At 33.1% G+C, this 136477-nt stretch overlaps 11 protein-coding genes, 1 long non-coding RNA gene and 3 pseudogenes across 16 annotated transcripts; 7 read left to right on the top strand and 8 right to left on the bottom strand.

Moving 5' to 3' along the window:
* Window positions 1-9897: 9897 nt before the first annotated feature.
* Window positions 9898-11608, top strand: LOC114760431 (methylecgonone reductase-like; annotated as a pseudogene).
* Window positions 11609-15556: 3948 nt separating this feature from the next.
* On the top strand, window positions 15557-18093 carry LOC114760429 (methylecgonone reductase-like; annotated as a pseudogene).
* Window positions 18094-22432: 4339 nt separating this feature from the next.
* On the top strand, window positions 22433-24859 carry LOC114760430 (methylecgonone reductase). Its single transcript, XM_028949687.1, has 4 exons — window positions 22433-22914; window positions 23441-23684; window positions 23897-24076; window positions 24539-24859. Exons 1-4 carry the CDS (start codon window positions 22595-22597, stop codon window positions 24761-24763), a joined length of 969 nt encoding a protein of 322 aa, XP_028805520.1. The 5' UTR covers window positions 22433-22594; the 3' UTR covers window positions 24764-24859.
* Window positions 24860-25689: 830 nt separating this feature from the next.
* Window positions 25690-29467, bottom strand: LOC114760428 (transmembrane 9 superfamily member 2). Its single transcript, XM_028949686.1, has 7 exons — window positions 29146-29467; window positions 28359-28399; window positions 27691-28273; window positions 27464-27601; window positions 27182-27338; window positions 26590-27074; window positions 25690-26246 (listed from the first exon to the last, which is right to left on the bottom strand). The coding sequence occupies exons 1-7, from the start codon at window positions 29295-29297 to the stop codon at window positions 26024-26026; spliced, it is 1779 nt and encodes a 592-aa protein (XP_028805519.1). The 5' UTR covers window positions 29298-29467; the 3' UTR covers window positions 25690-26023.
* A 4388-nt stretch (window positions 29468-33855) lies between these two features.
* Window positions 33856-45756, top strand: LOC114760426 (uncharacterized). 2 transcript variants are annotated; one of them, XM_028949682.1, is made up of 9 exons: window positions 33856-33935; window positions 34490-34536; window positions 34742-35962; window positions 38390-39722; window positions 40151-40430; window positions 41284-41391; window positions 41477-41755; window positions 42374-42517; window positions 44894-45756. In XM_028949682.1, exons 3-9 carry the CDS (start codon window positions 34759-34761, stop codon window positions 45080-45082), a joined length of 3537 nt encoding a protein of 1178 aa, XP_028805515.1. In that variant the 5' UTR covers window positions 33856-33935; window positions 34490-34536; window positions 34742-34758; the 3' UTR covers window positions 45083-45756. The 2 variants fall into 2 exon arrangements, with proteins under 2 accessions (XP_028805515.1, XP_028805516.1); XM_028949683.1 differs by lacking the exon at window positions 33856-33935 and adding an exon at window positions 33997-34083.
* Window positions 45757-47700: 1944 nt separating this feature from the next.
* On the top strand, window positions 47701-56672 carry LOC114760427 (protein NRDE2 homolog). Its single transcript, XM_028949684.1, has 10 exons — window positions 47701-48270; window positions 48435-49203; window positions 49980-50610; window positions 51416-51587; window positions 52351-52702; window positions 52912-53022; window positions 53890-54235; window positions 55192-55417; window positions 55752-55973; window positions 56143-56672. The coding sequence occupies exons 1-10, from the start codon at window positions 47741-47743 to the stop codon at window positions 56285-56287; spliced, it is 3504 nt and encodes a 1167-aa protein (XP_028805517.1). The 5' UTR covers window positions 47701-47740; the 3' UTR covers window positions 56288-56672.
* Window positions 56673-56930: 258 nt separating this feature from the next.
* LOC114760435 (probable LRR receptor-like serine/threonine-protein kinase At5g59680) lies at window positions 56931-60128 on the bottom strand. Its single transcript, XM_028949692.1, has 7 exons — window positions 59512-60128; window positions 58324-58802; window positions 58075-58207; window positions 57833-57901; window positions 57675-57746; window positions 57522-57593; window positions 56931-57409 (listed from the first exon to the last, which is right to left on the bottom strand). The coding sequence occupies exons 1-7, from the start codon at window positions 60126-60128 to the stop codon at window positions 57175-57177; spliced, it is 1677 nt and encodes a 558-aa protein (XP_028805525.1). The 3' UTR covers window positions 56931-57174.
* Window positions 60129-63926: 3798 nt separating this feature from the next.
* Window positions 63927-66617, bottom strand: LOC114760436 (probable LRR receptor-like serine/threonine-protein kinase At5g59680). The gene is made up of 7 exons (XM_028949693.1): window positions 66229-66617; window positions 65528-66006; window positions 65297-65429; window positions 64997-65065; window positions 64837-64908; window positions 64680-64751; window positions 63927-64551 (listed from the first exon to the last, which is right to left on the bottom strand). The coding sequence occupies exons 1-7, from the start codon at window positions 66615-66617 to the stop codon at window positions 63927-63929; spliced, it is 1839 nt and encodes a 612-aa protein (XP_028805526.1).
* Window positions 66618-77262: 10645 nt separating this feature from the next.
* LOC114760437 (probable LRR receptor-like serine/threonine-protein kinase PAM74) lies at window positions 77263-79677 on the bottom strand. The gene is made up of 6 exons (XM_028949694.1): window positions 79067-79677; window positions 78465-78943; window positions 78244-78376; window positions 77876-77944; window positions 77716-77787; window positions 77263-77374 (listed from the first exon to the last, which is right to left on the bottom strand). The coding sequence occupies exons 1-6, from the start codon at window positions 79675-79677 to the stop codon at window positions 77263-77265; spliced, it is 1476 nt and encodes a 491-aa protein (XP_028805527.1).
* A 7916-nt stretch (window positions 79678-87593) lies between these two features.
* LOC114760439 (transcription factor MYB54) lies at window positions 87594-89595 on the bottom strand. Its single transcript, XM_028949696.1, has 3 exons — window positions 89202-89595; window positions 88427-88909; window positions 87594-88042 (listed from the first exon to the last, which is right to left on the bottom strand). Exons 1-3 carry the CDS (start codon window positions 89314-89316, stop codon window positions 87831-87833), a joined length of 810 nt encoding a protein of 269 aa, XP_028805529.1. The 5' UTR covers window positions 89317-89595; the 3' UTR covers window positions 87594-87830.
* Window positions 89596-95118: 5523 nt separating this feature from the next.
* LOC114760443 (uncharacterized) lies at window positions 95119-99829 on the bottom strand. 4 transcript variants are annotated; one of them, XR_003742056.1, is made up of 6 exons: window positions 99497-99829; window positions 99047-99344; window positions 98845-98946; window positions 97458-97579; window positions 95702-95853; window positions 95119-95397 (listed from the first exon to the last, which is right to left on the bottom strand). It is a non-coding gene; the product is annotated as an uncharacterized LOC114760443 (long non-coding RNA). The 4 variants fall into 4 exon arrangements; XR_003742057.1 differs by having other exon boundaries at window positions 98845-99181; XR_003742054.1 differs by having other exon boundaries at window positions 98845-99344.
* A 385-nt stretch (window positions 99830-100214) lies between these two features.
* Window positions 100215-102876, top strand: LOC114760442 (uncharacterized protein C6G9.01c-like; annotated as a pseudogene).
* A 2640-nt stretch (window positions 102877-105516) lies between these two features.
* Window positions 105517-107998, bottom strand: LOC114760433 (pentatricopeptide repeat-containing protein At1g73400, mitochondrial). The gene has a single exon (XM_028949689.1). It carries the CDS (start codon window positions 107846-107848, stop codon window positions 106091-106093), a length of 1758 nt encoding a protein of 585 aa, XP_028805522.1. The 5' UTR covers window positions 107849-107998; the 3' UTR covers window positions 105517-106090.
* Window positions 107999-109841: 1843 nt separating this feature from the next.
* Window positions 109842-113195, bottom strand: LOC114760438 (glutamate decarboxylase). Its single transcript, XM_028949695.1, has 6 exons — window positions 112983-113195; window positions 112663-112867; window positions 112234-112434; window positions 111663-112131; window positions 110781-110833; window positions 109842-110615 (listed from the first exon to the last, which is right to left on the bottom strand). Exons 1-6 carry the CDS (start codon window positions 113072-113074, stop codon window positions 110142-110144), a joined length of 1494 nt encoding a protein of 497 aa, XP_028805528.1. The 5' UTR covers window positions 113075-113195; the 3' UTR covers window positions 109842-110141.
* Window positions 113196-122767: 9572 nt separating this feature from the next.
* On the top strand, window positions 122768-126308 carry LOC114760432 (probable 39S ribosomal protein L22, mitochondrial). The gene is made up of 7 exons (XM_028949688.1): window positions 122768-122844; window positions 123125-123284; window positions 123438-123511; window positions 124202-124369; window positions 125008-125118; window positions 125565-125631; window positions 125711-126308. Exons 2-7 carry the CDS (start codon window positions 123164-123166, stop codon window positions 125992-125994), a joined length of 825 nt encoding a protein of 274 aa, XP_028805521.1. The 5' UTR covers window positions 122768-122844; window positions 123125-123163; the 3' UTR covers window positions 125995-126308.
* Window positions 126309-136477: the final 10169 nt, after the last annotated feature.

Raw genomic sequence — 136477 nt, forward strand, 5'->3', positions numbered from 1 at the left:
AATTTATAAAAAAAATTAGGTAAGTTACTTATAGGTAAATATTTGTTGATTTCCAAAATGCTCTTTTAATCACTGATACATAAATTACTCTTTGATAAAAACCTCCTTAATAAGTGCAACTGATAGGAATAATTTTGATAACATATTATAAATTTATTTTTTAGTCCGATTTATAAGATAAAGAGAAATTTTTTTATTAAGTCATATTATTAAATTTTTAACACAAATGTACTATTTTATCTTTTATTTATTATAGTTTAGATTGTTACTTTATTGACAAGTGAATATATTAAATAGAAATAAATTTAAAATGTTGTTCAATTTTAAATAGACTGTTAATACCATTTAGGGTTTTTCTTACTTCCGGTGAAGCATGTTCTTACAAGTGACTTGTTAAAAAAGTATGTTGGAATTTTAGGATCACAACAAATCCCTCCATTAACTTCTATATCGAGGACTAGAGGAGTACATATAATCGACAGGTCCAACGTCAATTGCATTGTGGGAATGAACAAACTAAAAAGAAACCGGCTTTCCACATTAATTAGTACAATAAAACAAATGAAACGCATCGGAGTAAACGAGGGAGGACAAGGGGCAAAACACAGAGAATATAAATATGTGTAATTAAGAGGAGTGAGATTAATTAGGAGAGAGTTGATTTATTAGAGGAAATTAAAGATCATCGATCCAAAGTAGTAGTAATAATATAATGGCGTCTCAAGTTGCCATCTGCATGTTTGTGTTGAGGATCATTGCTATGGCAGCCTCAGCGGCAACGATCGCCTTACTGGTTACTAACAATGCCAAGCTTGAAGTTGCTTCTTTTCACTTCGACTTGATCAAATTCCAACATGTTATAGCTTTCAGGTGTTTAATTATCTTCTCCACAGTTCTACATCTTTAATTTTATCGTCTGTAATTGAGCTTCCTTCCCCTTCTGTGAGAAAATTCCACTCCAATCTTGTTCTAAATATAGAAGCTTGATAATTTATATGTGTACATTAATAAATTTTGTTAATTTAGTTATTTGTAAAAAATGCATATTGGCTTTACTAAGATATCCCTTCTAATCATACGCATTTTGAAGCTATTCATGGATAAATGAATAAGGATAATTTTGGAAGAAAAACAAATAAGATATAAATTTAGAAAACACAACAGGCTGAGATCTTAAGATCAGAGGGAGTAATAAGAGTCAATCATGCATGTTAGAAAAAAGCAGAGTCTTACAAAAACTCTATGTGAATATTTTCAGTTTTTCAAATTAATACAGAGTTCTTGAATTTTAATAGATTCATTCATAAAAATATTTACAAACTTCTTATCAACAAAGTCATAAAAGAATTGATTTTTGAGTTGTTCTAGAATTTTATGTCCTTCCAATATATAACTCACATGAAGCCCATATATTTGAATTACTCATAACATATGTATGGTGAGTTAATATATGGAATTAATGGCGCGCGTGTTTATATAATTATAGACACATACACATTGGGCAGATGCGTGGTAGCAGTGGCAGCAATATCAGCATTGTATGGAATCATACAACTTCCTTTTGCAATGTACTATGCCGTGAAGGAGAAGAGATTAATACGAAATGGCTGCTTGCCTGATTTTGACTTCATTAACCGAAGCAGAAGCAAAGGAGGCCTTTTCAAATGAACATTTCATCATTTATTTCTTTTACTATATCTAATCCTAAATATAAAAATTAGATCATATATTTAGAATTAAAAGCAATATTATAATTCAAATTATGTTTTTATCTTTTAATCATTTCATATAACTTCTTTTATATTTATGTATTCATGCACGTCATGTCATCTTTTTTATTCATTCCATAGTAAATGGCTTGTTATTATACATATCTTTTGTACTCTAAATTACAAGTTTATGACCATATAAATATATATACGTATATATAATAGAGTTGGGACAAAAGATTTTGGTGTGGAATTTTAATTTGCTGTCTCTGTTTTTCCATCCGTTGAAGGTGTGTTTGGAAACCATTAAAAGCATTTTAAAAAAAAGTGTTTTCACCTTAGTCAAAACAAAACTCCTCTTACGTATTTATTTTGAAATCCGTAAAATTACTTTCAAAAGCTAATCCAAACACCCCCAAATCTCTCAGCCGAATTTTCCTTTTCGCTGCTAGTTATATCATACACACGCACATATATACATGTGATGTGCATTTGTATCAGAAATTTTTGTTAGCTTTATATAATCTGATTTTTCCCTGCGAATTTTTATCTATCGAGCCGTTATTATAGTCGGCGTTCATAACATATACTATATAGGTATCATATATGTTCAATCAAAAGGGCAAATTTATCTATAAATCCATAGTTTTACCAAATTTTTAATAAGGTTTTGTAGTTTTTTTAATAGGTCATTATAGTTTCCTCTATTATAGCCATTAGGCAATACTCAGAATCTAATAACGGCTTATGTTAAATGAAGAATGGCCGCGAGTAAAATGAAGAATTAGAAAACATAACAAATTAAAACAGAAAAAAAAAAGCATTCAGTTAAAAATTAACAACCAAAATTTTTTATTTTTAAAAACAAAGTTTTTTTCCTAAAACAAGAGAACAAACAGAATCCCTTTAGCTTAGGTAAATCCTACTCTCCGTTTGGAACGTCAAATATTGACAATTCATCTTCTGCATGCCTCTTCACAATCATGCTACTTCTGCTTATGACGATGTTAAAATTGCTATTGAAAAATATTTTTAAAATATAATTTTTATTACAAAACATTTTAGGATACTAAAAAGTATTTTGGATGTTGGATGAATATTAACTGTACGTCGGTACTCTTAAAACAGCAACACCATCATCATCAACAATCAACAACAACAACAATAATAAAAGAGGCTACTTAAATGGAGAGGGAAGAGAAGGGGCTGCAGACAATACATATACATACATGACTAACCGTACAATAAATCAGTCCGGAAAAAAGCACAATAAAAACTTAAACAATCTTTTTTTAAAAAAATTAACATTTAATTTATTTTTTGGCCGGCTACCATTTAATTTATTTGAATTATGTACATGCCAAGATAAAAATCAGATTCATTTAATGTTCTTTTTTTTCCTCGGAAAACATATTTAAGAGTTGAAGGTTAAATCAAATTACAAATCAAAATCAAACCTTAACAAATACTACATCCATAAGAGCTAGTTGATTAATTTGAACAAATTAAGAAAATTAATTAAGTTAGTTATTTATAATAAATATGTATTATCTTTCTTAAAATATTATTGTTAACCAAGTGTATTGGCCATAACTATTTTAAGGACTATCTTAGAAATATATAAATAGATAAATAAAAGAGATAAGATAGATTATGGTCTTATATTTAGGACTAAAATAAAAATTAAATGATATTTTATATTAAAAACAGGGGATAAGAAATTAAAAGAAGCTTAAACTCTGATCCAAACCGCAGCAAGACAGGAAGAACCTCTTTACCTAAAGGAACTTGAGCGAATCATTCCGTTCGCTCTTTATCATCATCATCATCATTATTTATTAGGGACAAAAACTTCTCTCTTTAGTGGTTGACATCCGGCTGCCATGTGTAATCGTCAAGAAATATAACATTTAAAATTTCTACTAATCACAAAGAAATAATTTAAAAAATTGATTTGTTTATATCTATATATATAGCTACATTTACTCTTGTAGCAAAAGGCATTGCCCTTCGCTCCTAACATGTAGCCAAAATTAATAGAATATGGAATGCCTCCTGGGAAAGAGCAAAAAACAAGCTAAGCTGTTTTATAATTTATAGTAACAAATAATAATATTAATAATTAAAATCATTGGGACAAAGGAGGGAGAAAGGCAGACAAAAACCTCTTAGGGTCTCTTGTGTTAGTACTATAAAGTAGGGGGTCAAGATTAGTTAATGAGCCCTCCTCAAGACCAAGTAGCAATAAAGGAATTTGCAACAATGGTTTCCCAAGCTAATTCAATTTTCTTGCTTAGGGCTCTATCTTTCATTGCCTCCATAATTGCAGTGGCCTTAGTGGCTTCCAGCCATTTCCAGATTCCTGGTTTACATGTTGACTTTGAAGACATCGCCACTTTTAGGTATGGACGACATCCTGTACTTACGAAGAGTTTATGATATGCTATATTGTTTATAGTTTATGAATAATGTGATTTGTTATATTTTGAATAATATTGATGATTAAGTATAATATAAGTAGCAGCTAATTTTATATTTTTATGTATTTCTATTGTATCAACTAATTTGATTAGAATTTGGATTCTATATATATGGGACTGTTTTTATATTTTTGTTGAGATTGTGTAGATTTTTTATTTATAGAATTTACAAAATCCCCTTATCTAAGGGAATTATACGTAAATATATTTTTTACTATATTTTTAAACTATTGAACTCAATATTGTCTGTATGTGAGAGAGATATCTATATGTACAAAATCCATAATAAGCTATGTTCACCTCATCATTAAAGGTATTTTAAGTTTTTCAGTTAAGGTGCTTAAATAGAGAGTATTCACGGAAGAGCATCCAATATCAGAAAGTTTTTCTGACTTTTATTTATTCTAAAAATTTACTTTCATAGCAAATATATCCTAGCTATTATGCGGTTTAACTTGTGTTTTTAATGATTAAAATTCACAATGAATGATGATATAAAACATTAATACTGCAAAATAAAACTTTAATTTTTGTATATATTGGATCAAAAAAAAAAATTCAGGTACTGGGTCTTCTTTTAAGATATCTAAAAAACTGAACTTGAAGAAAAGAAAGCTTAAAAAAAAATTATGATGCCTTTGAATGTTGAATGTAATATGCAAGGTTAAAAATTGCAGATATGTGATGGCAGTTGCAGCGATGTCGTTGGTATACAGCGGGGTACATCTGCCGTTCACAGCGTACTACGCTCTCAAGCACAAAAGATTGATCCCCCATCATTTTGAATTCTACGCCGATAAGGTCATTAAGTATATAATAATATTCCCTCACCTAGTTAATTATAATCTGATTTTAAAATTATTAAGTCAGCTAATAACATACATATATATATATATAAAGGAATTTTTGAATGAATTAAGGGTGTGGTTTCAGGTGATAGGTGCGTTGCTAGCCACAGGCAGTGGCGCAGGAATTGCTGCTGCTCGTGAGTTCAAGAAAGTATACAGTGGCGGCGGCGATAGTGATGATTATTGGGAGGGGGGGTCAGAACAATCGGAAATGAAGCCATTTTTCAGGTTCATGGACAAGTTGCTGGCTGGCTCCGTCTTCCTCCTTCTGGCTTGGCTTTGCTTGGCCCTCGTTTCCATCATTTACTACCATAATCACAATCATAATCATAATAATACGAACCCAATCATATCAGCTCAATCTAACACAACTCTTGAGCCCTCTCCTCCAAAGGAATCTCCCCAACCTGTTCCCCCATCATCGTCTGATGGCTTGTCTGTGTGACGAAGGCTCATCATCATCGTCATGTCATGGAATCTTAATCTAGGTTTTTGTTGTATTGATGAAATTCTTCAACAATGCGGAACTCTATATATACACACATTTCAATCATGGATTTCAACTTTAATTTGCGTCTTCTTTTCATGTTAATTAGTGTGGATTCTGTGGTTCTGCGTATTATTGTACCGACTTTGGTAAATGAACTTATATGTATGGTTTATGTAGGAATTGTTATTATTATTACTACCTCCGATCCTAATTATAAGACCCAGTTGACTAATTTGTGGAGATTAAGGAAAGAAGTTAAGTTAGTTATTTGTAATAAATAGGTGTTGTCTTTCCTAATTTATCCTTACTAATCAATTATATTAGTTAGAACTACAATTATTAGAAGGATTACCTTGAAAAAAAATACTCCTCCGGTCCTAATTATAAGACCCAATTGACTTATTTGAGGAGATTAAGGAAGTAAGTTAAGTTGGTTATTTATAATAAATAAATGTTGTCATTCCTAAAATATCCTTGCTAATTAAATATATTGGCTAAAACTATCATTATTAGAAGGATTATCTTGGAAAAAAATGCATAAATATAAGAGAGAAAATGGATTGGGGTCTTATAATTAGGACCAAATAAAAAGTCAAATGGGGTCTTATAATAAGGACCGGAGGAGTACATAAATATAAAAGACAAAGTAGATTAGAGTATTATATTTAGGACAAAAATAAAAATCAAACAGGGTCTTATATTAAGGACCGGTAGTAGTAAACAAATACGCACACACACATACTTGTTTGTTTTGCTGTAATAGATGGATATGAACTTGTGATCCAGTGAGAATCATGATGATCGAAGAGGCAATGAAGAATCCGCTCTTTCATGGTATGATGATCATCACAGTCTCACGAGTCCTCTGCGTTTCTTCCCTCTTGTTTAGGGTCAAATTATTTGTTCAGGACAGAAGGACGATGAACCTTTGTGCTACTAATAAGGTTTTTACATATTTGAAATTTTTTTTCAAAAAATATTTGTTAAATATCCTCGTGTTTTGAGTGAATGCAATTCATTTTAATTATGTGCGATATATTTTTAACCATGTGCAGATATTTTTCATTTTGTATGTAGTCAAGGCTAAATACTTAAACAAATTCAAGGTAATCTGAGTAATAAATTTTGTAATGGAGCAGCAACTTTTTCCCTACAATTAAGGGATCACAAAGCATCGCATGGACACTCATTTTAAAGATATAAAATTATTTTTGAGAAAATTACAATAAGGTCCCATATAAGATAATTAACTACTCCTCCGGTCCTTAATGTAAGACCCATTTAACTAATTTGATTAGATGAAGGAAGTTAGGTAAGTTAGTTAATTATAAAAAAAGTGTCACATTTTTCCTAAAACACCATAATCATCTTTTTTAATACCTCATCTCCCTCTTCTATTTGATTATGGTTGAGGGAGTATCTATAGGGGTAATTTAGAGAAAATTGATAAATATGATAAATGGGTCTTATATTTAGGACCAAAACCAACTCAAGAATTAGGTCCTATATTAAGGATCGGAGGAGTATAAAAAGATCTTTTAAAATCATCAAATTAATCTAACATCCCAAGAGACCTCGTTGTAAGAGATTCAACTTGTTTAATTACTAAATTGTCCTTATTTTTTCCAAGTATTTATTAACAACTAAAAAAAATCATCAGCAACTTAAAAAGTAATAATTAACAATTATAATGGCAGGTGTTAACACTTAAAAAAAAGAGAGGACAATTTAGTAATTAAACAAGTAAAATCAATTGAATGTGTGTTTAATACTCCTCCGGTCCTTATTATAAGACCCAATTTGACTTTTTATTTGGTCCTAATTATAAGACCCAATCCATTTTGTCTCTTATATTTATGCATTTTTTTCCAAAATAATCCTTCTAATAATGATAGTTTTAGCCAATATACTTAATTAGCAAGGATATTTTAGGAATAACAACACTTATTTATTATAAATAACCAACTTAACTTACTTCCTTAATCTCCTCAAATAAGTCAATTGGGTCTTACAATTAGGACCGGAGGAGTATATATATATATATATATATATGTTAATTTGAATGGGGATCAATCTGTTTCCTTCATAGCTTATGGTTAGCTGGCCTGAAAAAAAATGGGGATATGTTGCAATATTGACAGGTAATTGGCAGGCTTTGTTTTATTTTTCAAATGTAATGTCATTTTCTGTTGGGAAAAAAAAATTCAGTGCCTTTGTCGTTAACCTAAGGACCTATTTGGAATAGTTTTTAAACAACTTTTTAATAGTAATTTATGAAATATGAGATAAATATATGAGAAGAGTTTTTTCTCAACTTATGTAAAATGTGTTTATAAGTGATTTCAATCGTGATGGCAAACATTACCTCAATAGTTATGACAGGTAATTGATGTGGAAAAAGGTTGCCAAGTGTCAAGCAACCGTTGCAATGCTTTTTTTTAATTGAAAAATATAATTAAATTATTATTTAATATCTATCAAGTTTTAATTACCACATTCAATCATGTTAAGGGGGTGTTTGGCAATCTCCAAACCATGATTTCAGAAACATTTTTCCGCAAAACGAGGTAAATTCCTCTACATATTTACTTCATAAACCGTAAAAGCACTTTTGAAACCATAGTTTGATTTCTATCCAAACATCTATCATATTCGTAAAAGTTGTTAACTTTTGCCGGGAGCTAGAAAGGATTTTTTTTTTTTTAATTCGAGTCAAGTGCCTGTTTAGAGCTTTTAAAATTTAAGTACCATTTTTTCGTCATTTTCTCAAACTAAAAGTAACCTATCGATTCGTTAATTAAAGAAAATTTAAATTACTCTCCGTTTTTGTTTTTTTGCCGACAAATTACTCTTCTTAAAAGGCACAAACCACGTAATGTTCTTCTTAATTGATAATCTTAAAAATAAAAATATAAGTTTAAAGTTTTATTTAATGTTATTTATTTTGCGTTGAATATTATTTATTTAATTTAAATTTATTAAAATTTAGGAAATTCGTTGTTTTAGCAATGAAAAATTTTAAGAAGGGAAAATTTTAATTAAAGACTATAATTGACCATTTATTTTAAACAGTTCTCAAAATATTCTAAAATGTCATTATAGGACCGGAGGAGCAAACCGAGATTAATTTTCTGTTCTGTGCTGAAATTAATTCTGAACAGAATTAATTATTTACTGTGATCTTTATTTTTTTTTTTTTTTGGAGAAAGAGTAACTTTAAAATCTCGTGATTTCTTTTCCTCGAATTGTAACTTTGCGTGACTCACTAATCCTAAAGGCTAAAGCAGAGAACCGTGTCGTCCTTATTAACCTGTTTCACATGGACGTGTCCAAATTCCAATTCTTCAGATTCCTTCCAGCGCTAATAATTCAACTTCATTGTTTTCCCCTTCAATCTCTCACTACGTGGCTTCTCCTCCCTTCTCCTCCTTTTTTCCTCCTCCCGTCCTTATCGCCTTGTATCTGACTCTGATATGACAGCAATATTTTCTGGTGGGTCTATAATAGATCTGGACATGGAGAATTGAATAAAGCAGTTTTTAAGTTGAGAGAAACTAATAGTAAATACTATTTAATACAGGAGTTTATTTTATTTTTATTTTGATTTTAAATATAAGATTTTAATTTATTTTATTTTTCATATATATATATTTTAAAAAAATCATTCTAACAATTATAGTTTTAATTAATATACTTGATTAGTAAGGATATTTTAGGAAAGACAACACCTATTCATTACAGATAACTAATTTAACTTATTTCTTTAATCTTCTTAAATTAATCAAGTAGTTCTTATAATTAAAACCGGAAGTAGTATATAATTCACAACCAAATCTTGTATAATACTACCTCCGGTCCTAATTATAAGACCCAGTTGACTTATTTGAGGAGATTAAGGAAGTAAGTTAAGTTAGTTATTTGTAATAAATAAATATTATCATTCCTAAAATATCTTTGTTTATTAAGTGTATTGGCTGGAACTATCATTATTAGAAGGACTATCTTGGAAAAAAATACATAAATATGAGAGACAAAATGGATTGGGATCTTATAATTAGGACTAAACAAAAAGTCAAATGGGGTCTTATATTAAGGATAGGAGGTAGTATAAAGAAAACTAGCCTCTAAATTAGAAAAATGTATAACAGGTCAGTTTCTATGACGATTGAGATTTTTTTTTTTTTTGACCTTGGTGACGATTGAGATTTGACTCCCTGTATTCCTGCAAGCCATGTGTTCATGATTCATTCGACTAAGTTTTTTTTCAGAGCTAAGCCAAAATATCCAAATTCGAGTGGACACAATGTCGCCTTCACAATATCAATGCCCCCTTTTTTTCTCATAAAATGGAAGGCACTTCGGGGACCATTAGCAGCCACCACAGTCACCGAGATCTTTTCTCCAAACTTAACAACTACATAAGAAGCAGTACCTACAATTTCCAGTCACATTATACAGATTACAGAACAACAAGGAGAAAACATGGAAGCAAAGAGAGTACCAGATGTGATACTAAACTCAGGCCACAAAATGCCGGTTCTAGGCTTGGGGACTTCAGCGGATAATCTTCCTCCAAATGAAACCCTAGTCTCCATCTTCACTGATGCCATTGAAGTGGGTTATCGCCATTTTGACAGTGCTTCAGTCTATGGAACCGAGGAAGCCATAGGCCAGGCTGTGGCCAAAGCTGTGAAGCAAGGTCTTGTAAAGAGCCGTGATGAAGTTTTCATCACTTCAAAGCCATGGAATACAGATGCACATCCTGATCTTATTCTCCCATCTCTCAGAACCACACTAAAGTAACTACAAGCTCTTTTCTTTAGCTTGCTTAGATTATTCTAGTAATAGTGGGTTTGTGTTCTTGTTTCTTTGTTTTCTCACAAATTGTTGGAAACTGACCAGAAAACTGCGGATGGATTATGTGGATCTGTATCTGATTCATTGGCCAGTAAGACTCAGACACGACTTGCAAAACCCTGTGAAATTTTCAAAGGAAGATTTACTTCCCTTTGATATAGAAGGGACGTGGAAAGCCATGGAGGAGTGTTCCAGATTGGGATTAGCGAAGTCCATTGGAATATGCAATTATGGAATCAAGAAACTAACCCAACTCCTGCAAATCGCGACCATCCCTCCTGCAGTTCTTCAGGTATCCATAATTATGTGATATAGCGTGATTAATGATATGTTAGTGTGTTGGCATCATGAACATAGTGATCATGAGGGTGGCCACAAATTGGTTTACAGATAGAGATGAATCCATCGTGGCAGCAAGAGAAACTAAGAGAGTTCTGCAAGCAGAGAGGTATTCACGTGAGTGCCTGGTCATCACTTGGAGCTTATAAGGTATTTTGGGGTTCAGGGGCAGTCATGGAGAACCCAATCATGCAAGAAATTGCCACGGCCAAAAACAAGACCATAGCTCAGGTAAATGAAAATCATGGGCAACACAAAGTCCATAGGTCAGGAAAAGCAGATAAACTACCACCACTCCCCGAATCAAAAGGAATGAACAAGCAATTTTCAGAATTAAAGTCAAATGCTAATGCTTTCTGCGAGTAATTTTATCAAACACCTAACATGCATTGCGCATACAAGCAATTTTAGTTTGGTTCAGCTTTTAATTGCTATTTCCATAAGAAGACGAGAACATAATAGTGAAGCAAGTATGTGAGTATTTCAGTTGCGCTTAGATGGGTCATACCAACAAGGATCGAGTGCGATGGTGAAAAGCTTCAACAAGGAGAGATGAAACAGAACCTTGATATATTTGATTTTGAGCTGACCGAAGAAGAGATTGAGAGGATGAAGCAGATTCCACAGCGCAGGCAATACACAGGTGATATGTGGCTATCTGAATCCGGACCGTACAAGACATTGGAAGAACTCTGGGATGGCGATGTTTAATTCAGATTCGTGCGTGAATGATTGAAGGACAAATAAACTTGGAATTGCTATTTCGCGTATGATTAATTTGTAATGAATCTACTTACCTGTATGCCTCAGCCATGATAAGATCTATCTCGGCAGATATTCATCTGGAGATTCATAATTAAGGAATAAGTTCTTTTTCTTTTTGGACTGTATTAAGCAATTTCTCTCAGGTTGTATCGATCATAACACTCCCTTGGATATCATTTCTCTCAGGGTTAAGGTAACTGATTTAAGAACTAATATCTTAAAATATTATACTTCGTTTAATAATATCAATAATTTTTTAGGTGTTTTTAGTATCTTGAAGTGTTTTGTGATGACTGAGAAGATTCCCTCAAATTTTAATAATTAATTTTACAATTTTTTCGTAGTCATATTAAATATTTTCTAGGTTTATTTTTTCATGTTTTAACCATAATTTTTAGAGAAAATCCCAAAAAAAGTCATTAGAATATGAGAAATGACAGATTGGGTCCTTAAATTTAAAAATGACAGAATGGGTCATTGACCCAATCTGTCATTTGTAAAATTCAGACGAATTAACAATTTTGCCCTCATTTATTTATTCACTACAATGATTTAAGGAATCACTATAAGAGTTTAAGTGTTACCTAGATCGTGTAGCGAATAACTACTCACTTTTTTATAATCAGGTGTCTTGTTATTAACTACAACTATTCTGTAATCACTAGAACAATGTAAGCATTACCTAGATTTGTGTAGAGAATAACCACTCATTTTTTCATAGTCAGGTATCTTATTATTGTCAGGTACCTTATTATTACTACAACGAATCTTGTAATCACTAGAACAGTATAAGCGTTACCTAGATTTGTTTAGAGAATAACTACTCACTTTTTCAGGGCAAAAATGTCAATTCGCCTGAATTTCACAAATGACAGATTGAGTCAATGACTCATTCTGTCATTTTCGAATTTAAGAACCCAATCTGGGATTTAGTATATTCCAGGGGCTTTTTTTTGGGATTTTCCCTAATTTTTATCTTATGATGTAAATTGGATTATAAAATGAATATTATATTAAAATCGAGAAGTAGATACTAAATTTGTTGTTGATATTACAGTCAGTCAAAATTGCCAGTGCAATTACAAAATTACATGTTCCGGTCAAAAAATTACAAAATTACATGTAATTTTGAGTATGGTTGGAGTTGTTTTGGAGTAGCGCAGATTAAACATTTAATATAGTTTCCTATTTTATTCAAATTGATTTGGAATAATTTGAGTTTCTTATTTGGTCTCCGATTCTTAAAATAAGACCTTATTTAATTTTAATTTTAGTTTTAATATAAGATCCTAATTCATTTTGTTTATAATATTATCTATTTTTTTTCAAAATAACCTTCTACTAATAGTAATTCTAACCAATATACTTGATTAGTAATGATATTTTAGAAAATTCAACAATATTTATTACAAATAACTAATATGACTTATTTTCTTAATTTTTCTTAATTAATCAACTTGTTCTTTATAATTAGAAAATTCACACAATATTTATTACAAATAACTTGAATAATTAATAAATTATTTTAAGACGTGTTTATTCTATTTTATCAAAATATCATCCCATTTTATGTTTATAATCTTCATGAAAAATACATGACTTTCTGTTTGCAACAAAAAATAATTCATCTTCTCTAAGAATATTTTTCACTCTTATATTTTATGAATATATATGTGTGGTGACATTAATTAATTAATGTATTAAACATCAGAGGTATTATACATGTAGTATGTTATTACAAAAAGTAGTTATGAAAAAATGTTATGGGATTTCACGTTTACAATCTTTAAACAAAAAATTAATATTTTCTGTTCTAAAAAAAAATCATTTTCTATAAACATATTTAATATTATGTTTTATAAATATATGTACACATATTAATTATGTATTAATTATATTATCTTATATATTATTAATTATGTTAGTAAAAATTATTTCATTAACAATTTTATTTCTTCAAATCAAAATAAATCATAAAATATATCCCTTATATAATTATCATATTAACTTATATCCTTTTTGGTCATTTCCACATGTAAAAAGCACTTCTGGTAATAACTATCCAAACACTCTCACTTCTCAGAATCACTTTTTCTCAGAATCTATTTTCCACAGAATCTATTCTCCAGAATCACTTTTCCAAACCACGGTTTGAAGTCATCCAAACACACCCTCAATATACCAACGTCAATGTTGATCAGGAGGATGATTATTAAAATCACTTTGAATAATTAAAATTTTGTGTATAATTTTAAAATTATCTAATTTTTTTTAAAAAAATACTAGTATATTTAATTACATACAATAAACTAACTTATAATTTCTATCACACGACTTTACTCATCCTTCACATTTCCTCCTTCGGCTGTAATTATCCAACGATCCCCCTACTAAGGGGCTCTATTTGAAAACACACACACACACACATATTAATTTAATGAATTTTGTAAAATTAATCAAAATATCTAAAAATGTTGGAATATAAGTTATAAATAGAAGTGGAGAGAATATAAAATTTTTAATGACGCATGAAAATTTCTATGTCCAATGTACTCATGCCTTGTTGATAATTTTTTAAGAAAAAGTATGTGCTAGAATTGGTGATTCCCCTGGCCAAAAAAAAAAATGGTGAGTCCCTTGGCAAAAACAAAATGGCAAGTCCAGTTTTTATTCGTCTTCTTGAGAGGGGAGGATGAGTTCCTTTGTTATAGTGCCAGATGATTTAATGAGTTTAATTTATAATTATTTTTAATTTAACTTCCGTTTATATATATATAATTATATATATATATATAAGTACGATTTTAAAAAAAAAAAGCGGCGTGCTCATATGCATGGTAAGACTACGAGAGAATCACAAATGCCCACTAACAACTAAAAAGGACTTGAGAAAAAACAAAACACAACACATAAGACCCCCGGAAGGGCGGGAGCAAGATTGAAGGGTCGAGATACGCCAATTGCCAGAGAAACTCGCACACAGACATACTCACTATACTCTTTACTCATTTGGAACTATAATTTGTAAGCATTATAAACATGTTTATGTAAATTGAAATGAAACTCTCATCGTATATTTATCTCATACTATTATTTTATAAATTACAATTAAAAAAATTAGTTGTAAAACATTCTAAGCAAGTTTATGACTCAAATTTATAATGGCATGTCTGAGAAAGTTATACAAATGTTTGGTATCAGTCAGATTATAATCCTCAACTAAGACGCCTCTCTCATGGCTTCTTTCCAAAATTCCTTTTGCTCTGTGGCCCTTGTTTAAATTTCTGTTAGTTTTTAAAACTATAACAGATTGCATTATTTTTTGTTGGATTTGCGAGCTACTCACATTAATTTCTTTTAATTTCTTTAAGTATGAGAATGCAAGTTCAACCGAAAAACCTGTGAATTGGTTAGTGATTTGGTTTGTTATGTTGTTGAATTAGTATCAAACTAGTAAACTAGTGAAAACTATAAATTCAATATGAACAGATTCATCACCGGTTTAGATGATTATATTGTTACTAATCTTATTTTTATCATTCAACTCTTAATATTTCAATCACTATATATGTAAATGAATTTCAATAATAATTTTGGTATCAATAATAATAATTTTAGTTATTAATAAAAATAAAGATTAAAATTTTAATGATGTTATGCTTTATTGTTGTTACAGTTATATTTTTTTGTATTTTATTATTAGTAATCATTTAATATGTTATCTTTATATTTTTTTAATTAAAATTATATCATTTTTTTAATATAATAAATTACTACCTCAACTGACTTAGGCGTGGTTTTTTTTGTTACTTTTCCTCTGTAAATATGATGAAAAGATTGCACGTTGTTTGAGAGGGGCACGTTCTTCTAGACTCTTGATTTGTGAAGTTCTAGACTTCTAGTGAATGGACCCAGTTAAACTCGTGCTCTATTATAAAAACTGATTAATCAAATTTGATGGCTAAATAACTCACTTCAATTGGTTGATTCGCACGGATATGATGACCCACCTCACCTGTCTGACTGCGTGATGTAGAGAATCCGCAATGCTGCCTTTTTACACAGCGTGAGGTGAAGCAAATCTGGGGACGCAACCTAATCCCCAGAAGCTCCAACCACTGCTAACCATAAAAGCACTACAATTCAACTTGCCTTCTCGCAATTTCTGGATCAAATTGGGGTAGTTTCAAGCTATGGAGGAGGAGGAAGCAAAGCAAGTGCCCGATATTGTGCTCAATTCTGGGCACAAGATGCCGGTGATAGGGATGGGAACGGCGACTGCTCCTCTTCCGCCGGCCGATGAGCTCACCGCCGTCTTGCTCGACGCCATTCGCATTGGCTACCGGCATTTCGACACTGCTGCTATCTATGGCACTGAACAGCCTCTAGGACAAGCCGTGGCCAAAGCTTTAGAGCAAGGTCTCGTCAAGAGTCGTGATGAACTGTTCATTACTTCCAAGCTCTGGAAACACTGACGCCCATCCCGATCTGTTCTCCCAGCTCTCCATACTACCCTCCGGTTTGTCTACTTCAGTCTTCCTCTGTTCTCAGCATATTTTCTCTGGCAAATACTGTGTCTTGTATATAAACTCAAGCCCATGCACTTGTACTGGTCCACGGGAGAAAAAGAAGTATTTCCTTGTTAGGTCAGGGGAGGGAAAGAGCAGTAGAAATTACTCTCCAGATGGAAACGACTAGAAAAGGAGTGATTTGCTGAAAACGTGAAGAATAATGTTCGGTTTGAGACATGAACTGAGATGGTTCAAATTTTTAATTAAGGTTTTCATGAGAATGAGCTTTTTCGGTTTTGGTCTAGGGAGCACAAGGTTATTAAAAGATCAAATCATATTCAACTAGACACGTCAGACCAAAAAAACCAGAAAACTACACACAACTGTCTTTGCCAAGGATGAGGAGACCTGCTTTATTTATTGCTTATTGATAGCACAACTTACTATAAATATTATATTTTATTTGATATTGACTTGTTGATGTTTTATTGTCTCTATTTATTCGTAGTACAACTTACCATTGCTTTAAGTCTTGTTTGCTTTCTGGGTTGGGTTTGTACAGAAATCTGGGACTGGGGTATGTGGACCTGTATCTGATTCACTGGCCAGTGAGGTTGAGACCAGGGGTTGAAGGTTTCAACTTCACTGGGGAGGACGTTCTTCCCTTTGACACAGAAGGAACATGGAAGGCCATGGAAGAATGCCACAGATTGGGCTTAGCCAAGTCTATTGGGGTCAGCAACTTTGGCACCAAAAAGCTCTCGCAGCTCTTAGATAATGCTGCAATCCCTCCTGCAGTTAATCAGGTGCCTATGTGCATGTGTAGATTCATTTTTTGTTTTACCTTTCTGTTATAAATTTTCCAATAAAAACATGGCTGATGTCCTTTGTTTTTTTAATTCAACGCTACTTAATAGTTATCATTCAATCAAGAATTTCGTAGTATATGCATAAAGAAATTCTGCTGTAATGGCTCATTCATTCTGACTTGGTAATGAAGAATGCTGGGTGGTGATTTTAGGTGGAAATGAACACATCATGGCGTCAGGGAAAACTGAGAGAATTTTGCAAACAGAAAGGGATCCATGTGAGTGCATGGTCCCCACTAGGAGCATACGGATTACGTTGGGGTTCCAATGCTGTGATGGAGAATCCTGTGCTTAAGGCATTTGCTGAGGCTAGAAACAAGAGTGTAGCTCAGGTTCAGTACCGCAGCTCATCACATGTCAAACTAAAATATTCCAAATGCAGCTTTCTCTTTGCCATCAAGTTCCATGCCAAAATCTTCTGGTATTTTGGTCTAAAATGTTTTCAAGGACTGAAATAGGACTTTCGTCAAAAATACTCACTGAGATATAACTTCTATTCCCTTCTGCGTGTCCCCATGATATTTTTCTTCAAATTGGTGCATGAAGCTATTTCGACGGATTTGAATTTTAAATCGGTTATAGGAAAATCCCAGGTTCCAAGGCCGCGAAACTTGTCAGAAAGTAGCCTAGCAAAGTGAAATTGAATACGTTTTGTTCTAATACCATGTGTTCTGTTGAGATGACAGAAAGGAGAAGTGAGGATCCTTCTCTAGAACTTAAATGAAAGCTGATTAACAGAATCAGAGCATCCGTAAATCATAATTTTTTTATTCTTTCTGACTCTGTTTGCAGATAGCACTAAGATGGATATACGAGCAAGGGGCTAGCGTTATCGTGAAAAGCTTTAACAAGGAGAGGATGAAACAAAACCAAGAGATATTTGATTGGGAGCTAAGCAATGAGGAATCAGACAAAATCAGCCAGATTCCACAACGCAGGATGTACGAGGGAACAATGTTCCTGTCTGAAAATGGACCTTACAAGTCCTTGGAAGAACTCTGGGACGGTGATATCTGAATCAAACCTTATTCATATGCGTACTTGTATCAGCGTAGATCTTTTACATTCAGAAAGTGAGAATATAGATAAGCAAAGAATGCATGAGGAGAGACTAAAGAGAGAACAGTAAATGAGTATAAGATGTGGATCATTTATAGCTACATTCTCTTGTACTACTCTCTCCATGTAAATAAACATATGAATGAACAAGATCCCATTTCCCATCTGTGTGAAGAAGAGGTGGCCCATCTCATGGTCGAGGCCTCTTCATTACTGAGCTTTTGCCTCTTTTAAGTTTTACTATAACCCAAAAATTACCCAAAAAATGACCCAAAATGATGACGAAGTGGGGAGGCAGCTATGAAGCCCATCATGCTTTTTCATGGTTTCTTTTCCATTTAATTAATGATCAATTCTTTTCTTTTCTTTTTGGATACTCAGACACAGATCTCGTGTCATTTACCTATTTGTTTGGCCCTTGGCAGATCTATTGATCTGTGAAATTTGTAAAGGTAGGCAACATCCGAGAATGGCGGCAGGTTGTTGTGTTCGAATACTCAATAACATGCAGTCCCACCCTTCAAGTTACATCATTAATAGAACAGCCTAACATAATATTTCCAATCAATTTGGGCTTTGTTCCCTTCTTAAATATATGTGTGCGTGATCAAGCATATTGCATATAGGCTATTCACAGAGAATACCACAACTCTTCCTTCACACACTGTATGATACTCCCAGAAAAAATGGTTGTGTACATGTAATAATATACCATACTTGAAAATCAGTGCGCGAACTAACCACCTGATTCAAACTATGCTCAAAATCACCCAACGGTGGTGACAAGTGACATCAAAGAACAAAGAACACCAGAAAAATGCCCCAAGTGACAATGACGCGACAAATGATTCCAACAAAATTTTTATTGGAGTCTGATGTGCCTTATATTTTCTAGATGAAAGTTGTAAACGTAACAGGTTCTCGCTTTGTAGAGGAAGTCCAAAGAAAAAAGAAAATAGTATTGCAAAGTTTGGTTAAAGATATGGCAGTACAAAAGTAGTCCCAAGAAGGACCTATTTTGGGATCTAACATGCTTCTCTGGAAGCTGAGTCCCACTGTCAGCTTTCCCTTATACATAAAGAGCCACAGAATCAATGTAATTCTCTGCACAATACCCCATGAAATGAAGACGATAACAGCTCTAAGGGACTCTTGTGAGGACAAGATGCCTGGCTACTCGCACTTACTGGATCGATATATGTGACGAACAAAGAGCAAAGCAGCACGGAAACCAACTGTTCCAAGCATCATAGCATATACAGGCCATGTATCCGAAGAAAAAAAATGAAGCCTGCATGAATCCAGACATATCAGAGCGAGCATAGTAGTAATACAAACAGTAGGCATAGATGAACAGGCCTGTTGATCCACAGCACAGGAATGACCTGTAAGGAAACCATAAGCATAGGTCAAGGGCAGTGAGTATATAATAAATTTCTCATAAACACCAGCTTTCATGTATATGACTAAATTGAGTATAACGGAGAGAAAGGGAGGTGAAATTTTAATTCAGACATTTTCTGTGATGGGTAGGTTTAAATCTAATATGCTCTCATAAAAAATGTTGGATCAAGAAAAGAATTGAAAGGAAAGAAAACTATTTATGTAAGTTTAATTTGAATCAAAGAAAATGTATAAATTAAAATTTCTCTTTGCTTCCTTCACTTTGAATGAGTTTTCAACTTGAACTGAACAGAAGCATGTGCTAAATAAATGCAGTCAATCTCACTAATAAACCATGATTTCCAAAAAACCCAAAAAAAAAAAAAAACTATTCAACAGGTAAATGGTCACGTAAGCTTTCACTTTTGCCGACTCCCATTTTCACAGGAGGATTGTGGTAACGAGGTCCACATATTCAGAATATAAGTCATACATAGAAATGGAGAGAATATAAAACTTTTTAATAACACATGAAAATTTCTATGTCCAATGTACTCATATCTTGTTGATAATTTTTTAAGAAAAAGTGTGTGTACTAGAATTGGTGATTCCCCTGGCCAAAAAAAAAAAAACGGTGAGTCCCTTGACAAAAAACAAAATGGCGAGTCCAGTTTTTATTCGTACTCTTGAGAGGGGAGGATGAGTTCTTTTGTTATAGTGCCAGATGATTTAACGAGTTTAATTTATAAGTTATTTTTAATTTAACTTTCGTTTATTATATATATATAATATATGTAAGTACAGTTTTTATTTTAAAAAAAGTGTGCTCATATGGATGGTAAGACGAGAGAGAATCAAAAGTGCTCACTAGCAACTTAAAGGACGTGAGAAAAACAAAACAACAACAAAAACCCCCCCCCCCCAAAGGGGCGATTGAGGAGTCGAGATACACCATTGCTAGAGAAACTCACATACAGACATACTTACTATACTCTTTACTTATTTGGAACTATAATTTGTAAGCATTATAAACATGTAAATTGAAATAAAACTCTCTTTATATATTTATCTCATACTATTATTTTATAAATTGTAATTAAAAAAATTAGTTATAAAACATTCCAAACAAGTTTATGATTCAAATTTATAATGGCATGTCTGAGAAAGTTATAAAAATGTTTGGTATCGGTTAGATTATAATCCTCAACAAAGACGCCTCCCTCATGGCTTCTTTCTAAAATTCCTTTTATCTCTGTGGTTTTTGTTTAACTTTCTATCTGTTTTATAACAACTATAACAAATTGCATTATTTTTTGTTGGATTTGTGAGCTAATCACATTAAGTTCTTTAATTTTTTTTTAAGTATGAGATTGCAAGTTTAATTCTTTATCAAGGGGAAAAAAGGGACCAAACACTGTTGAACCAAAAAACTTGTGAACTAGTTAGTAATCTAGTTTAGTTTGGTTGTTGAACTAGTATCAAACCAGTAAACTGGTAAAAACCTATAAAAATCAGTGTGAACCGGTTCATCACTGATGTGGGATGAATAAGTTGCTATAATCTTATTTTTATCATTTAACTATTAATATCTCAGTCACTAAATTTTAATGATGATTTTGGTATCAATGATTATTAATTTTGGTTATTAATAAATTATAAAAATCAAAATTCTTAATATTGTTATATTTTATTATTGTTACAAATAATCAAACTATTATTATATTTTCTTGTATTTTATTATTTTTAATTAAATTATATTATTTTAATATAACTGATTTGATTTGAGTTGACCTCTATCCTACCAATTCACCGTTACCCTTGCCTCAACCGACTTAGCATTCGTTTGGATTGGCGGGAGAAAAAGTAACTTATTTTCAATTTAACTTTTAAAAAAGTAAGATTGGGTAAAAGTTAGATTAGGTAATATAATTTATGTTTGGATTAACTTTTATAAAAGTCAGTTTGTAAAGTAGAAAAGTTGTTTGTATTATAATTGAATAAATAAGTTTAGTTTATAAAATGACCAAAGCGGTTATGATTTTTATTAAATAATAAAAAATGATTAAAAATATGCATTTACAAAATATAATAATTTTCAATTATTATAATAGGAAGAAGTTATATTTAATGAATAAAATACATTTAAATTAGAAATCATAATAATGTGAAAACTTTTGAACCAAATAATATTATATAATTAATTGGATGATATACTATGCATGATTTATGTAAATATAAAATGAAAAATAATGAAATGGTAAAATAACTAAAAAGGGTATGAATTTTATTAAATAATATTATCTCTGGTTCTTAATATAAGAACTAGTTAGAGGCTCAATTTGATCATAAATATAAGATCCTAATCTATTTTATCTCCAATATTTATCCATTTTGTCCCTAGGTAATTCTTAGGTTATAGTTATCACACATGTTAATGAGTTTTCGTTAAGAGGTAGCTTTCAATAGACATGATTTATGAGAGTGTTTTACAGAAGATAACAACTGTTTATTACATATAATTAATTTAATTAATTTTTTAAATATTCACAAATTAGCTATTTAGCTCTTATATTAATAATTAGTGTATATATATTATACTAATATGAAAATTTTGATGCTCATATTTTATACTAGATAGCATACAAGTCTAAGTTTGAATATAAGATAGTATAATGTGATTTAAAATAAATTCTTTTAAAGGTATGGGGTCCAACTTTTTTTTTTTTTTATCTTCTCTCTCCACTTTTCCAAAATTCATAAGCTTGAAATTTTTACTTATGACTTGTGGTAGTTTTTTATCCAAAAGTTGAATTGCTCCAGTGCCGTTACAAACACACCGAATTTCATTCAGACTGCACACGTTTTGTCTCAATAAATTATTTTTCTCCCATTGAAACGCTGAAGCAAACAGGCGCTTACACGTAGTTTTCTTGTTCCTTTTCCTCCGTAAATATGATGAAAAGATGGCACGTTGATTTGTGAAGTCTAGACTTTTAGTGAATGGACCAAGTTAAAAGTGTGCTCTATTATAAAAACCGATTAATCAAATCTGATGGCTAAATAACTCACTTTATTGGTTGATTCGCATGGATATGATGAGCCCACCTGGTCTGACTGGGTGGTGTTGCGAATCCGTAATTCTGTCTTTTTCCAGAGCGTGAGATGAAACAAATCTGGGAACGTAACCTGACCGCCAGAAACTCCATCCCCCACTAACCATAAAAGCACTACAATTCAACTTGCCTTCTCGCAATTTCTGGATCAAATTGGGGTGGTTTCACGCTATGGAGGAAGCAAAGCAGGTGCCAGATGTTGTGCTAAATTCTGGGCACAAGATGCCGGTGATAGGGATGGGAACCGCGACTGCTCCTCTTCCGCCGGCCGATGAGCTCACCGCCGTCTTTCTCGACGCCATTCGCATTGGCTACCGGCATTTCGACACTGCTGCTATCTATGGCACTGAACAGCCTCTAGGACAAGCCGTGGCCAAAGCTTTAGAGCAAGGTCTCGTCAAGAGTCGTGATGAACTGTTCATTACTTCCAAGCTCTGGAACACCGATGCCCATCCCGATCTTGTTCTCCCAGCTCTCCATACCACGCTCCGGTTTGTCTACTTCAATCTTCCTCTGTTCTCAGCATATTTTCTCACGAAAATACTGTATCTTGTATATACTCAAGCACATGCACTGGTACTGCTCTACGGGAGAAAAGAAGTATTTCCTTGTTAGGTCAGGTGAAAGAGAAGTAGAAAGACTTGAGAAGGAGTGATTTGCTGAAAACGTGAAGAATAATGTTCGGTTTGAGACATGAACTGAGATGGTTCAAATTTAATTAAGGGTTTCATGAGAATGAGCTTTTTCGGTTTTGGTCTAGCCAGTACAAGTTTATTTAAAAGATCAAACCATATTCATCTAGACACGTCAGACCGAAAAACAAAGAACTATACACACTATCTTTGCCAAGTATGAGGAGACCTGCATTATTTATTGCTTATTGACACTACAACTTACTATAAATATTATATTTTATTTGATATTGACTTGTTGATATTTTATTGTCTCTATTTTATTCGTAGTACAACTTACCATTTTTTTAACTCTTGCTTGGCTTTCTGGGTTGGGATTGTGCAGAAATCTGGGACTGGAGTACGTGGATCTGTATCTGATTCACTGGCCAGTGAGGTTGAGACCAGGGGTTGAAGTTTTCAATGTCACTGGGGAGGACGTTCTTCCCTTTGACACAGAAGGAATATGGAAGGCCATGGAAGAATGCCACAGATTGGGCTTAGCCAAGTCTATTGGGGTCAGCAACTTTGGCACCAAAAAGCTCACCCAGCTCTTAGATAATGCTGCAATCCCTCCTGCAGTTAATCAGGTGCCTATGTGCATGTGTAGATTCATTTTTTGTTTTGCCCTTTTGTTATAAATTTTCCAATAAAAACACAGCTGATTTCCTCTGTTTTTTCAATTCAACACTACTTAATAAGTTGTCATTCAAGACTTTTGTAGTATATGCATAAACAAATGCTACGGTAATGGCTCATTCATTTTGACTTGGTAATGAAGAATGCTGAGTTGTGATTTTAGGTGGAAATGAACACATCATGGCATCAGGGAAAACTCAGAGAATTTTGCAGGCAGAAAGGGATCCATGTGAGTGCATGGTCCCCACTAGGAGCATACGGATTACGTTGGGGTTCCAATGCTGTGATGGAGAATCCTGTGCTTAAGGAAATTGCTGAGGCTAGAAACAAGAGTGTAGCTCAGGTTCAGTACCGCAGCTCATCACATGTCAAACTAAATATTTCCAAATGCAGCTTTCTCATTGCCATCAAGTTCCATACCAAAATCTTATTTTGGTATTTTGGTCTAAAATGTTTTCAAGGACTGAAATAGGACTTTCATCAAAAATAGTCACTGAGATATAACCTCTATTTCCTTGTGCATGTCCCCATGATATTGTTCTTCAAATTGCTGCGTGAAGCTATTTCGAGAGATTTGAATTTTAAATCGGTTATGGGAAAATCACAGGTTCCAAGGCCACAAAACTTGTCAGAAAGTAGCCTAGCAAAGTGAAATTGAATACTTTTTGTTCTAATACCATGTGTTGTGTTGAGATGACAGAAAGGAACAGTGAGGATGCTTCTCTAGAACTAAAACGAAAACTGATTAACAGAATCAGGGCATCCTAAATCATAATTCTTTTATTCTTTCTGACTCTGTATGCAGATAGCACTAAGATGGATATACGAGCAAGGGGCGAGCGCTATTGTGAAAAGCTTTAACAAGGAGAGGATGAAACAAAACCTAGAGATATTTGACTGGGAGCTAAGCAAGGAGGAATCAGACAAAATCAGCCAGATTCCACAACGCAGGATGTACGAGGGAACAATGTTCCTGTCTGAAAATGGGCCTTACAAGTCCTTGGACGAACTCTGGGACGGTGATATCTGAATCAAACCTTGTTCATATGCAGCTTAGTACTCGTATTAGTGTGAATATAGATAAGCAAAGAGTGCATGAGGAGAGACTAAAGAGAGAACAGTAAATAAGATGTGGATAATTTATAGCTATATTCTCTTGTACTACTCTCTCCATATAAATAAATATATGAATGGACAAGATCCCATTCCCCATCTATTACTTGGATAGTTCCCGGTCTCTTTTTTTCCCTGGTACATTGCTTTCCGTTCTCGTAAAACCAGATATAGAGCCAGGGTTTGTGTGAACAAGAGGTGGCCCATCTCATGGTTGAGGCCTTGATTTCACAGGGAAGCCAGGGCCTTTCATTATTGAGCTTTTGCATGTTTTAAGTTCATTCACGGAGTGGGAAGACAGCAGCGATAAAGCCGAACATGCTTTTTCATGGTTTCTTTTTCATTCACTTAATGATCAATTCTTTTCTTTTCTTTTTGGATGCTCAGACACAGATCTCGTGTCATCCACATATTTGTTTGGCCCTTGGCAGATCTATTGATCTGTGGAATTTGTAAGGCAGGCAATATCCGAGAATGGCGGCACGTAGTCGTGTTCAAATACTCAATGATATGCATTCCCACCCTTGAAGTTACATCATTAATAGAATAGCCTAGCATAACATTTCCCATCAATCTGGGCTTTCTTCCCTTCTTAAATAACAGTTGGTTTTACTTTTCTGAAAAATAATCAAAATATATCACTATATAATCAACATATCACTATATATGTGTGCGTGATACCAAAATAAAAAGTTGTCTACATGTAAAAATACACCATACTTGAAAATCGGTGCACGAACTAACAAACCTGATTCAAACTAAGCTCAAAATCACCCAGCGGTGGTGACAAGTGACAACTAAGAACAAGGAATCCCAGAAAAATGTCCAAAGTGACAACAATGATGCCACAAATGATAGCAACAAAATTTTCATTAGTCTGATGTGCCTCATTTTCTAGATAAAAGTTGTAAAGGTAACAGGTTCTCGCTTTCTAGAAGAAGTCCACAAAGAAAAAAGAAAATAGTATTGCAAAGTTTGGTTAAAGAGATGGCAGTACAAAAGTAGTCCCAAGAAGGACCTATTTTGGGATCTAACATGCTTCTCTGGAAGCTGAGTCCCACTGTCAGCTTTCCCTTATACATAAAGAGCCACAGAATCAATGTAATTCTCTGCACAATACCTATGAAATGAAGACGATAACAGCTCTAAGGGACTCTTGTGAGGACAAGACGTCTGGCTACTCGCACTTAATGGATCGATATATGTGACGAACAAAGAGCAAGGCAGCACGGAAACCAACTGTTCCAAGCATCAAGAAGAAGAAACCATAGCATATACAGGCCATGTATCCGAAGAAAAATGAAGTCTGCATGAATCCAGACATATCAGAGCGAGCATAGTAGTAATACAAACAGTAGGCATAGATGAACAGGCCTGTTGATCCACCGCACAGGAATGACCTGTAAGGAAACCATAAGCATGGGTCAAGGGCAGGAGTATATAATAAATTTCTAAACACCACTATCTGCCCACCTTGAACACAAAACACAAATAGAAACAGTGGGACACAAGACATAGAAGATCATCACTTTGTGTTAATGACAAAATGAATTAGCCTAGAAGAAGATCAACGTTTACGCAACAAGCAATTTTATAGACCCATCAGGAAATCAAGTGCCGAAGCATAGCTTGCCAAAATTACTAACAAACAAATAACCATGAGTCAATTAGCTGCCAAATCAGATAGCATGCATAAAAGCAAATCAATAAGGAAAATCGTGGCACGTAGTAGTATATTCATACCTCCACCACCATTCATGGTCCTCAGCAGCAAGCTGGAAATATGTCAGTGCCACGGTAATGAAAGCAGTAACAATCAACAGTATGATGAAGACAATGAACAGGATGCTATATATGGTGTAAATCCGGTGACCCCAGACGCTTGCAAATATATAGTAAAGTTCGATGTATATAGCACTGAAAGGCAAAAATCCTGCCATTGCCATCTGGGGAATTGTTCCACGATACCATGGCAACGGTGGAATCTCCCTGGGATATTTAGTGGTTCGGCAAGGAGCTTGGAACTCTGACTTGCTATTCTTTCCAGCAATCCCACCCAACACAAGTAGAGGTGATGTTACCAGGGTCCATATGAGAACTATCACCACAATTGTGCCAAATGGAAGAGCAGCAGTAGCATTGTAAGCAATTGCTACTGTATTCAGAAAGCAAAATGTAAGGAACAGAGGTCCACAGAAAAGGCATCCAGTTAAAAGTAGATTTCTAACCTGCCATGACAAGAGGGCAATTATATAAGAATACAAGATCAACAAAAATCAAATTCAAGTTTAATCAGTTCAGGACCAAATTGCGAAGAAAATTCTTAAGCACGCACCCAATTTGTTCCTTCTAGCTGACAGTAGAAGGAGGTTGCAGTGTAGCCAGCAATCCCAGAAGTGAGTGCATATATGACAACAAGTGCAGTAAACAGAGCTCCTCGATTGTATGGATAAAATACACCAACAAGTGCCAGAATGAATATGAATATGGTGCTGCAAATCATGCATATATGCAATTTATTTTCACAAAATCATGAGGACAATATGACAGAATAACTTCACAGAGGTTTGCCTCTGTGGTTGAGACGTTGCATTGAAAGGAGCTAAAAGATACTTACAGTGTAAACAGCTGGGTACCAGAGCCAAGAGCAGCTGCAAATAGAGACTTGAACTTAGGAAACCTAAACACATCTCCATGGATGTACTTCCAACCAGTCTCTTCCTGGTCCTCAGCAGATTCTTCATCATGGGCATATCTTTCAGAAAGACAAACAATTGGTCAGTAAAGTGAATAAAGATTCCCCAACAGTCACAACAAAAATAAAAATGGATGAACAGTTCTTACTTGACAAAATCATTCTTAAGGACTCGCATGAGAATGGTTGCCAGAAACCCAGTTAGAAGAAGTACTGTCACACATGAATTTATGATCGAGAACCAATGGATCTCCAAATGATGGGGCAGTGAAGAAGATTGAGAGTACTTGTCCATACGCTTCTCAAAAGGAGTAGTAGTCTCCTTCCACTTTACAGTATACAAAAATTCCACATCAACCTCTCTATCCTCTGTAAGGTCCACAAGTGCATTTGGATCTGTTCGTACATTGATCTCAATAACACGGTCCTTGTTATAAAAAATTTCAAAGTGAATCTGTTTGTACAGGTAGTACTTATAATCACTAGGGTCTTTTCCATCCTTATCAATTTTTCCTATGAAACCCCAAATAGGTAGATCATCATAATACATCTGAAAGTAGTAGTCCTTGCGTACAGCAGACCGAAACTTGGCCACATCTTCTTTAGTGAGTTTCTTTTGACAAACTACTTCAGAATCTTTATCCTTCAGGAATTCAAGTTTATAAGGGGCACTCACTAAACGATCACCATTCAATACTTCTCCAAGAGCTTCCTTTTTCTCCTTCACATGCTCTGCAAGCAGCGTCAAAACAATAAGATGACCACTAAAACATGGCAAGTCAATGGAAAAGGAGAGTTCTGAGTGCCCAAAACCAACCTGGTAAACAGAATGCAAGATCGAAGTAACGGTAGGTTTCACTGAAAAGAAAAAGAGCATAGTTATTACATATCAACGCCTCATTCATGATGAACCTCATTCGAACATTGATTTAACTGTTCCAAACAAATATAAATCCTGCCAGCAAGAGACACACACGGACCGAGAGACAGATGTTTTAACAAAGTCAATCTAACATTGAGGACTTACCAGTAATTCGTAACCCATTTCCACCATAGCAACTAAAATAAATTTCATTACTTTGGATCATAGCAATAGATCCAGCATTCGGAGATCACATACATGTTCAACAACAAGATCCCACATCCCCATGTGTAAGTCCCATGATTCTAATGTCAGGCAACGTAACAAGTTTCAAACGGATAGAAGAGAACATAAATCATAGAACGTATCTGCACCTGACACTCCAGAACATGATAACAGCATTTCCCAGCTACGCATAACGGAAGCATAGCAATATCAGGGATCAAGTAAAGTGCAACAATTTGCATTATATACTGTCCCCAATCTTATCACTCTGAAACATCAGACCAAAATCTTTGGGCAATTCACGTTTTCCGGCAGTATAATTGAGATAAAAGGAGGATCGGGTAAGCGGATTTCTAATTCAAACACTATCGCTCAGAATGAACTTAGATCCAGCTGAAGATAAAGATGCTTGTGAACCCAGACATAATCCCGCGGGAAAAAAAAAATCATGACAAAGAAGCACAGAAATTATATCCGAAATTTTCAGACAGAAATGGTAGATCGAGCCATCGTTTACCTGGGATTATGAAAAGGCCCAACTTTGTTAGCGTAAAGAGGCACCAGATCTCCTTCCTTATAACGATGATCTGATGCATCTGATCTCACTTGGGTCACATCCAGAAGAACGAACACAAAAGCGATGAACAACACCGCCACCGCCCTCCCCATCGTTCACCTTTCCCTTCAAACCAAGGGACCTAAAGTAAACCCAAAATAAAAGAAAATCACAGGGGGGAGAGAGGGAGGGAGGGAAGAATAAAGCTCTACGAAAGTCCGCGAAACGGAAAGGGGCTTATAAATGAAGGAAACGTTAGCAGAAGAAGGAAGAGGTGAGGTTTGGCTTTTGTTGGTATAACAGTGACAGAGACTCGGCGCCTCACTGAAATATTTGATGTTTCACCTTACAGTGCGAAACCGTTACTTTATGGCTCAGCCACCGACGCAACGGTGTCAACCGTGGTCTGCTCTTGCTCTCTCGGCGTGGTGGGGGTGGTTTTTTTGTCAAAAAAATATGGGTAAAAGTAGGGAAAATGACCCCAAAAAAAAAACCATGAAAATTACAAAATCGCCAAATCAGGTATTCTTACAAAAGTGCAAAGAAATCGAACCAAACACTAAATTGGTTGAAGTGGTGGTGGTAATTCAAACCAAAATCAATCCAAAATCAAATTAGTCATATTAAAATAATATAACTTAATTGAAAATAACAAAATAAAATAATATTAATAATCACTAATAACAATATATAAGAAAATATAACAATAGTTTGATTTGCAACGGTAACAAGATACAACAATATTGAAGATTTTGATCTTTATGATTCCTCAATAATTAAAATTAACAGCCGTTGATACCAAAATCATCATGAAATTTTATTCAGATATTTGGAACTAGATGAGAAAAAATAGGACAAATAACAACATAATCAGCCCATCATCAGTTCTTTTTGATTTGATAGGGTTAATACTGATTCAATTTCTAACCAGTTTATTACTTAAACCAAACCGGATTACTGACCGATGAACTAGTCAATAGTAAAGTATTGTCAAATCCTGTTAAAGTATGGTAATGGATCCTTATTTGAAATTTATTAATTTTTAGGGGTTTTTTGTCCTTCTCCCTTAAAATTAATATCTATATATATATATATTATCTACTAGTTTATATTATTTTTACGTGCGTTGTTACACTAAGTAGATAGATGGTGACCTAGTTATCTAATTATACAAATATATAATTTTTTATTTTTTATTTTGATAAAATTAAATAAAAATCCTCATGATTTATATAATACGTGCGTGTTAGCTTAATTTAAATTCATTCAATTCAATTATATCATGTTAAATATAATTTTTTTTTATATTATCATCCAGCATCCCGTACTTTTTCTAAATCTTATTACTTGATATATGAGCAGTCAACTAATCTGATTCGAAGTTTGTGGCGTTCCTTCTCTATAAAGATATCGAGATTCAAAAAAATCTAATAGAACCTTTTATCATCAGACTAACTATTTATATATAATTCTAGGTTTCGCATAATGTGGTTTCTTATTCACGAAGCGTAAACACTCACATTACCCCAAAAAAAAAAAAAAAAAGTTAAGCGTCATGTGAACTCCTTATGACATAAGATATGCAGTTCTAAACGCATGTTCTGCTCATTTTTTATTATTATTCATCCCTTAGATAAATTAGCTCAATGCCCTGCTTTTGCGGCTTCCGATTTACCAGTTTCCTGAATGTGATCCCAGATTCAAAATCACAAATGAAAGCCAATACTTTCACCTACAAGGCCATAACCAATTCACAGGGCTCTACCTAGCCCATATTGGGGAGGCCCCCCTTTCGCCCTGTAAAAGTAAAAGACTACTAACAAGAGTCAGTTACGGTTTATAACTCACAAGGTTACACCCAACTGCCGATGTGGGACCTTGTGGTGCGATCTGTAAGTACATCTGTAAGCGCTCTTTGAGTCTAGAGGCATTCCCTGACCCTGGTAGCTCCTGGAAAACTCACCTCTTTATGTAAAAAAGAAAAGAAAGTAAAAGACTGCGTATCATGTTACTTAACTCACTGAAATTGGGTCCAACGCATGTAGCAACCCAAAGTACAATTCTTGTTAAGAAATATGTCTACAGTTAGTACTTAATAATGCCTCAACTAGAATTAATTTAGTAAAAGATACGTATGTTTAGGAAAAAAAATCACTTTAAGTGTGCTTTTATTTTTTTAACTTTAAACAAGTTTTATTTTGGTTCCTTAATATTATTATGTGCTTAAACAAAGGTTTGCGTATCACTGACAATTTAATCTGTCTTTCAATAAATCATATATTATATAAATTATAATTAATTAAGCTTCATTTATATTATTTCAAATACGAAGCCCCAACCAAAGTCATGTGAAAGACAACAGGACTAAGATCATATTAAATCTCAAAAAATTACGATACCCAAGAAGTGATGTAAAATCGTTATGTTAGAGCGTCTCACAAACAATATGGCAAGCGAGCCAATACGCACAACCATTAGTTTCCTTAAACTCGTGCCTAGCAGTGATAGTCCTAGGAGTTCCACTACTGTGTTTGGCCGAAATAAATGGAGAAGCCTTTTAGCCAATTAACTTCCATGTTTCATCTCTTATTAGACCACTGCAAGTTGCAGTGCCATTAGGATTAAGAGAGCCATTGATGTCCAATCTAATCTAGTTGTTTATTTGGATTGGATTGGACCATCTTGAGTTAGATTGACGGTTCAAACTATCGGGTTTTTGCATACTCTCTGTTTAGCAGTATAAAGATTCCTGTGACAACAATAATAATGATGTCATAGAATGAAGGTTATGAAATTACATATAGTTAAACAAATAATAAAGGGAAAATTCTATAAAAAGATATTTAAATAATCAAAATTCTTATTTTAGTCATTAAATTTAAAATCCCTAATCATGTCACATGAATCAAAGAAGGATTTTAAAATTTTATACAACAATAGAATTTGACAAATTTCATGACAAAAAATGAGGAGTTGAGTTATTTAAATGTCTTTTTAAGAGATTTTTCAATAATAAACTGATAATTATGAAATTAAATTGATTAAAATGTAATGAAAATCTATTTATTTCTTTTATAATAATAATAATTGGTTCTAAAAAGTATCCAAGATTTGGCAAAGTTAAAAATAATCATAGAAGAAAGCAAGAGGAAACAAGGATAACTTTTATTCTGGAGTATTCTTACTGTATTTATCTTTATGTCATTGTGTGAGAAATAATTACTCTATTTTAATAACTTGCATTTATATATTATCATGATTTTTATTTTACTATAATATATATATTCCTTTATTTTTTGACAAATCAAAATCTTCAAATCAAAAACTAAATTAAATTAAACTGTATTTAATGATCTTGTGTGAATTTCATTGAGCCGTCAGAGATAAACAATAACAATTTCTTTCAGATCATTTGATTTTTTTGTTAATAATTAATTCAAAATACGATAATATTGTTTTATTAAATTAAAATATTTAATTAAAACCTGGCATGCGAGTGCTCTAATTTATCAAAATAAATTGCAAGTAACGTTCTCTTTCGTTAGGCTGTCCATTTTAAATGTTTCAAGCAGGAGCCAGATTTTCCAGCATATACCAGATAATTTTTTTTTTGAGCTGAAGCATATGCTAAATAACTAAAAAACCAATATTATGCTTTAAAAGGTCAAGTTGTATTAAAATTGGAATTAACTCGTAATTAGAATGCATTGCAGAGTGATAACACACACTATTATAATGAAGCATTTTATAATGTTATACCGTGCAGTATATACATACATTATATTCCCACCCCTCTTTATCACTCTAATGGCTGTTTTTGAGAAATTTTGGCTTCTGTTCACTAAGGAGGTGTTTAGTAACATTGAAAAGTGTTTCTCAGAAACATTTTTTCATAAAATGAGACAAACTCTTCCACATATTTATTTTGTAAACCGTAAAAGTACTTTTGAAATCATGGTTTGGTTTCCATTCAAACACTCCTTAAAACAATAATAATAACACAAATAATAAAATAGTTTTATATATATATGTGGACAATACTTATATCAAGTTTCTTATATTTATTATTTTAAATTCTCTAATGACATATAACCATGTCTCTTATTTTTAAAATATTAATATTTAATAGTATTTAGTTATAAATCACACGAAACCAAAAAAGATACATGATTATGTATGATTAGAGAACATGACAAAATGAATATAAAGAGTTTGATTTAAGCTTTATTTCTATATATATAAAATAAACTAAGGATGTATTGGGAAAATTTTTAAACATTCTGATGTACGAGTATTAATTATATCATACAGATTTTTTTGGTGAAAATATTATATAATTTAATTGTTACAAATCTGAACAACAAATAAAAAAGAACTAGGAGATTAGAGAATACACGCACACGTATGTATATGTGCGCTTGTGTATCAAAGAATTTTGTGCGCTTGTGTATCAAAGAATTTTTCTTGATACGAAATTTCATTGAAAGGAAATTAAGTTGCTTCGAACACTAATGCAATGCCGGTCTTAATTTTAAAATTATGAATGAAAAAACCCTAACAGAAGATGCTTAGCCTTCCAAATGGTGCAGAGATTATTGCAAACGACTTAAACCTTAAAATATCGTAATTGGCGAATATATGTTAGCATCTCACCAGCCTCGGTACCACCTCCAAAATTTTCAGTACAGCGGCAAGGCAAGGCAAGGCAAGGCAGCCCATAGAAGCAGCGACCCACCACCCACCACCGCCAGGTGCTCTCCCACCTCCTCCGTCTGCTTGCGTATTTCTTCCCTTTTCCTATGTTTTTTTTTTTTCACTTTGTTTTGGGATTTCAAACTTTCTTTGTTCGTCATTCTGGGGCCCATTTGTTTCCTCTTCACATCTTACTCCAAAACCCAGGTAATCATTTTGCTCCGTAAATGTCAGATCTTGATTTTATGTGGAAATTAGGTTCTAGCTTTTTGTGACCAAGAAGGTTGTGTGAGAAATAAATCCCGCTCTGAAAAGCTCAGGAATTTCCTGTTTACTGGAGGGCTCAAGGAGAAGGAATTCCTTGCAACATGGATTCCCATTCTGTAGATTTTGGGGTAAATATGTTTGTGTTGGTGCCGGATCGGTGCTGAGAGTAGTTTCTTTCCACTCTTGGAGCTTGGCCGGCACCTTGTAATGATGGATTTTGAAACCTAGGCTTCGACATTCTCGAGAAATCAATTTGGACGAGTTTGCTCTTCTTGATTGCTGGAAATCTGTTCGAATAGAAACAATAATATAAACCTCTGAATGGTTTGCTGTTCCGTTTAATCAGGGTACAAAGGAGACAAAATGCGGCCACTTGGTTGTGCTTGATTCGGGGTAAGCTTTTCCACTTTCTCGACTCAAAATGGCTTGATGGGTTCCCACCACTTTTAAAAGTTTCGTCTTTTCTCTACACTCAAATTCATCAGGAAAGATTGATGTTGTGACCTTGTGCCTTTTTCTTCTTTTTTGGAATTTTGAATGAGCTATTAGTTTGGGGTTTTCTGAAATCTGGTTATATCTATTTTTCGTTTGAGTCTAGGTTTGTTGAGCTTGATAATGGCGGACACAAACTCTGTTGAAGTTATATTGGACTTTCTGAGGAAGAATCGTTTTACAAGGGCTGAAGCAGCATTGCGTGGGGAGCTTAATAGCCATCCTGACTTAAATGGCTTTCTTGAGAAGCTTTCCTTGGAAGAAAAGGCCTTGCATAGTAATTCAGAAAATGACAACAAGGGGAGGCCAGTTGTAGAAGTTCAAGGGTCAGGTTCTCACAATACCGTTGAAGTGTCAAAAGAACTCATTGTGAAGGAAATAGAGTGTGGGACTGGTAGGAATGAAACTGAACGCAAATGGAACAATGTACCTTCTATTGGGGAACGGAATAAATTAAATGAAGTGGTTGGGACAAGTGACAAAAGTTCAGCTTTCTCTAAAAGTTCAGAGGACGGGGTGCTGGATTTATACTCGTGGAAGTTCAATCCTGGCAATGGTCCCGTGGAGCCTTTCCAAAATGATGTGGGCACAAGTTCCAATAATTGTTTTAAGGGTCCGTCATCTCAGCAGTCAAAATATCAAACAAGTGAAGCTCTTGATGTGTCCAGCACCGTTGCAAAATCTGGAGGGGAAAATACTGTTTCCACTGATAAGAAAGCCTCATGGCTTGGAAGTAGTATTACTAGAGCATCTGTGGAACAAAAGCATCAAAGCTTGCAAGCCAAAGAACCTAGGGAATCTGATCGGCAGCTTAAATTTAACAATTCATCTTTTAAAGAGAACTTTGCAGATAATCCCTGGTCAACATCTGATGAGAATGTTAATTCATCTTCGGACATTTGGAGAGACTGTTCCGTCAAGACTGTTTTCCCCTTCTCTAAGGGTGACGTTTCTTCACGTTGTGATAATGCACCTTATACAGACAAGAAAGAGGAAAAAAGAAGGGCGGATATAAGTGATATTCGTGCATCAATAAAAGAGCAAGTAGATGAAGTTGGTCGAGCTATATACTTAGGCAAGTCACAAGGCAGTTCAGAACAGAAGACTATTGGTAGCATAAGTTTCCCTCTTGCTCCTGGGAACCAGAAGGAAGAATTTCCTAGGCTTCCTCCTGTTAGACTAAAGTCAGAGGATAAGCCTTTGGCTATTAACTGGGAGGAAAAGTTTGAGCGTGATGGACCTGCTTCAAGGGTAGCAGGTGCTGATGGCTCCTTAATCATTGGATCATATCTGGATGTGCCTGTCGGACAAGAAATTAATCCTTCAGGTTAGCTCATATATGACACTTACTGTATGCTATCCATTATTCACTAGTGATATCTGAATTTCAATTAGCAGACTCTCTTTTTTTCTTATGTGTGTGTATGTGTCTGTTTTAGCTGTTGGATTAGTTAATTAGTCATGATTTTAGTTAATGTTGTGGGCTTAGTGGAACCTTTACCCCTCGCTGGACTTGGGATCTAGTGTTCTTATCTATTCTTTTGTTTGTTCCTTTATACTTACATTTCAAGTTTTGATTTGGCGATATATTGTAAAGCCGATGTGATTTGAAGCTTTATTCTCTTGATGTATTGTGTGAAAATTTGATCAGTTGCCTTGATGATTTTTAATAGCGTGGATGATTAGATTGATTTGCACTTTGGTATTTCTCTCACCATTCTTTTGTAATTTATCTCTATATCTTATCTGTTTCAAAGAGGAAGGTTTTCAATGAGAATATATCATTAAGGCAGCTTATGGGGTCAATGAGTATGCTAATGTTGTTTCAGAATTAAAGGAGGAGAATTCTTATTATTCACTTGTGCGGCTTGCGCACACATATAGAGTTGAATTCAATTTGGAATCCCATGAAATCAGGAAAAGATAATGCGAATAATAACAATAAAATAATTACTAAAAACTGACTCATTCTAATTAGGTCCAAACTAGGTTGAACTTAAACTAATTGGGCTGAAGTAGATAGCCCAACATGTCTTCCAACAGCTAATCCTGCGGTTCACAGTAGGATTTGCGATAACGCTTTGTGTGAATTTGAGGACTGTAAGCTGATAGCTCTTCACGAGCCTTGGATATCTAATTGCCCCTTTTTGGTAATGTATTGCTACTTGAACTGTGTAGAATACATGTTTTGTTTGTTATTTAAGAAAGGGAAGCTTTAAATCACACAACTTAGGAGGGAATAATGAGAAGATTATATGTTTAGTCAACAATAATATTGTTAGAGAAAAGTTGCAGAAAATGTGAATTGACTGCAATCCTCATGCTCCCTGCTAGGAGGCTGTTTGTAGTTGAGTTAACTGTGCAAAGGATGAAATTATTTGGCAATGTTCCTGATAAGTACAGTATGCATTTGTGGATTTCAATGGAGATTGGATTATAAATAAATTTATTGATTATTGATAGCTTTCTCATAACAAAAACTTTGTAAAATTTTTATTCTCTCAGTCATTGTTTCCTTTCCTTTTAAAACAAGCTTGTTATTCAACATGTAAAGACACTAATCCATAGTTCACTGTAACTATGGTGGTTGAACTGATAGTAATTATATATATCATGTAAACATTTAATACAACAAGTTATATCAACTAATAATTAAGCCAAAAACTAGTATCATAGGTGAGTTTTCTTTAACTATATGCAAATTCATCCTTTCTCATCTACTTAGCTTTTGGGTGGCTATACCATTTAAAGCGCTGTAGGGCCAACTCCTCTCTTGGCAAGATTAGGCTCTCCTTATTAAATTAATGTTTTGCACCCAAAGAAACGGAGTCTTTTTATGGAAAAAGTGTCTTTTGCCATATTTTAGAGCATTCATGCCCCTTCTGAGACTGCATTGGAAGAAGCTATAAAACACAAGCACGCTTCAGTGAGCTCCATAAACTCTATGCACTATTCTGACTGCGGAAATTCTCATGCCACGGGGTGAATGGAGTAAGAAGCAGTAGAAGAGGTAGAAGATGATGAGGCTGGATTGAAGCTGAGCATTGCCATGGATGTGGCTGAGTGCTCTGCTTATGCATCTTACTTAGGAGACCGGGGGCCCCTCTTAACATTTTCCTAGTCACAGCAAGGAGCTCTTCCCATGGCTTTTCTCCGTTAGACCCAAAACTAGAACAAGTGAGGTAGGACATATCAGACTCAAGCAAGGTCTCTCTATTAGAGGAAGATGCTGTGGGAAAGAACCTTTAGTCCCATATCAAATACAAATGGGGGGCCTATAGAAGCAATCCAGTGCCTTCTTGAATTGGTCAACTTGTTGGTTTGGCTGGTTTTATGCGTCAGCCAGTTTTTGATTGCTTTCGCTGGTTTATGATGATTTTTCAGTTGGTCAGTTTTCAAGGCCAACCAGACTAGAATCCTGGCTGGTTTACTGGTTTTACAGTCTGGTTTCATAAACTCTGTTTCCCCTGCATATCTATGTATGTAATATGATGGCGGTGAAAGGAAGATTCATTTGATTTTAAAATGCTGGTTTTCAATTTTTCTTTTTTTGCACTGTTTGTTCCAGTGCATTTCCTATTGCATATGCTCTCTAAAGTAATGTACGATATGCAGCGTAATAGATGATTAATTTGCCACTGATCTTATTATATGCTATATTTCTGGTTCTGATTCCTAATTTTTTATATCTGATTCTGTCTACCGTGCACACTTCTTCTGAAGACTAGGTTTGACCTTTGCATATGTACTCCAGGTATGAGGAGGGCTACAGGGGGCAGTTGGCTCTCTGTAAGTCAAGGGATAGCAGAGGATACATCTGATCTTGTGTCTGGTTTTGCTACAGTTGGTGATGGATTGAGTGAATCTGTTGATTATCAAAATGAATATTGGGACTCTGATGAATATGATGATGATGATGATGTTGGGTACATGAGACAACCTATTGAGGATGAATCCTGGTTTTTGGCGCATGAAATTGATTACCCTAGTGATAATGAAAAGGGGAATGGGCATGGAAGTGTTCCAGATCATCAAGACAGAGGTCCAGCCAAAGATGATGACGATGACCAATCTTTTGCTGAGGAGGATTCTTACTTCTCTGGAGAGCAATATCTTCAAGCAAAGAATGTTGAACCAGTCACAGCTTCTGATGATCCTATTGGTCTAACAGTAACTGAAGTGTATGACAGAACTGATGGGGGTGATCTAATGGCTCAATATGATGGGCAATTAATGGATGAGGAAGAATTGAATCTCATGCGTGCAGAACCTGTCTGGCAGGGCTTCGTCACTCAGACAGATGACCTAATCATGCTTGGAGATGAGAAGGTTCTTAATGAGAGTGGAAGATTGCGACTTGAGGATATGGATGATGATCACCATGGTTCCATTAGGTCAATTGGAGTGGGGATCAACAGTGATGCTGCAGATATTGGCAGTGAAGTGCGTGAAAGTTTGGTTGGTGGTAGCAGTGAAGGGGATTTAGAATATTTCCGTGACCATGATGTTGGACTTAGTGGCCCTAGACACCCTCATGACCTGAATAAGAAATCTATCAATAAATTGAGCAAATATAGGAAGAAAAATGATAAGAGTGAATCAAATAAACATGTCATTGAGGATGATAAAGCTACATTCTTGCAGATGAAACCTCATACTGATGGGTTCTCATTTCCCCTATCCCTGAAAGATGGTCCAACAATTCAGGCTGGCACTAGTATGCCCCCTTGGTCAAACTGCAATGCTGATGAGAATGATGACAGTCTTAATGCACTTGTGGGATCTGATGATAAGCTTGCTTTATGGAGGCGGGGTGATTCTTCACCCATGAAAAGTTCTAGGGATGAAAATAATGCTAATGTAAGGTCCTCTAACTCTTCTCCAACAGTCTCAAATTATGGATATATTGAAAAAGAGCATGTCAAGCTTGAAGGGGATGAAAAGGATGGTGGTGCAAGGGAAGAAGATCTTGGGGCATCACTGGAAGACGAAGAGGCTGCTGCTGTTCAAGAGCAAGTGAGACAAATAAAGGCACAGGAGGAGGAATTTGAAACCTTCAATCTAAAGATTGTGCACAGGAAAAACAGGCATGTCTCATTCAATATGTTGATCTCAACTATAGCTTTATAATCATGTTTATTTGCAGGTTCACATATACATATCTGATAATCGCTGTTGCCATCTTCATTGAATTTAAGTTTATGATTGGAGTTAGTGATCACTATCGTTTTTTTTTTTTTTTTTTAAATATTGAGACTGATGAACTTTGCGCACCCTATTCTTAATTTGTTAGAACGTTTTCATTCTATTTCTCTATTCCAACAATATATTATTGGAACAGTGAACTTCTTTTCCCTTGATAGGAAGGTTGTATTTTTCATTTATTTATATTTGTTCCATGGAAGAAAGACCTCAAATACTTATGATAATTTCTTGCCATGTAAATTAGGCATCATTTCATGTCATTGTGTTATGGACCCCCTTCTTTCACCCTAACCCATGTTTTATTGTTCAGAACTGGCTTTGAGGAAGACAAGAATTTCCATGTTGTTTTAAATTCTGTAATAGCTGGGCGATATCATGTCACTGAGTATCTTGGATCTGCTGCATTCAGCAAAGCTATACAGGCTCATGACCTGCATACTGGCATGGATGTTTGTGTTAAAATTATAAAGAACAACAAAGATTTTTTTGATCAAAGCCTTGACGAGATCAAGCTTCTCAAGTATGTCAATAAGCATGACCCTGCGGACAAGTATCACATTCTTCGGTTGTATGATTATTTCTATTATAGAGTAAGTGATTGTTAAATCTACTATTGATCTGTTAACTGTATCTTTCAAGCCGTCTATGCAGGCATATCTACATGTTGCCATTTACTTATTTTATGTTTCTCTTTTCCGGCTTTCCATGCCATCTGTCATCTGGAAAATTTTCTCTACTTTTTGTGCCGACTGTTACCTTGGATTATCTAATGCATTGACTATGTGATGCTATGTGCTCTTTATTTTTACTAGCTCATGTCATAAGATTAGCATAAGTTTGCAATGCGCTTCTTCAGTTTGAGGTTTTTATGATGCAAGGGATATCTTGTATTGAGCATTGGATAATAAGATTATCATAATTTTGTAATGTGCTTCTCTAGTTCAAGGTTTTTATGGTGCATGGGATATCTTGTATTGAGCATTAGATTATGATATTGCTTCCCTTTCAAGATTAGGTATTCTTTTTTGTTGTTATTTATTGTTGCTGAAATGGCATTTTATCCATATTATATTTTTACTTGCTTGATCTTCACCTTCTTTACCTGTAAAATTGACATTTCTGCTAGACCAATGGTTATTTTGAATAATACCCTATTTATCTGTTTATAATTTCTGCCAGAATTATAACTTATGGCACGTGTTATCTTACATAAGCATGATCGAATACAGTGAATTCTAACATTGTAAGTTCAATACTTTGCAATACTTTGAAAGCAATTAGTTAAACTAACTGTCCAAGTCGTACTCAAATGAGTCGAATTGATGAGATGAAATATGTTACCAAGTTGCCATCTCACTTCCAAGTCATACCCAATGTTAGGAAGGCATTATTTTGATTTGCTCACTTTACTGCCACTAATTCTCTCTCCCTGTTGTAATGCAGGAACATCTGTTAATAGTATGTGAGCTACTTAAAGCCAACTTATATGAGTTCCATAAATTTAATAGAGAATCAGGGGGGGAAGTGTACTTCACAATGCCAAGACTGCAGGTTTGTGGCATGCTATCCTTTTCGTGATGTCTTATTTACATCTTTTTTATCATCATTGTGAACTTATCTATTTCTATGACTGCAGTCAATAACCATTCAATGTTTGGAAGCACTTCAGTTTCTGCACAGCCTTGGACTAATACATTGTGACTTGAAGCCTGAGAATATTTTGGTAAAAAGCTATAGCAGATGTGAGGTGAAGGTGATTGATCTTGGGAGTAGCTGTTTTGAGACAGATCACCTTTGCTCATATGTTCAGTCAAGGTCTTATCGAGCTCCAGAGGTTATTTTGGGACTCCCATATGACAAGAAGATTGATATCTGGTCACTTGGTTGCATCTTGGCAGAACTTTGTACTGGCAATGTAAGATTCATTGATGTTTGGTGAAATTATGGCGCAAAGTTTATTATAAATTTTTGGGTTAGTACAATCTTTGGTCTCTTAAGCTTGTTCGAATTTTGGTTTTGGTTCCTCAAATTTCAAATCATGAGTTCTGGTCTCTTAAGGGGCAAACTAGTTCAGATTTTTATTAAATTGTAGGGACTAATGTTTTAGACAAAAAGAAACTTGAGGGGCCAAAACCTGTAGTTTAAAATTTGAGAAATTAAAACCAAAGTAAAGGCAAAATTGAGAGACTAAAAATTGTATTAATCCTAAATTTTTTCTTAGTATCAAAGATGTCCCTCTTAAGCCATTAAATGTTCCATGGGAGACACTTCCCATTGTTCTACTAACTTGAGGGTGGTTGGTGTTTTTTTGCGGGTCTGTTCCCCTCCTAAATGATAATAATTGATCAGTTTTTTCCAAGTGATCATCATCACCATCGTTGTCATCATCATTATTTTTTTTGTTTTAGCGGGGGTGGTGTTAAAGTAGTTGTGAGATTTATCTGTTGTTTTGCCGCAAGTGCTTCCATTCCTAGTTTGTCGAATGGATGCATGCTTTACACTTTATCCCTCTGACATTGCCAAACATTCATAGGTCCTCTTTCAAAATGATTCACCGGCAACATTACTTGCCCGAGTGATTGGCATCATTGGTCCAATTGATCAAAGCATGCTTGCAAAAGGACGGGATACATACAAGTATTTCACCAAAAATCATATGCTTTATGAAAGGAATCAGGTAAGAATTGCAATTTCCTTTTACTTTATGTACAATATCAATTGCCTGCAACTATAGGTACCAGATGTCATATGCCTGGCTTGTAGTCCAGACTAAAAGTCTCATTTCTATTGACTTGCTTATTCATGATGCATTAAGGGGGTGTTTGGATAACCCAATAAACACTTTTCAGAAGTACTTTTCTGCAAATCGAGACAAACTCCTCCATATATTTATCTCGTATACTATAAAAGTACTTCTGAAATCATGGTTTTGATTTTATCCAAACACCCCCTAAGAAGAAATCAGACAGAGAAGTAGAGAACTGTTAAACATATGAGACTGTAGGTGTCAGGCCCTATGCAGAAACAATACAAGCAGATAACCAAACCAAGTGATGAGAAGGAGCTCTTTAATTACATAAGCAATTGTATGTTGTTTTAGTCAGTTATCTCTTGCCCTCTTTTATTTGTAAATCATGCCAGCTTGCTATTCCCAACTCAGAATTATATGTATGTTCTTTTATTAATGTTGATGTAATCTCTGAGAACTCAGAAGCATACAGCTTTCTGCCTACTCAACGCTGTAGATATAGCTTGTTGGGACTTGGAGATTTTTTCTGCTATGTTCGTGCAAAATGAATCAACTGGGGGGGGGGGGGACGTTTAGAGGTCGATATATTGACTGGCCACCAACTTAGGGCACTTCAGCTTCATTGTCTTGTCAAACTTCCATAATTGGATTTCGTTACCAGCCATATACCTCCGTGTCTATCTCACGTGTCAAGTGGTGTGATCTCTGCAAGGGAGAAGCAAAACTAAGATGACGGTCAAATAAAGTTTCACTAACAGGTCATAAGAGAATGGAAAATATGTGGTCAGCACATTCCCGCATTGCTTGAGTGTTAACCAACACACTGATATGGGCACATTTTTTATGATATCATCGGCTTGTGTGAATTGATGAGTGGAAGTCATAAAAAGTAGAAAGTCTCATTTTCAGAAGCTCCAAAGATAGCTGCTATCTTCCAAAGTGAATGATGGTGAAACATTTGATATATTAGATTTGTTGTACATTAGTTTGACCTTGTTAAGGATAATTCCTCTTGTGACTAAATAAGCAACCGCCATTGACATGGTGTTATTATCAGGTTTTAATCAGGATGGGACAAACTCTTGTGACATTGCAAATATAAGAGGAGAATTATTTCATGTTCCCCTATCTGTTGAAGTAAAATGCTTCAATGAAAAGAGGACTGCCCATATTATTTTTAAAGGAGCTCCTTTTATCTTGTTTGCTTGTGCGGGATTTTTGAGAGAAAAGTATTTTTTATATATCTTTAATAGCACCAGTACATCAATGATATATGCAGAGGAAGACTAAGAGAATAAAGACTAATAAATGCTATACGCTCACTTTCTAGTCGCTAACCCTATCAAAAAATATTTAGAATAAAAGCAAAGATATTTCCACACTCCCACTCAAGTTGGATCACAGGTGTTGATCATATCCAACTTGCATACACATTCATCAAAATTCTCTCTTGGAATTGGAAGTCCTTTGGAGAGAAGATCAGCAACTTGTTTATTTGAAGGGACGGATATTAAGCATAGAGCTTCATGTTCAATCTTTTCCTGTATGAAGTGTTTGTCTGCTTCCACATGTTTTGTTATGTCATGCTGAACTGGAGTATGAGATATGCTTAAGGCATCTTGCTATTAGAATAGAGTTTAATAGGCAATTCCACACCAGTCTGCAGTTCTTTGAGAAATATTTGCAGCCACAAGCCCTCACAGAAGCATAGGAAATTCTACATTCAGCTTCTTTCTCCTCCAAGTTACTAGGTTGCCCCAAACAAAGGTACAATACCTAGATATGGGTCATCTAACCTCTTTTGAGGAATAGCCCCCTTTCGGGGGTGCCTTTTAAGCACCTCAAAATTCTGCACCTTGTTCATAGGTTGATTTCCTTTGCTAAGTTCATATGCTGACTTACAAAGCTCACACCAAAGGTAATATCTGGTCTTGTATGTGACGAGTATGTCAATTTTCCTACCAAACTCTGATATCTCTCCTTATCAATCAGTTGGCCTTCCTTCTTCTCTTCCTCATCTTTGCCTTCATCTCCCTTATTTTTCTTTTTGACTGCAGCGGGAATATCACTTGACGTCTTGGCATGCAGCCAAGCATTCCTCTTTCCATAATTTGAGTTATCATTGCTTTAGTATTCAAGGGAGAATTAGTGATTTATGGATTGCTTGAATGTATAAGCTTCTCAATGCTCAATATTTCAGTTCCTGGTGTGTCACAGTGGAAATGTTGTTGCCTTGCCATTTTGCCCCAACAATATTTGACTTCAACCGTCAATAAACTCTTCTTTGTTTTTGGTAATATGCAGGAAACCAACAGGTTAGAGTACCTTATTCCGAAGAAGACATCCTTGAGGCATAGATTGCCAATGGGAGATCAAGGCTTCATTGACTTTGTTGCGCATTTGCTTGAGATTAACCCAAAGAAACGGCCTTCTGCATCAGAGGCCCTGAAGCACCCATGGTTATCATACCCTTACGAACCAATATCATCTTGAAGAGAACCTGGTGTGCTTTTGGAGGTAACATCGCAGGCCCATAAGTGGGGTTAGGTGTATTAATCAGGGAAGGCGTCAATCTATTCTTAACTGTGTTCACTAGCTATTTGGAAGGGTGATGATGAGGTAGTTCTGCCTGCCCGTTCACGTTCCTGCACCATGCAACGAAAGAATGTAACTTTGCACGTACACTGTATTGTTAGGGTTTTACTTTCTTTGCTTTGTTTGGTCTGTTGGAAAGGGAAATCCTAAAATCTTGTACGTGATGTGGGATAATTCTTTTAGGCTATGTAGTAATATTTTGTGAATTAGATGCTTATCCAATTTTACGTGGCCTTGCAAGTTGGGGCATAAATCAAGATTAAAGCAAAGATGGTGAAATGCTTCTCTAACTGGGGGCTTTTTGTTCAACTTGGGATTCCATTGCCTTTCCTTCCAGTTGGCAGCAACCTAATTGTACCCTGTGTAAAGAAGGACTCTTTGTTTTTGTTCTACAGAGTCTAGGATTTTGGTAGCTAATGGGTTCAACTGTTAATTACTTCAGGGACATTCGGGCAACAGGAATTTCTGGATTTGCCTGTGTGTTTGTGCACCCACAAAGTTATTGTTATCGTCATATTTCTTGTAAATATCTTTAATTCGAAACTCATTTATCTCATCTTTTTATTGTCTGACAAGCATGCATGGATTTTCATCATGTGTGTTGGAACTGGAAACGGTTAAATGCTCTGCTAACAATTGTATTCGAGAGCCAATGAGCTATTAGCTCATGGGATGATGATGTTTTCTTTATACAATCAAAATGAATCCAATAATGCCAAGGGTTTCATATTTAGATTTGTTACGGCTTTGCAAGTTATGGTCGTGAGAACTAAATGAAATATTACAGTAATGCCAAGGGTTTCACAGGGAAAGCAATTGCTCTGCTGACTGCCTTGCCAAATGGAGCTTCCTTCAACCCAACAATACCTGCCAACTGCTGCATGAACCGCCTAAGGGTTTGAGCAGATGTTGCATAGAGATTTTCTAGGCGTTTCGGAGCCTAGGTTTATCTGGATTTAGTTTGTGTTTGGGCTCTGGCCCCGTTAATTATTAAAAAAAAAAAAGTGAAACACTTGTGGAATATTTGCAAGGCAGTAGAAACTACCAAGGAAAGCCTATGGAAATAAAAATGCTACTACCTCCGGTCGTAAGGATAATTCACCAACGTGTGGCATATTAAAATGCACATGGAATTGGTTAATTGCTCTCAAATTAGTAAATTACCAACAGTTGAGGTTAGCTTGGGTGGAAGGTTGGGGTGGTTTCAAACCCCTTGATAAGCAAGTAAATAAAATAATTATCATTTTGTTGATTGAATTTTGTTTTTTTTTTTTTTTTTTGGGTTGAGTCCAGGATATCCGACAGCAATGACTAATCTCTCGTATTATAAATTTTTTTAAAAGACTTTAATGCTGGTTATAACTTATAAGGTCCTCTCCATACACAACATCAAAGAAAATACACAGCACAAAAGAAAATGAAAGTTCAAGTAATGGGTCCTGGTTTTTGACATAATTTATTCTTTGTCAAAAACTGTTATACAGATTTTAAAAATAATATTATTTTGATTTTAAATGCAAGACTTGTTTTAAGGTAGGGAAAATCCTAATTAAATTCTGCTAAAATACTTAAATTTAAATTGAGGCCAACACTCTTAACAAATTCTTAATCAGGACATAAGACCTAATTAGGAATTGCTGAATATTGTTAAATAACTATAATGCCCCTCTTTAGTTAAAAATGAAAATTGCTTATTTTATCCCTCTAAAGTCTCTTATTATTAATATTTAGACAAAAAAATATAAATAATTTTTTAGTGTTTGAAATTTTGTAATATAAGTAAAATCTTCAAAATATTTTCATAAAACATTTCAAATTATAATATAAGTAATCTTTAAATAAATATTTTTTTCAGGTTGTAAATATTTATTTTAAAATTTTAAAATATTTTAATTATAATAAAAATTTAATATTAAATCATAATCATTTACATTTTCAGTTGGATCCAACATTGTTTAAATAAATAAAACTAACGTAAATTATAAAAACTGAAAATAAAAAAAATTTATTTAAACTTTACTTATATTTATAATTTTACTTATATTTGTAATTTAACATGTTTTATTAAAATATTTTTAATAGTGTAGTTATATATATAAATTTCAAACATCGTAAAATTATTTATATGTTTTTTGGTCTAAAAAAAATCATAAGAGATGAGGAATCACTTAGAAGAGGTATATTAATCAAATTTTCTTTTTAATTGAAGAAGGGCATTTTGGTTATTTAACAATATTTAGAAATCCCTAATTAGGTCTCATGGCCTAATTAGAAATTTGTTAAAAGTGCAGGTCTAAATCTAAATTTAGGTATTTTGACTGGATTTAATTGGGATTCTCTCTTTAAGCTATAGGGTTTTACATTTAAGAGGAAATATAATATATATAAATTTCGGCACTAAACAAAATTTACATTATTTATTGTGACATTTTTATGAACTAGAAATATGTTTTATATCATACGATTAATTTTTTTTACAGATTTCGAATCAAACATATAACAGAAGGCACGAGCGCGGACGGTGCCTTGCACCAGAGCCTGGACCTGGAGAACGAAATGGAAGAAAAATCGCCCGTGCCGGCGGAAGAAGTGGAAACAACAGTTGATGAACCTAAAGCTTCACTCTTTCCTCTCCTTCCACTCGCTGCCTCCTCACAACACGCCAGCATCTCAGTTCCCCAATGGCTCAGCAACTCCAGCTTCACCGCTGACATTTCCGTCATAAACGACGCCGTTGCGTCCCAGCTCAACCGCGAGGCCACCCAATCGCCGCGAGAAGATCAAGACCTTGAAGATGAAGAAGGTCCCGCTGATAATCAAGCTCAACCGAAGCCATTTTCTTCCTACGAGATTCTGGAATCATCTCCATCTGATAGAGAGGAAGAGCGTGGTAGGGAGAGAAAGGACAAGAAAAAGAAGAAGAAGAAACGTAAGCGTGATAGGTCCTCAGAGAAGGGAGGATTGGATGATTACGGTTCGAGAAAGTCTCGTGTTCGAACTTGGGCTGATGAGACCAGCACCGTTAAAGAATATTTCGTTGATTCTCATGGTGATCCCGATAATTTGGCATTTGGGTGCATCTATAGGTATAATTTGGCACTGTTAAAGAATATTAGTTATTTTTTGTTGATGTGTTCAAAAATATCAAGGCAGGGATTGTCTTGGTCTCTCAAACTTTTCGATTTTCTTGGATGTTCTGTTTTGGTTTTTTGTTTAGTAATGAATGATCATAAGTCTCAAATACATGCAGAATGGATATTGCTCAGTACAAACCTTACAATCCTTTAAAGCCATCTGGGTTGCATGTAAAAAGTTTGTATTGGAGGAATCAAAGGGATTCTCTCTTGGAAAGAGATGGTGATGTTGATGAATTGGATGCTAAGCTGAAAACCTCGGGCCGCTACTGGTCTGCAAAGCATATGGCTTTAGAACGCCATAAAAACTTTAAGCGTATTCGTCTTGTTGCACCAAAAATGTCTGCTGATTTGACCACTGAAGATTTCATACCTTTATCAGACATTAAGACAACTCATAGAGCTGTTGAGAGTGAATCTGTCTCAATGGCTTCAGCGCTTGAAGAATCTTGGGAAGATGAAATGTTCCGGAAAACTCGAGAGTTTAACAAACTGACAAGGGAGCGTCCACATGATGAAAATGTTTGGTTAGCTTTTGCAGAGTTTCAAGACAAGGTTGCAGGAATGCAGCGACAGAAAGGTGCTCGCTTGCAGACTCTGGAAAAGAAGATTAGCATATTGGAGAAGGCAATTGATCTTAACCCAGATAATGAAGAGCTATTGTTATGTCTTTTGAAAGCTTATCAAATGAGAGACAGCTCAGATATCCTTATTGGGAGGTGGGAAAAGATACTTCTGCAGCATTCTGGAAGTTACAAGTTATGGACAGAATTCTTGCATGTTGTTCAGAGAGACTTCTCTAGATTTAAGGTTTCAGAGATTAGAAAAATGTTTGCACATGCAATTGAAGCCCTATCTGCTTCTCGCAGCAAGAACTTTAGGCAGGTTCTCAATTGTGTTCTGCTTCACCTCCTTTTTTTGTTTTGTTTGTTTGATAGTGAATATTGGCCCTCTATTTTGATTGATTTTATTTATCTTAAGTCCATAGAAGTTTCTGATTACTTTAAAATAAATCTTTTGATCCCTTATGTGGATGTGTTTTAATAAATAGGGCAACAAGAAGGGTTGGGGGAGGAGTGTGTAAAGCTGCTGTTTGAGAACTCATTTTATTTGTTTTTTAATTTTGATATTTGTGAGCTGCGAATATCTTTTTAAGGGAAGAAGTGAACAAAATTTATCCTGGAAAATAGTTATAATGGTAAGAATTACAGCAACACTTCCTTTTAACACCATTCTGCCTTCGAGCAAGAATATCTTTATATTTTCTCCTGCATTAAGGTGAATTATCCACGAACAAATTCTCTTCACTTTCCTTTCCGTTATGTGCTATTCCATATTGACCATTAGATTTCCCCCTTTCAACTTTGAAATGTTCAACCAATCAAATTGGAAAGCATCAATTATTCTGCTGCATGTTTTGAGCATTGTGCCTATATAAGTATTTACATCTTAGCATGATTTTTTTCCTGAACATTTTGTAGGTGTATGAATTAGTTATTTGGTATGCAGGAATTCTTGTCTTGGTTATATAACAAGTTTACATCTCTTTTTTTGTGACTGTTTTATGTTGATCCTAATCTTTTTTGTGAATATTCCTGTCGCGGAAGTTTCTGCAATGCTGTTTAAAAGGAAAATCAATTCGTGATTTTGAATATTTTCAGGTTCATCAAGCTGCTGATCCTTCTTCACTGGATCCTGGAATTGTTCAGCTAGAACTTGGTCTTGTGGATATATTTGTCAGTCTTTGCAGATTTGAGTGGCAGGCTGGTTATAGGGAGTTGGCTACTGCTTTATTTCAGGCTGAAATTGAATTTAGTTTGTTTTGTCCACCTTTGCACCTCACAGAGCAGGGTAAGCAAAGACTATTTGAACATTTTTGGAATAGTGAAGGTGAAAGAGTTGGAGAAGAAGGTGCCCTTGGTTGGTCCACGTGGTTGGAGAGAGAGGAGGAAACTAGACAAAAGGTCATGAAAGAGGAGAACTCACACCAAGATGAAGAAGGTGGTTGGACGGGTTGGTCAGAACCATTATCCAAAGTTAAGGAGGGTACTGTCCAAGATGAAAACGAAGCAAACAATGATCTGATTTCTGAAGATGTCCACAATGAAGATGAGAATGAAGATGAAGTCATGAAACAGGAAGATGACACTGAAGATTTGCTAAAATTGCTTGGTATTGATGTTAATGCTGGGGATGATTGTGAAGTCAATGAAACTGCAACCTGGATCAAATGGTCAGAAGAAGAGTCTTCGAGAGATTGTGACCAATGGATGCCTGTTCGTAGGAAATCTGGTAGGCTATGTCTTCATTAGCATTTACGCAGTAATAGTTTTCATTTATAATTCTTTTTTTTTTTTTGGGGTGTGAAATATCCTCTTTTGAAGTTGTGTTTTGCTTAGTTCTTAATTATTGCATGTGATGGATGTAATGAGAACACACTTGCACACACTTATTCTAGAAGAGCGAAGGCTAGCAAGGTGTCTTCCCAAGGGCAGAAAAGAAAATACAGGCTGGTTGGGATAACGAAGGGCATGCTTGGTTTCAGGCTAGAAATCATCAAAACCATGGCTTTAGTGACTACGTGTTTCCATCAAAAGCATGATCAGGGAGGGAGCTAGGCTGTGATAAAAAGGGGCGATCACCCCTCTTGAAAATCTGTAGGTGCTTATATATATAGGCATTAATTCAACTTTTTTCACCTAAAAATTATAATTTGCCCCCGTACACTTTCTTTCTGGCTCCGTCCCTAACCATGATTTTGGTGGTTTTCAGACGTGAAATGAAACATGCGCTAAAAACCAGAGACTTGGAAGAGTAAATTTAAGAGAATTAACTAGGTATTTTAGGAGGTGGAATTTGTAGGGGAAAGAAGGAAGATTTTGGATTGTTTGTGGGTAGGTTAGCCTCTTGGATGCTGGAACCCATCATGTTATTCTTCTTTTCTTGTTACTTATCTCTTTTCTGTAACACCTCTGCTACCATGTCTAGAGGTGAATTCAGCTTTTATCACCAAGAAATACATAGAAATGTAGTTGACTTCATCTGATTGTGTTCTAAATAAATTGCTTACACCAGTACATTGATTAACCATGAATAGGTAAGATCTCTCTTAATTCTGCAACGCATGAGCCTGAAGAGGATGAGCAACTCTCGCGGATCATATTGTATGAAGATGTGAATGAATACCTCTTTTCCTTAAGCTCAACAGAGGCACGACTATCATTGGTTTTCCAATTCGTTGACTTCTTTGGTGGGAAGATATCTCAATTGTAAGTTTTCTTGGGTAAATAGTCACTTCATTGGTTTTATTATAATTGGCCGTAGGAAGCATTCAAATTACGTTCTGACAAGTTATGATTTGGATGTCCTCACCACAACTTTTGGTTTTGGCGAGGTATGCCTTCTGCCAATGCAAGAAGATTAAGGTTTCATGTATGTAAAATGACATGTAAAAACTACAAGGGGGTCCCCTTCTTAGGCGTTTAGGTTTATTGTTGTGTGGTTCTTCAGCATTGTCTTAGTGCTTAGTAGACCATGTTTAATCTTTGGCCCTTTTGCTTCCTGTCATGTAATTATAATTGTCAACAAGTGTCTGATTTTAGCATAATGTGGAGGTGGTGAGGTTGAGTGTAATTTTCAAGATGAGCTTCCACACTTGATGCTGTATTGGAGATACAAAAAGTCAAAAACAACTTTTGGCCCTTGTTTCTTGAACAATGTGCTGAATCTAGCCTAAGCATCTCATAGGTACACAATTTTATATTTGGAACATGTGTGATTATAGATAGGCTAGGACATGCAAGCATCGTTAAAAAGGTCCATAATTAAGCTTAAATATTTTACCGCCGTTGACTCTTTCTCTTTCTCTCTCTCTGTCTCTGTCACACACACACAATTTATCATCTTTTGTTACGTCCTAGATTTCTCTTCTCTTCTCTTTTTGCTTTTTTTGGCTATTGCTGGTTGCTTATGGCATAATAAAATGTCTTTAGCAAGTTGATGACATTTTTCTTTCTCATATTTCCCTGATAGGATTTGTTCAAACAGTCCAAGTTGGGCAGAGACTAGCCTTAGCTGGGAGGATCTGCCAGATTCGATATTAGAGAAGTTGAGATATATCCACAATGTTTTAACAAAAGCACAAAGCAATTCTACTGCTTTCAGTTTTGAATTTCTGTCAGGCCATTCCTCTAGGAGTGCTGATATGATGAAGTTTCTCCGGAATGCTCTCCTACTTTGTTTGAATATTTTCCCACGTAATTACATCTTGGAAGAAGCTGTTCTTACTGCTGAAGAGCTATATAATACAAAAACAAATCCTTCTAGCTGCTTGGTTACCCCATGTCGAGCTTTAGCAAAGTCTCTCTTAAAAAGTGATCGAAAGGTACTCATTCTCCTACCTAAGACTTTAGAATCACAATATTTATCTGTTTGTTATTTCACTGTCTCTGAAGAAGACGGGAGATAGAAGGTTTTGCTTAATGAGCTTTATGTGCAGGTTCCTTTTTATCTTCTTATTTATAGCGTTTTTTGAGTCATATGACCAACTTCTGACGATGCATTTGTCTCTGTGTGTGTATTTGGTGACTGTAGGATGTATTGCTATGCGGGGTATATGCAAAAAGAGAGGCTAACTATGGTAATATTGATCATGCAAGAAAAGTGTTTGACATGGCGTTGTTGTCCTTAGAAGGGCTTCCAGTGGTATGTATAATGTTTTCTGCTTCAAGCCTTTCACATGATGGGCTGTGTTAGATATATACATGAGAAATAATGAAATATTCGTGGGGAATCCTCCTAACAACTGAAGCTCTTGGGATTTGTTTTTGTTTCTAATGCATAGATGCAAACTGGTCAATTTCAGTGGCTTTTGGCTGTGTATTTTAATCCTTATATCAAATCAGTATTCGATCTTTAAATTTCTAGCTCCAACACATAGCTTGTGTGTGAAAGAGTGTGAATCCATATATGCTGGTTTAAAACAAAATGATGATATTTTGTTGGATAGTTTTTTTTGGCATGATTTACTGTATGATTAATAGTTTTCCCATCACATATATTTTGCTTCTATAATTTCATATTTCAAATTAACCTAAAACTATTGTGCACTTCTGAAATTTTTTAGAACTAGCATAGGATATACTTTTCATACACTAGATGATATCAATGCCTAATTAAAAAAATAATTGAAGTAAACATTTTCAAAATTGGCTGTTTTAATGAAGGTATAATTCCTCTATAGAACGGTATCAAAATTTACCCCTAATGTCAATATCATTTCTGCATATATAATGCATTTTTTGCAAAAGGAAATTAGCCCTAATCTTGTTTTTGTCTGGCCACATAGATTGTTGTATGGAACTAATATTTAATCCTTGCTTGCCATGTACGTGTGTTGGTCTCCGTCCCTGAGCTAATGAAGAAAACGTTTGCTATGTCTAGGTGTTGTTTTTGAAACTCCTTAATATTATCTTATAATTCTTTGAATCTCACTTAGCTCCTTAACATCAGTATTTACTCCTTGACTTACCATAATTTTTTGATATTGCTTTGGTTAACTGCATGGAGTAGGAACTGCAATCAAGTGCTCCTCTTCTATACTTCTGGTATGCGGAGGCAGAACTTGCTAATGCTAATGATTGTGAATCTTCACATCGTGCAATGCATATATTATCATGCTTAGGGAGTGGTACAAAATATAGCCCATATAAAAGTCAACCATCAAGTTTACAACTGCTCAGAGCCCGCCAAGGGTTTAAAGAAAAAACTAGAACCGTACGGTCATCTTGGGTTCGTGGTGTAATAAATGACCAATCTGTAGCTCTGATTTGTTCGGCGGCATTGCTTGAGGAGCTTACCTCTGGGTGGGATGCAGTAGTTGAAGTTTTTGATCAGGCTTTTGCAATGGTTCTTCCAGGTTATGGTTCTTCAGAACTTGGTTTTTTATTTTTTTCAGAAATTAGATAGCAGAATATACATTGTTTGTTGGAAATTTCTGATATTTTCCTCCCCAAATCTGTCCCATAGAGAGTTCTCTTTGTTACCTCTATTAACTAGACATCTCCCTTTTGACTTGTTATGACGAGATTGACTTTGAAAATTTATGCCTTCATGGTTCATTTTCTGTCCTGTGTAAAATATCAAGAGGGAAACATTTATTTGCACTTTTTCATTAATTTGGTTGGCACTTGATTTGTTCTGATGCAGTGATGCATGTCTGCTTCTCCTAATGTTTTACGAATTTCATCAATCTCTATTCTTTTTCCTGGTGCATCTCATCCTCTAGCATTTGGACAAACAGTTAAAAAAATTGGATTAAAATATTTGATTTACAGAATAGACAGTGTAAATCTTTGATGATCATTATTATTATAGTTAATACTCCCTCCGGTTCAAAATATAAGTTAAACTTTGTTGGAGAGGCTTGGTTTTTTTTATAAGATAACATTCACTTTTATCTAATCATTTAATGAGTTTTTTCCAATTTTACCCCCAGATATTCTTTCTTTTTTGATTTATTTATTGCATTTTTTTTAACTTATTTTCTTCATTAATAAAGGTATATTTGAAAAAAAAAAAAACTATATGCCTTACATATTTATTGTTTTAAACTGATTTTAACTAGTTTCTTAATAAATGTAAATGGATAAAGTTTAGCTTATAGTTTGAACTGGAGGGAGTAATATACAATTAGGTAAGAATCCAGGCAGTCGCTGAGTGTTACAATACAAACATTCAACTTTGGCATATAATGTGGGGCGGTTTATCATATGACTATTCAATCGTTCCTGTTGAGCTAGTAAATGATATTTATAGCATAGCAAGAATTGATGCTGATTCATGCTAATTCGTTGCTTATTACGTGACTTGCAGAAAGGAGAAGCCATAGTCATCAACTTGAATATTTGTTAAATTATTACATAAAGATGCTTCAAAGGCATCAGAGTCTAGCAGATCTGACCAAAGTTTGGGAGTCCATTTCTCAGGGCCTTCAGATATATCCTTTCAGTCCGGAACTTCTTAAAGGTGTAGTGGAGGTTGGCCATTTTCACACAACTTCTAATAAATTGCGGTGGATGCTAGATGACTTATCTAAGAAGTAAGATCTTTGTTCTTCGCACGTTATCTTTCCTTGAAGTTAGCCTATTTTAATTAAGCAGTTTTTAGTGATTTTATTTGATTTCTTTTTGTTAAGTTTATTTTTCCTTACTTTTTTTTAAGCTAAAGCTTCTCTGTATTTACGCTTAGTTCTAGTGTTCTGCTTTTATTTTTTTTAAAGGTCAGCTTGAATGTTCTATTTGGAGAGGGATAAGTTTACGTGAATAATATTTATATTTGATAAGCCAGAAATGTGAATGGTATCTACTTTGTTTGTTAGAACTGTGAATCATACTTAAATAACCATTCATTTCTTTTTTAACTGCACTTTTCAGGAAACCATCAATTATTCTATGGCTTTTTGCATTGTCATTTGAGATGTGTAGAGGTGGCTCACAACACAGAATCCGTAGGTTGTTTGAAAGGGCACTGGGTAATGATGTGCTTTGCAGCTCAGCTGTACTCTGGCGTTGCTACATTGAGTATGAGATGAATGTTGCAAGCGATCCTTTTGCAGCTCGACGTGTTTTCTTTCGAGCTATCCATGCCTGCCCGTGGTGAGAGCTTGTCTACCAAATATGGCATGAATAACCAACAAAAAGAAAACTAAATAATACAACTAACTGAATATAATTCTGACTCTCAAACCTCCCTAGCATTTGCTGATTGACTTTTGATATAGTGCGTTCTTAGTTATTACTAATTAATGACCTTTTCTGATGCCAGGTCTAAAAAGCTATGGTTGGATGGCTTTCTCAAAGTGAACCCTGTACTTACTGCAAAAGAGTTATCAGATCTCCAGGAAGTTATGCGAGACAAGGAACTGAATCTGAGAACAGACATATATGAAATCCTTTTGCAAGATTCATGACAATTGCTCGTGTTACCAGAATGTGGTTCTCGTGTTCCTTGTTAATAAAGTGCGTCAAATTGTGCCGGCCTCCGCCAAAGTTTTGTACAATTTTATAGTTCAAGTAATCACAAGATAACATGTTATGCTCATAGTATGTTAAACATTGTAACTAAAAGATAGCTGTCCGGCAAAGCAAAATTTGAGGGGACTTCTTTGAGTGGAGAATTATTTGATCTGATTGTGGTTGAAAATTTGAAATCATATCCCCCCCCCCCCATTTTTTTTTTTTGCTCTCATTGACTGGGTTGGGTAGGAGTAGAGCTAGTTGGAGAAGCAGGCCTTGTATAGGAAAGCAGATTCTAACATGCAAACTAGCAATTTAGTACATTATTTTTTCCGTCATGAGGTCCCATCTACCCTGTAAGGTATAGTTTTAGTAGTGTTTTTTTTAATAATATTAAAAAAAAAAGTCTCAAGTATCCGGTGTTTTATGTTATTGCAACATCTACCCTTATGTCTTGCAAAACTATTTCATAGATTGCTCTAAAGATTTAAAACAAACTAAATACAGTCAATGGAGCACCGTAAAGGAGGTTCAATACGTTTCGAGTTTGTTAATATTCAGTCAATTAACTTGTTTATCGATATCAAACTCATGGCATAACAAGGCCCAAACGTAATAAGGACACATTCACAAAAGGCACAGCCGATGAACAGCAGGATTTGCATTCTTCAACGAGATACTCATTAATCTCACAGATACCTATGATCGATCAGAAACAACGGCAAAATAAATCAACAACGTAACAAACTCCCTTTTAACTAGTGATTACTGATTAGCATCTCCATCTGAACTAAAGATGAAGCCATTGCTTTAATTCTTTTACATGCTGCAGAGGAATTTCCTAGAAGTTCTTTAGCTGCAGAAACAACAAAAGCAATGACAGAGTAAGTGTGGTTGTGGATGTCAATGTCATCTTCCTGCTCTGTGTGCCACCTGATTGAACACCTGAACCAGCAACTGGTCCTTCAGCCGCCACATATGGCGGCATTCCAGTCGACGGGGTTTCATGAGAAGGGGTTGAAGGGGGTGGCGGCGGCGGCGGACATGACATGCCAGATAGGCAATTACCTGTCACACTGATAGATGAAAGAGTCATGTTAAATTAACAGCTAACATACCGAACAAGGTAAAGAGAAAAGCACCAGAAAATAAAGTTGTGCAAAGAGCCCATGGTACAGATAAACTCACATTAGTTTTAAGTTTTTATTTTGAGACAGCGATTTGGGTACGGTTCCACTGAATCTATTATCTGCTAAATTCCTGGTGAAACATAAACAAGTAATGTCAAGCTCATTTCAAGTTGGAAGTACTGCATTATTTGCTTGTGGTATTGGTACTCACAGCAATTTCAGTTTCGGCAATGAACCAAGAAAGCTGGGAATTGGTCCAGACAAACTGTTATTATGCAAATCACTGCCATTTTTACAAACAACCAAAACTTCAGGAGACAGACAGGCCACATTAAAAATAAGATGTTTTAGTGTTCCATTGCAACTTACATTGTCTCCAGGTCAGTCATGGAACTAAAGTCCGGCAGTGGTCCTGATAAGCCAAAGCCTCCAAGATTCCTGTTTCACGCCAAATACAAAAGGCAACACCATTCGATCGATAGATATATTGCCACCAAAAAAAATTTTCTGATCGATATTCATATATCTAGAAAAGAAAGCCGTCTGTGTGAACAGTGCGTCTCACCAATATATTTTCCCAAAAAAAAAAAAAGTCAAAGTACGAGGTTTACAATGTGGTGACACGTGGGGAGGCATCAGAGTTGCATTCCAGCCACTCCCAGGAAAATGAAGAAGGAAGGCAAGGGTCACCACTCCATTTCTGAAGCACATCCAGATTCTTCTGTAATACAGCTAATCCTTCCACTACATTTGCCAGAAACAGAACCAAACCATCTCAGAATCACAGATGACAGCGGGAAAAAAAAAAGAAAAAGAAAAAAAATAATCCTTAAACAGTTTAAAGTAAATAAAAGCCAAACCATCGTCACTGTCGGTTCCATCAGTAAGTACACCACTAACAGTGTAGACTTCATAGGCATTAAGCAGAGGAGGAAGATTGGAACTTCTATCTGCAAAAACAGTCACACTTGTGTTTGAGTTCGCAGTCCTGTTTGTGATGCGCAGCTCCGATACAGCTCCAAAAGGAGGGACTAAAGGTTGTGAATAAGGAACTTGGTTGATCTCAACTTGAATGGATCTCGTTTCGTTGGAACGAAGGCGAGTGACTTCAGAGAAGTAGGCTGTGATATAGATAGGTTGGCTTGTGGAAGGAAGGTCTGTGTTAAGAACAATGCCCCATAAAGTTCCTGTAGTTGTAGTTGCAGTTCGAAGAACAGAAAGAGGTGGTTGATCTTCTGCTTTGCTCGCGTCAATGGATGGAGCTTCGTTTACCAAATTTTCCACTAACACAAACCCACCTTCTGCTCTCCAGATCCGATCGTAAGCATCATCTGGATACCTATGATCGGTTTTCGTTCAATCATCATTCGTTAACTTACAAATAAATAATAAAGTAAATTACATGGACATTCCACAAGTTCTGCGAATATTACTTACATTCCTCCCTCTTGAATCAACACAAAAATTATACTCTTCCAATCCTTAATATAAGACTTATTTAACTAATTTGATTAGATTAAAGAAGTTAGGTAAGTTAGTTAATTATAAGAAATATAACATGTACTACCTCCGGTCCTTAATATAAGATCCTGTTTGACTTTTATTTTAGTCCTAAATATAAGACCCCAATCCACTTTGTCTCTCGTATTTATACATTTGTTTCCAAAGTAGCCCTTCTAACAATGATAGTTCTAGTCAATACACTTAATTAGCAAGGATATTTTAGGAAAGATAACACCTATTTATGATAAATAATTAACTCAACTTACTTTCTTAATCTTTTCAAATTAGTCAACTGGCTCTTATAATTAGGACCGGAGGTAGTATTTTCTAAAACATCATAATCATCTTTCTTAATGTCCTTCTTCTCTCACTCACTTGATTATAGTTGAGAGAATATCCATAGGGTTAATTTAGAAAAAAAATTAATAAATAAGAAAAATAGATCTTATATTTAGGATCAAAATTAACTTAATAATTAATTCTTATATCAAGTACAAGAGGAATATATACTATAATGGTAGTAAAGAGAGATCATAAGAATATACCTAGTGCTGAAATTTGCACCAGCGTTGGCTCTGTTAGACAGGAAGAGAGCACGCCCAGAATCAACATGACTGTACATGCTCATCTCTAAGCTTCGAATCTCCAACCCAGAAATGAAAGGAATCTGATCCTTAAAGATCTGAGCAACACAAACGCTGGTCGTGTTCTTCTTGGTAACATAAATGGCCTCATGATACACACCTCTCAGGCTCGAACTGTTGACAGTGGCCCAGAAATTGCCATCAAAGTGAAGGTCAAAGGTGGGAGGAGAATCTTTGCCGTCGTAGTTTCCATAGAAGAAGCTTGCTCGAACCAGAAGCTTCTGTCCCTTACTGACGTTGACGGTGTAGCAGTTCTTCCTGAGGGTAGGGAAAGCTCGGAGAGTGGACATGGCGGTTTCGCTCATGTAAAGAGGGACTGTGCTGGTGTATTCAACGACGTGGGAGTCTCCGTTTTGAACGTAAGAGTCATCGGAGTCCCATGGGAAGATGTCGCCGTCGGTGAGAGAAGAGTTTGAGCCACAGTCAATGCTGATGAAGGTGGGGGATGATGACAGAGAAGGAGTTAGGGTTGTGAGAAGGAGAGAGAGAAGGAGAAGAAAGACGTTGTGGATAGCCATTGTTGATGTTGTTGCTTGGCACGCATGCTTGTGCACGACGATGCTTCTATTTATACAAGCTAAGCTTTTGCTCGTTTTGACTTCACCGCAGCTAACTTAATAGTTGGGTCCCATTATCGAGTGATCTTCCTTTCTATTTTCTCAAACGTGTATTAAAATCCAACCCTTTTACCAATAAATTATTAGTTAAGATTGTAAGTAATCTTAGAGAAGAACACAAATTTAAATTCTGATAAGTATATTAAAGAATGCACCGCCGGGAGAGGCGAATAATGAATCCATTTTCTTCTCTTGTTTTCTTTGTAATAAAAAAGTTAATCACAACAAAATTTTCAAATAAAGCATTTCTTTTTTTTTTTTTTTGGAAAAAAGGATCAATCCAGTAGTTGACTGTGCATGGTTTAAATTATTATGACTAATCAACGGCACTAATTGTGCTTACTAGGATTAAATCCAGCTGCCATAACGTGCGAAGAGGTGCCTTCAAAATTGTTTCATTTTCATCATAAACTACACTAGATTATCTATACTATATATGCCAAAGCTTGAAGCAAGCTTTGTGTTGAATTTGAAACAGGGACGGACTAATTTTTAAATGTTCAACATTAACAAATAAAGTTATTACTACCTCCGATCCTAAATATGCCTTGTTTGTAAATTACAAATAAGGTTATATAATTAAAACCGGAAGTAGTATTAGTAATTAATAGGATAATACAACTTTCAATCGTTAATCTTTCTCTTAATTATTGATTTATTCTCTAAACGTTGGCAATACAACTCAATCTTTATAGTTTATTAAATTAAATAATTATAAGTACTGAATTATACTACCTCTAGTCCTAAATATAAGACCTAGTTAGCTAATTTGAGTAGATTAAAGAAAAAAGTTGAGTTAATTATTTGTAATAAATATGTGTTATCTTTTCTAAAATATCCTTGCTAATCAAGTTTATTGGCTAAAATTATCATTATTAGAAGGACTATCTTTAAAAAAAAATGATAAACAAAGTAAATCTGAGTCTTATATTTAAAATCAAAATAAAAATCAAACAAGTAGTATCTTGTTAGAAAATTACAAGAATTGAATTGTTTTGAGTAAAAAAAAAACTATAATCATTTATTTATAGCTAAATCAATAATAATTAAGAAAAGTTAAAATATCAAAAGTTATGTTTTTTCTTAATTAATTAATCGATTAAAAAAGGATGATGCGAGAAAAGAACAGCCGGATCCGCATCAAGTTTCAACGTTGACATTTTGTGGTTTCTGAAAGTCGTCACGTCGACCTTTGAATTAAGTATTGCGGAACTATCGTTGACTTTGCAGACATTCTGTTTCAAATCTATAAAATGTTTCTTTTAAAAAAAAAAAAAACATCTGATTTTATTTTTAATTAAGTTGCATGAGACAACACGGGGCAAAACTCTTGGCAAAACAAAGACACTTAAATAACTTAAATTTTTATTTAGATTATTAAATTTATTAAAAATATCTTATTAGTTCATACCCCAAAAAAAATTTAATTTTTTATGAAATGACTCCGATGTCCTTATCATTAGAAACCAAAAGAAATTTTTTTTTAAATTATCATATTTTATTTCACAATTAACACATTTTAATTCTAAATTAATAATTTTTTGTCCTTATAGCATACTTATGTAAGTCTTTTGTGTAAATTTGATCACAATAAAACTTTGACAATTAACATGTTTTATTTTATAGTTAATATTTCAATTCTAAATTTACAACTTTTTTATCTCTAAAACACACTTACAATAAATCTTTGAATAAAACTTTATCACAATATAACCTTGAAAATTAACACATTTCATTTCATAGCTAAAACACATTTAATTCTAAATTAACAACTTTTTGTTTCCATGAGACACTTGTAATAAGTCTTTAAATAAAATTCTATCAAAATACAATCTTGAAAGTTAACACGTTCCATTTTATGATTAACATGTTTCAATTCTAAATTAATAATTTTTCTAGCAAAATGAAATTATACGGATTAAAATATTTAAACTACCCTAATATAATATCAGATTATATATCAATTTATAGATTAAATAAATTATTTTGTGAGAAAATAATAAATATGTGAGATAAAATAAATTAAAATTCTATATTTGTCACCAAATTTAACCATCATCTGGTTCCTATATCAGGCATCAGGGAGTGCTTCGCTCGCTCAAAACTATAAGGAATTTTTCTGTTTTTCCTCTATTTATTTCTTGTGGTTTTTTAAGGAGTAATTAAGGATTTTTTTCTCTAAAATGTTCTCAATTAAAAATACTATCTTATACTACATTTGATAAGAGCTAGTTACTAATTTGAGTATACTAGAGAAATTAGTTAAATTAGTTATTTGTAATAAATACTACCTCCAGTCCTAATTATGTAGTATTATGACATTAAATAAATTAAATTGGGTCTTATGCTTACAAACAAATTAAATTTTCAAGTAACTCTGCAGTATTATGACACTAAATAAAAAGGTAAAAATAAAATTAAAAAACTAATTTTCACATAATATAGATGTTGATAGTCTTTTTTTAATATTATAATTTATATTTAGGACCCGAAAAAAGAATATATTATCAAAATTTGTTAATTTAATTATTTATTAAAAATGTTTATAGATGTGTACAATGATAAATGGGAGTAATTTTTTTTAAAAAAAATAAATTGTTGGAGATAAAGAATATTAATATATTATATCTAGGATTAAAATAAATTTCTTAATAAGTAACCCTCGTATTTAGAATGATGAAAAGAATTTTAAACACTTAATTCAAACGTGAATTAAGCTGATTGCTTAATGTATAAAAGAACTTATTACGTCACGAGAAAATAAGGAGCGTTTATTTGTCGGGACTTGGTATTTTAACACCTTACCTTACTAAGCATACAATTAGCCTAATTATAAAGGAAAAATAACCATAATAGCAACCTTTTGGGACAATTTTTTTTTCCCCCCCCGACAGATTTGGGAAGAATCCCCATTGATTGGAATGCAGGTTAAACATGTCATCTAGCCACAAAGAGGCTCAAATAAGACTTATAATATGGTTATTAAGTGTAAATAATTTGTAAAGATTTTAGGTATTTATGACTTTTCATGAATATACCTATGAATTTTAATATAGGAGAAGACTTATGTATAAGTAGATTTATTTTTAATCAAATTTGTACAAGTGGATTTTTAAAGTTTTCAAAAAATTAAAATATTATTAACAACAGTTAGTTAGAGGGTAAATCATGGATAGAATAATGCCAATGTCTTTAATTTGAATGGAAACAAGTACATTAGGTATATAAACTTATAAGTATGTAAGTTTTCCCCCCCCCCCTTTTAAGATGATGTCTATTGCCCAACATATTCGTATGTGATAAAAAAATAGAGCATTTTAAATACTATTCAAAATTTCGAGTATAACTTTATATTAGGTTCAGTTAGTTGAATATTTTTGAAAATGTTATTTGCATTTGATTTTTTTATTGATATTAGAAAACTGATGATTTTAAATATCATTCTTTTCACAGAGATGTGGGATAGGATCCATAAAAACAAAGTGAATCAAGACAAGCTCCCTTAATATATCCGGTCATTATTGATATCTCCATCTGAACTCAAAATGAAGCCCTTGGGATTTGGGGCGTATGCCCCTTGAATTTCTCTCACTTCTCATAAAATATCAAAATGTCACTTGCTTTACATTAAAAAAAAAAACATTAGAGAAGTGGAAAAATCCGTTGCTTCGATTCATTCAAATGCTGCAGACGAATTTCCTAGTAGTTGCTCAGATGCAGAAACAACAAAAGCAATGACAAAGAGAGTATGGCTGTGGATTTCAATGTCATCTTCCTGCTCTCTGAGCCACCTGGTTGAACACCTGAACCAGCAACTGGTCCTTCAGCTGCCCCATATGGAGGCATTCCTGCGAACGGCATTTCACGAGAACGGGTTGAAGGTGGTGGTGTCGACGGCGATTCATGAGCAGGGGTTGAAGGCGGCAGTGCCCACGGCGTTTCATGTGAAGGTGGTGGTGTCAATGGCGATTCATGAGAAGGGGTTGAAGGCGGCAGTGCCCACGGCGTTTCGTGTGAAGGTGGTGGTGTCAACGGCGATTCATGAGAAGGGGTTGAGGGCGGCAGTGCCCACTGTGTTTCATGAGAAGACGGCGGTGCCGACCGCGTTGCATGAGAAGGGGTTGAAGGCGGCGGTGTTAACGACGTTTCATGAGAAGGGGTTGAAGGTGGTGGTGTCAACGGCTTTTCATGAGAAGGTTGGGTTGAAGGAGGCAGTGCCGACGGCGTTTCATGAGAAGGTGGTGGTGTCGACGGCGATTCATGGGAAGGGGTTGAAGGTGGTAATGGTGGACATGACATGCCAGATAAGCAATTACCTGTCAGACTGATACATGGAAGGGTCATATTAAATTAACAGCAAACATGCAAAGCAAAAATGACGATCCAGAAAAATGGAGAGAAAAGCACCAGAAAATTTGTGCAAGAAAGAGACTATGGTACAGATAAACTCACATTAGTTTCAAGTTTTTATTTTGAGACAGCGATTTGGGTATGGTTCCACTGAATCTATTATCTGCTAAATTCCTGGTGAAACATGAACAAGTAATATGAAGCTTGTTTCAAGTTGGAAGTACTGCATTAATTATTTGGTTGTGGTATTGGCACTCACAGCAATTTCAGTTTTGGAAATGAACCAAGAAAGCTGGGAATTGGTCCCGACAAGCTGTTGTTATGCAAATCGCTGCCAGTTTTAGAGACAACCTCAAAACATCAGTACACAGAGAGGCCACATTAATCATAAGATGTTTTAGTGTTTCGTTGCAACTTACATTGTCTCCAGGTCAGTCATGGAACTGAAGTCCGGCAGTGGTCCTGATAAGCCATAGCCTCCAAGATTCCTGTGTCAGGCCACATACAAAAAGCCAACACCATTTGATCACTCAGCAATTATATATATATATATTGCTACCAAAAAAAATTTTCTGATCAATATTCATATATCTGTTAAAGTTGTAGAAATGAAAGCCGTCTATGTGATCAGTGCGTCTCACCAATTTATTTTACCAAAAAGGAAAAAGAAAAAGAAAAAGAAAAAAGAAGAAGACAGAAAGACAAAGCATGAGGATTACAATGTGGTGACACGTGGGGAGGCATCGGAGTTGCATTCAAGCCATTCCCATGAAAATGAAGATGGAAGACAAGGATCACCACTCCATTTCTGAAGCATACCAAAATTTCTCTGCAGTGCTGCTAATCCTTCCACTGCATTACCAAGAACAGAACCAAACAATCTCAGAATGACAGATGACAGGCCAAAAAAACGGAATCCTTAAACAGTGTACAGTAAATAAAAGACAAACCATCGTCATTGTCGGTTCCATCAGTAAGTGCACCACTAACAGTGTAGACTTCATAGGCATTAAGCAAAGGAGGAAGATTGGAACTTCTATCTGCGAAAACAGCCACACTTGTGTTTGAATTTGCAGTTCTGTTTGTGATGCGAAGCTCCGATACAGCTCCAAAAGGAGGGACGAAAGGTTGTGAATAAGGAACTTGGTTGATCTCAACTTGAATGGATCTTGTTTCGTTGGAACGAAGGCGAGTGACTTCAGAGAAGTAGGCTGTGATATAGATAGGTTGGCTTGTGGAAGGAAGGTCCGTGTTAAGAACAATGCCCCATAAAGTTCCTGTGGTTGTGGTTGCAGTTCGAAGAACAGAAAGAGGTGGTTGATCTTCTGCTTTGCTGGCGTCAATAAATGGAGCTTTGTTTACCACATTGTCCACTAACACAAAACCACCTTCTGCTCTCCAAATCCGATCATAAGCATCATCTGGGTACCTGTCAGTTTTCGTTCAATCATCATTCGTTAGCTTACAAATAAATAACACAGTAAATTGCATGGACATTCCACAAGTTCTGTGAAAATAACTTACGTTAAATAGCTGAAGAGATCATAAGAATATAAGACATTCCAAATTAGTTAAGTAGGCTCTCACGTTAAGGACCTGACCTGAGTATATAATATGAAGATGACAATAAAGAGAGATCATAAGAATATACCTAGTGCTGAAATTTGCACCAGCGTTGGCTCGGTTGGACAGGAAAAGAGCACGCCCAGAATCAACATGACTGTACATGCTCATCTCTAAGCTCCGAATCTCCAACCCAGAAATGAAAGGAATCTGATCCTTAAATGTCTGAGCAACACAAACACTGGTCGTGTTCTTCTTGGTAACATAAATGGCCTCATGATACACACCTCTCAGGCTCGAAGTGTTGACAGTGGCCCAGAAATTGCCATCAAAATGAAGCTGAAAGGTGGGAGGAGAGTCTTTGCCGTCGTAGTTTCCATAGAAGAAGCTTGCTCGAATCAGAACCTTCTGTCCCTTACCGACTTTGACGGTGTAGCAGTTCTTCCTGAGGGTGGGGAAAGTCCTGAGAGTGGACATGGCGGTTTCGCTCATGTAAAGAGGGACTCCTGGTGTATTGAACTACGTGGGAGTCTCCGTTTTGAGCGTAAGAGTCATCGGCGTCCCATTGGAAGATGTCGCCGTCGGCTATTGAAGAGTTTGAGCCACAGTCGATGCTGATGAAGGTCGGGGATGATGACAGAGATGGAGTTAGGGTTGTGAGAAGGAGAGAGGAGAGGAGGAGAAGGACGTTGTGGATAGCCATTGTTGATGTTGTTGCTTGGCATGCATGCTTGTATTGTGCCCAGCGATGCTTCTATTTATACAAAAGCTTTGTTGCTCGTTTTGACTTAAAATTTAAAGAAGGGTTTTGCTCTTTTGACTTCTCCCGCAGGTAACCAAACAGGTGGGCCCCATTTGTGCTTATTTCAGTCATCAGCATCATGATTCATCAATGTAATTACATCCCCATGATTTAAATATAATTTGAATGTTATAGATTTGAAATTCTCAACTAATTATTTTTAAATGAAAAAAAAATTATCTTTTGAAAAAATAACATTTAAGAGATTATTTTTATTTTAAATTTTATATAAATTAAAATAATTCTTTTTAAAGAATATGAAAAAAAATTAAATCCACGTATCATGCAAATTAATCAAAGATTTTAGTACCCACTTGGATTAGCGGTAAACAACTATGATTTTAGATAATCGTGAATTTTATAAGTGACACTGGTTAATCGTGATTTCTGTTTGGATATTTTTTTTATAAGTGATTTTAAGAATTGTGATTTTTTTTTCATTTATTAATTAAAATCACTTATGGATGTATAATTACTAAAAAGGACATAAAGTTAATAAAGTTGTTTTCATTTTCATAATTATTATATTTAATAATAAATTTTTATTAAATATAATTTAATAAATGATATGAATATTTAAATATTATTTTTATTTTAAAATTATTATTATTTAAAAGATCTTACAAAATTTATGTGTAGTACAAATATTAAATAAAAGGCCATATATAAATAAGAGATGAATGAAAATTAAAAAAAAATTGATTAGCAATTTTAGTAAGATTTGAAGTAAAAATAAAATTTTAGTCTTGGAAGATGAGACAACGGCCTCTTAAGAAAAAATTTAAAGTGGTTTAGGTTGAAAAATTGTAGGCAAAATATGCGGAGATAATATTTGAGGAGAGATTTTTGAAAGAGTGTAGAAGGGTAGATTGGAGAAAATTTTGTTGCTGAAGATTAATCAAGATTTTTCAAACGCATAAATTACTCCTTGTTGGTTATCTTAACAGTGCGGTAGAAGGATAAAATCACAATTATCGGGATTTTATAAAAATTACCCAAACAAGATAAATATGCTTTATAATCACTTATTTAGATTTAAACGGGGTTATTTGAGATCCCACTACTTTACTTAACCAAAGATGATGAATACTAAAACTAAATCCCACGTCTAGTTTCTATTCTCAAGCATGTATTAAAATCTAACCCAGTTTGATCATGCATGCGCCCCATTCTCATGAAAGGGTTTTGAATGGATCATTGTGAGCTAAATTTTATTTTTATTTTTTTATTATTGAGTTTGAAATGATGCCTTTTTAGTTTTTAAAAAACAATAGTTTGTCATATATGAATATAATGTACCATTTATTTGTGTATCAATGTTCTTTTTTATTTAAATAGTTTGTTGATATATTATATAAATATTACAACGTGGTTACTACTTGCTAGCACCACTGGGAGAGAGGAATAATCCGGACTTTTTTTTTGTTTTCTTTGTAATGAAGTTAATCACAACAAAATATTCAAATAAAGCATTTTCTTTATTTTTTAAATCTAAGCCATTAGTTGACTAAATACATAATTTAAATTAGTATGACTAATCAACGGCACAAATTATGCTTACTTATGATTAGATCCAGCTGCCATAACGTGCGAAGAGGTGGCCTCCAAAATTGTTTCATTTCATAACCTATGCTAAATATACAATACATGCCAAACCTTGAAGCAAGCTTTGTGTGCATTTGAAACAAAGACAGGCTAATTTTGAAGTGTTCAACATTTAACAAAGTTGTTATTATTATTAATTAATGGGATACTAAAATTTGTAATCCTTATTTGTTTTTCAATCATCAATTTAATATCTAAATTTTGACTTAATACAACTCATTACTTATAGTTTATTAAATTAAAAAAATCATAAAGACTGAGTTATAGTAATTTACAAAGTTATAAAAATTGAATTGTTCTGATTTCCGAGCAGAAACAACTTACTTCTCCCTCCGTCCCTTATTGTAAGACCCTTTCAATTAAATTACTTGGTTTAAGAAAACAATTAAAATTACTTAAAAGCAATTAATATGTAGCAAATGCAATTTTTTTCAAATATACCTCTATATATAAATAGATAAATGTGAGAGGGTGATAGTGAGATAAATGAAGAAAGAGAATGTATTAGATATATTAAATTAGAGGTAAAATAGGTAATAATACATTAAATGTTCAGACAAACTCAAAGAGGATCTTATAAAAAGAGACAGACCCATTCAAAAAATTAAATCTTATAATAAGAGACGGAGTAATATAAAGATTGAGATGTGACTAAATTAATACTCCCTCCAATCTTATTTATAAGCTTCAAATTTGGGAACTTATGAGCTTAAATTTGAGTTTGTCCTAATATTTAATGTATTTTTTTAACTATCCTTAATTATTTATTCTCGCTTCTTCGTTATAACCTCTATTATCACATTTTCTCACACATTCTCTTTTAGTCTGTTTCTTTTATTATATGGGCATATTTGATAACAAAAATATATTTCTAACCTATTTATTACTCCCTCTGGTTCAAAATATAAGCTAAAGAAATTAGTTAAAATCGGTTTAAAACAATAAATAAGCAATGCATATATTTTTTCTTTCCAAGTATGCCCTTATTAACTAAGAGAATAAATAAAAGATACAATAAATAAATCAAAGAAGAAAGAGAATATATGTGAGGTACAATTACAAAAAACTCATTAAATACTTAGACAAAAGTGAATGTTATCTTATAAAAAAAGCCAAACCCCTCTAACAAAGTTTAGCTTATAATTTGAACCACAAGGAGTACTTTTAACTAATTTTAACTAATTATTCGTTATCAGTAGATTAGTTATTTGAAACTTAGAATAATAACCGGACGAAGTAATTGAGAAAGTTAAAATATTTGAAGTTATATTTTTTTCTTGAGTAATTAATTAATCAATTAATAGCTCGTTCTGCTTCAAGTTTCAACGCTGACCATTTCAAGGTTTCTGAGAGTCGCCTTGTCGACCTTTGAATGAAGCACGAGATGATCGGCTCAAGGAACAACGTTGACTTGACAGACATTCTGTTTCAAATCTACAAAATGTTACTATCTGATTTTATTTTTAATTAAGTTGCATGGGACATCACAGTGCAAAACTCTTCCTACTAGTTCCTACCATAGCTTTTTCTATTTAAGGTTTAAATTAAATCCAAAACTTTACTGGATGCCAAATCGCCTAAGCTAATTGTCTTTGGTATGTAAATTTGGTTTAATGTTAACCTCAAAGATACTTTGAAATTTTAACTTATGCTGAATGATTCTATGGGCCGGATAACTATAGTTCATACATTTTTCGTTATTAGTCCTAATCTTCACTTTCCTTTTGTCTCTACATATAAATCATAGCACAAATGAGAGTCATTTATTCAACAGATACTTATCATCTTTCTAAACTTTTATTCAAACATGAAGTTGCGTGTTTGACTTTTTGTAAATGTGATAAGTACATGAGCTCCCTTTGCTGGATAAAGGATGACAAAAAATCTCAGTTTTTTTTTTAAAATTCCGTTTGGCTATAATTAATACTACTAGCTTTGACATTTAATATAAGAGTTACTTAATTAATTTTGATATACTTAAGAAGTTAGATAAACAATAACAATGAAGGAAGCTGGATAAATTAATCCATTGTAAAAATTATGAGATGATAATCTTAAAATACCTTGTATCTAACATTAAATTATACTTTTCTGGTTCTATTTATAAGACAGAAAGAAAAGATATTTTTTGGTCCTATTTATAGAGCATTAAGAGAAATTTTTTGTATGAATTTACAATTTTACTCCTCATTTATTATTATGTTGACTTTGTTTACATGAGGTATAATATATATTAAATAGGGATAAAGTTGAAAAGGTGTTAAATTTTAAACGAAAGTTAACAAAATTAAAGGTTTTTTTTTGTTTGTGTGAAATATGTCGGAAGTTACTTATAAATAAGATTAAAAAAGTATGTTAATTTACAATGAGGTATAAATTAATTTAAAAAATGGTAAATGAAGATAAAGTAAGTTAAAATTTTATATTTATGATTAAATTCAATTCACAATCCTCTCCTATATTAGGAATCCAGGGAGTACTTCATTATTCATTCGATCAAAATCATATGGTATTTTTCTATTTTCCCTATATTTAAAAACATAATGCCTTGTAATTAGTGAAGTTTTTCTAAAAAGTCCTCAATGAAAAATTAATGAGATTTTTTAGGAACCGAAAATAAGGGGTATTTATAATTTATTTTGTGTTGGGACTTGGAATCAATGTTTTAAAAGCCGGGCCGAACATAGAACTGGAAAGGCTAACAAGTCATGGTTCAAACTGTTGGATTGGTTAGACCGGTAGTCGAACCGGTGACATAATAATTAAATAAAAATAATATTATATATAATATATAAGATTAAAATGTTAAATAAATTAAAAACGAGCAGTGAAAAAAAAAGAAGAAGAAGCAAAGCCTTTTCTCTCATTTAGCTCTTTAATCTCACCCTCCAAGTTCAATCATGCATTAATACTAGAAATATAATCTAAAATTTTAAATAATAATAAAAAAATAATGAATAAATATGTGTACACGGCCAACAAAAAGGTTAAAAACCGCAAATTTTGGCCGGGAAAAAAAACAATGGTGAAATGCTTTACATTATATGAATAAAATATATGCTAATAAAAAAATAAAAATTAAAAAAAAGGTGAAAAGACCTAGCCTTCACATTTTACCAAGTGTCAGATGAATTCACCTCCTTTGTTCACGCGTAGTCAATGGCTTCAGTCATGTCTCCTTGCATCTTTCGTCTTTCTTCCCTCCATCGTAGGCAACTCTCAAGTCAAGTTTGAAGTTTGCAACTTCTTTCTCTATCATCGCAACCTTCAAAATACCATGAAAGTAGGGGGGGAAAAACTAATCGATAGGTGGGTTTTAATTGTTCTTGTTCTTCGTTTTTTCCATCTTCTTCATTATCTATGTCCTTTCTTTCTTCTTCGTCATTCTTGTTTCGGGAGAACGTAGAAAAAGAGAGAATGGAATGGCAACCTTAAAAACAGTTCGGTTCTTCAGAAACCGCTCCAGTTTTAGGCTCCATTCCGGGTTCCGGCTCAAATGCGGGTTTAAGACGGCCCAAAACGGCTCAAACTCTCAGACGGTCCAAATATAAAGACCAAGCCACTCAGGTGAACGGTAGATGGCCAGACCGGTCCGGTTCGGATTTTAATACACTGCTTGGAATAATTGTACATCAACACTTCACCTTACTAAGCATACCATTATAGTTAGGGATGTTTAACTTATCTTATCCTGACCATTTTGACCTAGTCTTGATCAATTCAGGATAGGATGAGATAGAAAATATTCCAAGACAGGACGATTATGGGACGGGACACAGGACAGGGTCATCCTGTCCCAAGATTTTTTTTAAAAATATTTATTATTAGTAATTATTATTCGATTATTCAATTCGCTTAGTAATAGTAACTATTTTGTATAGTGATTTTATCTTCTTAAATTGCGGTGTTGTCTCAAAAAAATCTCATTTCTCAATTAAATAATTCATGAAGCCATTATATAGGTTTTCTTTTATAATTTTTTTTAGGATAAAGGGGTGCCCAACACTCCAATCTTTTTTTTAGTGCAATTTTACTTATCATCTTTTTTTTTTTTAAGTGCAATTTTACCTATTTGCAACGGTCCTCTAACGTATGTTAACACAAACATGTTTTTTTTTTTAAAAGCTTAGTTCTCGAATATATATTTGAGAAGACCAGTCAAATTGCACGCATTGGTATTTAGATACCATTCCTGAAAAAGAAAATACACATTGGAAAAATCGCGTAAAACTTCTGTGTTCAGGTCATCTTTAGTCCCTGTATTATGTATTTATAGGCATTTAGATACCATTATGGAACCCCCGCGGTATAGCAGATGTGCTCTGAGGTCGTCCCAAACGTATGGATGAGATCCAAGGCTGTTTTCTGGGCTAAGGCGTTGCATTTCTGGTTGTTTGGCCAATTCATGTTAATATGATTTTCCAGGCTAATAATAGTGTGAGAACGGAGAAGGGAGATCATCTCCGAGCTAATACCTCCTCCCTGATCATCTTTGCTCGTTATAGTCGATTATAATTATTGACTGTCGGATTCCCAATTGGCAGATGACAACAGCCGTAGCAATTGAAGATGTACGGAGTGTTGAAGGCCTTGTCTGGTCATAAAAATGCAGGCAAGTTTCATGATGCATTTGAGGATGCCAATAACGTCTACATAGTAATGGAGTATGTGCCGATACATAATCATGATCTCAACAGTAGTCTAGACATGACATCTATGCACTTATAAAATCAGCTATTTATTCTGAAGTGATCATGTGTTCTTGTTCTCACCGGATTGTGTGATGGAGGCGAACTGCTTGACAGAATTCTCTCAAGGTAAAATTGGGGGATATTCTTCATTTTGGTATCTAAATACCTATGACTACATAATGGGTAAAATTGCACCCAAAAAAAAAAAAGATGGTGAGTAAAATTGCATTAAAAAAAGATTGGGGTGCTATATGCCCTTTTATCCTTTATATATATATGTATATATAGTATTATGTTTACACTTTTTTTATATTATGTAGTTGAGCTTTCTACATAATATTTTTTTATAATATTTTTATCTTTAGAAGTTTAATGAAAAATAAACATTATAACATAAAAAAATTCATTTCTAAAATTATAATTTTTTTCTTTTTTTAAAAAAAAAATATGATGTCCCGTGGACAGTCTTGAAATGAGATAGGATACAAGACAGAAATCCTGTCCCATTCCTATTCACTGGGACGAAACCAGGACATGTGATTAGCTCTAATTATAGCCTAATCATCAATGACAAATCATCATAATAGCAACCTTTTGGGCCAAATTCTCTTTTCTTTTTCTTTTGGTAATTTTTTTTTTGTAGCCCCACTGAAATCCATGTTAAACAGGCCATCCCGCCACAAAAGGTGTAAATAGTTCGTAAGGATTTTAGAAGTATCCATGACTTTTCAGGAATATGCCTATGACTTTTAAGATGGGAGAAGACTTTTCAAGTATCTGTAAGTGGATTTTTAAATTTTTCAAAAAAAATTAAAATATTACCATCTCCTGATCTTTAATATAAGAGCTAGTTGACTAATTTAAGTAGATTAAAAAAGTTTGTTAAGTTAGTTATTTATAACAAATAACTGTTATCTTTCCTAGAATGCTCTTACTAATAATGTGTATTAGTTAGAACTACAATTTTGATAGAACCTTTAATATGTACGACTATTACAAAGACTACTTTAAAAAAAATAGATAAATATGAAAGACAAAATAAATTAAATAATATCAAAATATCTTTTATACTAAAAATCGGAAGTACTATTAACAAAAGTTAGAGGGTAAATAGTTGGCATAAAAAAAGTTTGGGGGGGTAAATCATGGATGAATGACACTTTTTTTTTCCTTTCTACCAACTGGTAGAATAGCACGTTTTAATTTGATTGGAAAAAAGGCATATTAAGTATATATAAATTTATAAAGTATATAAGTTTTTTGTTAATACAAATTTTGGTCCCCTAAATTTAGGTCTATTTTGGTATTAGTCCTTAGAATTGTAAACGTGTAGTATTAGTCCCTGAAATTATATTTGTTTCAAACCGTTGGTCCATGACCCCTTGACACCTTTAAATTCTTTTGAGATGGCATTAACACCGTTATATGAATGAAAAATGAAGGACGGCCTCCCCTATTTTAGTACTAAAAAACAGAGGCATTTCCATATCTTATTAAAACGTTGTTTTTAGCATATGGAATTTTGTTGCAGACTAGTTTTAGGAGCCTCATATTATTCATTATCATTCTTTATTTCTAGAAGCTACTTTAAAAAAAATAGATAAATATGAAAGACAAAATAAATTAAATAATATCAAAATATCTTTTATACTAAAAATCGGAAGTACTATTAACAAAAGTTAGAGGGTAAATAGTTGGCATAAAAAAAGTTTGGGGGGGTAAATCATGGATGGAATGACACTTTTTTTTTCCTTTCTACCAACTGGTAGAATAGCACGTTTTAATTTGATTGGAAAAAAAGGCATATTAAGTATATATAAATTTATAAAGTATATAAGTTTTTTGTTAATACAAATTTTGGTCCCCTAAATTTAGGTCTATTTTGGTATTAGTCCTTAGAATTGTAAACGTGTAGTATTAGTCCCTGAAATTATATTTGTTTCAAACCGTTGGTCCATGACCCCTTGACACCTTTAAATTCTTTTGAGATGGCATTAACACCGTTATATGAATGAAAAATGAAGGACGGCCTCCCCTATTTTAGTACTAAAAAACAGAGGCATTTCCATATCTTATTAAAACGTTGTTTTTAGCATATGGAATTTTGTTGCAGACTAGTTTTAGGAGCCTCATATTATTCATTATCATTCTTTATTTCTAGAAGCGTCTCACCACCAACCATTAACGCCGGCAATATGGTGACACCGTCATCACGATCCACTACAGCGGTGTTTCTTTCTTTGAAACCAGTCAAGAATTGGGTTAGAATTCTCTCCATATAATTTACTTTGTAGATTGTTTCATTAAGGTACAAATAGCTTAGTATGAGAAGATCAGCTAGTGTGGCTTCTTCAAGCTGCGATCCTACCTTCTTCTCCCGCACATCTTTGCCCGATTGGAAACATCCAATCTTTTGGGTCATACAAAAAGATGCCTAGTTGTTGCAGAGGACCCAGGGCTCTTCTCCAAGGGTAGATTGGAGAGTATAAACTCCATCAGCTCTTTTTGTTCAGCCTCTACAACTATAGACAAGGAAAACGATGATGACGACATTAGTGACCTTTGACTCAGACTTGAGGCACTTGGAACATAGTTCTTTGCATAATACATGAGGCGGCTCTCTGTATATCTGGGGTAGCATGAGCCAATAAGAAGAGGAGGACAGCTTGCTCAGATATGGTGTTAAAAAACAGAGCACAATGTAAATAAAGCAAGAACCATACCCATTGTTTAGCAATAACATTATACCCATGGACAAAATCATTTGTACAAATAGCAACACAGAGAAATCATATACACAGTTTCTTAAACTTCATACCAATGGGTTCAATAGGAACAAATCAAAACAGAGCACCCGCAAACACTGACCACAGAAGCATTTAAAGTGAAATATTTACTCAGTTAAACTCAAATGCATAATACAACCCCAATGTGATGAGTTTTTCAGATAGAATGCTAGATGAAGACGAGGAACATTTCAATCAATATTTACAGGCTCATCTTTCCACGAAAATTGCAGCACTTATCTTTCAACACAAATGGTTCGAACACAATGTTAAATGACGGTTTGTAGAATCTTCGTCACCTTTCAACGAAGAGAAGCAAACAAAAATTACTCGTACACCCTCTTCCCACTGCGCCAGCGACGGCCATGTCAGTAATCGCCGGCACTAAGTGGGTCCTCTTGACTTGACCCTTTCCCTTTTGTCTTTTCTTCAGGCGTCTGTGCGTGTGGGTGTGTTTGGCTCTAATGTGTGCGTGCGTTTTGCATCTCCTGGTGGTTACTTTTTCTTTCAACTTTATGTTCAGGTCATCAAGCCACCTATGTGTCCACCTCATCAATATAACAGTGTTAATGCAATCTCAGAAGAATTTAACGGTATTAAGAGGCCATGAATCATTGGTCTGAAACAGACATAATTTTAGAGACCACTATCACATGTTTGAAATTCCAGAAACCAATACCAAAATTAGCCTAAATCTGAGGGACCAAAATTTGCAGTAACCCTTTCTTTTAAGATAATGTCCATTGTCCCACACAACAACATGTGATAAATTAAAAAATACAGTATTTTAAATATTATTCAAAATTACGAGAACAACTTTATATTATGTTTAATTGTTCAATATTATTTAAAAAGTGATTTATAAAACCGATGATTTTAAATATCGTCGTTCATTTCACAGATGCATGATCCATCAAAAGCGAAGTACTGGCTCACTCGGGTCTCGTGTGGTTTATGCTCTGGCTAAACCATATTGGCATGGGTTCTAGCTGGTAGCTTCTATCAAAAGCAAAGTGAAACAAGTTAAAATCTTCGCCCGTTTGGAACAGCTTAGCTTTTCAATCGTGATTTATAAAATATAAGATAAATATGTAAGAGAAGTTTTGTCTTGATATAAGTAAAATGTGTTTATAGGTGCTTTTTAAATGTTATCCCAAACAGGCCCTTCATTTGAACTCAAAATGAAGCCACATTGCTACAATTCCTTTACATGTTGCAGAGCAATTCTCTACATTATTCTACAAGTTCTTTAGCTGCAGCAGAAACAACGTAACAGAAGCAATGACAAAGAGAGTATGGTTGTCAACGTTGATGCCACCTTCCTGCTCTCTGTGCCGCTTGATCTCACACCTGAACCAGAAAATGGTCGTTCAGATGGACATGACTTGCCCGATACGCAATTACCTGTCACACTGATACATTGAAAGAATCATATTAGATTAACAGCTAACATGCAGAGCAAATGATGATCCAGAAAATGGAGAGAGAACGCTAGAAACGTTCTGCAAGAGAGAGACCATGGTATAGATAAACTCACATTAGTTTTAAGTTTTTATTTTGAGATAGCGATTTGGGTATGGTTCCACTGAATCTATTATCTGCTAAATTCCTGGTGAAACATAAAGAAGTAATATCAAAGCTTGTTTCAAGCTGGAAGTACTGCATTATTTGCTTGTGGTATTGGTACTCACAGCAATTTCAGTTTTGGCAATGAACCAAGAAAGCTGGGGATTGGTCCAAACAAGCTGTTATTATGCAAATCACTGCAAGTCTTACAGAAAACCAAAACATCAGGACACAGAGGCTACATGAATCAGAGTCTATATTTTGGTGTTTCATCCCTCAACTCACATTGTCTCAAGTTCAGTCATAGAACTGAGGTCTGGGAGCATTCCTGATAAGCCAAAGCTTCCAAGATTCCTAGTTTCAGGGCAAATACAAAAGGCAACACCGTTTGATCACTCAGCAATAAGTTACTTCAATTAGGCCAGATACACAAAAGATGTGCAGAAACACAGGTCAATCATAAAGGTTGGCACGTAAGCATGGCATGGCACCTTTCATTGTGACATACCTTGTAATCTAGCATGCTTTCATTCTGATTTATTAACAACTTGGTATAAAATTTTTTTAGTAATTAGATTTACCAGTTAACATTTGTCTAATCAATATCCATATCCGTATAATTCGACTAGTTTAGTTCAGCCAAAAAGACTAACAATTTTGTGACACGAGGTGAGGCATCAGAATTGCATTCTAGCCATTCCCATGAAAATGAAGATGGAAGACAAGGGTCGCCACTCCATTTCTGAAGAACTTTAAACTCCCTCTGCAGTGCTGCCAATCTTTTCACTGCAAAACCAAAACTATTTCAGAATGACAGATGATGACACTAACAAATATAATACCTACTGAGTTTGGACTAAAATAGAAGTCAAACCATCATCACTGTTAGTTCCATCTGTAAGTGCACCACTAACAGTGTAGACTTCGTAGGCATTAAGCAGAGGAGGAAGATTGGAACTCTTGGCTGCAAAAACAGCCAGAATTGTGTTTGAATTCGCAGTCATGTTTGTGATGTGCAGCTCTGATACAGATCCAAAAGGAGGGACGACTAGTTGTGAATAAGGAACTATGTTTTTGTAAACTTGAACAGATCTTGTTTGGTTGGGAAGAAGGCGAGTGATTTCAGAGAAGTAGGCTGTGATATATACAGATTCACCGTTGGTAGGAAGGTCTGTGTTAAGAACAATGCCCCTTGAAGTTCCTGTGGTTTTGATTGCAGTTCGAAGAACAGTAAGAGGTGGTTGATTTTCTGCTTTGCTGGTGTCAATCGATGGAGCTTTGTTTACCACATTGTCCACAGAAAAGAACCCACCTTGTGCTCTCCAAATCCGATCATAAGCATCATATGGATACCTATCAGTTTTCAAGAGATGTTTTGTCAAGGTTTCAAACATGAAAAAACCTTATATCTGCCTAAGTTCTTTTAATATAAGGAAAAGTTGGTATAATTTTAAGATAAGGAGCATAAGAATATACCTAGTGCTGAAATTTGCACCAGCATTGACTCTGTTAGACAGGAACAGAGCACGCCCAGAATCAACATGACTGTACATGCTCATCTCTAAGCTTCGAATCTCCAACCCAGAAATGAAAGGAACCTGATCCTTAAATATCTGGGCAACACAAACACTGGTCGTGTTCTTCTTGTTAACATAAATGGCCTCATGATACACACCTCTCACACCCGTAGTGTTTACAGTGGCCCAGAAATTGCCGTCAAAGTGAAGGTCAAAGGTGGGAGGAGAGTTTTTGCCGTCGTAGTTTCCATAGAAGAAGCTTGCTCGAACCAGAAGCTTCTGTCCCTTAACGACGTTGACGGTGTAGCAGTTCTTCTTGAGGGTAGGGAAAGCTCTGAGGGTGGACATGGCAGTTCGGCTCATGTACCGAGGCACCGGGTCGGTGTATTGAACGACGTGGGAGTCTCCGTTTTGAACGTAAGAATAAACATCGGGGAGCCATAGGAAGACGCCGTCGGCGAAGGTAGAGTTTGAACCACAGTCGATGTTGACGAAGGTAGGGGATGATGAGAGAGAGGGAGATAGGGCTGCGAGAAGGAGAGTTAGAAAGAGGATGAAGACGATGGCCATTGTTGGTGTGGCTGTATGGCTTACATGCTCCTGCGGACGATGCTGCGTGTTTATACACACAGGCGCACACACACATACATACATATACATATACATATATATATATATATATATGTATAAGTTGATATTAATTTCACAGGTATGTATGTATCCTTTTTCTTAATGAATTGTACGGAGTGGCTTTATAAATTATATTTATATATTTATTATTTTAGTATATTACGAGGTTGTTGCTTGCGAAGACCACCTAAGGCGAAGATGGGAGACCTAGGAATATTGCTTATGTTCTCTTCAATATTTTTAAAAGTGGTTATAAAAAAAAGTATATTAGATTTGGATAACTTAAATTGCAAAAAAAAAAAGTTAGAAAATACTTGTGTGTGTATATTCTTCTTAAATATATTTTCATTAAAATATTTTCACAAAAAAAAAGAGGTTTGAAAAATATATATTAAACATACAAATGGCAGTGTTGCTGCAAAAACAAGTAATCACAACGAGGTTTAAGGTAGTAGTTGACTGAATATATGATCTAAATTATAAAGACTCAACAGCGGCACGAATTATGCTGATTTTGATGAAATCCAGCTACTATAACGTGCGAAGAGCTGGCTTAATCCAACCAAGTTGTTCATCGTTTGATCATTTCATGCATATGGGGAATCTTGAAGTAAGCCAGTGTTGAATTTGAATAGAAAGCGAGCTACTTTTGAAGATCAACAATAATTGCAAAATTAAGTTATTATTATTAATATCAATTAAGAAGAGATAAATCTAAGAGTCCGTTTGGTATGAGGGAAAATGAGAGGAGGGGAGGGGAGAAAAAATTTTAATGAACTTGATTTAAAAAATTGAAAAAGTGAGGTTAAGAGCTTTTAATTAATTTTTATTTTTTTATATTACTTCTTCTTTTTTATTAAAATTTCAAAACCTCACTTCTCTAATTTTTTAAATAGAGCTCATTAAAATTTTTCTTCCCCTCCATTTTCCTCATACCAAACAGTACCTAAATATACAACTAGTCTATGAGCTTGTATAGAAATAACTTTTTTAGTTGTGACTTATGGAATAACACGATAAGTATGTAAATTTTGAGAAAAGTTTTGTCTCAACCTATATGAACGTACTTATAAGTGCTTATAGATTGCAGCTCCAAATAAGCTCTATATAATATGAGACTTCAACTCCTGTAATTGGTTTTTTGATTACCCTCAATTCATTAGATTCCACCAAAACTAGGGTCTGGATTTTTTTCTTCTTCTTTTTGTGCCGTGTCAGAATCCCATCTAAAAGATGAAGCAAAAAATAAAAGTTCATACTCCGCTGGTCCTAAATGTAAAACCCTTATACTAATGTGTATAAAGATTTTATATTTAGAACCGGAGGAATACTTAATATTTTGTAAAAATAAATAAATTTAAATAGTTAAAATTCACATGCACAAAAATTTAAAAAATAATTTATAAAACATTATAGTAATAATTTAGGTGAAGTTAGGGTATCTCCAAGTCGCATTGGACTTGATACTAATCCTTTCCAGGTTGGGAGCAGTTAAGGAATATCCCTCCCAACAAATGCACTTCCCAGTAAAAGCCAGATGCTTCATGAATGAGGTTGTTTATGGTTTGGGATGGTTAAAATGGTTTTGTCTTTAAGTTTATAGCTTACAAACTAAAGTTTGTGAATTTTAGAGAAGGTTAATATGCTCTTTAGTCTCTCAAATTTATTCTCATTTTGGTTTTGGTTCGTTAAGTTTCAAACTATAGGTTTTGGTCTCTTGATGGACAAAATGGTCCAAGTTTTTAGTAAATTATAAAGACCAATGTTTTAAATGAAAAAAATTTAAGGAATCATAATCTATGGTTTAAAATTTAAATGATCAAAAACCAAAATAGGGAGAAACATAAAAGAGTAAAAATTATGTTAGCCGTATTAGAGAAACAACTTTTAAGAATGCAAGCCATTCTGCATGGAAATGAGCTCTTGACTCCTTTGAAATCACAAATGAAAAAGAAAACATAAATCAAATGGCCTTGCTAATTGCTATTGCTACCTCAGCACAAATTTTGAGTAAAACATGGCTCATAACATGACCATGAGCATATAGAAGCCATATTTGTCCCAACGAATCGAAAAGAAGAAAAACTTTTCCTCGGCATTATTTTATCGAATACCTTTTTTTGACCAGGGTTTTATCCAATACCTGGTGGGCATGGTTTAAATAACATACTCTTATAGCCGCTTTGCTTCTACAATCAACCAAAATTAGCAGCCACCGTCGATTTTAACATCAATAAGAGCACAAAAATTTGACACTCAATTCCTAAGTCAAGGTTTTCCAAGCCTTCCATGTAGTTCCACTCCTATGCATGAAACATGAAAAATGGCATTCAAAAGGAAACGAGCAAAGCTGCAAAATAATAAAGAGAGCATAAGAAAGTAGAAAATTGTCACGGAGAGCTCCGTATTTTTCCGATACTATCACCAGGATGCTTTTCCATGGCTTTGGTTTGGATTTTTTATTTCTAGAGGCTTGCAGACTGAGAAAAGAGGTAAGAATGGTTGTTACCAAAGACCCCAAAACCCCTCACTATTGTCCACAATTTTCGAAACCTCCACAGGAAAATAAAAAGATAAGCAGAACCCAGATCTTATGCTCAGTTATCAGATCAAAAAGTACAGACGAAATAAAGCAGAAAAACTCTCATCATGAGGAACATAGAATTCTCTGGTTTTATGCTTACCCCCGCGGCCGCCGTCAAGAAGGGATACAACCTTTTGGAGACGTCTTCTGCGCTTTATGCAAACCTCTGTCGCCGTCGTGGCCTCTGCTACTGGGATTAGGCTCAGTCGCCGTCCCCTGTTTGCTCTCACGTCTTCTCTGTCATCAGGCCTTTGTTATTCCCCGGCGCCTTCTTCCTCCTTTTACCGAAGGATAATTTCGTCATTTCCGAAACATATATATATTACCTTGATCCTAATTATAAGACCTTATTTGTAGATAATAAATAAAGTTTTATAATCAGAATTGGAGATAGTATTTGAAAAAATGATAGAAACATACCTGTTGAATTCTAAAAAAATAAATAGGTTAAACTGACTATTTTTATCATTTTTATCTGTCAAAATCACCTAATTATCGTTTTAAGATTTATGAGGTATTTTTTTTGTCATTCTGCCTGTATATTTCAACTGAGGGGCGAGGTGAGGGCATTGCCGATTTGAAGTACTTTTACACAATTAACTTTTTGGATGGGCCCTTTCAAGCAAATTTCCCTTGCGATTATGAAAGTTGTGATTGTTGTCCAACTCCGCCATATCACGTATTGTGTCACCAAAAGACAGAATTTTAAGTATTAATTAAAATTACGAGACTTGTTAGCTGTTATATAAGGTTTAAGTTTAATTTGTTAACTTTTGTGGGCAAAAGAAAAAGTTTGTTAACTTTTATTAGAAAAATTAATGTCTTCTTACTTAAATTTTTAAAATTTGTTTTTATTTTCATACTAAACGTTTAAAAAAAAATTAAATGTTATTACGTACATATAGTGTCCAAGATATATCTATCTATCTATATGAAATGTTACAAAATAATCACACATCAAGCGATTCTGTAGTTTCCTCAAGTCATCATATAAAAAAACTAGGCAAATTAAAATGAAGATAAATGCATAGAGATCCTCTTTATTAGATCCCCCTTAGGGTGTTTCTATGGGCCTTTGATCATGATACTAATCACTACATGTATAATACTGTTCTGAATCTTAATGTAAAACTTATTTAACTAATATAAGTATATTAAAAAAAAGTTAAATAAGTTATTTAATTATAATAAATATGATATGCTTTTTCTAAAACATGCTATTCATCTTCTTAAACATCCTTCCTCCCTTTCGTATTTGATTATTATTTATGAAGTATCAATAGGGGTGATTTGAAAAAATTTAATCATTATTAAAAATAGATCTTATATTCAGAAGCAAAATCAACTTAACAATTATATCTTATATTAAGGAGTAAAAGAGTATTAGATTCGTATAACTAAGTTATTGAGATAGCAATACAAATATAATACTCCCTCCAGTCCTAAATATAAGACTCATTTTGTAGTGTAAATTACACGATAAAATGGGTCTTATATTTAAGACCGAAGAAGTACTACATCCTATTCTAAATATAGAAGCCGGTTTGTTTTTGTTCTAAATATAAATTTCAATTTACCTTGTGTTCTAAATTTATAATTTTGTTCCTCAACTTATTCATATTAATTAATTGCATGTAATCAGAACATTATTTTCATCAAGAGACAATTATTAAGTTATCATAACATAATGTATATATGATTTAAAAAAGACACACGTGTATTTGTTATAAATAATTAACTTAACTTTTTTTTAAATATTTGTAAATTAGTTACCAGCACTTAAAGGAACAATATATTGTGCTTGTTTTGTAAGACATTTGAGGGAGGAAAAAGTAGCTTATAGATGTAATAAGTTTATAAATTTGGGAGATGTTTGTCACAGCTTTTGGTCAATCTGACTTATAGATCAAAAGTTATTTTTTTAAGTAAGATTGCAAAAAGCAGTTTTTTAAAATTAAAAGATATTTTTGCCCTTATATTTATGTTGTTCTTATATTTCTTTCTATATATTTCTTGTGCTTCCCAATCAGTTTTTAGTTATTTATTTTTAATATTATCTAAAGTAAAAATAATTTTTAACAGTTTGTATAATATTTTTAATTTTTAATATTTTTTTAATTTTATGTTTACATAAATTATGCAGAGTATATCATCCAATTAATTATGTAATATTATTTGGTTCAAAAATTTTCACATTACCATGATTTCTAATTTAAATATATTTTATTCATTAAATCTAACTTCTTCCTATCATAGTAATTTAAAATTATTATATTTTGTAAATTCATTTTTTAATTATTTTTTTATTACTTAATAAAAGTTATACTCATTTTGGTCATTTTACAAACTAAACTTACCTATTCAAGTATAGTCCAAATAGTTTTTTTACTTTATAAACTAAATTTTATAAAAATCAATCTAAATATAAATTACATTACTCAATTTAACTTTTACTCAATCTTATTTCTGTAAAAGTCAAATTGAAAACAAATTACTTTTTCTATGACCAATTCAATTCAAATGGAGGGATTGTGTAGTCTCATGAACCTAAAAGAGGTGCCTTGAAAAAATCAGCATGGACCAAGCTAGCTAGTAATCAGTTAGGAACACATAAACACTAATATCCATTTAAAATTCAACGTCACTAAGAAAGTCATGATGATCAAGGAGAAGAAATTAAAGAAGAAATTTAATGAATGAATGAAACATTATTTCGACCCATAATCATGGATCGGGAAAAAAAGAAAAAAGAACATGGATCATATCAAAACAAAAGGGCATAGTTATTTACGAGTCGTTACATCGATCATATGACTCAATGTCGGCTGCCACAGGTTACGTCACACTCCCCCAATTTGGTCCATAAATGACATTATTAATTAGAGAGACTAATCTATTTGGGGTGGTTAAAGATGTTGCAAAACGACTAGGAATCACAATCTTCAAGGATTATATATATATATATATATATATATATATTTCTATATATTAATCTCACTCGATGATCAGTAGTTAGATTATTTAATTTGATCCCTCCACCATCATGCCCACTCTGAAATTTATAGTTGAAAGTATAAATATATTATAGCACATGGTAATCAACATCAACATGAATAAATGTGTATTGTGATGACCATGCTGTATAACCTTGCCATAACTATTCGTCGCTACTCAGATTTTTTTGAATTGGAAAAATTGTTCGCACTACTCGACGTATATTATTATTTCCCATTATATGTGGATTCATTTGAATTTGACACGTCATGAACTCATAATATTATTTTGAGGAAAAAAAAAGGATGTATTGTCAAAAACTGCATACTCGGCTTCGTTCATAAAGGGCAAACAAATATAATTTAAAGCATCATCAACATGTCAAAATATGAAAAAGTAGGTGACGCGTTTCTAAGAAAATATATCTCAGATATTTCTTAAAGGAGAATACAAATTCAATTTTGATTTCCCAAGCCTTTTGAAACGTAGTATCTATACAATCACATACGTACGGTCACATGAAAAATGACATGAAAGAATGTGACTTTAATTTGTAAGGTTCACATGTTAATTTTACACTCATAATCCTTCCCCTCCTCCTGATTGATAGATTCTTCTCTTCCGATCCAATATGCGTCTTGGGAAACATGTTTGGTCTTATTAGTCAAAACATAATTTTGATCAAGATAATAAATATACAAGAGTCCCTTTAGCTCAAATTACAAAAAATTCATATCTAATGGGTTTCCAAACATATTACTCCCTTTGATTTTAAATGTAAGAGCTAGCTAGATAACTAGCTAATTTATAGATATTAAGAAAATTTTAAGTTAATTATTTGTAAAATATGTGTATTGATTTTTTTTAAAGTATCCATTTTAATTATCAACATCGAAAATTACTCCCCTACTAGAAAAACTTATTAATATGTGTAATCAGGATAAAAAAAATTTAAAAAAAAAACCAAAGTGGATTGGTGTTTTACATTTAAAACCAATACAAATATCTTTACTAGCTCTTACATCTAGGATTGGAAAGAGTACTAAATACTACTCTGTGGTCCTAAATGTAACAGTTATTTTATAGTGTAATTTATACTATAAAATAAATTTTATATTTAAGACCGGAAAAGTACTTTTGATCTTTAATATAAGAGTTACTTCCTTGATTCAAAATATAAGCTAAACTTTGTTGGAGGGTTTGATTTTTTTTTATAAGATTCACTTTTGTCTAAACATTTAATGAGTTTTTTTCAATTTTATTTCCATATATTCTCTTTCCTCTTTAATTCATTTATTGTATTTTTTACTTATTCTCTTCATTAATAAGGGCATGTTTGAGGAAAAAAATACATGCATTACATAATTATTGTTTTAAACTTATTTTAACTAGTTTTTTGATAAGTGTATGTGGATAAAGTTTAGCTTATATTTTGAACCAGAGAGAGTACTTAACTAATTTAGGTAGATTAAAAGTTAATTATTTATAAACAAATATAAGTTGATTTTTTTAAAGTACCAGTTTTAAATCATGACTACCTTTGGATGGAAACTCTCTTGATATGTGTAATCAATAGAGATGCTTTAGAGTAATGAAGTATAAATTTGGAAAACAATAATAGATTGAGGTTTTATATTTAGAATAAAATTCAACCCTAATTAGCTTGTATATTAAAGACTGATAGCATATCTTATTGAAGCCATTTTATATTCAATCTCAAATCGACCCCCTAGAAAAGGGAAAAACCGAAGTGTGTTGTATGTATATATGCATACTGTGTACATTCATGTGTAGAGCTGGTAATATGAGTTGAACCCATGAGTCTCACCCGCCAACCCACCAAAAATGACGGGTTAGGGTTGGCTAAAAGTTAACCTGCCAGCAAACAAATTTTTAACCCACACCGCCTAACTCACAACTTGTCATGGGTTAACTCGCTAGCCTGCAGGCTAATCTGTATTTTTTTGTATTTTTAAATTTTATTAATTATTATTATTATATTATTATATTTTACATCCTATCTAAAAAATTAAGAGAAAAATCGATATCATTTATTTGGTATCTTCAATCAAGTATTTGAAGGAAAAATAAAAATTTCATTATATTTTCTTTATATTGTACAAGGAAAAAGTATTTAAAATCAATCCGCAGCGCTTAACTCTAGCTGATCACGGGTTATTACCACTCCTATTCATGTGTGTGTATGTTCCAGAGCTACACTTCACTAAGCCATATAGAATCATTGTTCATGCCAATACCAAAAGAATTGCTACATTCCTTCAGTTTAACTCTCATACAATATCTTGACAAATAGAGCTTTCCTTAACCATATTTCTTTTTACAAGTGTGTATATATCTCCTTAAATACATCATTCTTCCTGTCAAAGCGTATATATGGACCTAATTAAAGGTGAGTAGTCTTGGTCTAGTCAGGCTTAAACTTGTTACAAGATATGTATAAATTGCATCATCAATTCTTCTTGTGCATGCGAACGATCGAAGAAACATATGTTAGCTAGGAGGTTTCATTAACAGACAAAAAATCGATAAACCGAGCACCATCACCACCATCGTCTTTGTTCTGTCTCCCTCCCACAATATTATGATGTTCACTATCTTGATTCACTTCCTCGTCCTCTCTTCTCGCATTGTCTGTCACCTCGCTTCTATTATTCGAATCAGTGTTCACTTGAAGAAAGTCGTAGAACTCAACTGATTCACTTTTATCTGCAACACTCAACAATAAGAAACTCCATTATTAGACCTCAGAATTAATTATACTACAGACAGACTTGTGTGTGTTTCCTGCTTCTCTTCCAAATGACAGTCATATCAACATTAATTAGATGTTAATACCAGAGTCCTGCGTTGTTAATTAACTAGAGATATATCCATCATTAGATGAGCATATAAACCCCATAATTAACGGAAAGATGTGTAATACTACCTCTTATCTTATTTACAAGACATCGTTTGTAATTTGTAGACTACAAAAGAGATCTTATAATTAGGATGGAAATAGTAGCTTAATTTGCAGCATACTGATTGATTACTTGACCACGACATATCCAAATTCATACTGAAGAGTAATAATTAACAGCTTATAATTACCATGAAGAATCGATGAACAGCAAGATGGACGTTGAAGTTGATGATGAAACTTGTTGGGGAATTGAAGGAAAGGGTTATAAGGGAGAGAATAAGCTGGGAAAACATTCTTGTCATAGTATTTCTGAACAAAAGCAGGAACAAGAATAGGACTAGTCGTCGTCTTTGTATGATGATCATAGTTTGTTCGACGATCCTGATGATCAGGAGCAGGATCCGATGATGTTACTGTAGTGAGGTGATGATGATGAGGGCGTTGCTTGGCATAAAGCTTGGACCTTTCTCTGCGAATCCTGGCCATCATGACGTGCCAGTGATTCTTGACAGCATTATCAGTTCGTCCTGGAAAAAGCCTCGCAATCACAGCCCATCTGTTTCCATGGATCCTGTGAGAAGCAATCAGCCTCTCTTCTTCTTCCTCAGTGAATGGAGTCCTGTTTATTCTTGGGTCCAGTTGATTGAACCACCTCAGCCTGCAACTCTTCCCTGTAACATATCCATGTTAGCCTCCTCAAGAAAGAAAAGAGAAACCAGAACCAAACTCTTAGTCCACTATGTTCTGGATATCCTTAATTATAATCACTGTACATACACATACATGAACCTTAATTAACAAGTTCTCATTTAGTTTTCGTCGATTCAGTTCAATGACCTGCTAGGAGATACATGTAGTTAATTAAGTGGTCTATGATTGTGGGTTTGATAGTAATTAATTAAGAAGACAATAACTATATGTATATAGAAGGAGATGAGATGATCGGCGTGTGTATTTATTCACCTGATCTTCCTCGAAGCTTTTCAGCTATGGCGTTCCAGTTATGAGGTCCATAACGCTCCACCAACTCTCGAAGTTTCTCATCCTCGGCTGGCCTCCAATGGCCTCTACTACACATGTTATCTCCTCCCTAACTAGCTAGAAACAAATTAAGACCAAAACAAAATCAATCAAACCCTAATGCGTGATTAGGGTTTGGATATCTAATTTTGTCTTCTTCTTCCTCTTGTGCAGAAATCGATCTCCCTCTCTGCTAGCTAAAAACTCTGCAAGTGATCAAGCCAGAGAGAGAGAAGCAAGAACGAAGAACGAAGACGAAAGAGAGAGGGAGAGATTATATGGTGGGGAAGTGTTTTCCGTTAGAGAGTGGGAGAGTTTGGACAGACCTTGCACCTGCGATTGATGCAAACGTTTTGGCTAACAAACTTCTATATAAGTAACACTTATATATATATATATATATATAGATATAGATATACACAGAGAGAGAGAGAGACAGAGATATATATTAATATGGGTTTATAGAGAAGAGATAGGAAAAGAAAAATAATAAAGCAGAAAAAGAAAAAGAAAGAAAAGAGAGGTTGCTTAGTGGAGCGAGCTAGTTTGGTTCTGCTTTCAACGTCTTTAATTTCCAAGTTTCTAACCTACAACGTCTACTTATAACCCACCAAGGCCTCAGTCCATCATTTTTCCATTTTTTATTGTATACTATGCATTCCCCTAATCACATTACATTGAAACTATATCTTCTTCTTCTTGTTTTGTTTTTTTTTTTTCTGCAGACACGTGACATCAACATGTATATATATAACGTATACGACTTTGCTTCCCTTCATTATTACTGTCATATATATTCTTATAGTTATTACTCCATTGTTTCTTGTTATGTGAGAATATAAAAGTCCATTTGACGTCCAAAATCTTGCTCAAGTCCCAACTTTCTCTTAGGGTAACGTCATTTGGTGGCTAATTAAGCTGCACGTTTATGTATATACCTATATGATCAACCGGTTGCTTTAACAAATTATAGATATGTATATGTGTATATGTAAATAGAATATTAAAAAAAATTGAACATATGTAGTACCTTTATTTGATTTATGCTTATTTGCATGCGTTGCGTTATAAATTTAAATGGATAAACAAAAAGCGACACTAAAATATTGTTGGCAATTCAGTGTTTTAAAATCAAAATGTAATTCCTTTTAATTAAACAATATAAAAACGAGTTACAATTTTTTTGGTACAGAAACAAGTCACAATTATTATTTTTCTGAATTTAATCATCACTTATTTCTCTGTAAATCTATAAATTTTTCTTCTCTATATTATACTGCGTATACATGTATATATTTTTGAATTTATTATCTATATATCTCAAAGACCAAATTATACATGTAACTTCAAGAAGCACCAACAGTAATAATTAACTTATGTTTATAGATGTTGATAAGGATTTAAATTTTAAAATATGATCTCTATCAATAACACGAGTCTCGTGGAATTAATTTATTATTAGGTAATATGTAAATAATAATAATAATAATAATAATGAAAGATAGATAGATATGTGGGGTTTGGTAATGTTGTTAGACAATATATTTGGAAGGGGAGAAGGATGTTTTAATTAGGTTTCGATCAGCTTTCAGGCGTAACTAACATTACATTTTATCTTACAAACTTCACAACGGCACGTGGATAGACTACAAACTACCACCTTTTTGACTCCTACATTATTATTTTTGTCCCTTTTCCCTCTTTTCTTACCATTATGCCCCTCTTTCTCTTTTCGTTTTTCATTTCGGGGCAATCCATGTAGATTATTGTTCATTAGTCATGTCTCAAATTCTTTGTATTATGGACAAAACTAATCTACAACTTTTGGATCAACATTTATAATTGATATGCTTCTTATTAATTAATTCATTAATTCCATGCATCTAACATCTATCGACACAACCAAAAAAAAAATCCATTCATTCAAAAAGAAGGTTAATTTGGAAAAAAATATTATGAAAAATCCTCCATTGAAATATTAAACTTGTCTAAAAATCTAGATATATATTCTTTTATTTTATTTATAAGTCGCTTTTAACGTATTTCACACAAATCAAAAAAATTCTCAAAACTCATTAATTCTGCTTTAAAATTTAACAACTTTCAAGTGATTTAAATAGGACAAAAATAAAACATCCTTTCTCTACCTTATAAATAGGATTAGAAAAATATTGCACCTTCTGAAAATGAATTACATCAGCGCAATTCAACTCATTTTAAGAAAAAAGCTTCTCATATAAAGACTTCTTTTTAACGATTTTTCTAATTAATTTCAAGTATATCAAGTTATGTATGGGGATATGTATATATGCACCTAGGCTTGATATAAGTGGTTGAGACCCGTGAGTGGGTAGATATAAACAGATGGGTTCATTTGCTTTTCAATACGGCAATTAATTAGATATTTAGAAAGGATTAAATGTTATGTTATTAGTGTGAAACTTGTTTTAATTAATTAATTAAAGTTGTTAGTTAGAGATTTGCAATTTAAAGGTGTCAAATAATGAGTCAATATTCAACGCTCACGTCCATGACCGGTATCCAAATGCGCACACAAAAATTCTTGGTTTGAAATAATAATGAAGTAATCTAGTTTCACATTAAATATGATGAGGTCATATAAGCATATATGTCAAAACTTATGTATTATACACAATGATATCTTTTAAAGAAAACTAATTATTTTCATGTGAAAGATAATCTTGATCTGAATGAATGACATGTATATATAACCTAACCAAAGAAAATAGAAACCACAATCCAATTATTTTAATATGACCAATATGATTAGCAAGATGATAAAGTAGGGGTATAGACTACTTGTTTTAATTTGGAAGAAGGAGTCAAGGAGCTTACTTGTGTATTTAAATTTACACCCTACACGATTTTTTCCTTTTATGTTCTAATTACAAGTATTTAAAATTTAACCCTTTACTCTCACATGCAACTTATTCTACTTTTACCACTTAAACTAATTAACCTTATGATTTACGTTGATCTTTATTAATTACCAGCTAAGACTAAATGTTAATTTGTGAGGAATGAGACTTAGTCAAATTAATGTTAAGGTGAGATAATTAAGCCATAAAGAATAATTAGTCCAATAATTCTTATATGTAATCATCAAGTAAAGATTGATGACTCAAGTAACAAAAGATGGATGTAATTAATAAGAAGACGTGAATCCAACATAATAACAACCACCATGAGCGCCATTCACAGAGACAAACAGCAACTTTTCAACTTACTTGCTTTATATATCTTTTCTTCTTAATTCAATATTTTATGTATTTTGTTTATCATTTTCAATCTGCTTACTGCAATCTAATTTCAGTCAAGTTATATGTATTTTTTAAAAAATTAATTTCTTTATCAATTCCAAACTTTGTACAATTCAGTGTAATGTTCACTTACTTTTATCAATTGCAGATTTCTCCTCTTGCAACCATTACACACCTTCCAATCTTAGTATCAATTATACTCATATCTCATTTTGGCTTCATAAAAAATGGTAACGAAATTTGATCTTTCAAGGATAAAGATATAATCTCATCTCATCAAATTTTCAACCGTTCTTAATTGGGAAAAAATCACATTACAAGTTAAAACATGCATTTATTTAAACCCCAAAAACAAATTACAAGATAGTGTATTATCGTTCGAAGAAATTAAAAGATCTCAAAAATTAAGAATTGATATTATTGGCCTTGTAAGATTACCAACCTGAGTTGAAATAAATAATTTTCATTGAAAAATAACACATCAAGGGTTAAAATAAAAAGAAAATTACTATAAGATACCAAAAAAGTACAATAACAAAAAAAAAAACAAATGAACTGCATAAACTTGTTGTCTTTTTTTTTTTTTAATATCAAAACTTGTCGTTATACACTAGTCACTTATTTTGTGATTGTATTCTTTAATTTCTTGAAATGTCATAATGATTTTCTTTAAAACAAATATATTCAAGACAGCTCATCTCATATCTACCTTCCAAGTTTTGGATCATTTATTATTTGTTTTCAGCACATAGGTCTTCTTTATTAGAGGAAATCATGTTTAATATAATGTATTGTCGAGCACTAAATATAAACTTATTTTTTCATGAGAATTTGAACATTATTGACTATGATAAGAGACATATAGAACTCTTTTCATTAGATTCAACCTCTATTGATTTTATATGTGCATTAATGATTTAATTTTAATATAACTTGTTGATCATCGAGAAAAAATAAAATTTACAATAAAAATCAAGAAAAATATCCACTACAGATTAATTTTATGATAGATGGTTCAGCCGCAAATAAAGGCACAACATATTTTCCCCTAATGGATTAACTCTTTTACAAATGGTATGCTTTTTTTTTTTTGCAACATGTTTTTAATAATATGTAGATGTAAATATGTGGATAAGACATTATTAGATCCCATCGTGCATTAATTGTATGATATCGAATTAATGAATATGTTGTACAACTCTTAAATAATACAGATCTGTTAAATGTTTAAAATTGGACTGTTTGATATCTGATGAGATCCTGAGAAGCTATCCCAAAACTAGTGTTTCTTGTTCTTCTTGTTTCTTACGTGTTAAGAGCAACACCAAATCTAATTATTTTTCGAACAATAATTTTGCGGACTCCTGAAACGACATAACGTTAAGTTTTCCCCTTTATATTCCGACGAGTCGTTTTGAAGGGAGGACGTGGCTACCACGGTTTTAAGCAAACTTTTGCATCATCGTATTATTGTTAGTCCACCAAAATCAGCACCAAGCATCTAATCGCGAAACTATGAAAATGATTTTTCAATTGTAACGAGTAATAATTTTAAGCATGTTGGATATTAAAGTTCCCTCTATCGAGCATGATTAATGCTCAAGTTAATTACTTTGACGTATAGTAATTTTACTTCACATGCATATTAAAAAAAAAAAAAGCATTTCACAGCCCCACAAAATCAATCATTATATAATTTTTAAGGATATCATTGTCTTGTACTCCCCCGGTCCTAATTATAAGACCCAATTGACTTATTGAGGAGATTAAGGAAGTAAGTTAAGTTGGTTATTTATAATAAATAAGTGTTGTTATTCCTAAAATATTCTTGCTAATTAAGTATATTGGCTAAAACTATCATTATTAGAAGGATTATCTTGGAAAAAAATGCATAAATATAAGAGATTTTTATAATTAGACCAAATAAAAAGTCAAATTGGGTCTTATAATAAAGACTATTTCTTAATAATTTGGCCCGTATGCTTTGTTTATCCATGTTAAATTTTTTAAAATGCTTATTCTATTGATAATTGTAATTTATCCCATCAATCAACCTCACCCTTATAATAAGCCAACAAAAGTGAGTTCAGTTAGTAAAAAATCAGCTCATAATTTGCAAAGTTATAAGTTCATATCCCGCTGTTGATATAAAAAAAAGCTCTAATTTATTAAGCTCTCAAAATCCAACTCACCTAATTCTCTTGGAAAAAAAAATTCACCCTCATAATATGACTTTTTTAATTAAATATAATATTACCTAAGCCAAAGTCTAGATAGCCTACGACATACCCATGCAACATATAAACATTATCCATCTCCAATTTATCAGGTTTAAATTGCATTTCATTTTTTAATACTTTTTTATTTTAAAAACTATAACGCAAATAATAATTAAAAAAAAGAAGCTTTTAATTGTCAATTTATCCGGACACAATCTACACAGCAAGAGAATATAATGCAGTTGATTGTTTTTTGTTTAATCCTTTTTGCATAGATTAATAATTGTTTGAAACTTTCTCAGCCCATAACCTATTATATATTATTGTCCGGAAAACAAATATTGATGTTCTCCTGCCTGATTATGGAAGTTTAAACTTGCATGTTAGTCGCTCAGAATCGGTTAGAAAGTACATAATGATGTTACACAAGAAAGAATGTGTTAATAACTACTTTTTCGCTGATTACTACAAGCGAGCGACTATAATATTAATTTACATTGATTAATTCGCTTCTAATAAAATTTGTTAGTCCTGATTGGTTTACTACCTGGGTGAAGCATGCTAAAGATTCTCTGAAAAACTACTACTTAACCAGTCTCTTTTCTTTAAAGCCAGCCTTTACATGTAAGACGTCAATGCCTGCACCAAATGAGGGGAAAAAAATGTTAAAGTACACGTTTTATTACTTGTAACACCAACAAGCATCACTTGTAAAAGATGCAATTGCTTATTGTAAATTTTTTTTCCCTGGGTATGATATATAATAAAATAATAAAATATTTTGATAGCCATAACTGATCCAAAATGACTTGCGGGGTTAGTAAACAATAAATATTCCGTTATATTTAATGTGTGAAATAGTCTTTATATTGACTGTTGGCCTACCCTTGCTCCTAATTGCAGAAATTGCTTGTTTAAAAAGTGAGGGAAATCTCTCACCCACCATCTGTCTAAAGATTGGTAACTGTCGCTGCAGCCGTTTTCTTCATTTGTTAACAAACACCCCCCGGGGGGGGGGGGGGGATTATCTTAATCTCTGCATTGGTCCTGGATTGCAACGAATTAAAGGGGCAGAAGAAGTCAAGAGTATCCGACCTGAAACAGAGAGGCAAGGCATTTAGCAAATATGTACTCTGCTATTATGGGGTCGTAAGAAATCTGACAAATCCTAAAAATGGAAGGTATAACTAAATTTTTCCTAATACATCTTTTGATGTAATAATTACTAAGACCAGTATCAGCATCCCTCAGAGATAGATATAAAAGTCTCAACTTTCATATACAGAGTGCTACCTTGACTGTTCATCTGATTTACCTGCTTTTCTTATAGTTATTAGCAATTTTACTGTTGCCTAGAATTAGTTTTGGTAGCACCAGAACTTCAATTTTCTTGTACTTGCATGCGCTTTTTTTTTCCCACGTTGTACTTGAATATGCTTGCAAAATATTATAGGAGTTTTTGTCCTGTTGGTCTCTCCTAACCAGGAAGATAACTCGTCAACAAACATAACAACCAAATGTGCAGCCTCTCCTTCCAACCAATTAACAAGCAGGAAAGCTTGGTCAATGGAGACTGCGTTACTTAAACGAGGAAGCTTCAACAGAAATGTTATTGCCAATCTATCAGCCAATTATTCTGCGCTCTACCCATTATATTTCTCATCCAATTTTTCGACTAATCCAGATTAGGTTGATCGTTGGACGACATTGCTCTTGTTGGAGAGAAAAGTTTGACAGACTCGCAACTCATATTAAGCTTATAGATGACATGACTAGCAAGAAGAGAATCCCAAAACTTCCTTTTTACTTAAGAAATTTTGATTACAGAAAATATTTACGTAATAAATCTTAATTACAGAAATCTTTGAAAGCATTAAAAAGGAAGATTCTAATTGGTTTTAAATCATGGCTGTTGGTTTTTCAGATTCTACTATATTTTATGTTTCAACAATATATGACTTCTCCTCTCAGGTTCCCCTGCTTAGTTCAGATGTTCTGATTTGATGCAGCCACCTATATTAGGAAAAAGTGTTTCTGTTTTTGGAAGTTATATTCACCTCTCAACTGTAAAAACTGCCGAAAACCAACTTTGAAATATTCCAAGAGGTTACTTTTTGATCATGACTTCCCGCCAAGACGAGTACACCTACCTATCATTCCCTAAGTCACTAGTAAGCCTCCATTTTCTACTTCTAATATCTCTACCTATTATTATTACTAGTAGTATTTTTATTTTTCGATCCAGCAATGTCAAGGCTACCATTTTCCCCACCATCTAATTCTAGACTAATTTAGAATTAAATGCTAGTTTAGATTATTCAGTCTTGGATGTGAATACTCAATCAAAAATTAAATCCACAATACTCAATCCACAATTAAATCCACAACTTGGAGTGCAACTCACTTTTATAACTTTATGGGCATTAGGTACAAGACAAAAATGTAGGGGTCATTGTTAAGCAGGGTTGCATTCAGTAGGTCTAATACTGACCCTGATGTAATATAGCACCTTTAAAATTCCTCTTAGAAACTACAAGTTGATTATTTTGGCTGCAAAAGCATGTGCGTTGTTGTCTCTTCTGCATTGATGCCTATGATGATTATTTTAGTCTTTTGCACTTAATCCAAAAGAGAAAAAACGGTAACATCAGAATTTTATAACTGGTACTATCCATCAAAAAGTGATGTGAAGGCAATACCTCAATTGGATGAGCATCTACAGTTATCAGCAAGATATCCTTGCATAGATATGCGGCACTCCCTCGATTGTATACAGCGTGTAGTTGAAGAAAACTTTTTTCCTTTGTACAAGTAGTGAAACCTATCAATAGCATGTAGAACATAAACTCCATTAAGACCATATCTTTCGGCTTAAGTGTTCAGTGATGCAATGATCTCATGGCTCGGATGATAGCAACATTTTTGTCACATATAAAGTGGACTGTGGAAAAGCTCATTTCTTTGTAACAACCCCATTTAGAGAATCATACAGAAAGATTCTACAATCTTCAGCATCACTTATTGACTACATCAATATAATAGAGATACAGCCCACTAAATTGTTCCACTTTCATCCTCTAATAATGAATTTCCAAGTTACGAATTCGAACCAAATTATATGCCACGTGTATCCCACAAAACAAGAAATTATTAAATCTTAGCGTGCAATTGAAGGAATATCGCAAGTCGACTATTTCCAGCCGGATAACCTATTCTGATTCACGAATCAGTCAAATTTCAATTATACTAAATACAAAAGAGAGGACAGGCAATGAAATGAGTAGTCACTTATTGTGGAACAACTTCCCAATATCATAATCAGGCCCCAGAAAAGCCCAAATTCATTACATGAACCTTTCACTTCAACCAAATAATGCAACTTTATGACTTACTTGGTATCAGCAACTACATGAATTTGTCTGTTGCACCCATTAAAAATATTTAACTTTTGCTTTGTTATCCTAAAATGATGAAAAGGATCCTTTACCATATATACTATGGCAACCCACCAAAGAACTAATACTAAGTTTTACTTTTTGGCTATAAAAAAGTAAAGAGGCAGCAGTCTGAAAGTATAATCAGCCGATGACAACTACAATAGAATAATTAAGAGTCAGTAATTCAGTAACTTTTCATTTGTGGAAAATGTTATCGCTATGATTTGGTTCTGTTCACAAAGTAATTGTAAAATGCCAACAAACCACATGTGCCACCCAAAAGAAATATAAAAATTATTAGTGGAATATAAGCCAAAGAAGATCAATTGTAAGACATCCTGATAGGCAAACACGTTGGAGCCTTGCAAGCAACCTTGGCCAAACAAATATACAATAGGATTGGAAAGGATGGTCTCAACTAGAAGCAGTGAGGTCTTCCAAATAAAAATTACTTATCCCCCACCTGCGACATTACTCCCATGACCCGTCTTCCTCCAGTTTGCCCAACCTCATATTGAAAAGGAGAGAGGAGTATAATCCAACACAGAATAGCATATGATTACACATATAGCTGCTGCAAGAACATATGCACCTCTATTGAATTTACATACTACAGACAAAGTTGTCTATTTACAAGTATCTGACTCACAGATTAAAAGCCCATCACCAGATGTTGCATCACTGGTACCTCAGCTTCCAAAGCTGCTTGCGCTTGTCTCATGAATAGGTAAGATGCCACTTTCTGAAATTTCTAACAGAAAAAAAAAGAAAAAGAATAAAAAAAATGCACCAAAAGTCCTAAACTCAAACATCAAAAAAAGAAACAATAAATAAGTTAACTAGAGACGCACAACCCTGATATAAAGATTACGAGTAATTTGGCTTTAAGATACAAACTACAGAGTAGAAGACAACTCTCACGGGTCCCACCAACATCCTCATAATCCGGTTGCACAGCAAATTTTGAATGTTTACTATGATTACTCCTGTAAGAAATATACCTTCAACCATTTAGCCTACCTTCTGTAAGAAAAAAACTAACATCCAAAGGACCCACAAACCAATCGTTTAATATTATTAAATTTGTTGCATTCGTTTGTTGACTTCTTCCCTTTCAATATCCTCTGGGTTATGATTCACTTCTTCTGCCTTGTATTCACATATAGAAATCAAGTCAGCGGTTCCAAAATTGAGTCAGTTCAATTATTCTCATAAATTGGAAATTTTCCCACATTCTTCAATGCCAAAAGAAAATCATGCAAACGAAAAGTCAAGGACGAAAACCTACTTGAGGATCTTACTTTTTGATTGTGTCAAGTCGATTTTGAAGTGCTTAGAATACATTGGTCATGCATATAGAGTAAACGGTACTCCTGCAAAATAAGAATTATAGCTGATTTCAATGCAGCACCCGTATTTAGTCTGAGGAGAATCAGAGAACAAGAAGATCAGTTGGGAAGTAGCTGATTGGAAGGAGATTGATAGCTTCGTGTTTCAGAACCAGAATCAAATGAAATGATCTCTAGAAGAGCGTCCCTCATGCAACTGCAACATCCGGTGCGCTATCGTTAGATAAGTCACATCCGGCAGCAGACGGTGGCCGGCGCTGTCCGGGTTTTGGTGGGGGATGCGAATCCCAAGTCGCCAACAATTGCAATGTACTCCTCCAGTCCTAATTATAAGACTCAATTGACTTATTTAAGGAGATTAAGGAAGTAAGTTAAGTTGTTATTTATAATAAATAAGTGTTGTTATTCCTAAAATATTTGCTAATTAAGTATATTGGCTAAAACTATCATTATTAGAAGGATTATCTTGAAAAAATGCATAAATATAAGAGAGAAAATGGATTGGGTCTTATAATTAGGACCAAATAAAAAGTCAAATTAGGTCTTATAATAAAGACAGGAGGAGTACTAAAAATCATTTTTTATTCAAATATAAATAGATCTTATGAATATAAAAAAAAATTTATTTATTTTTTCAATATCCACATAAACCTAAACCCAATCAAAGCCATTCGGACCGATTTGCCGCCAGAAGGAATAGCTCGCCGGGAAGACGTGCAACGGAGGAGCTGTTACTGGCGGCAGCGGTGACCGACGAAACTCACTCGCACCACAAGGACTCCGTGTCGACGGAAGGTAAGTGTTTTGTTAAAGATTTGTTCGAGATCTCCTTGTCTTTTTTGCCCCCTCTTGTTTTCAGTATCGTTTGCCTGATGTAATCTTGGTTAAGTTTCCCTCCGCTTGGAATTGCTAATAACCTCAAACCGATGTGGGAAGCAGCATTTTAAATACGTTGCTGTATGGTCTTTTACGTACAATGTAATGCAAAGAAAACATAGTCTTCATTTTATTATGTCATTTCACGTACAATGTAATGCAAAGAAAACATCGAATAGTAAGACCTAGACTGGATATGTATCCTTGTAGGTTTGCATTATGTTTGAAGCATCAAGCTTTGATTCAATTTCATCCACAATGCTGATTCAGAATGAATGAGATAAAATCTGATTTTAATGTGTATTTTTTTGTGTAGTCTAAATATTAAATCTGTGTTGTGTTCCTCATTCTAATATTTATTTTTCCATTGTCATTAGTCATCTGTTTGCTACTACTCAAGAAACAATTGAGATTGTCATATCAAATATCAAGCTAAATGTAACAAAATAGTGAACGGCTGTTTGCAAAGCTGATGATGCAGTTAGCAGGTTAACATTACCAAGCTTCTTACAAGTGCATAATAGCATCTCCCTCCCGCCTATTGTCACCGAAAACAGAAAGATAGCAAAAGAAATGGGGCATCTGTTATGTTGCTTTGACACAAAATCTAAGCCACCAAAATTCAGTCCTCACATCACACATAAGTATATCACAAGCATGACTATTCCTAAAGCCAACATCTTCATTGCAACTACTGTTGCTTTAAATCCCAACAATATATCTAAGTCTTGAAAAATAAAATCTGATAGCCATAAATTTGGCTTTGATGTTTGAAAATTCTGATGTGACGGCCTAAGTTCATCTTTGATCCTTGCCAACTCTGATTGTTGACCATAAGTTCATTCTTGCTAGTTGCAATTTCAGAGGCACCTTGCACCTATTTCCCACACCGGAGGAACCCATCAACTTCTGAAAATATTAACCCAAGAGTTATGTCTATCTTTGTATAACGTAATAATCTTGAGGATTATGGGAGTATGATCCAGGCATGGAATGTATAGATGTACCACTGAAGGGAAAGATTTTCGAAGGGCTATGTGTATGCTGTTCTGTTAGTTCTGTTATAATCACTCCTAATATAAGCATAACAATACAAGCAAACCTTTCAAATAGTTTCATAGTCACAACAGGACCCAGTAATCCATAAATCAATGACACAAGCTAGGTCCCCCCCCCCCAAAAAAAAAAACCACAAAAAAAAAAACAGCTTCAAAGCAAGAAAAACATCATGATTTTTTATCTTTCCTTTCAAACAGATACTTCATTTTTTTTTGGGGGGGGGGGGGAATTATGCTAAACTAATAAAGATTACATTTATTTCCCAAACCCAGATATTCAAATCGGTAGAATATATGGGAACAGGCAGAGGACTAATGGTACTTCTAACCTGCAAGGAACTAACATCATGTTACTAATAAATACTGATGGAAGTTTTTTATTTCTTTTTCTGCCGCACAAATCCTAACCAAAAACAAAACAAAACGAAACGAAACGAAATGAAACTCCTCAAATCACCATCTTTAACCTGAGTTGTTCTTATAACGAAGAGTTCGATCTTCTTGTTAACGTGCAAACTCATTTTAGTACAAATAGGAGAAGAGAAGGGCCGCCACTGTAAGGTGAGTGTGAATGTCACAAGGTTTCTAAATCAGGATTTTAAAGGCTCTTGACTTATCAGTGTAGATTGTAGAATACTCTCAAGTGTTGTAGGTCATTTATTTTTTACATCTGTGATACCTGGGGAAGTTCTCACTAGTTTACTATGCATAATATGCAGTTTTTCTCCCCGCCAATGACAAAGAAGAGTTCTAAAAAGACCCCAAGTCAAGCACAAGAGATTACTACTGTGGAAGAGCAAAATCCATCTTCCGCGCATAAAAAACAAGGTAGTGAGATTGACGAGATATTTGCAGGCAAAAACGGAAGAAATCTGAAGCAGAAAAATCCGAAGATGTAACTAAGAAACCCAAGAAATCAAAGAAGAATATGAAGAAGAAAAGCAAAGGGTCCCCAGGTGTTGGAGATATTGCATACCAACCTTCTCGACCTAGAAAGACAAATGAGGATGGACTTGCCATCTACACTGAAGAGGAGTTGGGTGTTAACAGAGCAGATGCTGGAAGTACGCCACTCTGTCCATTTGATTGCTCGTGTTGTTTCTAACGGTAGCAGTTAAGATTTTCCTCTCATATTTTTTTAATACATTTTTGGATCTATGCAACTAGGTCTTGATGGTCTGGCATGTAGCTTTTAGACTTGAACCAGCCAACCGACCTTTTTATGTTTTGATATGATTCCCCCAGTCTAGTATATTTCTTAACGTCGAAATTAAGTAGCTAGTCAATTATTAACAAGAGAATATTTAAGTGTGTGTCTGTTGTATTTCCAGAATTTTACATGCTCGATGTCATGATACCATTCCTGTCAATTTCATGTGCTGTTCCATTTCTTTGTAACTGCTAACGTATTTGCCCAGTTTGTTTTGATATGCCATTCCCATTTCCTAGCCAATTTAACCCCTTGCAAATTGCGATAAACTTGTGTCATATACATGAAGAACAATAATGGTCTTGAGAAGAGCTTAGCTCATAGCCACAAGATTCTACTGACCTAACTACTCTTGCTCTGCCGTGTGCCGTTGCAGACCTAGCTATTGAAAAACCAAGGAGATTACTACTTCCAGTCCTAAATATAAGAATTAGTTGACTAATTTGAAGAGATTAAGGAAATAAGTTAAGTTAGTTATTTATAATAAATAGGTGTTATCTTTTCTAAAATATCCTTGCTAATCAAATATATTAACTATAACTATCATTATAGAAGGACTATCTTGGAAAAAAATAGATAAATATGAAAGAAAAAGTGGATTGGAACTTTATATTTATGATCAAAATAAAAGTCAAATAAGGTCTTATATTAAAGACCGGAAGTAGTATTAGACTTCCACTAAACTCAAACTTGATGTCATGTAGGAATTTAGATTTTAATTAAGTTAATGATTTATGATTCTATTTACTTTTATAGAATCACCTAGTTAATTCATTTTCACTGTGAAACTTTCATTCACACAGAACATCAATTACAGTTAAGGACATTGTTGGCCTTACCATTGGATTGCTGCGTTATTTGTTTTTATATGATATTGTATAACTCTTCAACAAATTTATATTAATTACAGTTAATAATCTTAAAATTATGAAATTTCATAATAGTATCATGATTTTTGGCTAGAATTAAGAGCTTGCAGCACTAATCGTGTTTTTTTTTTGTTCCTTTTAGAATATCCATGTGACACACCTCATGAGACCTGAAGGTTCAGATTTGTGCTGGCCATGACACTATCTCTGGTCCTTAATATAATAATTAATTAGGAGCTAAATTTGGTCCAAATATAATACATCAATTCGCTTTGTTTCTTATTTTTCTCAAAATATTTCTATTGATTATAACAAATTTTTACCAAGAGATAATTCTAATTAACCAATATACATAATTAAAAAGCATAGTTTAGAGTACTCAACACATATTTATGACAAATATCTTAATTAATTTTTTTAATATCTTTAAATCAATTATCTAACTCTTATACTGCCTCCGGTCTATAATATAAGATCTTGTTTGGCTTTTATTTTGGTTTTAAATATAAGATCCAAATTCACTTTTTCTTTCGTATTGATCCATTTTTTTTCAAGATGGTCCTTATAATAATAATAGTTTGAACCAATACACTTGATTAGTAAGAATATTTTAGGAAAGACAATACTTATTTATTACAAATAACTAACTTAATTTATTTCCTTAATCTCCTCAAATTAGTCAACTAGTTCTTATAATTAGGACCGAAGGTAGAAGGTAGTATTAATGATAGGAAGCAGTATTGTTTAAAGGTGTATTTTTACCTGTATTGGAGTCGATGCCTCGATCGCTAAGGTAGGAAAAATTGGTTCAGATACCCAGCAGTAATATACATTGATGTATTTCATTCTTTGTCTCAACTATTGCACTTAATTTACTGCATTCTACTTTCTCTTTCATTATTTCTTACAGTTGTTGCCTCTCGCCATAGAAGAAAGGCTCAACTCCTAGTGTACAACAGTTTCTTGATCATGTTTTTTTCCCCTGATACACTGGTCAATTTGCACGTGTCATATCCGAGTATAGTGATTTCAAGCTTTGTGGTCCATTTGCAATATTCAGGTTCTCTTTCAGCTTAGCAAAAGTGGTCAATATAGCCAAGAATGATATTTACTACTAAACTGAAACTTGATACCCATCTAATGAAAATATGGTCAATTCTTTAGCTTGTCGGCAATTTAACATTATTTTTACGGAAGCATGTAGTTACACTTCCTGAATTCCAACATAAGCCTTTTGTTGAAAGATGTCCAACACGGACACTAAAATTAAAACTAGTTTTGGCCACTACCTGTTATGTTATGAGGGTATTACTAGAAGTCAATTTTATTTGAAATACTGTTCAAGCCCTAAATTCGGGGTTTTTTTTTCCTGATAGAGATTCAAATCTTAGTTTGTTATTACCTCCGGTTTTTAATATTAAACCTTATTTGACTTTTATTTTAGTTACAAATATAAGACTCTAATCCATTTTGTTTCTTATATTTATATATATAAAATAATCCTTCTAATAATAATAATTCTAACCAATATATTTAATTAGTAAGGGTATTTTAAAAAAGACAACATCTATTTATTACAACTAACTTAACTTATTTTCTTAATCTTTTCAAATTAGTCAATTAGCTTTTATATCTAGGACTGAAGGTAGTATATCGTAAAAGATTAATCTTTTTCACTAGACTTAGTATCTGTTAGTAAGAATCAATAATGTTGAAATGCTCTGTCAGTCATCAAATGTTCAACATGAGCGCAACTTTTTGGCACGCCTTTTAAACCCATGCTAAAATTGACAGAAAATCGTCTCATTTTGAGGCACTTGCCTCACAAATTGCACTTTGGGCCGTTTGATGCGCAACAAAATACGTCACTTAAATGAAGGATAAGGATAATGACAACGGGAGCAAATCAGAAAATACAATGGGATCAAACATGTACAAGGGAAAAGTGAGCTTGGAATATATTCGTTAAGGCCACTCATTGTTGAATTGAAGCATGTGTATGCTTTGAACATAAACTGGCATTATTTGCAATATTCAGTAGCAAGTAGTTTCTTGACCAGAGAACTAAGTTTACTATTGTCCGAAATGTTGATGGGATCATAAGCCTTCTCCCATATCTGCATGTAAAAGTTGCCCAACCGGTTCTCTGCTAATACGAAGCCATAAATAACTCAACTCTTTACACCTCTCAGTCGCACCACCTCCTAAACCAGGATTTCATAATGATAGTATGCCAAAGCAGCTCCAAAAATTTTTGGGGCACACTAAAAATGAAAATAAATACATGCAATGAAAAAATGATTTGCCAAGATATTGTGGCAAACAGAGCACTTCCAAAGAAGCAGCTGACTGGCATGGTGTCCAGTTAATACTAGGACGAGCACATACTCTGAGGCAGTGTCTGGAACTAACATAAATGCCATGCTTTTAGCAGATGTATTTTTCTCACCTATCACAAGGAGAAACCTCCTTGGTCCTTTCCATTCAAGTTATCCTGACAAGTGGCATAAACTCAAGAAGGAATTTCACGCTATTATTTCCCTCTCAAACTTGTACTCTTGCGTTTCTCGCCAAGTGCATAACGTCTTGCCATAGCAGGATTGTAGAATTTTCTCATATGATCTGAGAGCCTGTGTATAGACTGGAGATTACCAATTTCAGAAAGATGCATCAAAATACTGTCAAACTTTCTAAATGGCAATTTGATTCCCTTGTTTATTACTTCTTCCAAAAGAAAACAAGCATCTTCCTCCTTATTGCTCCTAAATAACCCATCAATCATCACACAGTATGAGTCTGTATCTCGTGCACAACCCCTCTTGGCCATTTCATGCCAAGTCTCAAATGCCCCATCTGGATCACCCATCTTAAAAAACATTAAAATCAGCATATTATAAGTCTGGACACTGGGAACACAATCCCAATCAATCATGTTTCCATAAAGTCTAAGTGCTTCATCAGACTTCTTATTGTCACAAAGGACCTTGAGAAAACAATTATAAGTTACTATATCAGGTGGATAACCTTTGTTTCCCATCTCCTCCAAAAATTTGTAAGCTGAATCTATCTTGCCAAACAAACACATTCCTTCAATTATATCCTTGTATGTTGAGACATCAGGGAGGCAACCACTACTAATCATATACTCCAGAATTTTAAAGCAATCCTCCATTCTATCATTTTGGACAAGGGCAACAATAATGATTGCATACGTCTTGGCAGTGGGAGAAGATATGGTGGAACCTTTATTTCTCATGAAGTCAAAAAGTTCTAATGCCTCTTTTAGCATGCCTGCTTTGCAGAAGGTATCAATGGCAGTATTGTATGTAAAATTGTCAGGTGGATGACCAAATTGGATCATATCTTCCAGCACTTTCATTCCTCTGGTAGGGTTTCTAACTCTGCACCACCCAAAAAACAATATGTTATATGTATCTGCATTGGGCTTAATTTTGTTTTGCACTCTCTTAAAGAGACCTTCAGCTTCCTCAACCAGGCTACACTTGCAAAGAGCATCCAATAGCAGGTTAAATGCATTTATTTCGGGTTGAGTTTTTACTCTGATCCTCTTCTTCTTGGCAAACTTCTGCACATGAGTTAGATATTTTTCAGTGTATTTTCTCAAAATAGTCAAAAGAACTTCAACCGGAATTGTGTTCTTATTATGCCTCTTCATATAGTCCAACATATCACAAACTATTCGAAACTGTTTTACTTTGTATCTTGTACTTGATAGTATATCTATCATGTCATTATAAGCACAAAACTCATGGGAATAATTCTCTTGATGGCCAGCCCATGTAAAAAATCTAAACGCTATCTTTTCCTCATAACGAAGCCTAGCCAGGACCCCAGTAACCAAAGGGGTTGACAATGGTATTCCAAGTTGCTCAAGAGCTTTCTCCATATTGGTATGTCCAATGGATTTATCCATTATTGTGCCGCATATCTTCTCTATATCAGTTTCTAAGCGGTGGTCCTCAACATAACTAGCACTGGAATCAAAACTTTGATCCACAGGAACTGTTTCTGAACAATACAAGCGTATCGAAACACCATATATAACAAATAAATTCATGGGCAATGAAGATTGAATCAAGCGCATACAAGAACAGGAAGCCAGTTGTATTGGTTTTCGGCGATAAGTAGAGAACTTAGAGAAGTAACTGCTTGGTGATGGGAGCAAAGTTACACTGTAGAGTGGACCTTTACTTCTGAAGGTAAAATCGAAAGCAACCGATGAGAAGAAACGGAAGTTTAGAGAAGATATGTACCTATCAAATCTTCCCATCTTCTTGCCAGATGAAATTAAAGGCACTGACTTTAGGAGAAGAATAAAAAACTCAGGAAAATCAGGAACCAGAAAAATGAGCAATTATCGGTAGCACAGGAAGATGGTAACTCGCTGTTAAATGCTAATGGACGCTGCAGCTTCAAATAATCAAGACGCATCTGCCCCTTGCTGCGCCTCGTTTTGGTGAAGAAGCCAGGGAATGGAAATGTTAAAGCATCAAATCCGGGTCATGGATCGGGACCCGAAAATCTTTAACGGACCCTGAAATTGGGCCGGAAGTCGAGCCATGAGAGGAGAGCCCCCGCCGCCCTGCGCTTCTCTAATGTCTTGTTAGTCATTATCCATACATAGACTATTTTAACACTAATTTTATTTCTCAGTGTAATTTTACTGCTTATTTTTTTACAATTTTATTACTAAAAAAAAGTCAGGAATAAATTTACACCACAAAAAAATTGGAGATAAAATTGCACATAAAAAACAAAGTTAGGGTTAAAATGGCACCTTTATCCTTTATAATAATAAAACTAATATGAACCAAAAATAATAATAACAATAACAATAAGTAAACCAATCACCTATGAAAAAAAATAGATTTAATGAAGTTTTTATAAACTAATAAGAAAATTGCATCAGTAATCTTATAAGTTTTATATTATATATTCATGATTAATAATTAATATATTAATTACGTATTAATTTTAGAAATATTATAAAAACAATTTAGTAAAATCACATATGATATCTAACAAGTAACACAAAAATAAGATAATTATGATAAATAAGGCAGAATTTGCATCCCAAACTCCGTTTTATGCATGCTTATGCGTATGCATGTGTTGTGAAAACAATGCAAACGTAGTTCGAATAATTAGTTTTTTAGACTTATTGATTGAGACATATATCATATAGCACCTAAAGTTTTATCAAGATATAATATGAGCAGCCCTAAAATTTCATCTAGATTCACTTGCTCTATAATTAAATATATTAATATGTAATTTTTAAATAAGTTTTTAGGATAGGTAAATTATTTTATCATAATTAAAAAATATTAGCTTGAATATCTCATCAGGATTAGATTGAATATTATAGATATTAAGATTGGATTTTGACAAGATATTCAAGGATTTAAATTGAATACTTTATGAGTATTATTTTGATTTATCATAAATTAAAAATAAGGATAATGAATACTTTTATGTTGATATGTTTTAAACTCTTAAATTATTAAATATAGTTTCAGTTTCTTTTAATTCTCGTCATTTTTTTTTCCTTTCTTTCAACTTGTTATCTATAATCATTCTACTAATGGTATCAGAGTAAGTTTATTCTAATACCACTAATAACTAAATTTATTCTAATACCATTATATCTATAATTAAACGTGAATGAGTAGGTTAAAAACTAGACTTACACTGAATAACTCAAGAATTCAAAATAAAAATAAAAATAAAAAGATGATTCATTCATTAAACAAAAAGAAAACCTTTTATCAAAAGAAAAATGTCATTAATTTAATCAAAACTGAATATAGCTAGGAAAAGGTAAAAATAAAAAGACCTTTTATTTATATATACGAAGGGAAAAAAATATATAGACTAACAACATTTTCATAATTTATAAAACTACTCATTTTCACGGTTCTTATTTTTAAAAAAAAATAATGTTGATAATAGATTGAACTCTGTTGATCATTCACAATTTAATGTGTATGATATGATTTTGTCTCTCCATTTCTCTCAATGCCTTTAACCATAAGCAATTTTTTTAATTTACTCAAGTATTCATTTGATTTAACGGTAAAAAATAGTTAATGGCGACATTATATTAAATTATTATTCATTTAATTACCACCGTAAAGAAACATTATAATCCTATTTTAATTTTAAGAGGATATAAGTAACAATAATAAATACATAGTCACTAAAATCAAATTAACCATCAAATGAATGAATCAAAATGTGCAAGAAGGGAAAAAAAATATGACAAGGATCACATTCAGTTATCAACGTATAAATAGCACCAGTTGCTAAAATTTTATCAAATATGTAGATAAATAGATCTTTCAAACAAATACACATACAAGGAAATACACAATCCAAGCTCAACTACTGCAAAATACATCTCAGATCACTCTTAAAAAAAAAAAAAAAACCAAAGAAAGAAAGATAATGCTGTGACAACAGCCTCTCTTACAAAAACATAACACACATAATACAATACAATCAACAAACACACTTATTCTTAGATAGCAAATCAGCAGAAAAAGGCAAGAAGATTGAGAAGCCTAGCAGGCCCCAGTTCTTTTGCCTTCCACAAGTCTCTTCCACGATGCCACAACCTCTGCTTGAATCTCCATTCCACTCTTCTTGTGATGACCAGTCTCATTAGCTACGGTACTGACATGAGCGGCTTTAAGGGACAAAGGACTAGGGAGTGTGTCCAAGAGCTTTAGAACCTTATCAATGTCAGACACAAGTCTCTCTGCCAGGCCCCGGCTGAAGTCCTCCCGGATGACCACCCGCAGCACCGCCACGTGCTGCACGTCTGGCGGCATTGAATAGGCCGGAACAATCCACCCGTACCGCCGGAGATGGTCTGATATCTCAAAAACTGTGTGCTGGCTGCTGTCTTTCAGAGATATGGCTACCACTGGCACTCCCATGTCCTTGGACAGAATGTTGAACCTACCTGTTCTCTCTATTCCTTCCTTCAGTACTCTCGCACTCTCCATGCAGTTCTCCATGATGTTTTTGTAACCCTTTTTTGTATTGCAGTAATCAAACTCACATCAGAAACCTTTTAAGTACAGATGTATGCATGCATGCATGTATGTATATGGATCAAGTTAGGATTATCTCTAGTATTACTATCATGCAGACTTCAATTTCAGATACTGTTTGACAGGGCAAGAAGAGCTTATTACCTCCAAGCCAAGACGAATGAACTGATAATATTGAGCAATTATTTGACTAGAGCCTGCCAAAAAGCAAACAAATTTGGAAATAGTGAATCTTAAATAAAATTATAGTCATATATTTGAAGAAAAACTGACTATATTTTTCTTCATTTGATCAAAGGTTTCCCTTTTTTAGGCTTAGAACGCAAAATTAAAATTGAGATTGAGAAAATCTATGAAAACAATATTTACCATGAGAGAATGCTTGTTACATGCGATTGGATAAACCCATATATGTGGGATTAGAGAATACCATAAGGGGAGAGGGTACTCCCTAATCCCACCTCCGTAGGTTTGCTTAATCCCATGTCACAAGCAATTATTCAAGCTAAATACTTTTTTAATGATTTTTCTCAATTGCAATCCCAGTTCCTAGCCCTCATTTTCAATAATCCGTACCAAAGGGGATCAAAGGGTTTTTGCCTCTCCCAACAAGTGCGCTTTCCAGAATTCAAACTTGTGCTCTCCTCCTTATAAGAGTGAAGCCGCTTACCATCTTAACCAACAACTTGTTGGCAGACTAATTATATATATATATATATATATATATAATCGCTTGCCCTCTTTTATCTGATTATATCATATGCACTCTCTTTTTGAATAAACAAAATCACTTCCTCAACTGAATCCATGTAAGGCATTTGTGAAGACTCAGTTTACTAAAGTTGATTGCCCACCAGTATTTGTTACAGATGATTCAGGGAATTCTTCTTAAATGACATAACAGACACTGACTTTGATTCAGAAAGCTCGCTATATTAGAAGTTATATAAACTTTCCTTCATTACTGACTCTCTCTCACTGCTATAATCGGCGACACTGGATTGAATGGATGAACAGAAACAGTACCTTTGGAGAAGTTGAGGGTGAAAGTGGGCTGATCAGAGCCAAGATAGTTGATATGGAAGACTAGATCATCAGGCAAGTCATCCTTATTCCTCCAGACAACCCAACCAACACCAGGATACACAAGACCATACTTATGACCACTAACGTTAATACTCTTAACCAACGGCAAACGAAAATCCCACTTAAGATCAGGGAACAAGAATGGAGCAATAAAGCCTCCACTTGCAGCATCCACATGAATTGGAGTGTCCCATCCTGTCTCCTTGTTCTTCTCTGTAAGAAGCTCATTTAACAGCTTTACATCCTCAAACTCTCCTGTCAGAGTTGAACCCAATATTGCTGCAACACAAATAGTGTTCTCATCCACTAATTCCACTGCTTTCTTTGGGTCCATCACATAACATCCCTCACTTAGCTTCACCTCCTTCAGCTCCACCTCAAAGTACCTTGCAAATTTTTCCCAACAAACCTGTTTGTATGGCATTTATGTTTCAATCAATCACTCCAAAGCACTGGGAGGAGAAGGACAGAGATGAAGATAGTATTAAAGAAGATGTGATTTGAGGCCCACCTGAACATTTGCTCCAGTAACTATGTTGGGTTTATCACATGGTTTGCCTTCTGATTTTCTCTTTATCTGCCATTTTCTTTTAAAGGCAAGACCAGCCAGCATGATTGCTTCTGATGAACCCACAGTTCCCACACCCACTGCAGCCTCATTTTCTTCAATAGGAGCATTGAATAGATGAGCTATCATATTCACACATCGATTCTGCAGAATTTATCAAATGACAATACTCAGTCTTTTGTACTCCAAGATCTGACCATAAAACTCAACAAAAGATCTAGTAAATCATCAATAAACACAGTATACTAGAATCAGAGAACGAAACCAAGTAATTCTAGGTGTTTCTGGTCCTCAAAAAAGATTATCTTTAAGCAACTTTTACTGTCATGAAACAGATATTCAAAGATTCAAAATTTGAAGCCCCAGACATACCTGGAGCTCAGTGGTAACAGGGTACTCATCCATGTCAACGTAGTTCTTGTTAAGGGAGGACATGATTAGCTTGTCGACCTCAGGCTCCATCCAAGTGGTGACAAAAGAAGCCAAGTTGAGCCTGGGTGCTCCGTCCAGCATCAACTCGTCCGTTATAATCTGATAGGCTGCATCCTTCGGTATCGACTTCTCCGGCATCTTAAACCTTCAATTATACGACACAACCATTTCATTTTAAAAGAAGACAAAAAAATTTTTTTTGTTCTTGTTCTTGAAAGTTCAGAGGAAGCAAAAGGATTGAGAAAAGAAAAAAGGCATACTTGGGAATTGGGTCGCGCACATATCTGGAGGCAAAAGTGCAGTTCACGTGCTCTCTGGTTTCTGGCTCCCTGACTGTGGATGCGATCACCATCTTGGAGGGCTTCAAAGCTTCTTCCTTGAAAGACGAGGGATGATATTCTGATTAGAGAAGCTCTGTGAGGAGAGTGGACAATCACTAAAGCGAATGTGGAAGAAAACGAAGAGGTAGGAACCAGTTTCAGTGGTCCAGAGTCATGAGCACGGACTCATTGTATCTGAAATATTTAAATCTAATTTGAATTGTATGCATTTAATTTATTTTTTATTTTTGTTTTTAAATAAAAATTATTTTTCCAAAAATATAGTTAAAATATTATATTTAGTTTAAAATTTATACTCATTAAAATAATTATTTTAAAAAAATCAATTAAATTTGCACCATTCAAATTAGATTTAAATAGTCTAAATATGATAAACTTGGAATACTTATTGTTTTGATAAGTATCCGGGCAGGCATTAGTTACGCCAAAAAAAATACTCCTCCGGTCCTTAATATAGGACCTAATTCTTGAGTTGGTTTTGGTCTTAAATATAAGACCCATTTCTCATATTTATCAATTTTCTCTAAATTACCCCTATAGATACTCCCTCAACCATAATCAAATAGAAAAGGGAGAGGTAGTATTAAAAAAGATGATTATGGTATTTTAGGAAAAATATGTCAATTTTTTTATAATTAACTAACCTACCTAACTTCCTTAATCTAATTAAATTAGTTAAATGAATCTTATATTAAGGATCGGAGGAGTAGAATAATTAGATGGTGTCCTTTTCACTTCGCGTTGGACCCATAAACCTACGGAACTCTTGCTTCAACGCGCAAAGTAGATATGTATATAAACATTTTGTCAATCGTAATTTATAAAATATAATATAAATATTTGAAAAAAATTTTATCTCACTTATATAAAACGTACTTATAAATACTTATAAAAGTAGATCTAAATGAGCTAATATTATATTCTCTAATCATACTTAAATAGTTAATTTTGAAGCGATTGTTTCATGGCGGGAGGCAGGAACTGCAATGATTCTAGGTCTTAAAATCAGTTGAAGGGTAGAGGAAAGGAAAGAAGGATTTTTGAGAAAAGATATTTCGTAAATAATAGTAAAAATATTTCATAAAATCAATTGAAGACGCGTTGTGGCTTGTCTGCGTGACTGCGTCAAGGTGGGGGAAGGTTCGCTTTACCTCTGTTATTTCTTCCGGTTCGGATTTCCCTTCAAGACAAATCTATTCTGGGACCATTTTTTTTGTCTTTTGGAATGATTATTAAGAATCTCATAGCGAAACTAAGATCATAATAAAAAAATTTTGAAATTTTTAATGCTAAAAATATTTAAAAGTGAGCACTGCATTTCGAGAATTTGAGTTGTGATAATATCTTGATAAAATCTTAACCTTTCTTTTATTCTGTTCATTATGCGGCGGAAAAAAGAGTGCACCGTCAAAAATGGTAAAAATTTATGAGCCATAGGTTTATTTGTCGTTTACATCTTTTTAATTTATTTATTTTAATTAAAAATAAACAGTAAAAGCTCCGCCAATGGCCATTATGATGATATATTGAGTGCTTGACGATGAAGCAATTTTCCAAAAGAAAAATCCTAAATTTATCCAAAATTTGTTTCGATAATAAATCACTAAAAGCTTATTTTTGTTAAAAGAATTAGGCTTTTTCTTTTCAACATGGGTATAAGATTTTTAACATCTGGAAAGCAAATTTTACTCCAATTCAACATATCCTAATTTATTTATTTATTTTTTTACAGGAAGATATGGTTTAGAATATTTTATGATGAGAATCTGTTACCAAGTCTCCTATTTGAATGAGACAGTAGATCATGATTTTCAAGACAGAATTCTTAATTCTTAACTGTAATTTTTCAAAGTAACAACGGACTTAAAAGATTAAAAAAAATCTTAAAATTTAAATAGGAAAAGTAAAGAATTAATATTAAATTTTAATGAGGATATTTCTGGAGGGTTCAAAAGAGATAGTGATAGGTGCCTTTGTTTCATGCTTCTAATTAAAGCAAATATGCCATGTTTGTGCCGACACATCAAAAACTGAAAATGCCTTTGGAATGAATCATAACTTTACTGACTTGTGGTTGCAACCAACTTTAAATCAGAATCATCCTCTTGTCCTCAACCACTAGTAAACTGAATAGTCACACACACAAAGAATACAGATGAAATTATCTAACACTAATAATTTCTATTTTTCACCATTAAAATTTACTTATACTCACTGAATCCTTAATTAAGAGACAGAATGAAATTAAAAAGGAATAAATTTAAAAAGCGGAAAAAAATTTCAACCCCTAATTTGGATTGCAAAACTACACCTAGAACTTAGTATTCGTAGTCATTTACTTTCCTAAATACATCATAAAAATAAGAGGTTGAACATATAAAATTGTTTTCATTATAAATATAATTACATTTCTTTTAGCTTTTATTATAAATTTCAAATAATTAATTTATGAATAACGAATAACTAGTTAAAATTAGTTAAATATGTTAAAAAAAATGCTTTTGTTTTTAAATAGCATGTCCTTGTAATAAATAAGAAAGATGATTAAAAAAATGTATAGCAATTAGAAAATAAAAGAGAATAAATAATTAATGATAAAATTGAAAAAAAATATAATTAAATATTAAAACAAACCAAAATTAAAGTTTATAAATAGATCACCTCCTCTTTAAATTTAAAACTTACAAACAGGAGAAGGGAGTAGTTAAGAAGATGCAAAACGAAATTCTAGTCTACTCCCTTCGGCGCATCAAATGAGCTAACCCAGCGTGGAATCTTCCATAAATATTTAATTAATATATTAATCATACAATAATAAAAAGTTTCAACTTTTAAGTATATATTTTAATGGATGGCGTTTTTATCACGTAGGCTTGTGATTTTGATGGTTGAATAAATATTTTATTTCATTTGATTACTATTATAACAGATAAAAGTTTGCTCCTTAATTCGCTGGGGATCAATTTGTCCTGTTGCCATTGAAGCTGTGTTTAATTACTTTTTAATCTTATCTTATCATCAGCCTTTATTCTAAATTCTTTAAAATTAATTTGTGAAATTCTTGAAAATGAAAAAGGAAGCCACGCGAAAAAGACAAGCGTCCCCCTTTACAGCACAAATTTATTAATCTAGCTTAATCAATCGCTTAGGTAGGTAGTAAACTTTATAACATCACTATAAAAACTCATTTCTACGTGAGGCTATCTTTAATGTTTGGCAAAAAAACAAATTAATGATGATGTTATTATAAATTTTTGAGAGAATTACAATCAAATCCCATGAAAGAAAAAAAATCACAAAACAAGTTCTAGAGATTGTCATTCTCCGCTGTAGGACTTGTCATCTACTCAGATTATTATTGAGACTTTTTAGTAATTATTTTTTTTCTGTACGACTTGATTGCAGTTCTCCCTAAATTTTTTCACTTCACGCTAGACCTATAAACCTACGGAATTCTTGCTTCAAAGTCCATCGCATGTTTTATTTCAACGTAGACACACAGACTTATTTAAAGTGTCTTATAAACAAATCAATTATAATTTATAAAATACAGCAAAATTATATAAAAAGAATTTTATCCTAACTTACATAAAACGTACTTATAAGTACTTATTAAAATAACTCCGAATGAGCTAATATTATATACTCCAATCATATTTATAAAGGTAGAGGAAAGATTTTTTTTTTAATCATATTTATAAGTGAGGCTGTTAAATTTTTTTATATAAATATTAATTATATCTTTCATTTGTTATCTATACTTTGTTATCATGAGGTATAGTGTCTATTAGATAAAGTCAAGGTTATGAAGTTATTAAATTTTTGGATATGATTAATGAAATTTAAAGTTTTTAATTCCCATGAAACATGTTGAAAATGATTTATATATAAAATTAGAAGAATATAATGCTCTTTCTTATCTTAAGTGTAGAAGTTGGATAACTAATTAAAAGATATTAAAAAAATAGTTAAGTTAATTATTTATAATAAATGAGTACAATTTTTCTGAATATATTTTTTTAATTATTTGCATTAAAAATTATTCTCATTGATGAACAATTCTCTTTGATTTGTATAATTAATAAGATTATCTGAGAAAAGATTTATAAACATGTGAGATAAAGAAAATTGAAATTTTAGATCTAGGTTAAAACAAATTTCACAACAAACTCTTGCATTTAGAATTGAAGTAGTGTATATGTATAAACTATGAAATGAATTGCCTTGTATGTAATAATAAAAGAATTTCAGAAGCTAATAAATTAAATAATCGCTGGATCTACGTGTAGAATGTTTTAGTCAGTGGGTTACAGCCCCTGTTTCCACAAATTAGAGCCTACCCCAGGAGCTATCTGTAAGAATTGTTCAAAGAAAAATCATAATATGACAATGACAAAAATAATCAAATTCCAACCTGTGATATCATTGTTTACCTCAGATTTTTTTCAACCCTGTGGATAAAATGCATGCGCGTTTAGTGGATTTAGCATTATTACCCAGTAGCTATAATGCTATGTAACACACATTATTAGGTTTTGAATTCTAAGAATTTGATAATTCAATTATTTAATAATGCCTCTGATGATCCTTAAGAGGGAAAATCCAAAAAAAAAAATTACTTGAATTTCAAAATCCCAAATCAAGAATTTCTACAAAAATAAGTTATCATTTGTTCTTCAATAATCAACTGCTATTAAAAGTACAGAAAATAAAACTAATATGGGATTTTGAAATACAAGTGGTGTTTTTTTTTTTCCCAGATTTTCCTTTTCTTAACAAGGCAAGGTAACATTAATAATTTCTATTTTTCACCGTTAAAATTTGCTTATAGTCGCTGAATACTTAATTAAGAGACAGGATTAAATTAAAAAGGAATAAATTCAAAAAGCGGGAAAAAATTTATATCATAAAGCGAAGAGTCCCTTCACCTTAACCCCTGGTTTGGATTACAATTACAAACTGCACCTAAAATTTGGTATTCCTAATCATTCATTTACTTTCCTAATACTCCTTGAGTTCTTTTATATATGATCTAATTATTGAGGTAATTTTAATCTTAAATATAAAATATATTTTTCATATTTATTAATTTTTTTTAAATTACTCTTGTTAATATTCTCTTAACCATAATCAAGTAGAAATGAGAGGAAAGATATAAAAAAATATGATCATAGTATTTTAGAAAAAATATATCATATTTCTTATAACTAACTAACTAACTTACTGAATTTTCCTAATCTAATCTATACAGGTCTTATATGAAGAGATGGAAGAGTACATCATAAAAATAAGAGGTTGAACATATAAACTTGTTTTAATTGTAAATATAATTATACTTCTTTTAGTCTTTATTACAAGTTTCAAATAACTAATTTATGAATGATGAAAAATTAGTTAAAATTAGTTAAAGTTAATAATAGGTTAAAAATACTTTTACTTCTAAATAGTATGCCCTTGTAATAAATGAAAAAAATAAAAAAAAATATATAGAAAAATGTGATAAGAAAGAATATTACAAAGAAAAGAGAATAAATGATCAAGAACAAAATTAAAAAAACACCATTAAATATCAAGATAAACTGAAATTAAAGTTTGTAAAATAGACCACATCCCTCTCTAAATTAAGCTGGTTATGTTAAGAAGATACCAAAACGAAATTCTAGTATCTTCGGCTCATCAAATGAACTAATCAAGCATGGAATCTTCCACAAATATTTAATTAATTACTCATGCAGTACCAAAAAGTTTCAACTTTCAAGTATTACTTTTTAATGGACGGCGTTTTCATCACGCAGGCTTGAGAATTTGATGGTTAAATAAACATTTTATTTCATGTGATTACAACTATAGCAGATAAAAGTTTGTTCCCAGCTGTGTTTAATTAGCTGGAGATCAATTAGTCGTGTTGCTATTTAAGCTGTCTTTCATTACTGCGCCCGTTTGTTTTTTTTATAAACAAGAACTACTATCTTCTTCTTATCTCTAAATATAAATAACATTTATAAGTTGTTTTAAATTTTTATAACAAATTTTTTTATTTTATCCCATTAATTACTTATTTTAACATTTAATATATTTATTATTTTATTTTTTAAACTGTCATCTATCTTAATCACACATTTTTTTATAATTCTCTTTATTGTAATAATTTTCTTATTTTCTTTCTCATATTCTCTCCCCCTATAAATAAAGGTATTTTGAAAAAAGAACTTTTAATTTTTAACTAATATTTTGATTTATGTAATGAAGTCCTATGTTACTTATAAGAAAGCAGGAGGAAGTACCTGTTAATCTTATCTTATCAGGCTTTATTCCAAATTCTTTAAAATTAACTTGTGAAATTCTTTAAAATGAAAAAGGAAGCCATGCAAAGAAGACAACGCGTCCCCCTTTGCAACACACAGTTATTAATCGAGCTTAATCAATCGCTTAGGCAGCTAGCAAACTTTATAGCACTGCTATAACAACCCATTCCTACATGAGGTCATATTTAATTTTAGTTAAAAACAAGTAGCAATGATAGTATCATTAAAAAAGAACAAAGAATAATTAGATAGTGTCCTTTTCACTTCACGCTGGACCCATAAACGTACGGAACTCTTGCTTCAAAGTTCATCACATGTTTTAAGTAGACATATAAACTTGTTTAGAATGTTTTATAAATAATTTATTAATCATGATTTATAAAACATGATAAAAATATATAAGGAGAATTTTTGTCTCAATTTATATAAAAAATATTTATAAGTACTTATAAAAATAAATCCAAACAGGCTAATATTATACGCTTTAATCATACTTATAGAGGCAGATAGAATTTTTAATTTTTATCATATTAATAAGTGAGGCTATTAAATTTTTTTATATAAATATTAATTATATCTTTCATTTATTATTATGAATACATTGTTATCATGAGTTACAGTGTATGTTAAATATGGTAAAGTTTATTTGTTGGTAAAAAAAAGGGTAAAGTTTATAAAGTTATTAAATTTTAAGATAGGGTCAATGAAATTTAAAATTTTTCTTGGTTTTAATGAAACATGACTTATACATAGAATTAGAGAAATATACTGCTCTCTCTTACCTTAAGTGTAGAAGTTGAATAACTAATTAAAATATATTAAAAATAGTTAAGTTAATTATTTGTAAGGCTAAAGTATATATTTGGTCATTTAACTTTATATAAGATTTTAATTTGGTCTCTTAATTTTAAAAAGCATACTTTTAGTCCTTTAACCCAAAAATTGTTAGTCTTAGATGATGATTTTTTGTAACAGTCATGGTTATTTTGAATATTAAACTTAATATATTAGTTTTTAGTAATGTTTTATCAACATTCAAAAGCTCAATATCATCATTTTTTGTTAACAATTTTAGAGTTAAAGAATTAAAAGTTTACTTTTTAAAGTTAAGGGACTAAGATGAAACCTTATATAAAATTAAAAGATTAAACGTATACTCTAACCTTATTTGTAATAAATAGGTATAATTTTCCTAAAATATTTCTTTAATCATTTGCATTGAGAGTTACTCTTATCGATGAAAAACTCTCTTCTATTTGTATAATTAATAAGATTATTTGATAAAAGATTTATAAATATGTGAGATAAAGGAAATTGAAATTTTAAATCTAGGATTAAAACAAATCTCACAACACGTACCGAAAAAATAACAAATCTCACAACAAACTCTTGCATTGAAGTAGCGTATATGTATAAACTATATATGATATGAACTGCCCTGTATGTAATAACAAAATAATTTCAGAAGCTAATAAATTAAATAAACACTGGATCTACATGTAGAATATTTTAATCATTAGGTGACAACTCATGTTTTCGCAAATTTGAAACTATCCCAACTCACCTAAATTTTCTTATGTTAAAAAAAAAATTAAGACTGTCCCAGGAGCTATCTGTAAGATTTGTTCAAAGAAATATCATAATATGACAATGACTTGATTATATATAACTCCCAAGATTTATAAGCCTCACAAAAATAAAAACAATCAATTCCAACTTGTGATATCAGTGATTACTCCAGATTTTTTTTCAACTCTCTGGTTAATATGCATGCACGTTTAGTGGATTTAATGGATTTAGTATTATTAATCATTAGCTATAATACTATCTGACACCCATTAATATGTTTTAAATTCTAAAAACTTGATGATTGAGTTATTTAATGCTGCCTCTGATTCTTCAAAAGGAAAATCCAAAAAAAAAAAAACAAATATTACTTGAATTTCAAAGCATCAAATCAACAATTCTTATGAAAATGTGTTATCATTTACTTTTTAAATACAGTCAATTGCTATTAAAGTATATTGGTCCAAAAAAAATACTATTAAAGTATAAGAAATAAAACTAATATGGAATTTTGAAATTCAAGTGATTTTTTTTGGGGGAGATTTTCCCTTCTTAACAAGGCTAGGTAACCAGTTTGTGAAAAATAAAAAAATTAGTTCGGTTATTATAAGTTGTTATTTATAAAAATGTGTGTTGGTACTCTAAAAGTGCCTTTTTTGATCATCTACTTTAGATATTATTTTTCTAATAAAATTTTTTCTTAATATATGCAATCAATAGTAAGGATTTAGGGAAAAAAATTTAAATTTAAGAAACAATCTAATTTGAAATCTTGTATTTAAAATTAAAACAGATTCTTTTATTAGCTCTTACATTTAAAATTGGAGTAGTTTTTAAATCTTATATAAATTCATTTTGACGTAAACCCATTATGTTATAAATTTTAATATTTGGAGAAGATACAGCTGCCTTATGTTTATTCTAATTTGTAGGAAATACAGAAAATTTTAAAATAAATCATTTATTTTTTTTTATGAATATCAAGAAGCTATATTTCCTCTTAATATAAAACAATTTAGATAATAACAACTTTAGGTTAAGTTGTATGAGGTAGTACTCTCTAATTCCATCTATATGGGTTTGTCTAATTTCAAATAATAAGAAGTTCATTACACTAAATACTTTTGTTTTTCTCTCATTCTCAATGTTTTATATCAAATCAGACCTATGGAGTTCGGTCTATTGGCAAATATTAATCTCTTGTAATGTAATAAACCAACCAAGATTTGAATTCTTGTTAGAAGAAGTAATCATGTTTGATACTTAACAGTATCTTAAAAAATTATTTAAATGTAAAATATTAAAACTTTTAAAATTACTCTTTCTTTCTTTTTTAAAATTTTATGCAAGCACCCGACATTTTGGGTGGGCCTGTTGAAGCCTACACTAATTTGGATTAAATGAGAATTCTTTTGATGAGATGTTGTGCGAATTCTACCATCTAGGTCACAGCATTTCTAAGTTCAAACCACAAAATTGAATCGTTAGTTAAGTTTGAAATTTGAATCAACAGCTTTTTTAACAAAAAATGAAGAACTAAAAGTTATATTTTAAAACTGTGAATAAGTTGAATTCATCAAACTATATATTAGAACAGTGATAAAAAAAAGTACCAAAAATTTTGGCTTGCTAAACCGTTCCAAACCAGACTCTGCTATAAACTGGTAACCTTTTTCTCTTACCAGTAAAACATTTATGAAAAATCTAATGCTACCTAAACTGGGCCAGGCCCATGTGAACCTGATACCTTGAATCAATCACGGTGGGTCTAGTATGGCCTTGAACTGGACATGTTGGACCTACTAATAATAATGTCTACCCGGAATTATGAAGCTCCGTTTTGAGTCCTGTCGACTCCTTCCTCAGCCGACGGCGACGCCGATCTGGGTAGAGAGCCACCTCCGTTACTAGTAAGCTTCCATTTTACAGTTCATTCAAATTTTACACTTCTTATAATAAAATCGCATCAAACCTGATTCCTTTTCTCCAGCATCTTCCGCTGTCAAGTTGGAATTTTTTTTTTCCCCAAAATCATTTGGTATGTTAGACCCACTGATGTCACTCCCTCCATTGTCGAGCTTTAGCAGCAATTTTTCTACATTACATCTTTTTCCCCTTTGAAATATCTATTCACCAGTCTTGTTATATCGTGCTTCTTTAATTATCCTTCAATGTGAATGTGATTAACAGTCATTACTCCGGCGAAGAATTCACTTCTGGCCTCAGGTCATGGTGCAGTGGCAGAGGCATATACTGCCAATACTTCGCCATATTGGGAAGAGAGTGAATCCTGCCAATGATGTTGTTGCAAACACTGTAATTTCTCGCACTGGGTCGTCACTTTCACATGGTTGGTTTCTGCTATCAGTTACATTTTGTCTGCTTTCTCTTTTATTGTATCAGTTTGCAACTTACTCTGTTGTTCCCATAATTTTGCAAGTTTTCAGATTTGTAATAACTGAAATTTGTGAGGTTTGATTATAGTAAAATTCTTTTTACGCAGGTCAGGTACAGACCGCATGGAGAATGCCCTTGGGCGGCATCTCAAGGCCGTTTTGGTATAATTTCCAATATCAGGTAAGTTAATATTTCAGAGCATCCGTTGTTTACCAATACCATAGACTCCGAACAGCTCTTCTGCCAAAGAAGAAAAAAAGAACGTAAAAGTAAATGCCCATCTGATTCGAAGTTAGGCGCATTTATAGTGATGCATGTGTTATAAGGAAGAGCCATATTGTTGTGAACTTTGCATAACTTTGATTTTTTTTTTTCTCTCTCCTTTTTTTGGGGTGGGGGTGGTCTGGGGCTAAATTTGAACGGAAACAAATTTTTTTTTGGGGCGCTGCTCCATTCGGTTGCCTCCTTCCTTGTTATATCCTCCCATTCTTAAGAAAGAGGAGTGGATAATTCATGTTGGGGAAGGAACCCCCCTCTCCCGTTCTAATGTAATTGCCGGGGTTGAAATAAACCATATCGGTGGTACCTGCTTATGATTTTTTATTTGTTTGATTGACAGCCTTTTGGGATCTTCTCAATCACTTCGGTTGGTTAGCCTTGCTGTAGTAACCAACTGAAACCACGTCAAAAGATTATTTTTTGTCACCTAAAAAAAAAAAGATCAGTTTTCATATAGTTTATTCTGCATACAGCAAGATTTTCCTAGGAAAGTATGTTCCGATTTATTTTCCAACTCATGAAAAGCCATATGCTGAGGTTATGTATGGAAGTGGTTGTAATCTTACATCTATGTACTTGAATTCTTAACAGGGAATCGCAAGTTCAACCAAGGTGCTAGCAAATTCCTCTGGGGAAACCCCTGTTTCATCTCCATTAACCCCAGTTTTGTCATTGAGTAGTGGTAAAACTGAAGACGAAAAGAAGAAAGCAGTTGTTAAGCGATCAAAAGTTCAAGCTGTGTTAAAGGGCATAAAGCAGGTGTAGATTACTTATTTCTTGTACTGTTTACTATTTGACTATTTGGAGTTTATTATAAAGTACTTAGTATTTAATGTTACGGAAATTATGCATTTTGTAAAGTCTTTCAATTTTCCTTATTTATAGTGCTAATTGTAATCACATTCTAGTAAATTAATGGATATAATCATTTTCACTAACAAGGTATTTCGTTTGCTATTATCTTCCATTCGGTCTCTGTTGACATGAATCTCTTTGGATATTAGTGTACCAAGCATTGACATCTTCATTCAAGATGACAATATATCTAACAACTGCAAAATCGTATCAAGTGGAACTCCATACTGGTTGTGAGGCAAATAGTTCTGAAATGGGACATTGTTTGAATTGAATGAGTTTTTGCAAAGAAGCCATATTTCTTTTCCTCTACCAAGATAAATATTTCGGTCAGCTCATAATTGAGGATCACAATAATTTGAAGAATTGAATAATGTCGTCTTCCTCATATTGACCTGGTTGGGGAGCATTTCATAACCTTTAGTTCAATTAAATTTCAAGTATCTGAAATGCGTTTCTAAATGTGATCATACTACCGTGAAAAGTCATTTCCTTTTCCTTGCATGCCTCAACAATGACTGTGACTACTACCTTGCTTTCAGAGTCCAAAGAAGGTCAACTTGGTCGCTGCCCTAGTGCGTGGTATGCGTGTTGAAGATGCATTGATGCAATTGCAGTTGACGGTGAAGAGGGCTTCCAAAACTGTATATCAGGTGGGTAGCATTTGGATTTTTTGTATCACCTCTGCAGACAAAAATTCAAATGGTTCTCAAGTCCTTGGATGCGAAAGAGAGTTTTTTTTTTTTCATCCTTCTCCATTTGTCTCTATTGTTTTTTTCCCCCCTTATTTTTCAATGGTTGACCTTGGGAATATCTATTTTAAAGTAACTTTCTAGGTTCCAACGTGTTTGGACTTCTCTATGACTAATGATGAAGAAATTGCATCTATATGTGTTGAGTCATTTTTGGATACAACCCATTTCTAATAGGCCTTCCCTTTCGTTGTTCTGTTCTGGTTTATTCTTACCTATATTTTGTACACAGCAGCGTCTGAAATTTTTATCTGAGGCCTGTTCAATTCCTATCAAAATTCTATTTCTATCTTTTAGACGAAAGGAAAAATGTACATGTCCGTGCACTAAAATGGTAGGCATTGCAGGTTATTCATTCAGCTCGAGCAAATGCAGCGCATAATCATGGGCTGGATCCAGATCGTCTCATTGTTGGTAATGATTTGAAATGGAATTGCCTCGTCACTCTGTTTTCATCCTGCTCACGCCGTGGCCTATACTACCTTTCTTGCAGCTGAAGCATTTGTTGGAAAGGGATTCTACAAAAAGAGAATTTCTTATCATTCCAAAGGAAGATGTGGTGTCAAAATGAGACCAGAGTGCAGACTAACAGTTTTGGTGAGAGAAATAACTGCTGAAGAGGAAGCAGAGATAGCTAGGCTAAGAGTTCACAACTTCCGGAAGCTCACAAAGAGGGAAAGACGGCTTGTGCCTCATCAACTCATTGAGACCACTCCCATTTGGGGTCGCAAAAACAAATCTAGCAGTCATAACTCGAGTTCTACAGCTACTGCCTGAGCCAGCTTTTATTCGAGCCTTCACGTTAAGATTGGCAATTTAGATGTTACATGTTAGATTGTGATATGTTCTGTTCATGTATGGCTTCATATCATAGAATCAGACACTAAGAAATAGGGAGAACACCAAAGAGTCATGCGACAGCTGGTCATGGTTCCAAGTTTCCTTGAGATAAGTTTATATGTGCGAAGTAACTGTTTTTTTTTTTGGCAAATAATATTGTATTGAATCAGTTTTCGTTGATAGCGTTCTGTGACGTCTTCCTAACGATGTATATGAACATGATTTTAAAAAAAAAATTACAAATTTGTAAACTATTTTGTTATCAAATTTATTATATGAAAAATAATATTTAATATTTAATTTACTTTTAAATTTAAAAATTCGGAAAACTGGGGACAAATTCTCATTTGATAAATTAATTGAGGAATGAGACTTCAAATGCGTTAAGCTTTGCATGGTAGTAAGATTGAGGGAGGAAAGGACAAAATTACCATTGCTAAAGGTGAGTTGCATGTTTGAGAAGAATATTTGCATATTTGGGAAGTTCACTCGCATATCAGGAAAAGCCATTTGTATATTAAGAATTTTCACAATGGGAAATGTGAGTTGCATATTAAGAAAAATTCATTGCATATTTGGGAAGATTATTTACATACTGGGAAGGTGAGTTGCATATGAAACAGATCACTTGTATATGTGAGATGATCACCTGCATATTGAAATTTGCACATTAGAAAAGGCAAGTTGCATATTTGGGAAGGCCATTTGTATAAAAAGTTACTTGCATATTGGGGAATGTTACTTGCATATCAGGATAAGGAAGATGAGTTACATATTTGGAAAGGTAATGTGCAAATTTTCAATATGCAAGTGACTTTTCTTGATATGCAAATTACATTAGAAATTTGGTCCATTCTCCTCTTAAACTGTGTTACTCAAGGACCTCAAGCCTTGGTCCTATTTCCTCACTAATTTGTCAAATGGAGATTTATCTCCAATTTTCTCTTTAAAATTTTTTAAACTCGTATTGAATTTCTATTGATGGTTTTTACCAAAAAAAGAGAAATTTCTCTTAATGGAGTATTAACGTTATTATAAATGTAGATTAACGTAATAATAACATAAATCAATCGTATAATCAATGAACAATGACAGCACCACTTGTCTTTGCAATATATTATTGTCAGGTTTTTTGGCATCCTCCTTAATCATACTGGAGATAAAATTTCTTAAAAAGACGCTAAATTCTGAAATATTATGAAAGGAATAAGAAACTGAATTCTAATTAATTTTTGTTGTTCAATTAACAAAATGCTCCTCGATGGCAAAAACAAAAACAAAAACAAAATGCTCCTCGGTTATTAAAACAAAAGCCCTCCACCATGGTCAGTGGCACTGATGATAGTGGCCGGAGTTCCCTCACCTACGACAACGGGGCCACCACCGGAAGGGATTAGGATGTTTAAATCTGGTAAAAATATAGACACCAGAAGAAATTAAAACGATGGCCATCGGAATATAATTATAATGAGAAGACATACGGGCCGATGAGACTCTTGCTTTCTGGTTGAGTTCCTGATAAGTATTCAAACATTCTTGGAAGTTCTGGTTGAGATTTAAGAGAGCATCACGACATTGCTTCTTCGGACATGGCTTGCCAGTAACTAAATCCTCTTTCTTCTCAGGTAATACAAGTCTTCCTCCTTCTCCCAATTGTACCTTCAGTCTAATAGATGCGTAGTCCTCTCTAATTTTCCATCTCATCAATCGCATCCATGTTTCTGTGAGAGGGTTAAAAAAATGCCAACTTAAATTGCCAAAGGAATCCTCACAGTGTTGCCGGAAATCTCTTGTGACTTCACTAATCCTATCATAAGACATTGTTCTCATTTTGATCTCATTTGTAAATGTTTGAGCAGCCAAAATATGCCCCATCTCAAGCCAAGTAAGTAATTTTGGATCGCTTCTTGAACGATATGGAGGATGCTCAATATAGGAATCAAAGCTATTACCAAATATGATAATATTACTCAATAGGTTTGGTTTCCAATTTGCCAGTAAGAGGTTATTGGCATGAAGAAAATAGTTGGATTTAGGACTTGCCTCGTTCCGTGTTGGTTAGAGGATAAAATAGAACATCCAAGAGATTTCAAAACTCGGATTTCAGTTGTTGAAAGAAGAGGATCAAATACTTCTATGTCTCCAATCCAATTGAAATCTCTTTTCATTAATATTGCAAGACTAAGCTGCAATTTAGAATAAACATACTCATCTGATTCAATATCACCAATACAATAAATTACCATTTTCATCTTTGACTCTAATCCCAAAACCTTTTGTATCTGTTCAGAAATAGGTGGACTTTGTATCTCGTCACGAAAATAATGGTAAAATTGAGATGTCTCGAGGTCATTTATAAACTTTTTCATTTTGCACATCAATGCTTCTTCTCTGTCAGGATCAATTTGTAGATCTGTTGGTGTCCATGATTCTACTTTTTCATTCACATATAGTTGGTAAAGTTCATCCAAGGTGACATTTGTTGTTGATGTTGCCATTTATCCTTGAGTTGTCCGAGTTTCTTCTGACCATAAGAACAAAATGCAAGTGATTTGAAAACATATGCTATATCATAAGAAACAAGCAATTACCTGCTACTTAATATTCATCATCAACAACTCAGTCCAGAATAATAGAAAAATACCTTGGTGAACTGGATATCAAATAAAAAGATGTTAATAAAATCTGCTAATTATCAGGGAAAATTATCATAAACTTGGTAATTGAGAATTTGAGATAGTTCTCCCTCTAGTTTTAAATGTAAAATCCAGATAAATAATTTGTAAAAATTAAAAACTTAGTTAAATTATTTAAATATAAAAAAAATTTGCATTGATTTTCTAAAGTATATCCTTTACGTCATTGGTATTGGACTATTGAACATTACTCCCTTAATGAAAAAACTTTTTTAAATATATGTAATTAATAGGGAGAGTTTAATAAAAAAAGATATAAATTTAGAAGATAACGTGGGTTGATATTTTATGTTTATAGACAAAACAAACCTATCTATTAACTCTTATATTATGAGACTGAAAGTTAAATAAGTTAGTCAATTGAATAATTCGTCCAACAATCATTTAGAATACATATGTGAGAAAACCAAAAAAAAAGAAAAAAGTGGAGGAGGAGAAAAAACATACCGGGTTGGATCCGTGTTCAAATACAAATATCAACTTGGAACTCACAAAGAAAGCAGGAGAGAAAACACAAGAGAGCCAAAAAAAAATTATAATGGTTGGGGTAGGAAGTAACTGAGGAGGAAGCCCTACTTATGGGAGGGTTAGAGTGACTATATTTTTCATATTTTAATTTTAGGAAACTTTTCCTTGGATGCCCCAAGATATTCTTTTCTTCATTCGAAATGAACAATCTCACAATAAATGTGATATCCAGCGATAAATTAAAATCAATTTAATTTATATATTTTTATTAGATTGAGATCTTAATTAAAAATCCCAGTCCATCAAGAGTAGATCTGACAAATTCCAACAATATACTCCTCTAGTTCTTTTGGTCCTAAATATAAGACATATTTTTATTATTTATCAATTTTTTCTAAATTATCCTTATGGATATTCTCTTAACCATAATCAAGTAGAAAAAGGAGGGAGGATATTAAGAAAGATGATTATGGTGTTTTAGGAAAAACATGTTATATTTCTTATAATTAACTAACATACCTAACTTTCTTAATCTAATCAAATTAGTTAAATAGGTCTTATATTAAGAGCCCGAGGAGTATATTTTTTAATTTTAAAAAGTATATTTTTAATGTTTTAACCCTAAAAGGCTAAAACTATTAGTCTTAAATGATAATTTTTTATAATAATTATTATTTTTTAAAAATTAAACTTAATATGTCAGCATTTGATAATATTTTATTAACATTTAAGATTTTAATATCATTATTTTTTTATTAATAATTTAGAGTTAAAATATTAAAAATGTACTTTTTAAAGTTAAAGAATCAAATTAAGCTCTTATATAAAGTTAAAGAACTAAGGGCCTATTTAGAATAACTTATAAATAAATTTCCTATCATGATATATGAAATATAATTTAAGTATATGAGAAGAGTTTTGTTTCGACTTATTATGCTTATAAATGTTTTTTATTTTTAACCCTATATCAAAAGGGGCCCTAAAAAGTATATTTTTACCAAAAAGAATCTATGAAGAAAAAGGTCAGGTCACAACGTAAAAAGCCTAGATATACACTAGAAAATAGAAGGCATAGAAATGTTAAAAAAACATAAGATAGTTTTTATGATGCCGAAGATAATCAAAACAAATTGAATAATGCTCGTTAGATATCACAAATTTATCATTTAAGGTCAAAACTATTATATTTAAACAAGATCAAAATCCGATTTCATCATGTACAAATTTTAAATAGTTGTAATTAATATCAAATAATTGAAATTGAAATTTATTTAATACCCAAATGACTCTGTTATGATTTCATAGTATTTATTTAAAATTTTTAACAATTATTAGAAGATTTCTTATTATTTAATTTCATTTAAATTATGAATTTAAATATGTAATCAAAATTCCGATACATCAATTAATTAATAATGTTTTCCAAAATAAAAAGCCACTAATTAAACCAAAGTTAGAGGGGAAAACATATATTAAGGGGGTGTATTTGAATGGAAACCAAATCATGTTTTAAAATACTTTACGATTACAAGGTAAATATGTGGACGAGTTTGTTCGTTTTGCAAAAAAATACTTTTAAAAAGCATTTTTGAGTGTTCCAAACACTCCCTACGTATATGTTAATGTAGGTTTGTTTCTGTTTGAAAAATGGGAGGTCTCTAATTTGTTATTTGTCCGAGAATCATTCATATATGTCAAAAATTGTATAAGAGCAGGAGGGCAAAAACGTACTAGGTTGAATCAGGTCAACCTTCATATGCGTAGATGCACCTACAAGGAACATAGAGAAGGGGACAAAACCAGAAAACTCAATGGTTGGACTGAGAAAGAACGGAGGGAGGCATCCATATTTTTTTGGTTGAGATTGCCAATATATTAGAAAGATACGATCTTCTATATTTTTAAAAAAAAAATTCCCTTGACATATTTCAAATATCAAGGAATATCCTTAACCGGAAAATAATATCGCAATCAATGCGATATATCCAGCAATAAATCAAATAATAATTTAATTTATATATTTTAATTAGGTAGAGACCATCTTAATTAAAATGGCCTGGCCTTTCAAGTAATGCCCAACAATACACACACACACATCTCGCTCACAAGCCACAAAAAACACAAGCTGCTATCGGAGTTGAACTCGTAAAAGGTAGTTAATTTGTCACCGGATATTGGAAAAAAACATGAAGAACAAATCGAAGATATTATAGATACAATTTACACCAATAATTTTTAGAGAAAAAAAACTCCGAATGAACAATTATATATTAAAGTGGCTTTTGTTTTTAATTACATGGAGGGCAACCACTCTGATGTTTCAAATAACTTGCATACATTAAATAAAAACTTTCTTGCTGTTAGTTTCATTAAACTTAAACTGTCTATATCTTATTTGAATAATTTAAATTTAAATTTTTAATTAATTATTTTTAAATAAAAATTATTTTTTAAAAAATAATTTGAAATATTATCTTTATTTTAAATTATATATCAATTATTAAAAAAAAAAGAAATCAAATTTAAATAATTCAAATTAGATCTAGACGGTGCTTATCTTTTTGATGAGCACCTAACTCATTCCGTTGGAGCTTCAGATGACATCTCCCACCATTTTAACTTTCCAAACATATCAAGGATGTTCTTTACTTTATTAGTTGAAGAAACTAATGCATAAAAGTCGCCTCCCTCACAAACGAATGAATAATTAAAATTCACATGCCATGCCGCTGATAAAAAATCTCACAAGGTATAATAATATTTACAGCAAATACAAGTTAAATTTCAAGTAGTACAAGTTGTCTTCCCTCTGCCAATTTACATTCTGACTCAGACGCATTGTGTTTTTCATCTCTCATCAATCGCATCCTTAATATTATAAGACAACAAGAAAATGCCAAGTTAAATTGGAAAAGAAAGTCCTATAGAGACCTGTAACTTCATCATTTTGCGAAGGTCATCGGAAATTGTTCTCATTTTGAACTCATTTGTAAACGTTTGGGCAACCAAAATATGACCCATCAATCTCCAAGTACAACCTAATTTTCTTTTCATATCATTTGCAGAGAAATGCCTTGAAAAGACTACATTATCCTTGATATATGAATTAAAGTTGTTACCATAAGTCTGGTTTCTGATTTGCTTTTAAGAGAGGTTGTTGTATAAGCTTACATCACAGCATGGCATGAGGAAAATAGTTGGTTTTAGGACTTGCCTTCTTCCATGTTCATTGATGGATAAGACAGAATAACCAAAATATTCTAAAACTTGGATTTTAGTTGTCGAAAGAATATGATCAAATACTTCTACTACCTCCTTTATCCAAGTGAATTTTTTTTATTAATATTGTAAGACTAGGTTGCAACTTAGGACAGTCATTTTTATCTAATTAACACTGCCAATACCATAAATTACTATTTGCATCTTTGACTCTAATCCAAAACCTTTCGTATGCATTTAAAAATTGGTGAATTTTGTGCCTCATTCCAAAAATCATGATAATTTGAACTCATTTATAACTTTTCCCATTTTCTCATCAATACTTTTTGGGTGAATTATCATAAGGTCCCAAAAAAAGTCTCAATGACAAGTGAACAACATAAACTAACAGTGATCTCTTACATTAGAACTTATAATTGCATACTTCTCCGTTGTTAATAGACTTTAGATTAATAAAGTCCCTTTCGTAGAATCTAATTGCAGTTTCCCCATACTTTTTTTTATATCGGAATCATTCTGTACATCTGTGGAATTCCCTGGTTATTCTATTCTTTCGTTTACTGAAATCTGATTATAGACTGTTTTTGTTTTTTGTTTTTTTTTTTTCGACCAGCATTATAGACCGTTTTTGTTGATGTTGCCATTTACGCTTGACTTGTTGGGTTGTTTCTGACCAGAAGAACAAACCGCAAGTGATGAAATACATGTTATATGTCATAAGAAACAAATAACTGCATATTAATTACTTATATTAATATTTTTCAACATCGATTAGTCATATTATCAGAATAAATTACCAAAATTTGATAATCAACATATAATAATTGAGGAGACAGTGTCAACTTCTCTAAACTAGATATTCAAAAATATAATAATTTGTATATATAACTAAAATCTTCAAAAATATTTTAATAAAACATTTTAAATTTCAAACATAAATAGCCTTAAAATAAATATTTTATTTTATGTTTGTAAGTATTTATTTTAAGATCTTAAGATATTTTAATCACAAAAAATATTTAATATTATGTTCTTATAATTTACATTAGTTTTATTTTATTTAAGCAAACCTTAGATTCCAACCCAAAAACGTTATTTGTAGCAACTTAATATAAAATATTTCTTGTAATTAAGATATTTCAAAATCTTAAAATAGATATTTACAACTTGAAAATGCAAAATATTTATTTAAAGGTTACTTATATCGTAATTTAAAATGTTTGATTAAAAGATTTTTAAAGGTTTTAGTTAGATATACAAATTTTTAAATTAAAAATTATTTATGTGCTTTTTAGTCCCAAAAAATAATCATAAAAGAAGAGATGAATCATTTGGGAGGGTAAAACAATCAATTTTTTGCTTTAATTAAAGAGGGATATTTTGGTTATTAACAATATTAAAAAATTCTTAATGGAAAGTTTAATCACGTTGAAAACACGGTAATACCAAACTGTTCTAAATGAGAATGTTAAATATAAATGATATGAGATAATATATGTTTAAGATATTGAAAAAAAAAAGAAAAAAATCAAATTTAAATCATTCAAATAAGATCTAGACGGTGCTTATCCTTTTGATGAGCACCTAACTCATTCTGTTGGAGCTTCAGATGACATCTCCCACCATTTTAACTTTCCAAACATATCAAGGATGTTCTTTACTTTATTAGTTGAAGAAACTAATGCATAAAGTTGCCTCCCTCACAAACGAATGAATAATTAAAATTCACATGCCATGCCGCTGATAAAAAATCTCACAAGGTATAATAATATTTACAGCAAATACAAGTTAAATTTCAAGTACTACAAGTCGTCTTCTCTCTGCCAATTTTACATTCTGACTCAACGCATTGTGTTTTTTCATCTCTCATCAATCGCATCCTTAATATTATAAGACAACAACAAAAAAATCCCAAGTTAAATTGGAAAAGAAAGTCCTATAGAGACTTGTAACTTCATCATTTTGCGAAGGTCATCGGAAATTGTTTCTCATTTTGACCTCATTTGTAAACGTTTGGGCAACCAAAATATGACCCATCAATCTCCAAGTACAACCTAATTTTCTTTTCATATCATTTGCAGAGAAATGCCTTGAAAAGACTACATTATCCTTGATATATGAATTAAAGTTGTTACCATAAGTCTGGTTTCTGATTTGCTTTTAAGAGAGGTTGTTGTATAAGCTTACATCACAGCATGGCATGAGGAAAATAGTTGGTTTTAGGACTTGCCTTCTTCCATGTTCATTGATGGATAAGACAGAATAACCAAAATATTCTAAAACTTGGATTTTAGTTGTCGAAAGAATATGATCAAATACTTCCACCTCCTTGATCCCAGTGAATTTTTTTTATTAATATTGTAAGACTAAGTTGCAACTTAGGACAGTCATTTTATCTAATTAATACTGCCAATACCATAAATTACTATTTGCATCTTTGACTCTAATCCCAAAACCTTTCGTATGCATTTAAATTGGTGAACTTTGTGTCTCGTTCCAAAAATCATGATAATTTGAACTCATTTATGACTTTTCCCATTTTGCTCATCAATACTTTTTGGGTGAATTATCATAAGGTCCCAAAAAAAATACTCCCTCCGTTCCTTATTATAAGAGACGAATAACCGAATTACGTTGATCAAAAAAGCAGTTAAAATTAGTTAAGAACAATCAATGTGTAAAAAGTATAATTTCTTTTCTAAAAATACCCTCATTAATAAGGAGAGAGAACATGAGAGAGAACAATAGTAAATTATTAAAAGAAAGAGAAGTGGGAAGGAGAGAGAGTGTGAGTTGGAGACAATAAATATGGGTAAATAGGAAATCAACACAAAAAAGTAGAGACAACTTTCAAGTGTCTCTTATATATAGGAACATGCCATAAGCATCAAATGTCTCTTATAATAAGGAACGGAGGGAGTATTTAATTACAAAAAGTCTTAACTATAAGTGAGCAACATAAACTAATAGTGATTTCCTACACTAGAATTTGTAATTGATTACTTCTCAATTGTTATAGACTTTAGAGTAATAAAGTCCCTTTCTTAGAATCTAATTGCAATTCCCCTATGCTTTTTTTCTATCGGAATCATCCTGTACATCTGTGAGATTCCCTGGTTATTCTATTCTTTCATTTGCAGGAATCTGATTATAGACCGTTTTTGTTATGTTGTCATTTATGCTTGACTTGTTTGAGTTGTTTCTGACCAGAAGAACAACTGCAAGTGATGACATATGCTGTGTATCATAAGAAACAAGTAACTGCATGTTAATTACTTATATTAATATTTTTCAACATCGATTAGTCATATTATCAGAATAAATTACCAAAATTTGATAATCAACATATAATAATTGAGGAGACAGTGTCAACTTATCTAAACTAGATATTCAAAAATATAATAATTTGTATATATAACTAAAATCTTCAAAAATATTTTAATAAAACATTTTAAATTTCAACATAAATAGCCTTAAAATAAATATTTTCATTTTATGTTTGTAAGTATTTATTTTAAGATCTTAAGATATTTTAATCACAAAAAATATTTAATATTATGTTCTTATAATTTACATTAGTTTTATTTATTTAAGCAAACCTTAGATTCCAACCCAAAAACGTTATTTGTAGCAAAACTTAATATAAAATATTTCTTGTAATTAAGATATTTCAAAATCTTAAAATAGATATTTACAACTTGAAAATGCAAAATATTTATTTAAAGGTTACTTATATCGTAATTTAAAATGTTTGATTAAAAGATTTTTAAAGGTTTTAGTTAGATATACAAATTTTTAAAATTATAAAATTATTTATGTGCTTTTTAGTTCCAAAAAAAATCATAAAAGAAGAGATGAACCATTTGGGAAGAGTAAAACAATCAATTTTTGTTTTAATTAAAGAGGGATATTTTGGTTGTTTAACGATATTCAGAATTCTTAATGGAAATTTAATATCACGTTGAAAACACAATAATACCAAACTGTTCTAGATGAGAATGTTAAATATAAAACGATATGAGATAATAAATGTTCAA

The sequence above is a fragment of the Neltuma alba genome, unplaced genomic scaffold (genome assembly GCF_004799145.2).
Source record: "Neltuma alba isolate B1F8T4 unplaced genomic scaffold, ASM479914v2 tig00010978_pilon, whole genome shotgun sequence".
Lineage (NCBI taxonomy): Eukaryota > Viridiplantae > Streptophyta > Magnoliopsida > Fabales > Fabaceae > Neltuma > Neltuma alba.

Excerpts from the sequence above, each read along its gene's own strand:
- LOC114760428 (XM_028949686.1), bottom strand. The coding sequence starts at position 29,297 with ATGGGGAGGGCGGTGGCGGTGTTGTTCATCGCTTTTGTGTTCGTTCTT. Across the intron at positions 28,400-29,145 it reads GGGCCTTTTCATAATCCCAG|TGAAACCTACCGTTACTTCG; the intron begins GTAAACGATGGC and ends TTTTCTTTTCAG. Across the intron at positions 28,274-28,358 it reads TCTTGCATTCTGTTTACCAG|AGCATGTGAAGGAGAAAAAG; the intron begins GTTGGTTTTGGG and ends CGCTGCTTGCAG.
- LOC114760427 (XM_028949684.1), top strand. The coding sequence starts at position 47,741 with ATGGAAGAAAAATCGCCCGTGCCGGCGGAAGAAGTGGAAACAACAGTT. Across the intron at positions 55,418-55,751 it reads CTAGATGACTTATCTAAGAA|GAAACCATCAATTATTCTAT; the intron begins GTAAGATCTTTG and ends TGCACTTTTCAG. Across the intron at positions 55,974-56,142 it reads GCTATCCATGCCTGCCCGTG|GTCTAAAAAGCTATGGTTGG; the intron begins GTGAGAGCTTGT and ends TTCTGATGCCAG.
- LOC114760433 (XM_028949689.1), bottom strand. The coding sequence starts at position 107,848 with ATGGGAAGATTTGATAGGTACATATCTTCTCTAAACTTCCGTTTCTTC.
- LOC114760426 (XM_028949682.1), top strand. The coding sequence starts at position 34,759 with ATGGCGGACACAAACTCTGTTGAAGTTATATTGGACTTTCTGAGGAAG. Across the intron at positions 40,431-41,283 it reads ATGATTATTTCTATTATAGA|GAACATCTGTTAATAGTATG; the intron begins GTAAGTGATTGT and ends GTTGTAATGCAG. Across the intron at positions 41,392-41,476 it reads TCACAATGCCAAGACTGCAG|TCAATAACCATTCAATGTTT; the intron begins GTTTGTGGCATG and ends CTATGACTGCAG.
- LOC114760437 (XM_028949694.1), bottom strand. The coding sequence starts at position 79,677 with ATGGCCATCGTCTTCATCCTCTTTCTAACTCTCCTTCTCGCAGCCCTA. Across the intron at positions 77,945-78,243 it reads TCACCTCGTGTCACAAAATT|GAATCTTGGAAGCTTTGGCT; the intron begins GTTAGTCTTTTT and ends CCCTGAAACTAG. Across the intron at positions 77,375-77,715 it reads TTGCCAAAACTGAAATTGCT|GTGTGAGATCAAGCGGCACA; the intron begins GTGAGTACCAAT and ends TTTCTGGTTCAG.
- LOC114760435 (XM_028949692.1), bottom strand. The coding sequence starts at position 60,128 with ATGGCTATCCACAACGTCTTTCTTCTCCTTCTCTCTCTCCTTCTCACA. Across the intron at positions 57,747-57,832 it reads ATGACTGACCTGGAGACAAT|TGATTTGCATAATAACAGTT; the intron begins GTAAGTTGCAAT and ends TAAAAATGGCAG. Across the intron at positions 57,410-57,521 it reads AATAAAAACTTAAAACTAAT|TGTGACAGGTAATTGCCTAT; the intron begins GTGAGTTTATCT and ends TTCATCTATCAG.
- LOC114760432 (XM_028949688.1), top strand. The coding sequence starts at position 123,164 with ATGGTGCAGTGGCAGAGGCATATACTGCCAATACTTCGCCATATTGGG. Across the intron at positions 123,512-124,201 it reads GGTATAATTTCCAATATCAG|GGAATCGCAAGTTCAACCAA; the intron begins GTAAGTTAATAT and ends AATTCTTAACAG. Across the intron at positions 125,632-125,710 it reads TCCAGATCGTCTCATTGTTG|CTGAAGCATTTGTTGGAAAG; the intron begins GTAATGATTTGA and ends CCTTTCTTGCAG.
- LOC114760436 (XM_028949693.1), bottom strand. The coding sequence starts at position 66,617 with ATGTCCACTCTCAGGACTTTCCCCACCCTCAGGAAGAACTGCTACACC. Across the intron at positions 66,007-66,228 it reads GGTGCAAATTTCAGCACTAG|GTACCCAGATGATGCTTATG; the intron begins GTATATTCTTAT and ends GAAAACTGACAG. Across the intron at positions 64,552-64,679 it reads AATAAAAACTTGAAACTAAT|TCTGACAGGTAATTGCTTAT; the intron begins GTGAGTTTATCT and ends TCCATGTATCAG.
- LOC114760430 (XM_028949687.1), top strand. The coding sequence starts at position 22,595 with ATGGAGGAAGCAAAGCAGGTGCCAGATGTTGTGCTAAATTCTGGGCAC. Across the intron at positions 22,915-23,440 it reads GCTCTCCATACCACGCTCCG|AAATCTGGGACTGGAGTACG; the intron begins GTTTGTCTACTT and ends GGGATTGTGCAG. Across the intron at positions 23,685-23,896 it reads TCCCTCCTGCAGTTAATCAG|GTGGAAATGAACACATCATG; the intron begins GTGCCTATGTGC and ends TTGTGATTTTAG.
- LOC114760438 (XM_028949695.1), bottom strand. The coding sequence starts at position 113,074 with ATGGTGATCGCATCCACAGTCAGGGAGCCAGAAACCAGAGAGCACGTG. Across the intron at positions 112,868-112,982 it reads GTGCGCGACCCAATTCCCAA|GTTTAAGATGCCGGAGAAGT; the intron begins GTATGCCTTTTT and ends GTATAATTGAAG. Across the intron at positions 110,616-110,780 it reads TCATTCGTCTTGGCTTGGAG|GGTTACAAAAACATCATGGA; the intron begins GTAATAAGCTCT and ends AATACAAAAAAG.
- LOC114760439 (XM_028949696.1), bottom strand. The coding sequence starts at position 89,316 with ATGTGTAGTAGAGGCCATTGGAGGCCAGCCGAGGATGAGAAACTTCGA. Across the intron at positions 88,910-89,201 it reads AAAGCTTCGAGGAAGATCAG|GGAAGAGTTGCAGGCTGAGG; the intron begins GTGAATAAATAC and ends GATATGTTACAG. Across the intron at positions 88,043-88,426 it reads CTGTTCATCGATTCTTCATG|ATAAAAGTGAATCAGTTGAG; the intron begins GTAATTATAAGC and ends TGAGTGTTGCAG.